The sequence below is a fragment of the Protopterus annectens genome, chromosome 2.part0 (assembly GCF_019279795.1).
Source record: "Protopterus annectens isolate FY-2018-M chromosome 2.part0, PAN1.0, whole genome shotgun sequence".
NCBI lineage: Eukaryota > Metazoa > Chordata > Ceratodontiformes > Protopteridae > Protopterus > Protopterus annectens.
Window position 1 is genome coordinate 1,363,881,059 of NC_056728.1, and position 144,179 is coordinate 1,364,025,237.

The window sequence follows — 144,179 nt, forward strand, 5'->3', positions numbered from 1 at the left end:
TACTTCTAGGCGGGTGACATCACCCGTAAGAGAATAGCTGGCAATAGCCAAGGTATGTGTTGCGAAGCGTCTAAAAGCATGTTCATCTGCAGAGGCAGCTGGAAACACACACACACACACACACACACAAGGGCCGAGTCGAACCTCGCCTATCTACATGAACTCACTACAGCATGAAGCATTTACAGAACGCTACCGAGTTTACTGAGCACAGCGCTGTCAGAGGCATACTTCTAGGCGGGTGACATCACCCGTAAGAGAATAGCTGGCAATAGCCAAGGTATGTGTTGCGAAGCGTCTAAAAGCATGTTCATCTGCAGAGGCAGCTGGAAACACACACACACACAGGGAAGGGCCGGGAGTCGAACCTACGCCTATCTACATGAACTCACTACAGCATGAAGCATTTACAGAACGCTACCGAGATTACTGAGCACAGCGCTGTCAGAGGCATACTTCTAGGCGGGTGACATCACCCGTAAGAGAATAGCTGGCAATAGCCAAGGTATGTGTTGCGAAGCGTCTAAAAGCATGTTCATCTGCAGAGGCAGCTGGAAACACACACACACACACAGGGAAGGGCCGGGAGTCGAACCATGCCTACCTACATGACCTCACTACAGCATGAAGCATTTACAGAGCGCTACCGAGTTTACTGAGCACAGCGCTGTCAGAGGCATACTTCTAGGCGGGTGACATCACCCGTAAGAGAATAGCTGGCAATAGCCAAGGTATGTGTTGCGAAGCGTCTAAAAGCTTGTTCATCTGCAGAGGCTGCTGGAAACACACACACACACACACACACACACACACAGAGAGTCGAACCTACGCCTACCTACATGAACTCACTACAGCATGAAGCATTTACAGAACGCGCTACCGAGTTTACTGAGCACAGCGCTGTCAGAGGCATACTTCTAGGCGGGTGACATCACCCGTAAGAGAATAGCTGGCAATAGCCAAGGTATGTGTTGCGAAGCGTCTAAAAGCTTGTTCATCTGCAGAGGCAGCTGGAAACACACACACACAGGGAAGGGCCGAGAGTCGAACCTACACCTACCTACATGAACTCACTACAGCATGAAGCATTTACAGAACGCGCTACCGAGTTTACTGAGCACATCGCTGTCAGAGGCATACTTCTAGGCGGGTGACATCACCCGTAAGAGAATAGCTGGCAATAGCCAAGGTATGTGTTGCGAAGCGTCTAAAAGCTTGTTCATCTGCAGAGGCAGCTGGAAACACACACACACACACACACAGAGAGTCGAACCTACGCCTACCTACATGAACTCACTACAGCATGAAGCATTTACAGAATGCGCTACCGAGTTTACTGAGCACAGTGCTGTCAGAGGCATACTTCTAGGCGGGTGACATCACCCGTAAGAGAAGAGAATAGCTGGCAATAGCCAAGGTATGTGTTGCGAAGCATCTAAAAGCTTGTTCATCTGCAGAGGCAGCTGGAAACACACACACACACACAGAGGGGCCGAGAGTCGAACCTACGCCTACCTACATGAACTCACTACAGCATGAAGCATTTACAGAACGGGATTACTGAGCACAGCACTGTCAGGAGGCATACCCCTAGGTGGGTGGTATCATCTGCAGAGGCAATGCGTCCGATAGGGAATGAAGACAGAGTGCGCAGTCACGCAGCCTGTTACCATCCCAAGGTGGCCGTACAGTAACACGTTAGTGCTGCAGTCGGGAATACCAAATAACTACTGATCAGTACATCACGACAGGAATACGGGATGCACCACATGACAGTATACCCTATAAGAGGGCATCCAGCGTGCAGGATGTAGGCAGCCAATGTGGCATGACAGCCACATATGTGTCACCTGGATGGTCACCATGGCTATGCAGGATGCCATTGGCCATGGCTACACGCCTAGTAGCAGACATCGGTGACGACGGTCGTGTACCCCGCGGGTGTACTGGCCATGCCTCCCACACCTAGCGGTTGCAAGGGGAGACAGACATGCTCACGGGTATCAACGCGGTCGGGCGGTGTGCACTGTACTGTGTGTCTATCTACACAGCTGCTTACTGGGCATGCTCAGACACTTAGACTCGGCACAGAGCAGACATGCATACACATGGTGCGACGGCATGGGTGGCAGAATGTGGACCGTCGTGTGTGTCCAGCCACACAACAGCAAACCGGCTATGCCACAGACGTGGCCGTTGTAAAGGAAACAGGCATGCACCGGGTATTAATGCAGTCGGTAGCGGTGTGCACTGTACTGTGTGTCCATCTACACAGCTGCTTACTGGGCATGCTCAGACACTTAGACTCGGCACAGAGCAGACATGCATACACATGGTGCGGCGGCATGGGTGGCAGAATGTGGACCGTCGTGTGTGTCCAGCCACACAACAGCAACCCGGCCATGCCACAGGCGTGGCCGTTGCGAAGGGAAACAGGCATGCACCGGGTATTAATGCAGTCGGGCGCGGTGTGCACTGTACTGTGTGTCCATCTACACAGCTGCTTACTGGGCATGCTCAGACACTTAGACTCGGCACAGAGCAGACATGCATACACATGGTGCGACGGCATGGGTGGCAGAATGTGGACCGTCGTGTGTGTCCAGCCACACAACAGCAACCCGGCCATGCCACAGACGTGGCGTTGCAGCGGGAATATCCAGGTGCAATTAACCATGGGTAGGACTGCCCTACAGTTTGTTGCATGCTACAGACCACCCTCCCAAACCCAGGATACCTGCACAGCCGTCCTGAGGACACTGGTGAGTGTGCATGCTCTCACAACACCGCCGTATTGGGTGACATCAACCACCCATACATAGACTGAGAACATTACCCATGACACAACACCCTACGCCACAGGTCACGGGTGTTCATACACCTGACTGCTGTGAAACAGCCATGAACCATACCCACTAGGGGGGGGACGTATACCAGTTCTGCTCATCACACATGGGGAGGATATGCTCCACACAGGATGTACATCCCTCAATGGTGATGTCAGACCATATAGTGGATCCACTGGTATTCCACATCCTGCACCCAACACCGGCATGGGAGACCTAAGTGACGACCTCTCCACAGCAAACCACACACATCATACGACCGGTGTGGTACCCTACCAGTCCTCCATGCCAGTGGTGAACACAGGCCGCACTGCCAAAACCCTTACGAATGCCTTCTCTGAGCACCCCCAGGGATGTCTGCACCAAGCGATCATGATAACATCAGGACCTTGTCCACTGAAGGCAGGCACATGGTCTGGTGGACCCCAGCCACTGACAAACTGTACATCAACAGTTGGAGCTAATACATGACAGAGCAATATCAGTACCAGGGAAGCCATCACCCATTCATACCGGCGTTAACATACGGCCACACATACAATCATCCAAGGCCGCTTGTGGGAGTGGTACTGCAGAGGGCACATGAGACAACCATAGGGCCTTCCTTAGCTGTGGTAGGGACATGGGTGGGAGCGCACAGTCATGGCGAAATTAATCCAGAATGGTACAACGGTCACTGCACCCACAGACATTGTCAACAAACCAGCGGACATGTTCCATGCATACATCCACCCCAAGAGGGACGTATCCATCCCACCAGAGTCTAGCCTCCAAAACATCTCATATGCCCTGGAGTGATCTGATATCTGTTAGGCGGTGAACACAGCACCAATGGGCCCCGATGGTGTCCCTGGCTGTGTGCTACCCAACCTCATTGAGGCCCTCGCCCCACACATAAGGCCGCTGTGTCATGTTAGCCTTACTACGGGCTAGGACCCGCTGGATGGCATACGGCAGCTGTGGTCCCACTACGCCAGGGTAGTGCTCTTATGGACTGTAGACATTCCTGCCCTATCAGCTTGACAAGCCTTGTCTGCAAAGCTGCGGGGAGGTCCATACTGGTGCCCATGAATACAGACAGTGGTGTACAGCCAATACTGGAACATACCCACAACGACTTAGTCAAGGGCAGACCCTGCCTCCCAAACCTGCTCGGCCTGTCTGGGGCGGTCACTAAGGCCATTGATGGGGTACGTCGGTTTGCACACACTACCATGACCTGGCGGGAGCGTTCAAAACACACTCCACGTGGGACTCATGGAAAGGCTCGCCAGCGTACATGTGGGGACATATGTCACACGATGGTTCTCGGAATGGATGGAGGTCACACCACACAGGGTTTGTGTTCCTGGTGCCGTGTCAGACTCAAAGCTGGTCTCGGTGGAGGGAGGCCCACAGGGCTCAGTCCTGGGCCCCCTGCCGTTCGGCATTCGACCTTCCAATGTGCATGCAAACATAGGGGGATTGTGGCAGACAAGGTATGCAGATGACTGCACACTGGCCACCATACCCAACACCCCATCTGACACGGACATCCACCTGGGGCCTCATAGACATGGATAACTGGTGCCAGAGCCATGGCCTGCTGCTACATGCCAGAGAAGGTGCAGACCTACCCAGTGGGAAGGACATGTTTGCCCCGACGTAACATGTAGGTGGTAATCCATTCAACATGGTGGACGTGTTCAGGGAAATGGGTACCACACCTGTCGGTAACCTCTGTCAACACACACAATGCCAATGTGGGTGGGAAGACATTCCACTGTGGCCACCTGGTCTGGAAGGAATCACATCCACATCAGGGGTGTTCATTGTACCCCTGTACACATCACACACCAGACCAATGATTGCGTACAATGGCACATCTGGCCTGTACCTAACCTGACACCTGCAGCACTCGGAAGGACCACAAACGTTCCACGGCGCGGGGATAAAGGTGCTGGGACATGTGTCACACGCTGCCCGACCAAGGGGACTCCGGCTGTATACCTTCCCAGCACGTCTGCTCTGTGGTGATCTGTGCCTGACATACACGGCCATGTCCGACCTGGGTGACATGGACATGTTCCACCTCCTAGGCTCCAGGCAAACACGGGCACAGAAGCGACTGTCAGACACCTCACCACTAAGATGACTAGGACGTGCTGGGGGAACAGGGTCAACGCCCAGAGACCCCCTACAACACTGAGAGGATTGCCAGCCCATGTGAAGCAGAGGCCCTGACTGACTTTGTCCAGGAGTAATCATGACGTGTGGATGTGTGATCATAGGTATCGCCAGGCATCATCTCTGTGTCAGTGCTGGACGGGGACAGGAGACCGATGGATGTGGTATCCTCATCCTAAGGGTGTTAGCAGCCACACACACTCTGGCTAGGATTACACATGCCGTAGGGCACATAGCCTGGTATGTACATGTGCGCCTATGTACCTATGTAGGGGTCCATGCCGGTTGCGGTACCTGTGCTATGCTGATATTGCCAGATGTGCCTGTGGGTACCCCACAACTACGTGGGGAACTGATAACAGTGCTCCCAGTAGGCACATGCAAGTACACCATAATTGGCATACGGGTTAACTGAACCAACATGGTGCTACACATGTAACCACCACGCATACCGTGTACACAAAACAATGAATGCTGCACCTGCACTACATGGTATGTCTGCTGCATGATGTCAGTGCACGACCCACGTCACATACGCACCTGTCACCTGCCATACACAACCACCGCAACATACACATCGCGTACTATGCGGACACAGGTATCACATACACCTCTCACTATCTTGTCCACCCTGTGCATCAGAATATGTTTGCATAACCGTGCACCGATGGTGTAGCTCACGGTTCTGCGGCAGAGGCTTCATCATATGCACAGGGTGATATGTGTGCCACGGGCATAGGCTGTACCAATGGATGACATCATGTGTGTGTGTAAGGGCCTGTGCATTTACTGGGCATGACTGTGCAGAATGCATGTGGATGTGGTGGAGCCCTACAGTTGTGTCTGCTGTGTGTGGGTATGTGTGTACACAGTTCAGTCATCTGTGATGCCTACACCCGGTATACTTGGCAGCCCCAGACTGTACAGTGCAGGTGGTATGGCTCACTGTGTCCGCCTGCGGCGGCGTGACCCGTGCCTGCCTGGGGTCGCACGGGCACTACCGGGTGGAGGTATAGAGTGGCCACTCTCCGATGACACATGTCCGCTGGAAACGTGTCCACGCTGGGACCGTCCAGGGCCACGTCCACGTGGCCTGCTGTGTCCTGGTGTGGTTGGTGTAGCAGCAGCTGCACTGCTGCTGCTACCAGCACTGTGTGGGTGGTCATGGGAGGTGGCACGCACACGTCGACCTGCACTTGGTGGTGTTGCTGGCCTACGCCCACGTGCCCTCGCCTCACCCCTACCAGGTGTTCCAGCACGGACAGCTCACGCTCACGGATGGCCATGCCTCGGTCGAGGATCCCAGCCATCTCACCTAATCTCCTATCCAGAACATCGGCAAGCTGCTGTTGGGCATTCGCCAATGACTGGATGTTCTCATTTAAGGAATGGATTGCGGACCTCTGCAGCCTCTGCCCTTCCTGGTTCTGCCGTTCGGCACGTGCCTGCGCCGCCATTACAGTCTGAAACATGCGTCTGGTTATACCAGCTGCTGCACCCTGTACGGCAGGTGAATGTCTAGCAGTGCTCCTCCTACGAGCAGCACCTGCCACATGCCTGTGTGGCACTTCACCAGTCATTACACTGGCAACATGGTGTGTACCGCACCTTCTGCAGCCACCACACATTCCTGCTCGGTGCCAACAGACGCTGACTGTCCGTCATCTATGGGCAACGGTGTTGTGGTATGTGTCGGCATCTGAACCGTGTGCGGGGATGAAGGGGACATAAGTGTGATGTTCTCCAATGGCACAGTGTCTGACCGTGATGACCCTGCCTGTGCCTCATGCACATGGTCATCACCGCTAGTATCTGTGGGGACACTAGCATCAGATGGACCGCAGGAGGGCAGCACCTACAGCACCTGTGAATACAAAGACATACCGTAAGTTACATTACACACACACAGACACACACACACACACACACACACACACACACACACACATGCGGACACACACACGCTGACATACACACGCGGACACACACACATGCAGACACATCATGCATGTGATATTGCAGGTGGCATGCAGCATTCCCACACCACAGCCCAGTGAATGCAGCCCAGACATTAATAGTGGCAGTATGCATACTGCCCTGGAGTGCACACTACATCAGGCAGGTGTCTTTTAGTAGGCTTGCAGTACACACATTCATGGTAGTTTGCATGCATCACCGTGATACACTGTGTGGCCACGGGCGGGTTAACAGTACACATGGCTGGCATCACTATGTCATGTACACCGCAAACATGTGCGGTATCATGTGGACATGTGACAATGGTGTCCCACCACATGCACCACATCACAATGGATGTCACAGTGCAGTGTTATGTGTACAGTCTACAGATAGAATGCATGTGTAACAAGGATGTCTGTGCAGGTGTGGTTGGTGTGAGCTGTGTACATAGCTGTACAGTGGGGAGTACGGGCACTGTGCCACTGCACGGCAGCAGGACACAGGTATGTTTCTGTGCGATGCGTGACCTGGACGCATTGCGTTGCCATGTCTGCAAGTCAGTTCTGCTGTTCAACAGCACATATATGGTAGACATTGGTGGCACCTCTAGTGGCTGCAGACAGGCATTCCATTTCTCTGGTGTACCACATCGGATGTCCAGGGGGTCCACTACAGTGATGAGCCCACTATGTGTGGACAGGGTGCAACGGTGACTACCCACTGCGGATGTACTGTGTGGCAACATGCCTGTAGGTATCACCCATGGCCATGTTTGTCTGGTTCATCGACAAATGTGTGTGATGGGCATCGTGCACACAGCCCTGTGGTGACCCATGTGACATACAACCGTAGTAGTCTGAGGTGTCACATTCCCTAAGGCTATGCAGACATTGTGGATGTCTGCTATGTCGTGCATAGGTCATGTCATGGTGTGACAATGTTGCGGACAGACATCCACGTGCATGGGACATGTCATGTGCCATGTCACAACGTGTGCACCCAATGCAGGGGCATAGGTCACAGTGGTAACACCTGTGTTCTGGCCAGATCACAGCTCACTATGTGGTACTGTGTGCATACCGCAGAGGCATACCGATGCATACTACACATGCAGCCATTGTGGAACACCTCCACCATTGTATGCATAGCTGACTGCACATGTCACACCGATGGGTTATGTGGTTGCATGCCGGTCTATACTAACGGTTGTATCTACTGTACATGGGTGGTGTGTGTGTTGGGTGGTGCAACCTGTATACCGTGACTGGGGCACACCCAGGTGTGCATGTCATACCTGGACACATGGGGAATATTGATACACCATATCATGCCTTTTACTAGCAACAGTCTTACCTGCGACAGACCCATGTCTGTGCGACATGCCAGACGTACCTGTATAGGGATGACACAAAAGTATACACATTATCCATTACTATCGCCACAGTAAGCACTGTGCATGTCACATCATGCACCTGTGTGTTAGCATGTGCTATGCACATGTCTGCAAACACAACATAGCATACTGTAGTATGCATCTTGTGTGGCCATATACCTGGCATGTGTTGCTATATTATGTGTTGTACTATGACACCCACTCCTACGTCGATTATCATACGAACATGCAACACTGACTTACCAGGCAGCTCCAAGCTCGTTGGTTGGGAGACACCCACCTCCACGATGGATGCGAGGGTTTCAGCATGTTGTTCCATGGGTGTCCCCAGACTGGCCAGGAGCTCCTCCGTGGGTGTGAGTGGGGGCTGGGTTTGTGGCCCACCACCTGTCCCACCTTGTTGTCTGGCGATTGCAGCGGCACGCTGTCTCGCATGCCGAATTAGGTCTGTGCAGTGCCTGCGGATCTGTTGATATGTGCGGTTGTGGCCGCCCAGGGTGTTCACCCTCCTGCGCATATCCTGCCACATGTCTTCACGTTGTTGTGCCTGCAGTGGCACGTGGCTGAACAGGATGTCATAGTTATCATGGAGCAACGGTATTATCACCTCATCTTCCTGTCGGCTAAAGGCAGGCAGCTGGGGCGTGGCATTATCTGTAAGACATAATGATGGTGACAGGTCACATTTACACTGCTGTGCTGGCATACTGCTGGACATACATTGCTATGACATGTACAACATCTGCACAGTAATCTCTGCGATGCATCATGGCAGTGACACAGCCGATGTGTTGCCGTCACACCATTGAGCAGTGGGTGTCATATCATATCTGTGTGTCACCTCATCACACTGTACACGCACCATGTTGATGTTAGCCTGCTGTGGACATGTGTACCTGCCTGCACCTGTGTCCATATCAGTTGGCACGGGTCCCCATGTGACAACAGTTCTACTGTTCACCTGGATGCTGTGTATATGTCACTAGACATCACGTACGCGGCCATTATGAACGTCAGCGGTGGCACTGCACACATACACATGGACACCTGCACATGCATGTGTTGTGCCATGTACATCCACACAGCACTGTACGGGTGTTGGACAACCTGCCACGGCTCACCTGTGTTGCACATGTGATACACATGGGACAATGTGTAACCATGTCACATTAGCAGGAAAGGTCATGCATAGCATGTGCACACGCACATTGTCCACAGCAACACACAGCACCTGTAACACCACAGGGTGCATCACCGCCACATTACTGCTGTGGACGGTTGATAGTGACAGTGCCTTTTGTCCATCGCACCATGTAGGACTGTGATAGCACGTGCAGCCTTGCTGGGCAGGGCTGCATGGTATGGCAGGGTATGCCACATACATGGCACTGGGATGTGATCCACCTGGGGGGTAATGATATTGGCAGGGTGGCTGTCCATTCCATATGTCATTGCTATGTGTATATGGACATTACACATGTCTATCATCATGGTGTGGACACTGGCCTTATGCAAGGTAGGCTGCATGCTGCTTGGTGGGGTGTGTCTGGTGCATGCAGGTATCGCACATCCATGCATACACTTTAACCCTGACAGGTGCTATGTGCTGCGATATTGATCAACACAGTGCTGTATGTGGCCACACACTGCTATCCCGTGCACATGGATGGTTGCCTGGACTGACGTGGGTACCACATATGTCTACATCCAGTGCCTGCTGCCACCCCCATGTCTGCTGGTGCACTGCACACCGCCATCCCTCCCACGGGAAACGTGGTGTTGGGCACAGCATAGGTATCCATGTATGGGGACAGGGATGTTCACACAGCAGGGGCAGTGATGGTATCGTCGATCTGACCATACACATATGACGCACCCCTCACACATACAACCCATTCATTATGTTGTTCACAACACTGACACAGCTATACTGCTATGCCGGAGACATTCACAGACGTACATACACAGATGCGTGCACGTCCGTCTGTGGCATGGCCTGGACTATTGGTGTGGTTCGGCACATAACGTGTTTGAGTGCGGCTGGCGCAGACCTACTGTGCACATGTCTACACAGTATGCCTGTTCTACAGTAGGCATCGGTGATGTGCTGTGCACATATCATATCTGCACATTGTGTTGGTGTCTGTCTGTCCACGGGCCAGTGGTGGGACACACAGGGATATTGTTGAACATATATGCATGCAACCCTGTACTGCTGTACCGCTAGCTTCTCGGGTGCTAATGTGTCATAGACATGCACCGTGCCGAACATGTGGTAGTGGGTTGCCACCCGTACCCATCTCCTCTTGTGGGTTGCTAGCATCCAACACCCTCTTTGTATTGTATGTTCAGGCTATGCACCTGTGTGGGGCATGTGGGCATGCAATGCAGTACTACGTGCCTTTGCACCCATCGCAGAACAAGTCACACAGGTACACTGGCAGCCGTACACTTCACAGCTTGGTGACGGCACAACACATGTTGTACACACGTAACACATGTCCTGTGGGACATGGTCAAATGTACAGGCATGTCCAACAGTCACATGCCACTGCTACCCCTACATGATGGCTATGCAGGACATGTGGCGGTACAGCAACTGTCACATGTACACGAGCAATGCCCCCCTACCTACATCACGTGGTACTGCCTGTGGGGCATGTGCGTCTGCATCCATGCTATGGCCATAGATGACAGTTGTACATCGATATGTGCAACATACCTCATTGGGTGTTCTCATGTGTGCATGTTCAACATGTCAACGCATTGTTTGTGTCTGTCAGACAGTCATTGTTGTGCATGGTTTACATGGCAGCCATGGCGTACTGTGTGTGATTCCAGGTACTTCATTGGGCTACCAGCATTGTACATTATCACAGCATATTCCAGCCATCACGTAGCCATCCTAGCTGACACTGTTATCTGGCCAGTGGGAGGTGTTCTGCCATGTGCACATATGTCACACAGTACGAGGGTGACTGACACACATTCTCAGGACAGGGTTCTGACCGCTGTGGATGTGTGTGATGCTGTCGATGACCATGACTGCGCCAGATGGTGACATCTGGATGTGTAACATTCACAACACACACCTACCTTCACGTAGCAACACATCATCCACAACAATGGACATCCCTGCATGAACACTGTGTGCAGTATGTCTGTATGACCACTGCAGGCACCACTGGTAGCCACCAGCATGGCTGCCAACAGCAGCAGTGTGTATCCTGTGTGAACATGGGTTACACCATTCACAACACACCTGTGTCAGATGGCCCTGTTGTGGGTCACAGTGCAGTTCCACACATCATGTAACAGTATACATCATGCACCGATATGTTGCGGACATGTGAACGGCTGTGCAACTCAACATATGCACACATGACACATCACCTGGTACAACGTGTCTGTCTTACCACACGTTATTGTGACCACCCTGTGATGACATTGTACAGGCTACGTGGACTGGGACATGTGATGGCTCAAAGGTATATTCACCCTCCAGGTGTGTGTCTAGCCAGGTGTACAGTAAGCAGTGGTCTGCACGGGAATACTGTACATTGGCTTACTCTGTCACTGCGACTGTTGACTATGCTCATACTGTACTTATACAGGCATGTGGTATTTGTCCAGTATGACAGTCGTGGTCAACCACACTACTGTGGCACACATGACCTGCGGACATCTGCCTAGGGTGTGGGGCCCACATGTACATCTTCACATGCTATGCTGCCTCTGCAGTGGTGTCACATGTCTGTCTCCAGCAGGGCTGTCACAGGCAGGCACGGCATGCAGTGATGTGTGACAATGCTTGCACCCTCCACTGTGCTGCACACAAGCACTGCACACACAGTAAGGCATGCCTGACATTTATCTGCGGTGCCTGGGACCTGCCTCCATGCTCTGCACAGCACACCTGCCAGTCCAGATTGTACACAGATCATACCTCCCAGGCACATACCTGGACTGCAACACACACAGGTGAGGGGATCCCACATCACACAATGATTTACACACATACTGTATATTTTCCGAACAGAATGCATCATAGGTACTCCATGTTCGGATACCCATGTTTGTGACCGCTAGACACATTGTGACACGCAACAGAGAGTACACTGTACACCACAGGTTACATGCTGGCTGTGTTGTCATACTGTACATTGCACCTCGGACAGTTGCTACTGCCATGTGCTGACAGCAACCCACACTTCCCTAGTATGGACTCCCATGTACCCACACATGCTTGGCCATGCACTACACATAGCTGGGTGACACATTACACAACACATACCATACCTACACTACCCTCGGCATGCACCATACCTCCATGTGTCTGTGTGTTAAACCTACGGATATCCCCCCTCTGGTAGATGAACATATATGCTTTGCGGCCCTGCTAGCCACACCCTGGACACACACCCATCGCAGCATACATGGTACATGTGCTCAATGGCCGGTACTACTGACGTCTGCTGACGGGGTGGTTAATGGCATGGCACCCCAGCTGGACAGTATCGTGACTATGCTGACACATATCACAGTGCACTTCCGCTACATGTATGCAATGGTAGGGACCATGCTATTCCACACAGAGACATGGCGGTACTGGCCTTTTCACAGACGCCACGGTGGTATTCATGTTCCATGCACATGTGCTGTATGGGCGCATGTGCAGGCTGTTGCACGGTGGGTATATTCAAATGTGTGGGGTGCATCACTTGACAGTCATGGTGGGTCCTCGTGGTCCATCACATGCTCCACAGCTAGCTACCTACACATGACCGCCGTACATTGCAGTGTGGGCCCTCACGCAGTGTGGTGGTATGTCTGTGTTGTTTGGCTACATCCACATTCGATGTAGCATACAACAGTCACCCAGGCATTGCCAACTGAGATGTTGTTGGCAACATGCCAGCCAATGGGGTACCTACCAACAATACACACTCTCACTCACTACAGGGTTCCAATCCATACATGGACATCGCATTGTCCCTGTGGACACATACATGGTACTGCCATGCACACGTTATGTCCTAGGACACTGTCCCGATGTCACCTCCAATCTCCCTAGCTGTTATGTCCCACCAACCTGGTTGGTATGTGTCTCTGCAGCAGCCCACTGAATTAACTGCTAGCCTATTCATGGACGTTGTGTACGTTGACCACCACACTACCGCATCTATCACACTACACATGGGTGGTACTGCATTGCACATGTGGGACTGCATTCGTACACCCATGACTGGACCATTCAGTATGGCACTGGGGCACATCCTCACATCCGTGCTTCACACACTCATTGATGACCTCCATGCCTTTACTGGCACCCTTGTTGGGCCTCTGTGTGCCACAGCACGCCACATCCACATGCTGGCCACCTGTCATACCATTGCATGGGTGGTTGGTGTGGTACAGAGGGTAACAGATCAGACATTATCCCCACATTGCCCTTCAGCACCATTCCACATTCTGGTATTGCCAATGTACACATCCAGCATCACATCATACCCTGTGTCTCAGGATGTTAGGCTATATGACTCCTGGACAGGTCACACAGTGGTGCAAGCATATCATGCTACCTACTACATGTCAGGTACATGTGGCATTACACAGTCCTCAGTCATGTGGCCCCTCATGTTCACTATTTGCTTACATACACAACATGCTGTCACAGAGTACTGTCCATGCCTACATATCCCACATCTACATACCTGGCAGCATTCTAGCTCCACCAGCTCATACTGCTAACAACCATACAGGTGTCGGTGTGGCAGATATATCGTGTAGATGTCATTGCGTTGGATACATCACACATGGTGCATACACATCACCTTTGCATAGCGACAGTCATCCACTGGGTATCACATGGATATTGTCCCCATACATGCATATCACATTGTACATGGTTGCTGTACACACACATGCCCCACATGGTGCTGTGGTTGCCATATTCCACTGTGGCGTGGGTACACATCTGCAGGGCCACACATATCTGTACTGTGTGTGTTGCTGGTACATTGGTAGCCTTTGTACCTGTGCCATACACACATCTACACACGGGCAGGGTTACAATAACACATTCGTGGTGTACCTTCCACAACGGCTACAACTTTACATGGCACGGTATAGTCATGCCGTGATGTATACCAGGCTCAGACAGTTTACATATGCAGATGACAGACGGGGAACACATCTGTACTCATCTGCATACCACTTACACAGCGGTGTCATCTACTCTGACATGGGCCATGTCCTCCGCATTAGTGATGCATGTAGTACTCCTACATGGTGTTTGCAGTGGGCGGGGTGAATGAAGCGCTCCTACATATGTGCACACATGCCACGTTGCTTAGCCTGGGCTTCTGTGTTACCTCCGCAGACTAGACACACACCATGCTGTGGAACGTAGGTCCTGTGCACATCCCACAGGGACACACTGTGGCACTGGTCATGTGATAGCTCCCTTGCTGATAGGGTGACACATAGACATGGTACCACCACAGCGGCAGTACTGTGTGGACATGCAGTTGACATCCACCTCTGCTGTTCAGTGGACACTACCATGGGGAGGTGACACTACTGTGTACATTGCACATGTGTTTACACATGGACCTGCCGGACGTCATTGTTGCACACATTGCACCTGCTACAGATCGTTTGGACATGGTTACTTGGTGTTCCTTCCATTTCGGTTGGCTATTCTGCTACTACTCTGTCCCATATGTGCAGGCCATACATATCCTGTTAGTGTACATAACACTAGGCCATACCTCCATTATGCATGCTATGCCTGTGATACTGTGTATGATGTCTGAACATATCCATCATGACAGCTTTACATTACACATACTTGACATAGTAACCCCTACTGCGAGGCATACGTGCACGTCGTGCGCACATTACGTATGACATCGACGGTATATGCCCATACACATGTGTGCTGTGACAGTATACATACATGTCCTATCCCCTGCTGTGGCACTTCCTTGTTGGACATCCACTGCCAGCATCGGCGTGGGTGGTGGCATTGTTCTGTGTTTTGCCCCCCTATGGCAGCCCTTGGGTTATCCCGGCTGTGTACATGATGTCCCACTGCTGTGCACACGGTGTCCACAGTCGTTGGTATGCTCAGCGGGTTAGCACTACATAACCACCTTTCACCACTCTCTGCTTTATGGACAGGTATCTTTACTTACAAACACCGTTCACATACAGTGCAGCTTCGTCATACATATCATGCGTTACACACCATTACATCTCGTGGGTTCTACATACCTTTCCTGTGTTGACTTCCGTATTCCGTTCGAGTCTCGCTAGCTACTTTATTTCCACTCGAGCCGTTTGGTTGTATTTGTTTGGTATGAACATACAGTTTGAATATCCTAGGAGTCTTCCTTATATCCGTCGTCACCTGCGACATGTGGGTTCATCACACCAATACCTGTTCCTCGGTGTGTACTTATGCGCATATCACCTGTGCATCTCCTCCATTCGTACAGTACACGTCGGAACTAGGGCATGGTTCATTCCTCGGCTGGGCGTTGGTTATTTGCACTACCTTGGTGGTGATGGTATGTATTGTGTTATGTTATGTGTGACTGCAGCCGCTATGTGTGGCGTCAGGTACATTTCGCTGTGGTGTTAGCCGTGGATTGTGTGTGTTGGGTATGGTATTATGTTCGACATGTGGGTGTCCGTGTCCTGGCGGCGTCTGTCGATGGCGTTTTGCATTCGGATGTGTAACATAGCTCTTGTATTCCTTTACACAACGGATGCAGGTATGCATCCGCTGCTGATAGTGTTTCCCACGCGAGATGTTGCGGTTATGCCGCTGTCATTGACTGCTTGTATGTTTTTGCTGCTATTGCGGCTTGTATCCCTTTGATATGTGCGATGGGGTATATCGGCGGATGTGGGCGGCAGTGCGGGTTGTGGGCCTTGCATTTATACATACACGGTATGCTTGTGTGTGTGCTCCATCCCTGCCTGGGGAGCTGCAAGTTACCTGTCTGTTGTTCTAGGAGTGTAGGTTTTGTTGATGTCGTCTGGTGTCGGTATCGCCTGCATGTGTGCTTCCTGCATGTATTCCTCCGTCACATCGGTAGTATATCTGCGGCTGTTCGTACGTGCCGACTATCCCTTGGCATTTTGTCATGGATATTTACGGTCATTGTGGTCCTGTACTTGGGACGGCCTGTGTGCTACCGGTTGCCACCTATTTGGGTGGCGATTGCTTGTTTAACACTCGTAGAACACACAGCGGTGTTTACGGGACGATACGTGGCCACGATCGGTGCCGGGGTGGCACATGCGTATTTCCACGGTACATGACTATTGCTGTGTAACGTTGCCGACGTATCGTTTTGAAATTAACATATCGGTGCCATACATACGGTCATGGTTTGTACATGCGTCCTTTGCATCTCATGTTGGCTATACTCCTGTGGTACATTCTGGGACATTTTCGCTTTGCATCGTTTTACGTCGCCACGCACCTAGCCAGGGAGGAGCTCTCAGTACTACTTTGTGGGTACTGCTGTACATACGCCTGTGGTTCCTATACTGTATGCCTACACATGTTATTCCACTCCGCCTGTCACATGTCACCTACATACACATTGTACAGTGGCACACATTACACTCGCACAGCGGAACACACGACACCCTCACCTCACACATACACATACTGCCGCTGTCGCAGGGACGGTTGCACACAGTACCTCGTTGCCCGCATCACCGGCGGCGGTGTCTACCTCCGCCCTCATATCCTAAGAATATTACCCGCACATGTCCTGTTACTGTACCGTGGCCTGCCGATCATCCCGACTCGCGAATATGCATTTAGGTAGTTTGACCTTTCCATGGGTGGCGTTCCCTGTTCTGTCCACCCTCCCGGATACTCGGGTTGTCGTTCACTATGTTTACTATGTAGAGATTTTGCGTCTTACTTCTCTGTCACCTTGCATCCCTGTGATTCCCTGTTTTACCTGTTGTACTTTATATCTGTGTATGTGTACATATATTTCTACGTGTGTAATGATATCTATCTCCATATCTGTGTATGCACATATGTACATATGTATACACCTTGCGGCGAATGTGGCAGCATACGGCTACGCCGTCTGCTGTAGGACCCGCATACAGTTGAGGTGTTGGCGTTCCATGCTCCGCTGGCTGTTGGGTGTGCAGTGTTTGGGTGCTACCTATGTTGGAGTCACACATGGGACCGCCCATACGGTACACATTACGGGCGGCCATGTTTGTGTGCCGTCCATTTCACTGTGTGTGCAGGTAGGGAGGTGTCAGTCCATGGGGCCTACGCTGTCAGAGTATGTGCTATACGTTCCCTCTTTGCCAAGGCATAGGCATATTGGGTACGCCTCCGTCTGCCTACTGGGGCTGGCACAGTGTGTTCATGGCACTGAACGCTCTGTGCCTGTGCTTGCCTTGGCAGTTGTGGCGGGCTTGGTGGCCCTACACCATTATGTCCCTGCAGCAGCTGTTTCCGCAGGATCATATTATGTAGCATGGCACATACTATGAATATGTGGGCACATGTGCCTGGAGAGTACTGCAGGGCTCCACTGGATGTATCCAAGCACCGGAACCGTGATTTCAACATCCCAAACACACGCTCTATGATTATTCTGGTTTGTGCGTGTGCCTCATTATGGCGTTCTTGCATGTGTGTGTGTGCATTTCTGATGGGTGTCATCATCCACGGCTCCAGTGCATAGCCAGCATCCGCCACAAGGTGACCTTGTGTGATGTCCCCCCTGGTGAATACCTGATACAGCTGTGAGGCATGCCAGATATGGGAGTCGTGGTAGCTTCCAGGGCTGCCAGCACACACATCCATGATAATGCCCTGCGCATTGCACACGACCTGGCAATTGATGGAGGAATCCCTTGCGGTTTATGTAGCGTCTACCCTGCTCCCCGGGTGGTGACTTGATTTCTATGTGCGTACAGTCTATCGCACCCAGTACCTCCGGGTATTGTGCCACATGGTGGAAGTGGCGCATATTGCTAGCCAACTCCTCCTGAGATCTGGGGAAGTATATATACTCATGGGCATGTCATAACATGGCATCCAGAAACTGGTGTAGTACCCTGGATGCTGATGCCTGTGAGATGCCCATTATATCCCCTGTTGGCCTTTGAAAGGTACCTGTTGCCAGTATTCACAAGCTTACACATACCTTTGTGTCCACTGGGATGGGCTCCCCTCTGTTGTCTCTTGTTCTCAGGCGTGGGCTCCACTATTTGCTGTAACGTGTCCCTGTCCACCCTGTAACGCTCTACTATCTCCAGGCCTTGCAGCCCCTGGTAGGTTACCCTTGGTCTGAACACTCTCCTTCTCCTCTGAGGCCTACGGTAGTTGTCGGCACCCTCCTCCGCAACTCCGTCTGTCTCTGACACATGCCGATGCATCACGGCCACGGCGGCACCCAACATATACATTTTAAAAGTTCCCTGTGTGTTTACACCCTAAGGTGCAGCGTTTGGGAATACGCACTGTGTGTTGTGTGCATTCACACTTTATAGTGTTGTGCTGTACACCCGGTGATGTCATTGAGTGTGTCTGTGCGGTCGTATCTGTGGGTTATCTTCCGTATTTTACCGTTGGCACTGCAACGCTGTTGCCTTTGGTGTTACATTACACTTGCCTGCATTGGTTTAGCTTTACACCTTACCTTACTGTTTCTGCACGTTGCACCTACTATTTCCTGGAGTGCATCCTGCAGGCACATGGCATATCATGCATTTTGTCTGCCGCCACCGTTATGCTACCTCTCTACTTGGCTGTGCTGTATCGGTTCTTCGCTCTTTGCAATTCTGCTACATCCCCTACTTTCTTTGCATTCATATGCCTCCCCTTTCCCGTTTTGCGGATTCTGCATGCAGAGTTGTCAGCTGCCGATTGCCCTTCGTGGGTTGATTGGTGTTGATTGCTCATTACGACTCCAATTACACTGCTTCCGCATTTCCTCCTATTCTCCGCATCACCTTCCTGTATCCGTGGTTGTTGACGGGGCGGCCGTCACATGACTGGGTTGGGGAACGTAGTCATTCTCGTGCACATGCATCTGTGCGCGCATTGTGTACTCTCAGCGCATCTATTTCCTCACACGCCGGTCCTGATGCTGTGATGTGCATTGTACAGCCCATGTTTGCTGGCCTCCAATGTGCTTCCTCCTACAGTGGCACACCCCTCTACGATTGACATGTATTCCCTCTAGGCCACTCCTCGGTGTATTACCGCTGCGCCGTTTGATGCAGCCTTACGCCGGCGGGGGTTTTGCGATTCAGTATTATCTGCCTCATTTGCATGGCATTGACTAGTAATACATGGTTACGGCGCCGGACACTGGCGCCACTCCTTGGCAACCCTTGGGCTGTGGTTGTGGCTTTCCATGCATACTATGGTGTATTGTGGCTGTGAAGCTGATGTGTATTATACTGCTCTTTTATGACATTGTCATATTATTTCATTGTTCCGCACCTTCCGCGGACATGTCCTGGGGTTCTGCTGTGGTTTCTGCGTACATACCATTTATGTCATTATTTACATTTTCTGCATGTTTTCTTTTGACATTCTCGGTGTCTTTCGCCATTGGCATGTTGCACCAGTATGACACCTGACGTTGACAGCCTTCCGTTACTCCTATGTCATGTTTGGATATATGTAAACCGTTTTTTTTTGGTTTACATTGCCGTGCCCTTATGCTACGCCTGCGCCACTTCGTGAATCGCTACATGCCTTCATTTGCATGGTGCAACACCACACATGGGGTGTTTAACATACCTACGCTGGAGGCGGCGCAACTCAGGCGTACGCCGGTAGTGCATGTGGGATTGGATCGTACCTGAATCGCTCGGCGGCCATGTCTGGCGTTGTGGCACCTACGCCATGCGTGCGCCTGGCGCAAGGTTCATGAATCCCGGGGACTGTTTTTTTCCCCACAGGGTATTAGTGTTTCTTATTTACTGAGGTCTTGTATACATTGTTAGACTGGAGTAGGTTCCTATGACTCTGTTACAATAAACATACAGCTTGCATGAACAGTGCATGACATAATGAAAGAATGAACTTGTGACATGTATATTTGACTTTTATGGGTTATTTTGTACAGCCTTGTTGGTGGTTACATCTTCTCCTTCCCTATATAAATGATGCATTGGTCCTGCCAGAATAACGACTATTTCCCTGGATTTTATATTTGAAATTGTTCTAAATAGGTATCCCCTTTAATGTAATATAGCCCAGTAAGCATTTGTTCTGCAAACTGGTTTTAAAACTTTGATATAATTCTGATATACTGAACTTTTTCAAGTGTCTTTCTTATGCAATATGAAGACACTGGCTGATAAGGATACAGCACGTTTTCATTAGTGTGTTAAATCTTACAGTTTTTAACTATTTTAGTGTAATAAAGATTTCATAATAGCACTATTCTGATATAACCAGTTTGTTAACTATCAATATTTATACCAGCCTGCTTTTTTATTATGGACACTATTCATTAATATGTAAAATCTCATTGTTTTGAATTGCATTACTATTATATGTTCTGAGTATGTTCTTAGCTGCTTGGTTAACTATGAATATTTACACCAGTCTTCTCCTGTATAATTAAGAGATTTTCAGTGTACAGACAAATTAATGCAAAAGCAAAGAGAGGTATTGGAACCTGTGCTGCACTAAATATTTTGACTTTACTGTATACTGCAAATGGGGGAGTAGCTGAATGATTTTTGGTGAAGGTAACCTTAAAAAGAATGTCTGAGAAGGTAATGAAACACTGTGGTCAGGAAAAATGGGGTTAAGGACATTGGGAGAGGTTCTTACCACACATGATGACAGCCTAAAAAGCTGAAAGAGTGAAATCAAGACAGGTTAGGGCAAGAAATAGGATGCAGTGCTGCTTGGACCTTGGGCGTAAACAGATGGACACTAGTCTACAACTCGACAGGAAGTATACAGTCATGGGGCAAGGATGGTGTGAGAAGAGGGACCCAAGCAGATTCTAAGGATTGCAACCATGCCAATATTTAATAACACAGAATAAGTAGAGGTGAGATATGTTAATTACTATGAGATATGTGGTCATGCATGTAATAAGGATAACGATCTGCAGAGGTGAGATATGTTAATTACTATGAGTTATGTGGTCATGCATGTAATAAGGATAACGATCTGCAGAGGTGAGATATGTTAATTACTATGAGATATGTGGTCATGCATGTAATAAGGATAACGATCTACAGAGGTGAGATATGTTAATTACTATGAGATATGTGGTCATGCATGTAATAAGGATAACGATCTGCAGAGGTGAGATATGTTAATTACTATGAGATATGTGGTCATTCATGTGATAAGGATAACGATCTGCAGAGGTGAGATATGTTAATTACTATGAGATATGTGGTCATGCATGTAATAAGGATAACGACCTGCAGAGGTGAGATATGTTAATTACTATGAGATATGTGGTCATGCATGTAATAAGGATAACGATCTGCAGAGGTGAGATATGTTAATTACTATGAGATATGTGGTCATGCATGTAATAAGGATAACGATCTGCAGAGGTGAGATATGTTAATTACTATGAGATATGTGGTCATGCATGTAATAAGGATAACGATCTGCAGAGGTGAGATATGTTAATTACTATGAGATATGTGGTCATGCACGTAATAAGAATAACGATCTGCAGAGGTGAGATATGTTAATTACTATGAGATATGTGGTCATGCATGTAATAAGGATAATGATCTGCATATGGTGTTCACATTACAGAAATGTACCTGAAAGCAGTATAATAGGTTATGAGTTTCTCATTAGTGGACTGTCATCCACAAAATAGTTCCACAAACTCGTACAACTGTCTCAAATTCTGCTCATTATGGTATTGCCCCTCTTACTGGGGTGTTACACTTCTGAAAGGTTACACCATGGTATACTATTTAATAACAAGTTGCTCCACCACAATGTTTCTTTATGGGAACACCACATAACACTGGTTAGTAATAGCATGCTCAAGCATTATGTTTCTGAAAGGGTACACCATGTATCACCAGATAGTAATAGCTTAATAGCTTGCTGGATCACTACATTTCTGCAAGGGTACACAGGCTACAGCTGGTTAGTAATAACTTTCTGGAGCATTACATTTTTGAAATGGTACACCATGTATTACTGATAAGGAATAGCTTTCTGGAGTATTACATTTTTGAAAAGGTACACCCTGTATCACTGTTTTTAAGAATAGATATCTGCAGCATTACATTTCTGAAAGTATATATCATGCATCACTAGTTAGTAATAACTTGCTGGACCATTACATACTTGAAAGGTTATATATACCATGTTTCACCGATTAGTAATAGTTTCCTACAGTGTTACATTTTTGAAAGGAAGACCGTGTATTACAGGACAGTAATAGCTTTTTAGAGCATTACATTTTTGAAAGGATACACCATGTATCACTGGTTAGTAATAGCTTGCTGGACTGTTACATTTATGAACGGGTACAGCATGTATCTCTGGTTATTAATAGGTTGTTGAAGCATTACATTTCTACAAGTTTACACCTGATATCAGTAGTTAGTAGTTGCCTTAGTGTTGCTGCATGTACCTGTTCCAGAATATGAGAAAAATGATTACTCGGGTATTTTTTCATCGGTATGATTTTTTTTCTTAACCATAAAAAGTAAACATTCTAACCTCACTTTCGGCTTTTCCCGGTTAGGGGTCACCACAGCAGAACTCCGGTCCGCTAATGATTGGTAGTGGATTTATACGGTGCTGAATTGCCAGCCCGACGCCCAACCTTCAAAGAAGGCACACCCATTCACGCACGCACCTACCTGCATGTCTTTAACATCACTCAACCACGGGGAGGACATGCAGACTCCACACAGAAGGCACTCCAGCCGAGAATCGAATGGGAGAACCTCTTGCTGTGAGGCTACAATGCTAACCACTGCACCACCACTAATGTCTTAAATTGTTGACTGATTGGAATCCTCACTGATATCAGAAAATCAAACATTCAAAAGGGACGTGAAAGTTGAAAACAAGAGATCCCCAGTCTTAATAAAATAAGGAGACCGACTGGGTGTTGTAAATGAGTGTGCTCATTTTTCATTATCATAGAATGTAACCTTAATGCAAACTACAGATAAAGGGATAAATGTGGAGTTCATAAGAAGAATAACTTGACCTTTACATGTCAATTAGTGACAGTTTTCAATAGTAGCTTTTCGTGTTCTTTTAATGTAGCTTTCTTTATTCCACATTTGAAGCCTCAAAACTCAGATGAAGCTTTTGTATAGTTCTATATCACATAGTGGTAATAAAACTGTTCTCATCTTAGGTTTATCAGTGTCTCGTCTGCCCATGGTTGTATGCAGTGCAGAAACCTGTATGATTACTATAGTCCTTGTAAATGTCATTCAAGTTATTGGTGTTCTACAACCCAAAATTGCCCAAAATGCCTAAAATTGGACATTTGTTAGGGAAATATGAGATTTTGTAGGACAAATCGTACCTTCAACTAATTTAAAATATTTATTTATATTTTTGTTGCCTAATCAAAGCTCCATTGTTATGGTGTTTTAATTGCTTATATTATCGTGTATAATATTAAAGTGTTTGAAATATAAAAATCACTGTTTTCTTCAATATTTACAGGAAAGATATAATATAATTTTATGGCTATGATATTAAGCCATTTTTCACAACTACCCAAATCAGAACTGCCTTGCAAAATAGGGACATGCTACTGAAGTGAGAAGTGACAAACTTCATGACACCCATGCAGATGGGATCTGAAAGTTCGACTGCAGAATCCTACACTAAGGCACTGTACGACCACATCCACCCGTGCATGAATCGTGCCATCCCAAATAGAACCAAGATGCTCTCCTCCAAAAAAAGGAAGCCAATCTGGTGGTCCCCTGCTATAAACAAACAATACAACAGAAGGAAGAAACTGCTGCAGAAAAGAGGAAAATCCCAGGATGCAAAAAACTCCCTCACCAGCCTCAGTAAGAAGCTGAGATCCCTCATAAAATCCTCAAAAGCTAGTTACGAAAATAAAATTGCCAAAGATTCCAAAGACATCCACAAGGCATTCTATAGTTATCTCAAGAATCTAAATGGCAATGCTCAGATTTGCTCTGAGCTTCAACAGAATGGCATTAAATATACTGATCAATCAAAAAAATCCTCCTGCACGAGGGAATCTGCACGGCAACAAGAAGATTAGTTCAGCAAAACAAAAAGATAGCCAGCAGATGAATAGGATCCAATGAATAATTTTATTGCAATAAAACTAACATCATGTCAGACCGGTTTCGGCTGGCAAAAAATAGCACAACCTTCTTCAGTGATGAAAAACAGTAAAAAATGATGCTTTTTAAAGTCACTAGCCTACTTCCTATTGGTGCAATTATAATTGCTCATTAAGCCCTGGTGTAAAGAGTGCTCCCAAAATGGTTATCCATTTCCTCTCTTTAGTGTCAAGCAAAGAATGCCACCCTGTCTTGTTGAACCTATAATCCCTGATAATATCAATTACTATAAATGAAAATTTGGCATTGGAATGTTGCAAACAATGTTTGTACAACGCAATGCGTTGTACAAACATTAAATATACTGATCTCAAGGATATTGCCAATATCCTGGCAGATCGATTCAGTGCCAACTTCACCCCCCCCTCACCCCCTAAAGGGCCCATCTCAATACCAAAAAATTGCCAAATTCCGGTAATCACGGCCACACAGGTAGAAACTGCACTCTCCAAAGCTAAGAATACAGCATCCATGGGACCAGATGACATCCCAGGCTGTGTACTACATGAACTACAAAATGAACTGGCACCTCATCTAAGTGTCATGTTTAATCATAGCCTCACCTCAGGCTTCATACCCACTGAGTGGCGCACATCTACAGTTATCCCACTCCACAAGGGGGGATCCACCTTGGATCCCAGGAACTACCGTCCCATCAGTCTGACGAGCCTGATCTGCAAAGCCATGGAACATATTATCATGGGACTTATAAACAAAGACATTGGCAAACTTCAAACACTGGACCCCACCCAGTTTGGGTTTGTGAAGGGCCGATCTTGTCTCCTGAACCTGATTGACTTCTTCGAATCAGTCTCCAGAGCTGTAGACTAGGGTAAGGCGGTCCACACAGCCTATCTGGACCTCGACAAGGCCTTCAACACCATCCCCCACTCTGGAATCATAGATAAACTTACTAAGCTGGGCATAAATCCCTACGTCACTCTATGGGTTGCCAACTGGCTTACTGACAGAACCCAGACTGTAAAAGTAACCGACTCCAAATCCAGCTCCAGACAAGTGACAAGTGGAGTATTTCAGGTTTCAGTCCTAGGACCACTTTTGTTTGGCATCTACTTCTCTGAAGTACAGGCCAACACTAAGGGACTCTGGCTAACAAAGTTCGCAGATGACTGCAAACTGGGAGCCATTATTGAATCCCCAAATGATGTGGATATTCTACAAAAGGGCCTTACAGAAACAGATGCCTGGTGCCAGAGCCATGGGCTCAAACTTAATGCCAAGAAATGTATAGTTATCCCCTTTGGAAAAAAACATGTATCCATGAATTACCACATAGGTGGCAGTACACTAAATATCGAAAGTGTGATGAGAGACTTAGGGACACAAGTGGACAGTGGTCTCACTTTCGATAACCACATCACCACAACAGTCAGGAAATCCTTCTATGTGGCACACCTCATCACTAAGGGCTTTTCATCCAGAAAAAAGGAGGTCATTGTCCCACTGTACTCATCTCTCATTAGACCCATTATAGAGTATAATGCCCTGTTTGGTATGTACCTCATAAGACATCTGCAACAGCTGGAAAGGCCACAGAAATACTTCACTAAAAGAATCAGAGGCCTAAAGCAGATGCCATATGCTGACCATCTAAAAAAACTCCAGCTATACTCTGTGGCATATCATCTACTCAGAGATGATCTCTGCTTAACATACAAGGCCATGTCAAACCCTGAGCTGTTGGACATGCTCCACTTAAAGAAATCCCAATCCCTCAGAGACACACACTCCAGGGATCTAAACCTTGTCATCACAATGAACAAAACATGCTGGAGGGATAGGTTCCTGACCCAGAGACTCCCCATAGTCTGGAATAGACTGCCCATACATGTCAAGCAGAGCGCCTCCTTGGCCCTCTTCAAAAGGAACCTTGATGATTGAATGGGAGATAGGAAATTCACCCCAGGGATCATGTCAGTCGCCCTGCTAAACAGGGGTCCAGAGAATTAAATATTGTGGGAATAAATATCCAGGGAATTGTTATGGCTAGGCTTGTATAGGCCCTAGGGCCGATAGCCTAGTACCAACCTATGAACCTATGAACCCATCTGAGAAACCAGTATGTGTAAATATTTTATATGCAACCTGAATTATAAACCAGTATGAGTAAGCTTTTTATATAGAACCCAAATGACAAGCCAGCATATGTAAGCATTTAATATGGAAGATGACTAACAAACCAGAATGTCTATGGATTTTATATGGAACACTTTGCTGGCAGATATTAATGGATAGGACTTTAACTGTAAACATTAGTTAAACATATTCTAGATGCTTTGTTTGGCAGTTAGTGCAGAGGATTTAGGCTTTGAACTTTTGGTGTCCTGATCCACGTACCTCAGGGTTTGATTCCTTCAGCCTGCATTTGCCTATTGCGTGACTCTGAGCATGTAATTTAACCAGGCACTGCTCCTAGGTTCAGTCTGGCAATGGTCCATGTAGATTAGTGCTCTGTCCTGCCCTAGTTAGCATATGTAAATGAAACATTGGAAATCCCTCTATCACCTGGCTTGCATTACCATGCACCTTTTGTTAACATTCATAAGAGAAAGAGTGAGATAACAGACATGACTGCAACTGCTTTACAAACAGCCAACTATATGTGCTGCCATATTTTACAGAAGTAAACCACATGCGATAATGAACTCCACAGTGGCAGGGTAATCAGAGTTTCTATGTTCAAAGCAAAACGTTTTCGAAAAAAGACAGTTTCATATTTCAGAATGTCCAGAGACAAATGCACATCTGGTTTGCTGCTCTGTGGATTACGTTTTACAGTTACGTGGCTTTATGGCATAGGCAGTTTTAGATCCCTTAGCTGAGAAGTTACAGACATCTTCAGTTTTGTTTGCTGACACAAATGTTTTATCTTAATAGCAACCACAAATCATCAAGAATAACTCTGCCTTGAAAGTTTTCAGATGACAGTAGCCAAGCATAAGCTGTACATCTCTGCAAAATAATGTTCCCTAGTGTGCCGATCCATACCAAAGGAAAACATGCTGTGTCTGCCTCAGCATTTATACAAATGATTTCATCTTCTTTGACAAAGCTATGACCATCATTGGTCCATGTGTACAAGAGTATATTCTGCTGATAGTTTTTGAATCACTGACTTTCTGTATACTGGCACTGCATTTATAAAATCCAGATTAAATAAAAAATAGTTATAACTAGCTAACAGATTACTTAGAATTCCAAAGCATGGTGAAAATACTTTATTTCAGTTTCTGACATTTTATTAGTGTGTCCACATATTCAGCCTGCCACATGGTAATTGCTCTGCACTGTGATATGATATAGTAAAAGTAAGGCAGACAGTTCCAAATTTAGAAATGCCAAGGTCTGCTACAATATAGATATATATATATATATATATATATATATATATATATATATATATATATATATATCTGTTGTGTCTTTCGGCTTTTCCCGGTTAGGGGTCGCCACAGTGGAACTCCGGTCCACTAATGATTGGCAGTAGATTTTTACATGCTGAGTTGCCAGCCCTGACGCACAACCTTCAATGAAGGTATGGCCATTCACGTATGTCTCCACACAGAAATCGAACAGGACAACATCTTACTGTGAGGCGACAATGCTACCGCAGTACCACCACTGCAGTTATTTATATATATATATATATATATATATATATATATATATATATATTTTTTTTTTTTTTTTGCTGTCATGTGATTCAGTGATTTACATTCAAAACTGATTGTCTTCATTTCAGAACTACCAACAAGTGCTGGTTTGTTTCAACATACTATAACTATACCCACTTTGTGACCTATAAAAATATAATCAGGAATGATTATTTAAGCCATCATCTTCATATGAACCCTAAACTTGATAACTGGTAATATAAAAAATATAAAAAATAGTCAATTATCATTTCTTGACTGTTGCCCTCCTCTTCTACATATGTACATTTAAAGAATCATGCATATAAAATCCTTGATTTTATATTTGGTTGTTTAATAAGTAACTTTTCTGTGTCTCTCTCACAAAGGTAGATACTTAGTAGCCATAATAAGATGACTGTTTACAAAACTGAAGCATGCATTTTATTTATTTATATATTTGTGTTTATTACCCAAGAATTTACATATGAGTGAACTCCATTTACATGATGGTCTTAGGAGAAAAGCTCTATAAGGATGCAGCATCCAGGAGATTAAATAAAATCAAACCAAGTTAAATTAGCAAGTCTGAAGAATCAAGAATATAAATATACAGTCAAAGTCACATAAAAGTACTTAATGCATAATAAAAACTACATCTATTCATCATTATGTAAAGAACAGGTAGCAGAAACGAAGTGGTTAGAGCAGGGACGATTATCAAATAAGAAATGGTAAGAAAACACTAGAACTGTGATATATGTCACTGTCACAGCATTCATCAACACCCATTAATCAAATCCATTCAGCTGAATAGGTAACACAGTTATGAGGTTTGTATATGGGTGAAGCCCCATAACTGCATATAGAGGGTTGCCACACCTGCACCCTGTAACTATTATTGCCACCTCCAATGTTGTCAAACCTTGAAGTAAGGTATTATATGAGTTGCCATGCATTGCCAGTGCTGTGTCCGGGGTTCATATGACTGACCTCCTACAAATGTACTGATCATACCTCTCAACCTCTAAGTGCAAGAAATCTGGACATAGTCAAAATAATGAGAGACAAAGGCCCAAAACCAGGGGCAGATTTTTAATATTGTAATTATCAACTTAGAAAGTGCTGAAATAACAGGTTTTGCATTATAATGTATTTTCTGAAGGACAAGATGCCAGAAACCCAAATATTTGTCATTATCTAGTGACTTCAGTCCTCAGTGATTAGATGGAAAACCACAAATTTTATGAGGAACAGACCAAAATTAGGAAGCAAAAATGTGGACATTCTGTGAAGGTGTGGACAGTTGAATGGTATGGTGCTGATGGTGGATAATATACAAAGAAGAAAAGAGCAGCAAGAAAATAAAAATGGCAGGAGAGGAGAAGAGAAGGCAAACACTGGCAGTGGGACAGATCGTTGAAAAGAAGCTAGAGATGAGGAAAGAGTCCAACTGGGGCACTCCTAAACTTGGACAAAGCATATGGCAATGTCTCAAGAAGGCTGATGCTTATTTGGGGAGTTCTGTGATGAGTCAAAGTCCAAAAACACTGGCAGAATTAGTACAGGATATGTACAAGGACCCAATGTCAAAAGTATGGACAGTGTTTGGACTCACAGCACTTTTTCCAAAGGCTCAACTCTGACACTGCTGTTCATTATGCTGATGGAGTATATTAGCAAACAAGTCAGAGGGGGCAGATAAAAAAGCTGATGTTTGCAGATGATGTGGCATTACAGGCACACTCTGAACAAAAACTTCAGCAAATGATACGGGAATGAAATACAAAACTGAAGGCACACAAGCTGAAATGGTGTACAGACAATACAGTTGTAATGGCAGCAAACAGAGAAATCAGAAGAAGCTGAAAAGTGAGAAGGAGGGGAATGAAGAGAAACAGTGGAGCAGGTTAACAGCTCCAACTATCTAGGATCAATGGTAGAGGAAAAGGGAAGTCAGAATGAGTAGGCCAAAGACACTCCACTACCTGCTCCCTATTTTTTACCTCTACTTTTCTTATCTGTTAGCTCTTTCAAGCCTTATTAACTAGTCTATTACCTGGCATTTTAAAGCATAAATGGTAAACTCCTTAGACAAATATTCTATGTATGGATTTCTCATTTTTTCCTCAGTCTTTTATGTATTTTAGCAGCAACTGATACTATGATTTTATTTTTCTTCTTCTATTGTCAAAATTGTTTCCTGACATTGCTTTATTGCTTCCATTTAAATGTTTTTGTAAAAATTTGAAGTTTTTCTGTTTATTGCTTCTGTAAACTACTATAGTATAATTACTGGAGCTTTTCTCCTCAGGTCTCTGCTGAAAAAGGGATCTCAACTCAGTCGGAAAACCCTGGTCAACAAATGTAAAATAAATAAATAAATAAAAGTCAGAACTGGCTGCAGCCAACTGGCACAGAGTGTCGGGAAGGGGGGGGGGGGTAGTGTGTGACAGAAGAATGCCAAAGAAGCTGAAGGGTAAGGTGTAGAAGACAGTGATGTGACCAGTACTACTGTATAGTACAGAAACCTGGGTAGTAAAGGCAGAGCACATGAGGAAGCTAGAAGTGGTGAACAGCCTGAGATGGGTGGTAGAATGCAGACTGTGGGAAAAATGAAGAAATGAGTACATCAGAGCAGAAGTCCAAGTTGTTCCAATTGCAGAGAAGGGCAAAGTATACATATTGCACTGGTTTGGGTACATATGCAAGAAAGCTGAAGGCAATCTGATGATGACAAGAAGAAGGCAAGAGGAAACAAGGTCATCCAGCAAAGAAATGGATGGATTATGTGGCAGAAGACCTGCAAGAGTCAGGCATGACAGTTGAAGAAGTTAGGAGAGTGGTATTGAACTGAGAGAAAGATGGCGAGACTTGACTTGACACCCAACCCTATTTAGAAAATGGGGAAAAAAGGGGTTGATGATAGTGATGATGAAGATGATTAATTGAAGGCCAGCTGTCATTTTCTTGGTTATGCCTATGATGTTTTGCATCCCACTCACAAAGGATTAGTCAAAGATCTCATAAACATCCTGCCCCGGGACACCACCCTACAGGCAAAATTCAGGGTCCGCACAACTCCATTACCTGGCTTACTTTCAGCTCCCTAGCTGATAAAAAAGTTTGAATGTGAGCCCTCAGATCTTTCATTTTATCTCGGGGCAGTTTAAATCATGCCAAAACAGAAATAATCTCAATGCCTAGTTCTGTCATCATCTTTAAAGGGCCCTCTAGCTTATCTCAAGCTAATGGAATCCCAGACTGATGACAAAGATCCTGTAATAAATAAAGACATGTCAAGACACCATTTTCACCCTCAGCTATAATTAAAAGGTCAATGCTTTTCTAGGGAGCCATCTGCTCCCAATACCATTGACGGGTTGTACTGAATTTCTCAAAGGTGGCACAAGCCACCACACAATCCATGGGTATGACCATATCAGAGAAGAACAAGCCTTCAAACTGTATCCCAAAAGGGTGCCAGTCCTGCAGGGCAACTTAAGTAAGATTAAAATTAGTGTCTGTATCAACTTTAGCTAATCGGGGTCCTTAAATTGGTGAATAATAAGAATGGTGTTACCAAAGGATAAATATTGACTTGAAATCCTTCTTGTTGAGCCTGTCATCAACTAATGACCCTTCTGAGTATGAAAGGTAATGAATTTGGTGGAATTCACCCTCTTTCTTCTTCATCACCAACCCTAATGAGGATAATCTAAAGGATTCGAAGTGGGGAGGATGAAAAGATCCTGTGATTCTGCCTTTGGACACTTCCTTAGACAATATACTCTTTACCACTAACCGAACTCAAATTTCTACAAAGGACTGCCTTAGCAGATGCATGTAATTTGATGGAAAAGCCTACTGAGAAGCCTTGCACTGGCTCCATTTTCAGCTGTTGATCCAGGTAATGTTATAAGCAATTGATGAGGACATCATCATTAATGGAAGAATTGTACTGAACTTACTGTAAGCAACAAAAGGATTTGCTTCTCTTGGACCCATAAAAGGATGGCCCGCCCTGCTTAACCACTAAATCTGATTTTACCCAAGGCCTTCCTTCTTGAAGGGGAGGTGCTATTTCTGTCCTTCCTGCTATCCTTAAACTAACATTTTACAGCTGGATGCCTGTCCCGCAAAGGGAATAAACATGACCAGATCTGTATGTGAGCCAAGCACAATTGTCATTGTTAAAAGCTCACTAAGCTTTCATTTATAAAGCACCCAAGTCTTCATTGTTATGGAAAGGGGATCATGACCTGCCTATTGTAACTCTGAGTCATGTGCCTGAATGTCTTTCATCCCATCTAAGGTGCTTGTTTACTCATTTGAGTTTATGAAATTAACAACCATATCTCTTACACGATAGACTTCCCTTCTTCTTCTTCTTCTTTTGGCTGCTCCCATCAGGGGTCGCCACAGCAGATCAACTGTTTCCATTTCTTCCTGTCCTCTGCATCTTGCTCTGTCACACCAACCACCTGCGTGTCTTCTCTCACCGCATCCATAAACCTTATCTTAGGCCTTCCTCTTTTCCTGTTATCTGGCAGCTTCATCCTTAGCATCTTTTTCCCAATATACTCTGCATCCCTCCTCAGCACATGTCCAAACCAACATAATCTTGCCTTTCTGGCTTTGTCTCCAAACCTTCCAACCTGGACTGACCCTCTAATATACTTATTCCTAATCCTGTCCATCCTCATCACACCCAGTGCAAATCTTAACATCTTCATCTCTGCACGTCAAGCTCTGACTCCTGCCTTTTTGTCAATGCCACTGTCTTCAACCCATATAACATAGCTGGTCTCACTACCCTCTTGTAGACCTTCCCTTTCACTCTTACTGGTACTCGTCTGTCACAAATCACTCCTAACACTCTTCTCCACCCACTCCATCCTGCCTGTACTCTCTTCTTCACCTCTCTTCCACACTCACCATTACTCTGAACTGTTGATCCCAAGTATTTAAACTCATCCACCTTTGCCACCTCTACTCCCTGCATCCTCACCATTCCTCTATCCTCCCTCTCATTCACACACATATATTCTGTCTTAGTCCTGCTGACCTTCATTCCTCTTCTCTCTAGAACATATCTCCACCTCTCCAGGGTCTCCTCCACCTGTTCCCTAATCTCACTACAGATTACAATGTCATCTGCAAACATCATAGTCCACGGGGACTCCTGTCTGATCTCGTCTGTCAACCTGTCCATCACCGTTACAAATAAGAAAGGGCTCAGAGCTGAACCTTGATGTAATCCCACCTCCACCTTGAATGCATCCATCACTCCCACCGCAGACCTTACCGCTGTCACACTACCTTCGTACATATCCTGCACCACTCTGACATACTTCTCTGACACTCCCGACTTCCTCATACAATACCACAACTCCTCTCTAGGCACCCTGTCATATGCTTTCTCTAAATCCACAAAGACACAATGCAACTCCTCCTGACATTCTCTATACTTCTCCATCAACACTCTCAAAGCAAACATCGCATCTGTAGTGCTCTTTCCTGGCATGAAACCATACTGCTGATCCCTAATCATCACCTCCTTTCCTAACCTAGCTCCCACTACTCTTTCCCATAACTTCATGCTGTGACTGATCAATTTAATCTCTCTGTAGTTACTACAGTTCTGCACATCATGCTTATTCTTACAAATCGGTACCAAAACACTTTTTCTCCATTCCTCAGGCATCCTCTGCACTTTATGATTCACTATCCGCACATCATCCAACCTTCTCTCCCTCTCATTCTCTTCATTCATCAGCCCCTCAAAGTACTCTTTCCATCTGCTCAACACACTCTCCTCGCTTGTGGGTACGTTTCCCTCATTATCCTTTATCACCCTTACCTGCTGCACATCTTTACTAGCTCAGTCAGTCTGTCTAGCCAATACAGGTCCTTTTCTCCCTCCTTAGTGTACAACCTTTTATACAACTCATCATACGCCTTATCCTTAGCTTTTGCCACCTCTCTCTTCGCCATGCACCTCATCTCCTTATACTCTTGTCTACTTTCTTCATCTCTCTGACAATCCCACTTCTTCTTCGCCAACCTCTTTCTCTGTATACTCTCCTGTACTTCTTCATTCCGCCACCAGGTCTCCTTGTCCTCCTTCCGCTTTCCAGATGTCACACCAAGCACCTTTCTAGCCATCTCTCTTACTAGCTCTGCTGTAGTTATCCAGCTATTCGGTATCTCTTCACTGCCACCCAGTGCCTATCTAAACTCTTCCCTGAACATCACCTCACAATTACCATTTTTCAATTTCCACCATTTGATCCTTGGTGCTGCCCTCACACTCATCCTCCTCTTCTTGATCATCAGTGTCATCCTACAAACCACCATCCTATGCTGCCTAACTACACTTTCCCCTGCCACCACTTTACAGTTTCCAATCTCCTTCAGACTGGCCCTTCTACATAAGATATAATCCACCTGCGTGCATCTTCCTCCACTCTTGTATGTCACCCTATGCTCCTTCCTTTTGTTAAAATACGTATTCAACACAGCCATGTCCATTCTTTTTGCAAAATCCACTACCATCTGAACTTCTGCATTCCTTTGCTTAACACCATACCTACCCATCACTTCCTCATCCCCTCTGTTCCCTTCACCAACATGCCCATTGAAATCTGCTCCAATCACCAGTCTCTCACCCTTGGGTACAGTCATCACCACTTCATCCATCTAACTCCAAAATTTTTCTTTCTCATCCATCGCTCACCCAACTTGTGGTGCATATGCACTAACAACATTCATCATTATACCATCAATTTCCAGCTTCATAAACATCACTCTATCTGACAGTCTTTTCACCTCCAAAACACTCTTAGCATACTGTTCCTTCAGGATAATGCCTACGCCATTTCTCCTCCCATCCACATCATGATAAAACAATTTGAACTCGCCTCCGATACACCTAGCCTTGCTCCCCTTCCATCTGGTCTCTTGCACACACAATATACCAACCTTCCTTCGGTCCATCATATCAGCTAGCTCTCTCCCTATACCAGTCATACTGCCAACATTCAAAGTTCTGACCCTCACTATCACAGTCCTAGCCTTACCTGCCTTTGGCCATGCCTTCCGCCTCATCTCCTCATAGGCTTCCCTAATGATTAAAATATATTTGAATAACTGAGAGCTTGTGCAGGCTGCTTCTCATTAATAATGGCCATAAAATGTATGAAGTCCACCATTCAGTTATTCCATGATTGTTTCCTTAAAATTAGAGGACTGGTGCTTACCCAACACTGAAAATGCAGCTAACAGGTCCTTGAATCCCAAGGCATTTTCATCCACTCTACATTGTATTCCTGCTGAATCTACCAAATCAAAAACCTTTTCATAATTCCCTCTCCAAATCTTTTTTTTTTCTTAACAGAAAGGGAAATATGGGCAGCACTGGCCAAACCCAATGTGGATGTAGAGGGGGAAGCCTGTCCTGAACCTGGCTTAATCCCAGAAACACAAAGGGGGGGGGAGACTGTCTTAGGCTGATCCCCAGGCAAAAGGTATCCCCAAGCAAAAGGGAAATGAGGTACCAAACTCCTGTATCCTAATAAAGCTATTATCCCACGAGTCTTCAACATGATCAGCTGAAGTGGGAAAACCCCTGGCAACCACTAAACAAATAACCTAGTCCTGCCTTCACTGTTGAATGTCTCAAGAAAGGTGTTGAAGTACTCATCAATTTGCTGATTGCTCCCTTCCCCTAAACTCATTTCCTGGGGAGGCTGAAATGGGAATATTTTTTTAGATGAGACTGCGAGATCCTTCCTGGACTTTCATCTAGTTTTTTTCACAAGTAGACACCCTTCTTTTGACAATGCAACTGGTACCTGCTCACTAGCCTTCTTCTCAGAACCTCGGGCAACCTCTTTCTGCTGCTCACAAATAGAAGGTGGTGCATCTGTGAAGAGGAATCTGGCATCCTCAGCAGTCATAAGCTCCCTATCTCAAAACTCCTGCAGAGATGACATCCCCCTAGAAGGAAAGAAAACAAAGATAAGTACAGGGAAACATATCCACAAAAAAAAAATAAAAGTACCACAAAAACAAGTTTCGTTACATAAAATATAACTGACAAAGCAAACATGATCCTTCCCAAAAGTACTAGACAACACGTGAATGTGTGCCTATGTTTAAACTAAAGAAGTGTGTATAGACTCAATGTCGTATCATACGGGAAGGAAAGTGGACCCATCCTCCCTAACCAGGAAAGGAAAACCCTTGTCTTCTCTGAAAGGGCAAACTTAGTTTCCAGCCAAACTAATTATCTAAATACGTGTGTGTGTGTTTTTTTGTTTTTGTTTTTCTTTTTGTTTTTTATTTTTATATAACCTACCTGCACTAATGGCTGTATGCATTCAGTAAGTTTAAATAGTCAACAATCACCCAAACAGTGACTAATAAAATAACTACAACTAGTTGGCCAAACCATAAAAGAACAGCGCTAACACTCAACTGCCAACACAGTCTAACGTCGACCAGCATGGATCTTTTAAGCTCCACACATCTAGGAACACATAACTGTTTATAAGTAGTTAGGTTCATAGGTAAGTACTAGGCTAGCTGCCCTTAAGGGTCATTTTAAGCCTAGCCAATTTCCCTTTCAAAGGTGAGAATCAAACCCTGTATCTTGTGACTTTGAAGTAAATATTTTAACCATTATACCAACCCCGCCCCTACTCTCTTGATAAAAGATAATAATCAGTTTTGCTTGCAATGAATTTTAAAGTCTGTAAATTGTAGTAAAAACCCTTATCAAGTTAACAGAAATGTAACCAAACTTTACCTAGCTTATAAAGCTCAAATATGGAAATTTCTCCAAGTAAAAGCAAAAGAGATGAAAATGAGAATGTGAGAGAAGGAAAAATAAGAAAAGGAACAACAGAGATGACACACACAAAAAATAATTAATTAATTTTAAAAAACACAACATCCAGGACCACACCCACCAAAGTCAACATTTTCATTTTTACATATTTCTTATATTCCTGCCTCATTAACATCATTAATGAAGGAAATTAAATATGGAGAGAAGATGTACCAACATTCTTGTCAGCACTGGGAGGGAATCTGCCAAAGTGCAAGCCTATAGGCAACACAGTTTTACTGCTGCCCCCCCCCCACCCCCACCCCCATGCCATCCAGTATGAGGCCAATGTGAATTAAATAGACCAGGCATTGGCAGCTGGTTAACTGACAAAAATCTTCCTGCCATTAATGTAAAGGCATAATGCCAAAATATGCCAAGCCTGTCTAACTGCTTAATCATTATAGTCCTCCTACAGGAACAAAAAAGCAGCTCCAAAGATATTTGAAGAGAAATACAGGCAAAGCATCCAGATATGGAAAACTTTACAATGCAAAAAAAATAAATAAGAAGAAAACAAATGGAGAAAGTAGAAAAGAAAGTTAGTAATGGAGAAGTTAAAATAAATAAAAAATGGAGTTATGGATTTCCTGCAAAGGAAGGTTTTATTGTGGAAAATCTAACTCTGATAACATAACAACATGATAGAATAATGAATCTTCAATTTAAGGAGGAACCAGTAGAGCAGGAATCATCTGACCAGTTCCCTTATGAAGATAATTTGGAGCCTCCCATAGGAAACCAGTAGAAACGTTCAGTTGAAGTTGCACAGCAAGAGAAGGAACAGGAAATCGTGGCAACTCTGGCTCAGTCAAAGTTGTGGAGTGACAGGCCAGTGAGTTTCCATATGAAAGAGCAACGGATGACACAGGATGAAACTGAAGAGAATATGGCATAGGAACATGTTCTAGAAATTTCTGTAGAATGCCTATGGGAAACAGAGCGCAAAGAATGTGCCCCTAGTTTAGAAGAAAATGATCCAAGGGAAGAGTTGCTTGATTTAATAGAGATGGAGAGACATATTAAAAATCAATGAAAGAAATAGATTATAGAAAGTTAATAAGATCCAAAATGTTAGATGTTTGATAAAACAAATCAACTTGGTAATCAAGACTGTTCATAGAGATTCATGCAATATAAAAGAAGTAAACATGAAACATTACTGTGCAGCTAAATTAATAACAGATAAATTCTTATCACGCAAATACAGGGCAGTAAGGGAAAGTAGGAGGAGAAATCAAATGCCATCATGGAAGCATCAAATAGAGAAAACTATAAAGCAATTAAGACAAGAAGTGCTGGTGTTAGAAGAGTACAGAAGAGGGAACAGGTCAACAAAAATACTCAGAACAATATACATGATAAAAGCAATGTGCACTATCAGAACAGACCAGGATTTATTGTACACCATTGCAAATAATAAGCTAAAGATATCAGCACAGGCAGAAAAACTTAGAAGACATACAGATAAATATAAAGGAAAAGTATAAAACAAACAATTTATTGATGACCCAAAAAAGTTTTTTAGAGAATTGGGAAACAAGGCAAAAGAAATATAAATGTCACCAAAAAAGGAAATAGACACATTTTGAAGAAGTATACATGCAGATCCTGTGGAGCATAACAAAGATACTGAATGGATCAAAGAAGTAAAAGAAAGAATAAGAAGTTTAAATGTACAGGATATGAAATGGGATGAAGTAATGGACACAGAAATTGAAACTGAATTAAAAAAGCTCTTAACTGGAAAATCCCAGGCCTAGATGCAGTACCTAACTTCTGGCTAAAAGTATTAATATTGTTACATGAAGATTTAGCCATGAGTAAGAACTATTTATATACACACCCCAAACAAACGCCAACTTGTTTAACAACAGGAAAAACAATACTGCTTAAGAGTGAATCTGCAAGATATCCTAAAGACTGTAGACCAGTAACTTGCCTTCAGACAATGTATAAAATATAGACTGGAATTGATGCCGACAACGTTTATAGTCAATTAGAAGAAAAGTCCATTATGGCAATAGAACAAAAGGGTAACAAAAGAAAGTCATATTGAACAAAGGATAGTTTGTTTCTTAAATAAAGTCATAATGGAGAATTACAAAAAAAGGAAGAATCTATGTATTGCATGGATAGACTACAAAAAAGCACTTGACAGCATCCCACATTCATAGATAAAAGAGTGCTTACAACTGTATAAGGTACACCCTATACTGATTGATTACACTACAGTGACCATGAAACAGTGGCAAACCACTTTGCCGCTAAGCCATGATAAAGGATAAATTATTATCCCAGGAATTCAAATTCAAAGGGGATATTGCAGGGAGACTCTTAGCCACTGCTGACATTTTGTCTTGCCAAAGACCCATTAAGCTGTCTACTTAAGAGATTGGATCATGGCTACAGTTTGGCTCTCAGAAAACAACAAAGTGTAAAGACTTCTCATCTTCTTTTTGTGGATGATTTAAAACTGTATAGTTCACTAGATAAAGAACTGAAATCAAACCTGCAAGTGGTCAAAACTTTCTCAGATGATATAAGAATGTAATTTAGTCTTGTTAAATGTGCAAAAACAGCATTTAAAGCAGGAAAGCTGCAGCACCAAGAAAATACCAATCAGGGGCAGGAAAGTGATATAAAGGAACTTGAGCACGAGGGAGTGTTTAAATATTTGGGAAATGATGAACGATCAACACTAAAACATGAACAAATGTGAACAAAACTTAGTAAGGAACATTTTTGAAAACTAAAAATAATACTGAAAATAGCATTGACATCTAGGAACAAAATCCAAGCTATAAACAAGTTTTGTGGTAATTGACTGGCCCTGAAAGGTGTTGGATTAGTTGAACAGGAAAACAAGAAAAATGCTTCATGAGTATCAAATGATTTATCAAAATCAGTGTATACTGTGATTATATACTCTCTGTTCTGAAGAAGGAATGGGCCTCCTCAAAATTGTTTGCATGTATAGAGCTGTAGTCTTTGGACTGCATACATATCTGCTGACCTCACAAGATCCAAACATTGTGAAAGTTTTAAAACATAAAGAGACTAATTCTGAGATGGCTTCCCTGCTTGCTTTAACAGAAGCATATTGGTATCAAACAGAAATGGAAATTAAACCAGAAGTAGACAAAAATCAGGCAGCAACCAAATGTGCCAAAAAACAAAAGAAAGAACCTAAGGAGAAGGATCAGATGAGAAGGCAAGAAATGTGTAAAAGGCATAAATATAATTGCAAGTATAGAAAACTCCTGGAGCAACCTCATGTCGATCAGGATCTGATGCAGGAATGGTTAAGGAGAGGTGAAGTTAAACAAAAAATGAAAGGTTAATATTTGCGGCCCAGGATAGTGGACTATGTACAAGTTGGTTTACAAAGTCCACTGAACATTTGGGAGAAACAGACAAATGCAAATTTTGTAAAACAGAACTGGAAACAGTCTCACATCTTGTTGCAGTGTGTGATTCACTAGTGGTAATGGGCGTGCATACTGAAAGGCATAATAATGTGGCAAGACTGTTGCACTGAGGATTGTGCAAATATTATAATAGTGAAGTAGCTGGGAAGCACTGGAAATGTGAGCCACAAACCATTATAGAAAATGATGAAATTTATATCACATGGGATCACACATTAACAACAGTTCAAAAAATAGATGTGAGAAAACCAGATATAGTAGTCCAAGAAAAGAAGACAAAAGTAGCATTGATCATTGAAATTGCTACACCCAGTGATTATAGTGTCTTACCTACAGAGAGATGCAAAGTCATAAAATACCAGGATTTGCAGGAAGAAATTAGGGCAATGCAGAAGAAGGATACCCACACAGTTCTAATAGTAGTAGGAGCAATTGTCACAAAGAAAATAATTTATAGTCATATTTAAATATGTTACCAATATGAACTGCAGAAGGTGTCAATTCTGGGCACATTGCCGGTGCTGCAAAGAGCACTTTTGACAAACAATACTAACTTCATGAACTTTAATTACCCTTTGACTTACGAATGGGGTCTATTTCCATCATGGTACTAGAAACCCAAAAGTCTTGGAAAAATTAAAGAATTCTTTTATTAAACATTTAATATTATTTTTATAAAGTAACAAACAGCTTAAGAAAAGATCTAATAAATGAGAGCTGATAAAACTACCTGGCCAGCCATATCTTCAATAACTGGACTAAATCAAGAACCTACCTAAATCATATGCTGCTAACTGGAAACCCCTTTCCAAGTAAACAAGTGAAAACCAAAGTTAAAAATAAGGAAAAAAGTATAACTGGGTAAAGTAACATTACTTTATTTATTCTATATTATTTTTTTTATTATACCACTCCATAATTAATGGGAACCACCAACTCTCCTGGTCACTTGCAAGTTTCTTTGGAGATCAATGATCTGATTTGCTAGAATGACAGCTAGCGCCCCAGAGACTGACCCTAAATACAGTTCATCCATGAGATGTTAGGCAGCACACTGACGAGAGGCAGTAGGACAAGACTGTTTGCCATGCAGACCTCATTTAAAAAAATATTTGCCCTTGATTGAGATGTAAAACACAAAAAATCGAATCATGTGTTAAGGATGAGTGAGGAAATGGATCTAAGGTCATATTGCTGGCAGGACTTTACCCCTCTGTACCATACAATCACCAGAACCCTCCCAATAAAAATGAGTCTAACTGCATGTGCATTCCAAATAGAATAGGTGTGAACAGTGTCTTATCGTGTAATATACACTCTGTTAAATGTGGAAAACACAGAAGTAGGAAAGATAAACTTCACAAAATAACCAGTAAACCGAAGCAAGTAGTGTCAGAACAGTCACCAAAAAGCTCCAGAATGATAGACACCACTGTAGAAAGAACCATAAAACAAATCCTTTGGTATAAAAAGCAAGTTTTAATCTGTTACTAACTAGGACATCAATACTTGTCAAGTTTCCTTAAAGGAAAGGCGCGTCTGTCACAGGTGTTTATAAGTCACGCTGGATATTGCCAGTTGCAAATGCAACTCACACCTTTACCTCCAACGTGCAAAAAGCACCACCGAAAACAATGATACTAGCAACTCTGTTAGTTTCCATATGTGTCCTTAAAGAGAGTGTTTCTAACACCGACAGAATTTCAAACTTACGCACTGTTCTTCTAATTAAACATAAGGCAACATAATGTTGAAAGTCATCTAAGTTTTGAGTAGTCCCGGTGCAACATCCCTAGACTCCACCCTCCACTGCCCTTTTTCACATAGCAATCATTCCCATCCACACTTCCTTACTCCAAATACTAACATCCAAATTCCATTTTCGGTGTTAGAAAAACTCTCTTTAAGGACACATACAGAAACTAAAAGAGTTGCTAGTGTCATTGTTTTCAGTGGCCCTTTTTACGAATTGGAGGTAAAGATGTGAGTTGCATTGCAACTGGCAATGCCCCGCTTGACTAATAAACACCCGTGACAGATGTGCCTTTCCTTTAAGTAAACTTAACAAGTATTGATGCCCTAGTTAGTAACAGATTAAAACTTGCTTTTTATACCAAAGGATTTGTTTTATGGTGCTTTCTACAAAGATAAACTTCAAATATACTTTGAAACTATTGTGTATCTCTTGATATACAGAAAGAAAGTGCAGCCATTTCATAAACATCGTTCTGCTAAATGACCTGTTTTAAAGTTTAGAGAAATAAGCTGAAATGACCCCACATAATCAGTCATCCCTATATAGAAGTGACAATTATATGAATGAATATGTTATTCCCTAATAAATATTTATGATGTCTACTCAGAGATTTATTTAATTTAACATAGTGGTGAACAATGTATATTTTTCCATAAACTTTCCTTGAAGATAAATCAAGCAGGCAAGAAGTATATGGCTTAGTGAATTGAATCCTTACCTCTGTTCTGATCTTTGTCTCCTTTTTGTTTCTCTGCTTGTTCTGCTCACAGCACAGAGCTGGATCTGGTACTGTTTGTGATCTTTGGAGCTTGTAGTACAGTTAATCTTTTGTATAGAGAGGCCTAGCTGTTGCTTCATGGGAGGGGTTTCAGTTTGGTCTGATCTGGCTAGAGTTATTGCTACAGGGCTCTGTTTTTTGATTGGATAACTTGACTGGTTCCTGTTTCGCTGCCTTAAATAACCAGCGTTTAAACCAGTTTGCGCTTGTTTGCTCAAAGCTGCAGTAAGTTAACATCCCCAGGCTGAACCCTACATGATTTCAGGCAGGAACCTGCAGCACCATTAGGCATCCTATTCAACCAAATTCTGAGTACTAGCTTTGTCCCAGCTGAGTGGAGGACAGCCACTGTCATCTCTTTGCACAAAGGTGGAGCGTCCACCTATCCAAGAAATTATAGACCCATCAGCCTAACTAGTCTGATCTGCAAGGCCATGGAACAGATTATCATGGGCCTCATTAGCAAGGACATTGGCAACCTCCAAACCCTTGATGCCACACAATTTGGTTTCAAGGGGAAGTCATGCCTGTTAAATTTGGTTGACTTCTTTGAGACAGTCACCCAAGCCATGGACAAGGGGAAGATGGTGCACACCACCTACCTTGACCTGGCCAAAACCTTCAGTACTGTTCCCCACTCAGGTAAAATAGATAAAGTCTCTCAGCTAGGCATCAATCCATATGTTACCAGATGGGTAGCAAACTAGCTCACTGATAGAATCCACCTAGTCAAAATAGGGGAAGACACCTCAAGCAGTAGACCCCTAATGAGTGATGTACCCCAGGGATCGGTCTTGGGGCCTCTGTTGTTTGGGATATACTTTTCTAAAGTGCGGGCCAAAATTAGTGGGCTATGGCTGACCAAGTTTTCAGATAACTGCAAGGTGGGCACTATCATCAATTCCCCTAGTGATGTGGACATCCTACAAGAGGGTCTCATCAAAACAAATGACTGGGGTGCCAGAAACATGGCCTCAAACTGAATGCCCAAAAATGCATTATCATCCCTTTTAGGGAGAGTGACATCCCCACAAATGATCACATTAATAACAGGGTCCAAAGCACGCAATCAGTTGTGAGGGACTTGGGAACCCACGTTGATAGCAAACTGACTTTTGACCACCATATTGACTCTGTTGTATGGAAAGCTTTCTACATGGCCACCTCATTAGTAAGGGTATCTCATCCAGGGACAAGGAGGTCATAAATTCCCAGTATTCTTCCTTTATAAGACCCATTATTGAGTACAATGTCTCTTTCAGCATGTACCTCACAAAGCACATGCAGCAATGCAGCAGCTGGAGAGACCACAGAGATTCCTCACCAGGAGAGTCCAGGGATTCAAACATCTACCCTACACAGACAGGCTAAAAGTCCCATCCGTATACTCAGTTTCATACAGACTCCTCGGAGGTGACCTCTGTCTGGCATACAAAGCAATCTCAGACCCTGCCTTGATGGGACTGCTGCATATCCACAAGTCAAGTTCCACTCAAGTAACCATCACACATGACCTCATCCTGGTCTGTGACATCAATAGGACTTGTTGGCTGGACAGATTTGTGTCCTATAGACTCCTCCTTCTGTGAAATATATTCCCTCTCCACGTCAAGCAGAGTACCTTATTAACTCTGTTTAAGTGCAACCTGGATAACTGGATGGAGAATAGAAAATACGCCCCTGGGATTCCACCTGTGTCCCTGCTGAACAGGAGCATCGGGTGCTGACTTGTCGGAACATGGGCTAAATTCTTGGCTAGGCTTGTAAGAGCCTCAGGCCCAACAGCCTAGTAACTTCCTATGATCCTATGAAAAACATATATCAATAGGAAAAACAAATTGCAAGTGTTATTTTTGATACAGAAAAAGAATATGCAATTATTCAACACACATCAACTGCCCTACCTGATATCTTGTCTAAAACTATATGCAATATGAACTGGAATAACACTGTACAGTCAGTCATTTTGAATATACAAGAACTATTGGTTGTACACATGAACAAGTAACTGTCTAGTGAGTATCTTTATGGTCATGTTATTAAAACATATATGTAGTATAACATGCTGCTGATTAATGTAGATCCATTGCACACAATTATCCTCAAGTTTAATAAGATCCCTCATTCTGAATATTATGTGTTTTCACTAACAGGGATAGGTCTGTCTGAAAATAAGTATAATAGATAGTGTGGCATTTTAAAACTACAAAGAAAGGAAAACAAAGAAGGGAATTCATAAAGTCACTGTGACATGTTCATTTTCATGTACACATAGCAGCAGCCTTTTTGAATTCAGTAAACATCCTAACAGGGTGTTGCATGATGCTCTAGCACAAAGACATGCAGCACCAAGTAGAGCTGGCTCCATGGCTGTGCTGTCTGCTAATGGGGCAGTCCAGCAGACAGGGGCATACGTTTATTAGTCATCTGATCTCTCCCCTAAAACCACCTCCAGGAAGGCATCTACATCCTACGTGAGTCATTAAATTGCTTAGATGTGTAGATTCACATGATCAGCCCTACCACATGGCAGTAGTGAATATGGCCAAAAGGCCATGTTAATCTACTGACACTTAAACTATTATAGGATGGGGGGGTGGGGGAACCACTAGTCACCATGGATACTACACTTGTGCCATAATGGCACTTAAACTTTTACAGACATTGGGGGTGGGGGAACACTAAGCACTAGGGATACAACAATTGTGCCTTAATGGCACCCACAGCAGTACAGGGATCAGAGTGGTGTGAAGCATATATGAGAAAATAAACTCCTGTGCCTTACTGGCACTTCAACTGGTAAGGGATCGGGAATAGAGAGAAAAGAGAGATAACTCAGGGACGGGTACAGGGACTGTAGTGAGAGAGTGTGCGTGTGTGTGTGTGTGTGTGTGTGTGTGTGTGTGTGTGTGTGTGTGTGTGTGTGTGTGTGTGTGTGTATGTGTGCTAGAATGTGTGCTGGTGTGTGTCAGAGGTGACTGGAAAATGCCTGTGCCTATGCCTACATGATGAGGCCGCAGCAGTTAACTACCATGAAGTACAAATCGGCAATTTTCTTGACTTTGCAATAATAATTCAGAGATATGCAAATTATATGATAATGAGATCTTTCCTCATTAGAGCTAACATGTCTCCAAATCACAAACTACATCACATCATGGAAGCACTGCCATTTTTGTGTGAGCCATAGGCTCAATCTGCACCTATCAATGAATCCCTGGTTCCATCTTTATTTATAAGTGACATTACGAAAGAATAAAAAAGTAAAAAGATGCATATGAAGAACCATGCATTTAAAAAGTATAATGTAGGAATAACTAAAACCCACTGATAATGTGTACTTGGCATACAAATACATTGAAAATACCTGTAATAGCTATATGAAATAAATAACTGACAGTACAGCCTATGTAAAAGAACAAATAATGCTACTTACGATTTGTTTTACAGAATGTTCAAGAGGAATGACATTGCCAGACTGAAGGCTTTAACATTACACAGGTGATCACTTTAACTTTGACCTGATTATTATGAAACATAGAAGTGAAAGGTTAATCTGAAATATATTTAGCAAAATTGTTTGACAAGCATTTAATTTAACATGATGCTAAGGAGTGTATACCTTTTGGGTAGACCTCTCCTCAAAATATAATTAAATTCTTTATTTGGAATGCTATGAAAACTTTCCCAGTTCGGAAGGGAAAAAAGGCTTTTCTTGGCATGGGGGAGGGTGATAAATAGAATGAACTGCAAGATTATAAAGAAATGAAGAGAGAAGCCACGCTGTGACAACTTATGTGTATATAATTGCATGTGATAAATTAAGAGAAAAGTCATGTTGTGATAACTTATGTGTGCATAATTACATGTGATGAAGAGAGAAGTCATGTTGTGATAACTTATGTGTGTATAATTACATGTGATAAATGAAGAGAGAAGTCATGTTGTGGCAGCTTATGTGTGGATAATGACGTGATAACTGAAGAGAGAAGTCATGTTGTGTAAACTTATGTGTGCATAATTACATGTGATAAATGAAGAGAGAAGCCACGCTGTGACAACTTATGTGTATATAATTACATGTGATAAATTAAGAGAAAAGTGTCTATAATTACATGTGATAAATGAAGAGAGAAGTCATGTTGTGATAACTTATGTGTGCATAATTACATGTGATGAAGAGAGAAGTCATGCTGTGATAACTTATGTGTGTATAATTACATGTGATAAATGGAGAGAAGTCATGTTGTGACAACTTATGTGTGTATAATTACATGTGATAAATGAAGAGAGAAGTCATGTTGTGTAAACTTATGTGTGTAAAATTACATGTGATAAATGAAGAGAGAAGTCATGTTGTAATAACGGATGTGTATATAATTACATGATAAATGAAGAGAGAAGTCATGTTGTGGCAGCTTATGTGTGGATAATGACATGTGATAAATGAAGAGAGAAGTCATGTTGTGACAACTTATATGTGTATAATTACATGTGATAAATGAAGAGAGAAGTCATGTTGTAATAACGGATGTGTATATAATTACATGATAAATGAAGAGAGAAGTCATGTTGTGGCAGCTTATGTGTGTATAATTACATGTGATATACTCAAGTCAGCTCTCTGGAATAGAGTATTATAAACAAGTAATGACCTAAGGAACAAAGCTGACCATATTATTTAGGAATCCTAACTGAGGAGTGATTAAGGGAAAGAAACCCTTAGTGTATTTATTTAGTTCTTGATGCTATACCTTTCGTAACAACATATTATTTCACACCATACAGCTGTTTTTTCTAACTGTATATATTACATTTCACTGATGTACCAATCCAACAACATTAAATAATAAAATATCACTATGACACTTGAAGAGAAAATAGGTATCCATTGTATCTCTGAATCGTTTCTTGTGTACTTATACTGTGTAGAGATATAATAATTGCCTTGCCTTATATATTTTCTCTTTTGTTTCTACTCCCCATTCCCTCCCCCCATTTTTTCTCTTTCCTTCTTCCTTCTCTGTCTCTACACCTTCTCACTTTTCTTGAAATTTCACTAGATAACTCTCTTATCTCCACACATAAACACACCTCTACTAGACTCACATTCACAACCTACCCTAATGTTAATTCCACCCCTAGTTATCACCTATCTAAATTCCATAGGCAACATCACCTTACATACCCCCTACTATCTTGCAAAAAAACAAAATCTCTAACAATTCTAAATAAGAACTACTTAACAAAACTTATTAATCCTACTCTACTAGATGGAGACATCCACCCCAACCCTGGCCCTACCTCACCACCTCCCCAAAACTGCTTGCCTAACCCCAACAATAACTTCCTTATAGGACACCTTAACATCCAAAGCATAAATAACAAAATACCTTTCATCCATGCCCTCTTAGATATACACTCATTTGACATGCCTGGGCTCTCTGAAACCTGGCTTACCCCAGGCACAAAAGACTCAGAGATTGTACCCCAGGGTTATAACATAATAAGACACGACCGCTTAAAACGTAAGGGTGGAGGAGTAGCAATACTCTTCAAAATCAACTTAACATATCTATTCAACCAGAATGCCCAAACCTAAATAGCAAAACAGAAACCATCATTATTAAACTCCAACTTAACCCCCAAAAATCTATTTACATTATTTGTTTGTATCTTCCCCCAGGTAATAACATTCCAATACTAGAAGACTTTTTAAGCTGGGTTTCTACCAACTACCCCCAAGAAACCATAATTCTTGGTGACGTTAACATAGACTGGAACACTATAAATACAGTCAATCCCACCTCCCATATTAACCTACATGGGTTTTCACAAAGTATTACCTCAACTACAAGAGTCAATAAACCCAGTAAGAAAGAGTGTATATTAGACTGGATACTAACTAATAAAGTTAAGACACATTATAAGGTAGGTATTATGCCTGATGACATCAGCGACCACTGCCTAACCTACATTTCTAGACAAAAATCAGAATTTGTTAACCTCCCAAATACAAGGCTAATTCGATCAGTCAAACACTTTAACATAGACCTTTTAAAGCTGAACTGAGTGCATGTAATTGAATTGCTTAAAATCACTCCCCTAGAAGAAGCAGTATTATTCTTTAATTCCACATTCTATCTATCTATACTTGATTCTCATGCAGCAGAACGCTCTATCAGAGTAAAGACCAAATCGGCCCTATGGCTGACCACCAACATAAAAAACTCATGCTTGCTAGAAACAAAGCATGGAAATCTTGGAGATGTAATAAACTAAACCCTGACTTAGTTAAATTCCGCCAGCTTCGTAATTTAGCAAAAAATCAATAATCTCTGACAAGAAAAACTTCTACTGTAACCTCCAGGAAACACATATTAACAACCCTAAACAGTTCTGGTCATCAGTAAATAGACTTCTTTCCCCAGGAACTGCGAAAACTCCTTCCCCTCTAAATGCTGACCCAGAAACCCTCTCCAGACTGCCAATGCTTTCAACTCTTTTTTCTCTGAAACTATTCAAACCCTAGCCAAACAAATGAACACTAACAACTCTCATATACCACCTAACAGAACTACCTCTTCCCTCAATTTCGCTCTAAAACCTATATCTACCTCTTTCATCTTCAAACTCATTCACAAACTTAAACCCTGCACCCTTCTGCTGACAAGCTCCCTTCTCTTTTCCTTCAGAAAGCTGCTAAAGAAATTGCTTATCCTATTTCCTTACTCATCAACAGAACTATCCAAGAAGGAACCATCCCTGATATATGGAAAGTCTCCTATATTATACCACTTCATAAAGGTGGAAACTCCTTGACCTTTCCAACTTTAGACCAATTGCCCTTCTTTCACCCCTTGCAAAATAATGGAAAATGTATTCACCAGCAACTGGTACACCACCTCTCCTCCACAACATAATAGCAAACTGCCAGCATGGTTTTAGACCCCATCATAGTACCACCACTGCCCTTCTCTCCTTTATAGATACTATCAACAAAATCGAAACAACCATTCTCTCTCCTCCGCTCTTTTCATTGATCTCTCAAAAGCTTTCGACATGGTTAACCACTCTCTCTTAATCAATATTCTCGAATCTCTTCCTTGTGATAAACTAGCCACAAATTGGTTTAAATCTTACCTTAACAACAGACAACAAGCAGTAATTTGGGAAAATCACATCTCTTCTCTCTTGCCCATTTCCATCGGAGTTCCCCAGGGCTCCATTCTAGGTCCACTTCTGTTCACCCTCTTTATAAACGATCTTCAGACTGCTATACCACAAGCTACCTGCATACAATATGCAGATGATTCTACCCTTATCTGCTCCGCACCTTCTTCTACTGAACTGACCTCCTTAACACAAAATACCTTCTACAAAGTAGAAACTTGGTTTTCTAAACGGTTTCTCCTACTAAATGCAAAAAAAACTAAACTCCTCCTCTTCTCCCCCACCTCTCCCTCCCCCTTTAAACTTTACCATTTCTTCTAATAATGGCACTATCATCTCGCCTGATCCAACTACTAAACTTCTTGGAATAACCATTGACAATCATCTTTCCTTCGATCAGCACATAAACAACACCATCAAGGTTGTTAACAAAAAAATTGGATCCCTATATCGTATTAAACCTTTTCTAACCCCAGCAACAAGAACCAAATGTGCTCAAACCCATCTCCTATCTACTCTCCTATATGCTTCTCCCATTTATACCAACCTCAAGAAAAACAATCTTAACAAACTTGAAACTTGCTATAATAACATAGCACGTTTCCACTAGTAACCCTTTAGGACTCACCACTGTATAAATCTAAAGCAACTTGGCTGGCTCAATTTCAAAACTACCTAAAATTCCTCAACTCACTATAGCTCACAACATATTACACCTACCTGACAACACCCCTATACTCTCTCAACTCCTAATCCCAGATAATAATCTGAACTCGCTCCCTCTAGTAAACTTATGACTAAATCAATAAAGGCAAACAACACAGCAGGTTGTTCTCTTTTCACTAACACTATAGGTAAATGCTGGAATCTCTTACCTTGTGACATAACTTTGACTACATCCCTGCCTCAATTCAAACAGAAAATTAAACTGTACTACCTAAATCATTGGCTTTGTTCCTGCAGTACACCAGGCTAACCTTTTTCTTTCTCATACTACATCTCTCCTTCACTCTTCCTATTAGTATCTGTCTTATTTCTTCTCCTTTTACAGTACTAATCGACCTAGGTACATTCTATGTAAAATTGCTAATATGGTATTAACTGCTCATCGAAATGTGCTTCTCCTGAATCTATCTTGCATTCTGTGTGATGTTATGATTTTCTAATTTGTTACTTATAAACATTTGTAATATTTTGTAATGTACTTAGTATTTAGTGGAGCTTTTCTCCTCGGGCCTCTGCTGAAAAAGGACATGTATCCAGCCAGACTAGCCCGGTCAACAAATGTAAAATAAATAAAAATAAAATAAAATACTCCTTTTAAACTTCATCATCTTAGTAGCTGAATCTGTGCTTTACATATAAATACTAAATTAAGAAGCTTTATTGTTATAACATTGTCATTAATTCATTATTCTTGACAGACTTACATAATCATAAATATTTTATTAGATAAAGTGCATCTATCTATATATCTGTTTATTTATATGTATGTAGATATCATATACAGTACAATAATTTGTGTTAGTCTTGTATTCATTCAATAGTATATTCATTAAAAGATGTTGTATATGATCTTAATGGCTTATTTACTACCAACTGGCATATCTTTTAATAAGGATTTTTTCCAAAAAGTTAATATTGCTATGAGTTTCACCACAGCCTCTTGTATTGTGCAAGCCAGCAGAGTGCTTTTCAGAACCTTTGCCCTTTTTGCCATAATGGAAAAACTGTGATACGTATAACTTAGGGGGGTGAGCACAAGGGCCCTCCACATGATGATACAGGGGGTTTGCCTCCCATAAAAAAAGATTTTTGTGTATTTTTCTAAAGTTTTCAAATCACCATTTTCAGTTTTCATTGCTCAGAAAATGATGATTCAAAATATTGCGCTTCAACAGGTAGTAAACTGATCTTAAATTTTCTATAATTACTTTCAGAGAATGAGTTTTACAATTATTGAAGTAGTTCGAAAGTTTAGTTTAGTTAGTTTCCAACTAAGCAAAGAGATATGTTAACTTTGCTTTTATCTTACCTGTTCTCCAGATCAGTTAAGCTTGATGAAAGTATCCTTAAATTTTATAAGGTAATAGTAGATAAGGCACCACGGTATGTTGAGTGAATAGCTAAAATGTTTTAAACCAACCACACAGTGAAGTCATTAAAAATATTGTCATTTAATATTAATGGATTAAATAACAGTTAGAAAAGATATGCCCCCAGATTTATGAAGCTCTTTATTGCATGCAGGATTAGTCTAAGAGCTATTTTCGGCAATATGGCCGACGTGTGATCCAGGAACGAGCTCCCGGAATGTGCACGTGAGCTCTTAGGCTAATCCTGCATAGACCGAGCTCCTGTATGCATATTACCCTCAAATGCAAGTAAAAACCTTGCAAATGAGGGTAATTTGCAATCCAGGAAGCTGGCAGCTGTCAGTGCAGGACGAGTGCAGTCTGCAGAAATGTACTCGGTTAGTAACCGAGTACATTTTTGCAAACTACAAAACGGAGCCATGGCAGCTCCAAATAAAGGCTGCATATCATTGAGGAAGCATGCCAATGGCCATGTATAAGGCCATTGGCATTGCACATTGTTTAAAAACTTAAAAAAACAACTTTTATATTTTTTTTGCCAATCACGGCTGTTTAAGCATAGGGCAGAGGCACGCAAATGGGATCAGGGGGAAAATAATAAAATAAAACTAAAATAAGCATCCTAACTAATAGCAGTATTCTGCCACGCAAGTCAATGGCAGGCATAAGACAACCTGGCCAGTGAGTGATGGTTGCTAAGGGGGGAGGCTCAGTGTGGGACATGTAAGTATGCATCAGCAGGCAATCCTATGCAAATTAGGGGAAGGATAGTGAATCTCAGATTTCCCCAGGGTGTGAGGCAGGTCCCAAGAGTGTAAGATTATAAATAGCTGGGTGCAAGACTAGGGTATAGGTGACATCATGGGGGGGGGTGTCAGGCATACTGTAATTGGGTTGGAGCCCTGTGGCTCGGGATTGCTCCTAGCTTAGCACAGCTAAGCTAGGGGTGTGTCTAAACCTGCCTAGCACTGTTTACAAAGTGCAAGCGGGTGTCCGCGCTGTGCACCGAGTTTTACAGGAAGAAAAAGGAAGTTAAACTCGGAAATAGCAGCAGTGTGCACATTTGAGCACTCTGTTTGTGCGGCGTGCACATGGGCTTAAACAGGGAGGCAATGGAAAGGGAAAACAGCAGTAGGAAGGTAATCAAGGAGAACTAGCTTAGCTAGCATGTGAAATGTATCAGAACCAGCCAATTACACAGGTAGCAGACCAGCCAAGCCCAGAACACTACTATAAACTAAGCAAACAACTTCCTCTCTGGTTTTTCCCACAATCTACCCCACCGGTGTATACAAGCGGCTAAATTTTAACAAACAAACCTACAAAATGAGAAGGGCTGCAACAGGCAACATAGAACAACATGTGCAAGAGGCAGAGGGTGGCAAGAATGTGAATGCTGCCAAACAACCCACAGTGAGGAGATGGAGAAGAGTGTACAGACCCAGGGTAACTTACCAGAGGCTACATGAGCTGGAGATAGTAGAGCAATATAGGGTGGACAGAGACCTCCTACAGAAAATTGTTGAGCTGTGCCGGCCACACCTGACACACCAAACTGGATGAGGGGAACCCATCTCAGTGGATATGAAGGTATGTGTAGGCGGTATGTGTAGGCCTAGGTATACTAGCCACAGGTACCTCCCAAAGCACAACTGGGGATCTCACAGACATCAGCATCCAGAGTCTTCCACCAGTTCCTGGATGCCATGGCAACATATGTCAGTGAGCACGTATATTTCCTCAACACACGTGAGGTGTTGACCAGCAATATGCCAATATTTGTAGACAAATCCGGTGGAGCCTTGCAGTATTTACCAGCTACAAGTACCCAAATTGTTATGGTATGTGCTATGCTACACAATATGATCCTGTGGAAACAGCTGCAACAGGAACAGCATGAGGCAGGGCCACACAGCCCCCCACCAATGCCAAGGCATGTACAGGCACAGAGTGACTCAAAGGAAGAACAACCTGAGCCTGCCCCAGTAAGCAGAAGGAGGCATGCCCAGTATGACCTGGCCTTGGCAAAGAGGCAACGCATAGCATATGCACTGACACAGTAGGGACCTAGGGAATGACACCTCTCTCTGACTCGCACAGACAGTAAAAGGGATGCCAAACATGACACTACCTGTGCTCAACTATGTATAGGGAATGTACTATGCGCATCCGACATAGGCAGCCCTCCAGCACCATCCTTAAGTCTGGCACACCATCAAGGTAAGTTAATCAACCTACCAATTGCCAAATGGAGTAGAATGTGTTGTTACCTGTAGCTATGGTATGGATGTGAGTATGGAAGGGAACTGGGTGGGCGAATGTTATGGCAGCAGACAACAGACACCCATAGTGGCACCATGACATCTGTAACACATACTGGAGTCACCATAGTAGCCAGTACTACACAGGGTGACAAAACCCACTATAGGAAATGGGCTGAGTGACATGTGTGTCCATAAGACCCACACATGCCAGTCAGGAAGGTGCTCATACCCAACAACAGTTTCAGCCAGCAGGAGAAGTGTAGACAAACACAAACAAATGCTGTACTATGGCCTCTGAAGAAGCCCTATGGGTAACCCCGCCCCCAGGCCTACACAGACAGACTACAGCAGGCCAGGCTGTTGGATGTAAGTTGAGAAGGCTAGGACATCAGAAACTATGTAGGTAATTAAAGCTAAGATCTGTAGTACACTGGTATGCCTCTAGCCAGCATGATAGGTAAGACTATAGACTGAAATGGGGTACCTGACATACCAGTACAGTCCTAGCAAATGTGTACAAGTGTCAGGTGTGCCCCCCATCTGACGTACACTTATAGTAACAGTTAGGTGTGCCCCCCCACTCCTGTGTAGAAGTGTAGAAACAGTCAGGTGCCCCCCCCCCTCCGACTATGCAAAAATGTAGTAACAGTCAATGCCAAATGACTGATGGATATTCTGCAAACACAGCATGCTACCTGTCAATGTACAACACAAGGGTCAGCACTGCAGTACAAACTACCTGGCCTTGATCCACACATGCAATACAGATGGCCATACTGGGCAAGCTCACACACTTAAACACATGAAGGCCATGTCTGCAAACACCAGTGGACCAGACATATCTGGCAGTCGCAGTTCTTAGTGCAGACACATGTCAGTATGCACCACTCCTGCCTCTCACACACAGTGGATAGGAATACAGACACATATGTAAGGACAACACACTATAATAAGCCAAAGATAGATGGACATAAATGTGTGGAAGAGGGTGACTGTGACAAGAAGCCATCCGGGCCTGTCCCACCCAGCACACAGCCAAAGGGCCCCAAACACATGAGATGTAGATGTCACTCACTGCAGATACTAGCCACCAGTATCTGTCAGCATGACAGACTATGTGGTGCACGTGCCAGCTGTGCAACATGACTGTACAAGGAAGTAGTCATCTAGTAGCTGTATTCATGTACCTGTGACATATGACCCCGTGTGTGCCTGCATGTGGTATGTCAATCCCTACATGAATGGGTTATGGCTCATGCACACACTGCCTTCCCCATAGCAGTATTATAGCAAGCCTGCTGAGGTCATCCAATGTGTAATACACCTTTGGGAGAGCTGTAGCTCAGTAATCTCCATGGCGCGTCCCATAACTGCATACCACTGTAGTGATAAGGTAGTTAGGTAGTAGTTCTAACTCCAGACTTGGCAATTGTGTGGGTGTGTGTTTGTGTGTGTGTTTGTCTGTCTCTGACTGTGGAGGGAGAAATGCTTTTTAGGTTACTCACACTCTGTACAATTCATATACTCAATTTTGGCAAGGCTGCCGATGTCACTCACCTGGAAATACACCTCTGGGAAAGTCATAGCCCAGTTATCTCCATAGCATGTCCTGTAACTGTGTACTGCTGTAGTGTGATAAAGTAATTAGGTAGGTGTTTTAACCCCAGACCTGGCAACTGTGTGTGTTTTTGTGTGTGTCTGATTGAATAAAGAGCAATGCTTTTAGGCTACTCACACTCTGTACAAGTCATATACTCAACTTGGGCAAGGCTGCTGATGTCACTCTCCTAGAAATACACCTCTGGGAATATTATAGCCCAGTAATCTCCATAGCGCATCCTGTAACTGCGTACTGCTGTAGTGTGATAAAGTAATTAGGTAGGTGTTTTAACCCTAGACTTGGCAACTGTGAATGTGTGTGTATGTCTGACTGAGTAGAGAGCAACGCTTTTTAGGCTACTCACACTCCGTGCAACTCATATAGTCAACTTTGGCAAGGCTGCTGATGTCACTCACCTAGAAATACACCACTGGGAAAGTCATAGCCTAGTAAATTCCATAGTGCATCCTGTAACTGCGTACTGCTGTAGTGTAATAATGTAGTTAGGTAGATGTTCCAACCCCGGACTTGGTGAATCTGTGTGTCTCCGTCTGTCTTTGACTGAGTAGAGAATAATACTTTTTAGGGTACTCACACTCCTTAGAATTCATATACTCAATTTTGACAAGGCTGTTGATGTCACCCACCTAGAAATACACCTCTGGGAAGGTTGTAGCTCAGTAATCTCTGTAGTGCATCCTATAACTGGGTACAGCTGTAGTGTGATCTAGAATTGTGGTAGGGTTCAATCCCCACCCATGGCAGTTCTGGATGTTTTGTGTGTGTTCCGATGTCTGTGTATGGAGGAATGCATTATAGGCTACTCACTCGCAGTACATTTCGAATATCCTACTTTGGCAATCCTGCTGATGTCATTCATTGTAAAATATAACTTTCTGGAAACAGGTTTGTAGTCATCTCTGTGGTGCAACCTATAACAGCTCCCTGCTGTAGTGTGATATAGTCCTTGGTCAGGAATTCAATACCCACACATGTCAGTTGTGGATGTTTTGTGTGTGTCTCACTGTCTGTGTAGGAAGCAATGCATTTTAGGCTAGTCACCTGCAGTACAGTTGAAATGCCCTTCTTTGGTAATCCTGCTGATGTCATTCATTGTGAAATACACCTTTGGGGAAGGATTTCTCTAGTAATCCATGTGGTGTGTCCTATAACAGCTCCACGCTGTAGTGTGATATAAACCTCAGTCAGGGATTTCTATACCCACACATTTTAGGCTAGTCACCTGCAGTACAGTTGAAATGCCCTTCTTTGGTAATCCTGCTGATGTCATTCATTGTGAAATACACCTTTGGGGAAGGATTTCTCTAGTAATCCATGTGGTGTGTCCTATAACAGCTCCACGCTGTAGTGTGATATAAACCTCAGTCAGGGATTTCTATACCCACACATATCAGTTGTGGATGCTTTGTGTGTGTCTCACTGTCTGTGTAGGAAGCAATGCATTTTAGGCTAGTCACTCACAGTACAGTTGAAATGGCCTTCTTTGGTAATCCTGCTGATGTCATTCAATGTGAAATACACCTTTGGGGAAAAAGTATTTCAGTAATGTACATAGTGTGTGCTATAACTGCGTAGTGCTGTAGTGTAATAAACTAGCTAGGTAGGGGTTCAACTCTCAGACATGACAGGTGTTTGTGTAACTCATATCCTGTGAAAAGATGTGGGGGGGAGTGCGTGACACCTGTGGGCAATGTGGAGGGGGATTTGCTTATTTATTTTATGGTGGCCCTACTATATATATCACAATGTCAACCATACAGGGATAACAGATGTGAATTAGCTGAGAGGCTGGGGTGCACAGCCATACCCATACATGCGACATCAAGTCCAGCCCCGTGTATGGCTGTGGGGGGATGCCTATTCATACAAGGCATATAGTGTGTGGGGCCTCTCAACCCCATTAACGGTGTATCTGGACATATGTGTATTTGTTAATCTGTCATTGCTATCTACAGATGTATGGCCATATACACCTATATAGATGTATACATCTGCTAATATATATATATATATATATATATATATATATATATATATATATATATATATATAAACTATGTCCGTATACACCTACATAAATATATATCTGCGTACACATATGTAACGTGCTGTGTATATGTAGACATATAGGTGTAGACACATATGTGTGTCGATTTAGGCATATGCATGTATATATGTGCATATATATTGATATATATATGTATATAGTATAGAAATTAATATATATATATATATAAATAAATATATATAGATATGTTGTATCTGTATCTGTTTAGATATTAATATAGGTACACACACATACATCTAGATGTTGGCATACATTCCCTGCACTATTGCATGACTGGACTGGATGATATGTTTCTGAAAACATCAAACCTCTTTGTATCTGTCATAGCTTAGTGGTAAATCACTTTTTCTATGGTGTTTAGGGTCCTTGGTTTGAGTCTTGTAAGAGCTGTTTATTTTGTTGCTGGGCAGAACATGGCCATTGGATACACAGTGATTAAGGCACTTTACAGCAGCGGAGCTAAGCACTGCCTACACAGGTTAAGCAATTTGGCAGCTAACTGAGTATAAGAAGTGCAAACCCATGCAAACCTGCGTACAACTGCTTTAAAGTGCCTTAGTCACTCTGTATCCATCGGCCCTTGTTCTGCTTAGCAAAAAAAATAAACAAACTCTGCTAGGCTCGAACCCAGGACCATGCACACCATAACCAAAGTGATTGACTGCTAAGCCAACTCAGACATACATAACCCTCCTGTATTCACAAACATATCATCAAGCCCAGTCATTTAACAGTACAGAGAATGTATTCCAACATGTAGATGTATGTGTGTGTGAAAATATATTAACATTTAAACAGATACAACACATTGATACCATTGATATATATATATATATATATATATATATATATATATATATATATATATATATATATATATATATATACAGACACACATATATGTAAGCAGATAGTTATATCAATATAGGTATATACGGACATACATCTGTAGATAAAGTAGGAACATAGCAGAAAAATACATGTCCACATGCACCATTAATGGGGTTGACAGGCACAAACAACATACATCATGCACGAATAGGTATACCCCCCCCCCCACAGCCAAACACGTCTCCCAGCAATACACTACCAACTGTTGCAGATCCCATAACCAGGACCTTACATGACAAGGGCACAAGATGTTAACAGTACTCCATCCCACCTGTATGATGTCAGGCTGGTATCAGTAACATATTATGCAGTACAGTCAGGCTCATAATGACCCCCATTTTGCAGTCATCTGTCACCTTTGTTAGCCAGAGTCCCAAACTGTCGGCCTGTACTTCAGAGATGTAGATGCCAAACAACAGTGGTTCCAGGTCTGACCCCTGAGGTGCTCCACTTGTCACTTGTCTGGGGATGGATTTGGAGTCAGTTACAACTACAGTTTGGGTTCTGTCAGTAAGCCATGTGGCAAACCATCGAGTGGCATAGGGATGTATGGCCGGAATAGTATGTTAATCTATGTTTCCAGATTGGGAGATGGTGTTGAAGGGCTTGGCGAGGTCCACATAGGCTTTGTGGACTGCCTTACCCTCTTCAGCAGCTATGCAGACTAAGTCCAAGCAGTCAATCAGTTTCAGGAGATAAGACTGGCCCTCCATGAGCCCAAACTGTGTGGCGTCCAGTGTTTGAGGTTTGCCAATGTCTGCATTCAAAACATCCCTGATAATGCATTCCATGGCCATGCAGATCAGGCTCATCAGACTGATGTGACGGTAGTTCCAAGGATCACAGGTGGATCCCCCCTTGTGGAGTGGGATAACTGCAGCTGTGCGTTACTCAGTGGGCACTAGGCCTGATGCGAGGTTATGATTACACATGACAGTGTGAGTTGCCATTCCATTTTGTAGTTCATGTAGTACACAGCCCAGGATGTCATCTGGTCCCATGGATGCTGTATTCTTAGGTGTGGGTAGTGGGTTTACTGCCTGTGTGGCCATGATTACTGGGCAATAGAACCCTTTTCGTATTGACATGGGCCCTTTTGGAGGTGAGAATAGGTGGATGTGGCACTAAATCAATCTGCCAGGATATTGGCACATTCCGTGGGAGCAGTCTATGTAATTCCATTCTGTTGCAGCTCAGAGCAATTCTCAGCATTGCCAGTTAGAATTTGGACATACCTATAGAATGCTGAGTGGTTGTCTGTGGAATCTGTGGTGATTTTAGTTACATAACCAGCTTTGGAAGATTCCATGAGGGATCTCAACGTCTTACTGGGGCTGGTAAGGGAGTTGTTTGCATCCTTGGATTATCCTTTTGTCTTCAACAGTGTCTAATATCTGTTGTATACTCTGTTAATGGCAGGAGACCACCAGACTGGCTTGATTATATGGGAGGTGAGCGTCATGGTTCTATGTGGGATGTCAGGAATCATGTAGAAGTGGCTGTGCTCATACAGTGCCTTAGTGCAGGATTCATCATTTGAAATGTCAGCTCCTGTCTCCATGAGTGTCACAAACATTGTCACTTCTGCCTTGAGTAGCATGACTTTGGCCTTGGAGAGGTCACATCCTTCCACCCTACATCCCCAATAGAACTCTCAGATCCGAACATCAAAACCTGATTGCTATCAATAAACCTAAAAGTCCAGCTGGCCAACTTCTATTCTCCTTCACTATTGGCAAGACTTGGAACTCTCTCCCTTCCTCTTTTAGAACAATATCAAACTCTGAAAATTTCAAAACTCAGCTTTTCAAACATCTATCCACTAAGTGGAAATACTCCTGTCTTCACCCTACCTAAAACTATACAAGAATACACTGATATCCTACCTAGAATGTAAAAAGGTGAGGCAGTGCATATAGCCTACCCCACCTAAAAATTATCCAAGAACACATTGATATCCCACTTGGAATGTACCCTTGCTCTCAAAATGTCCTACATTTATTTATCTTTGAACCCCCTTGTGTAAATACTGTAAATAAATTTTCTTAACTCTCTTCTCTATGTGCTTATGTAATGCATTTTCTCAAATTACTCTATAAAAATAGCTTTATAAATGTATAGCCTTTTTAGAATGTGCTTATATAATGCATTTTCTCAAATTACTCTATAAGGACAGCTTTATAATTGTATAACCTTTTTAGAATAACCTTAGTGAAGTTGTATTTCACTATTTTGTAATAATGAATGTGCCTATTGTGCAAACTGGTCACTCAATGTCTCACTTATATTTTTTCATATTTTGTAATTTGCATTTGTATTTTTGGAGCTTTTCTCCCCGGGCCTCCACTAAAAATGGGTCCCCAGGGCCCAGTGGACCTCCCCGGTAATCAAACTGGAAATAAATAAATAAATAAATTTTACGGACAACTGTATATACATTCCTTTCACATGTTCAGTTTGATTAGCCTATGGTGGGATTACTTTGGTGGAAGCACAGTTCCATGTAGTGTTGTGATGGCTTAGTGGTTGGTTACTGTGACTATAGTGTACAAGGTCCTGGGTTAATGACCTGCAAAGACAGGTTATTTTTGTTCTGGCCAGAACAGTGATTAATGCATACAGACTAATTAGGGCACTTTAGGGTAGTCACACTCAATACAATTCAAATGCTCTACTTTGGCAATCCTGCTGATGTCAATCACTGTGAAATACACCTTTGGGAAAAGAGTATTCCAGCAATCTCTGTGGTGCGTGCTATAATAGTGTAATGCTGTAGTCTGATATAGTTCTCTGGTAGGGGTTCTATTCTAACACATGGGAGTTGTGGATTATTTTGTGTCTGTCCCTTTGCCTGTGTAAAAAATGCATGTTTGGCTAGTTACACTCACTACAATTCATTCGCTCTACTTTGGCAGTCCTGCTGATGTCACTCACTGTGAAATAAACCTTTGGGGAAAGAGTACTCTAGTACTCTCCATGGCGCATTCTATATTGCCATAGTGCTGTAGTATAATAACTAGTTATGTAGGGGTTCTCATCCCAGGTGTGTGTGTGTCTTAATGTGTTGATGTTTGTCATTCGTGCCCTGTATGGAGGTGGTTGTGAGTGTGTAACAACTGGACCCAATATTGACTGTGTTTTCAAAATCTCTTATATGGTGCCCCTAGCATAAATCACAATATCCACCATGCAGGGATAACAGATGTGATATCAGTACATAGTCAGTCACAGGTTCGATACCCTGGACTGGTAGGTGTGTGACACAAACATGCTGACCTTTTACTCTCCCAACCCACCCTGACTTATCTTTGCCTCTGTCTGCCTGTCTCACTCCCTTTCTGGTGGATGTGGAGACTTACATCTGCTTTGCTTAGGCAGCCACATGTGTATTGTCAGTGATGCTCATGATCAGCTGATGGCCTCTGCATGGATTACAGCCCTCCTCTAGCTGATTGCATGTGGAACAGCTGTGGTAAAATTCCCATAGCCAATTGCATGGAAACACACTCCAATATCTAGGAACATCATGTTGGTGTTTGGCCTTTTCATTCACTGTGAGCAGGAACTAGATCTGTTGTTTGGCAAACAGCATCACAGATGGATTGGGGACTTATCTCTGACAACATACACTGTGGAAACAAGCTAACACACAGGAGGGGGATGTGCTTGTCCTGACTGCAGACTGTAAGTGCTGCTATACTGCAGTTAGGGTACCATTGGTTTAACAGGGTGTGTGTGGATGTGGCCATCCTACATGTTTTAATACTTGTCATGTCAGTGCTATGTTTATGAGAAATCCCCATCTGTAAGGTCATCTGCAGACTGGGCAGCGTGTGGTGCCTTGTGTTCCTTGTTTTACCCACAGAGCACCTATCTCGCAACTGCAGAAGGTGGTGTAAAGATTGCAGTCAGTAGATGGTGACAGCCGTGAGAGTTACTGGTGTCATATCCCTCATAGGACATATGTTTCATCACACCCTGTTACAACAGGAGATGTATGAGGTCATCACAGTGACATGTCACTATTGGGCCTGTATTTGTGCCTTTAGCCACAACCCTGTCAACCTTTGTGCATATGTCATGCAGTAGGGGGTGCATATGTTCTGTACACCATATTCATTGACAGCATATCTGATAACAAGCTAGTGAGATATCAGACTGCTACACATGTTATGTATAGTAGGGGATGTATTTGAGGACATAGCCTGGGCATTCTATGGTTGTGTGTACACTACTGAGGTATGTGTAAGTCTGGTAATTGTCGACAGTGTGTGTATATAGTGCATATGTACCTTGGCCTGTGTAGAGACTGTGGTAGATGTCATTGTTCTTGGTCCTGTTCTAGCTGAAGTTACATGCTCCTCCACTGTATGCACCCTATCAGTTTGCATGTTTGTAGGGGTGAACACACATGTCCCAAACAACAGACAGCCATCGGACCACACTGTGTAGTGACCCAGTATATGTAGGGTTGTTGTGTGAGTGGCTCATTTGAGGATGGTGTACATCAGATAGCCTATATACTGTAATAGTACGCTAGCTTACCATATGTGGCTGTGTTCACATTGGTTGTGGTTATGCACTTTCACAAAGGTGTCTGTTACTCTGTGATGTGACATGCCTGTAGAACCTGCTATCTATGCAGATACATGTGTATTCCAACACAGGAGATGTAGCCCAGTGTTGAGCCAGTCTGCCTGTAGCCTGCACTGTGTTTTGTTACATGCCTAGCAGCTTACTGTACCTATCCAGTGAGATGTCATGTCCAGATACTTGCCAGATATACTGCTGCCTGGCCACCATAACAGTCATGTATGCCTGACAAAGCAGTGAGATGCTGTTCAGATGTATGTCAGTAACTAGTGGATAGTATGTGGCCATGGCACCTGTATACCAGCGATTATTATGTGGCAAGACAGACAGGGGTGTATGAATGCATATCCTATGGGGGAAAATGTATACCAGTATGTACGTGTTATACCCATCTACATGGCTGTTAACATCCACACTGACAGGCCTGGTCCACATGTCTTGCATGAAGGGGTTCTGTGTATACCCCTGGACTGATCCGAGTGTGTCAGACTGCCCACATATATTGGCCATATCGCAGCTGTAGTCCACAGGGGTGTCACTGTGCTAGCAGTGGTACTGTACTATGATGACCTTAGGATGTCTGTAAGTAGCCAATGGTGCACATGTTAACAGCAGATGTAGACTCCCACACACACCATTTCTGTGAAGACAATCCCTATTACAGCAGCAATAGTCTACAAATATACCTGCACTACATACGTGACATCCCCTTGCACTGAGAGGTTGGGACTATTGGGGCTGAGGTAGGGCTCCACTCCATGTGCAGGACATATGGTGAACATATATGTATATATACGTATACATATATCCATATAGATATGTACACATATACATATCTTGCTTACTGTATGACAACAGTTTTACACGTGTGCCTGTGTTCCAGCCTCTGTCCTCCACCTACATACCAGGCTTTGCACATATGACATGCTGTCAGGGGTTGTTATGTAGTGGGCTGTGTGTATGTCATGCTGTCATTTCTGCCATCACTCCACTGCTGTTGTGTCCCCCCACACATACTGGGGGGTTGGGGCCATAAATGTGTGGGCTTCACCTACACAATACATGTGTGCCCTAATGCACTCCAGAGGCCAGTGTATGTAACAGTGGTATATGGCCCAGTATTAGTGAGTGTAGGGGGGGTGCACCATGACTAACCTAAGCTGTTACAACAAGTGTGAGTATCTGGGATAGGCTGCCTTAAGGTATCTGGATGTACTTTACCATACAATCCACCTTGGGTAAATGCAGGTCTACTGCCTCCTGCCATACGGGATGTTCTGTTTGTCAGTGTTATTGTGATGCCTTGTTAGATAACAGATGCATTCCATTGTGTCAACAGGGTTCTGTACCCCCTAGGGATTGTGTACAGAGTGTAGATAGAGGCTGCTGACCCATACATCTGCATTACATACTGTTGATTGTCTGGTATGCTGTGGCCCAGTCTGTCATTACTAGTGTACTGCTTGAAGGCCTCAGCCTGGACAGCAACATATGTCAACCTTTCCAGACTACTGCCTTAGTATAACCATTTCACAGTTGCATTACAATGTTCATATGGATGTCAGTGTCTAAACAGCTATATGACACGGCATATACAACTGCCGTAGTACACAGATAAAGCCTTCACATTCATGTATGCACACCTGTGTGTAGTGTTATACCCTTTGATATCTCTGTGGGTATATGTTGCAGGCTATGAATGTCATTCGTATGGGTGGCTCATACAGTCTCCAGTTGGTAAGGTGGTGACTTTAGGAATATTGGCTGCTCCATATTGTGTGCACGTACTACATATGTACATTACTGTACAAATCTCTGCGTGTGTATGTGTAGTTACATATATATCTATATATATGTATATGTATATATATATATATATATATATATATATATATATATATATATATATGTACACCTGTATCTGCATATATGTGTCTGTGTATATGTATCCTAGGGATGGCCATGTCGTGTCTGGTCCTGGTTATGGGATCTGCAACACTTGGTACTGTATTACAGGGGAGTCGTGCTTGGCTGGGGGGTATACCTCTTCATACCAGATGTATATTGTGTGAGGCCTCTCAACCCCATTAACATTCCATGAGGACATATATCTTTTGTTATTTCCCCATTATCTAAAGATGTATGTCCATACATACCTATATATGTATATATATATATATATATATATATATATATATATATATATATATATATATATATATATATATATATATATATAACCTGTATATATTGTACTGCTGAATGACTGGGCTGGATGATATGTTTGTGAGTACATTAAGGATATGTATATCTGTAATGGTGTAGTGATAGCTTACTTTGGCTATGGTGTGTAGGGTCCTGGGTTTGATCCTAACAGAGACTGTTTATTTTGTTGCTAGGCAGAATAAGGGCCACTGAATACAGTGTGATTAAGTCACTTTTGAGCAGTTGTAAGCGGGTTTGCGCGGCAGTAAGCACTGCTAAGTTACGGTTACTGTTTCTTATACTCAGTTCTCTCCTGAATTGTTTCACCTGTGTAGGCATTGCTTACACCTGTGCAAACAGGCTTAATCCCTCTTACTGCTGCTTAAAAGGGCTTACTCCCACTTACCCCCGCACTAATTCATTTAAAAGAAAAGAAAAAGGGGTTGATAGGAAAGTGGTGAAGAAAGGGGCACAAAGAGGGAAGGACAGTAGGAACAATAGCTAGGGATGTGCAGGAAGGGTGTAGGGAAGGTCCATACCTACCCATTTCTTCTAAAGCAACAGCTGTGCATATACACTAAATTTGCAGGTACATTTGGACCCTCAAACCCCTGGGAGAGGAGTGAGGACAACATATATTCATTGTGATGCAATTAGACCAGATTACATGTCCAGTGGACATGTGTGCAAAATGGACAGTTATGTATGGGGTGAGATTTTTTTGTGGAAACAGATTTCCCTTTTTTTTTCAGGTGAGAGTGGGAAGTTGGGGAGGGGTAGTAGGTATATTTGGGAAGGTAGGTTGGGTAGGTTAACAGACAAGACACACAAGACGCATACAGAGCCGGTATATGACACATGTGGGGGATAAAAACCTTGAACGGGGAGGGATGTTTGGAAGTCGTAAGCCCATGAGTCCCCAACTGGAAACAGTGGGACTGAGGTCCCCACCCATGGGCAGTCACCACTGCATCTTCACGGCCCCAAAAGGGGCTGTGCTGGGGGCTGTGTAGGAGGGGCTGGCTCACCCTCTAATAGCACCACTCGGCCCTCAAGCTGGCATAGCCAGTCTCGATACTCCAGATCAAGCTCCCTACACACCACGGCCCGGACCTGTTGATGGGTGACAGGTTCCCCTCCACGCCCGCTCTGAGGGAGGGGGTGAGCCCATCCCCTGCAGCGGTTCCATCCAAAGGTGGCACAGGGTCCATGGAGGAGGAGGTCCCAGGCTGGGCCCTAGATGTGCTGTTGCCCAGTGCCATGGCCAGCTAAGGTGGGACAGGTGGGTCCACTGGGACCGGCCTTCCCATATGAGCTGTGTTGTCATAAGTTTATGACAGATATGGGTTAGTAACAGTCAACAGCATTCAGGATTAGTTATAACAGCATGCATAGGTATTCCCATTAACCCAAAACACCAGATTAAACACAGTTGCAGAGCAAGCAGAACACATGCATATATGGAACAACAGTGGCCATTACAGGAGCATGCAGGTTTCATTGATGGCAACAGGCCACCAATATGGGTGTATTTTAACATGGCACATGCATAGAAACAAATGTGAATATTTATAAACCATTAAGACATATGTCCCAACAAAAGTTTGGAGTGTACACATACCAGTTGAGGAGTGTCATTGGGTTATTTTGCACATATGGTAGGGGTGAGAGAACGAGTTCAATTAACAGCCAATATATCCTTGTAGTTTTCACAACTTTCTTAGTCACTGCAGTGATCTGTCCCTTACATGTATTATTACACTACCCAATGGCCTTATATTGTACAGTGGTATGTTTATAGATTATTATATACGTGACCTGTGTCTTACTTACAGGCGTGACAGGCTGCAGGTGTTAATGCAATATATGTTGAGAATTGCTGTCATACACTTTGGTGAGGTGCTAGAATGACAGGTTTGTTTTCATATGCATTCTCTGACAATCACACGTTTGGCTATCAGTTATATGCCATTGACAGCTGCCTACATTCCTTGGATCATCACACTGAATTTTCAGGGGAACAGGGTAACAGGTTGGTGATATGGGCCATTTATCTGGATATGCTGGACAGATTGGAACAGTTGTGGGGTATGAATATGCATACAACTTTCAATTTGAACATTCTAGCAAATTCTGTACAGTTGTTGGGTGTAATTATGCATTCAGCTTTCTATCTGAACATTGTAACAAAATCTGTACAGTTGTGGGGTATGATTATGCATACAACTTAGTAGCACTCCCAGGATTCAAACCCCTGCTGTGTGTGACAAAAAATATAGCTAACATCACAGTACACTGTGCTATCAGGAAATTGATGTAAAAGCGTTTGACTGTTTTCTAAGTCTCCCTAACTTGTACAATATGACTGACCTCTTGGCACTTCCAACATTGTTATGCAGGACTTCATACACATTTTATCTCCATACCACAATGTGGGTGACACTGCTTACGATACAACAGTACTATTTATAGTATGGAACAGATCACCAACATATGAGAGATGAGTAAACAGAAGCACTCTAGGGTTATACCTTTATTCACAGACTATTACACATTTATTTCTACTGGTACAACACTTTCTAATGCTCTTATATTTATTTGTTATGACAGTTCATGCAGACTAATTACTAACCTGCCTCGCAACAAAGCCTTTGCAGCCTAGCTGGTTCGCAGCCTGCTCATCTGCAGCTGTCAGGGAAATACAGTGATATTTAGCCATATCTATCCATAGTATACACAAGCTAGGCAATTATTTACTACTTAGTAGAATGAGTACTTACTCAGTACTGGGGCATTGGGCATCTGCTGAGACTCCTGGATCCACTGTTCCAGTACATGCCACTCTGCCGCTTCAGGTCAGCATGGTGGTGCCTGACCTGCTCACCAGTCCAGGGGATACCTGTGGCACTGGTGAGGTCACGAGCGAGATTGCCCCAGGCCTCCATTTTAGACTGTGAGTCCTGGCACTGTTCCTGCAGTAGTCTCTGCTCATGGTGTTTTACCAGGAGCCATACCATAATTTTTGACTCCTGGATGCCCCAGTGCTGCGCTTTAAATCGAGTGCCTTCACCCACACCAGCCATTCTGCCTGCAGTAGGAAGCTACAACCAGTTACAGGTTCATAGGTTCATAGGTAGGTGCTAGGCTATCTGCCCAAGGGCATTTATAAGCCTAGCCAGAGTGTGTCGGCTTTCATCTCCCCATTGATTAATTAACTGAGCCTCTGTCAAGCAGAGCCAATGAAGTGATCCCAGGGGTGTACTTTCTGTTACCCACCCACTCATCAAGGCTTCTCTTGAAGAGTGTTAGTGAGGGGCTCTGCCTAATGTAGTTAGGAATTTTGTTCCAAAGCATGGGGAGTCTCTGTGACAGGAATCCATCCCTCCAGCATGTTCTATTTATTGTTGTGGTGAGGTTTAGCTCACTAGAGCGCATGGTTCGCAGTGACTTGGATTTCTTTAGGTGGAGCATGTCCATCAATTCTGAGTTGGACATGGCTTTGTAAGTCAGGCAGAGATCACCTCTGAGTAAGCTATATGCAACTGAGTACAGCCAGAGTTTTTTCAGTCGGGCTGCATAGGACATATGTTTGAGGCCAGTAATCCTCTTGGTGAGGTGCGTTTGTGGTCTTTCAAGCTGTAGTAAGTGCCTTGTGAGGTACATCCCAAATGGGGCATTGTACTCTATGATGGGTCTGATGAGTGACGAGTAGAGGGGCACTATAACCTCTTTATTTCTAGATGCAAACCCCTTAGTAATTAGATGGGCCACATAGAAGGATTTCCTAACTACTTTGGCAATATGATTGTCACAGAAGAGATTACTATCTACCTGGGTCCCCAGATCTCTTATTACCTCTTCTGTACTAAGGGGGCTGCCGCCTATGTGGTAATTCGTGGGTGTTTTGTTTTTCCCAAACGGGATGACTATACATTTTTTGGCATTTAGCTTGAGGCCATGACTTTGACACCAGGTGTCTGTCTCAGTAAGGCCTTTTTGGAGGATGTCCGTGTCAGCCGGAGAGTCAATTATGGCTCCCAGTTTACAGTCATTGGTGAACTTGGTTAGCCATCATCCTCCTGTGTTTGCCAGTACTTCTGAGAAATATATGCCAAACAGTAGGGGTCCCAGAACTGAGCCTTGCAGGACACCACTTGCGACTGGTTTATAGTCAGACCTGGAGCCCGCTATTCTTACCGTGTGAGTTCTGTCTGTAAGCCAGTTGGCAACCCATCTTGTGACGTAGGGGTTTATGTTCAGGCTGGTGAGTTTTTCTATAATACCTGAGTGAGGAATGGTGTCGAACACCTTGGAGAGATCAAGGTAGGCTGTGTGAACCACCTTTCACTCATCTATGGCCTTGGTAACTGTCTCAAAGAAGTCAACCAGGTTTAGTAGGCATGATCTGCCCTTAACAAAGCCGAAGTGGGTCAGGTCAAGTGTTCCCACATGAGGGGTTTAAATATGACCGATTTCCTGCACTTTCCCCTGGTTGGCCAGTTTTGAAAAGGCTAAGCTATGGGCACACCTGCTTACATAAGAGCTTAAAGAGGTATACCACTAGGCAGATTGAATTGGCTTCCCTACACATTGCTTACCCTTACTAACTTGAGCTGTGCTGCGGTTAGCATTGCCTAATAGTTAATTAGCACTATATTTGCCATTTGGCAGTGATTTATTCTTCATTATAGGTTCTATATGTGTCTGGTATTCATGATTCTACACTTCTACTACTTCTACACTTTATTACAGTAGCACCTCACATCTCTGCTTACTGCAGTACTCCAGTTCACATATTTATGTTATGTAGAAGGTTATACCACTTCACACTGTACACAGATTCAGTTCACATGTTTGGTTTGATTTTCCTGTGGTGAGGATTAGTTTGCTGATACGTCATGCATACTGATTGCTATGATGGCTTAGTGGTTAACTACTGTGACTATAGTGTATAGGGTCCTGAGTGCTAGCCTTGCAGAGGCAGTTAATTTTGTTGCTGGGCAGAACATGGGCCGTTGGGTACAGAGTGATTAAGGCACTTTAAAGCAGTTGTAAGTGGGTTTGAGCAATGGTAAGCACTGCTAACCTCTGGTTACAGTTTCTTACACTCAGCTTCTACTTTACTTAATCTGTGTAGGTGATGCTTACCAGCATGCAAATGCACTTAAACACACTTACTAGTGCTTATATATGCTTACTACTGCTTATTTGTGCTTAAACCTGCTTACTAGTGCCTTATTCATTATGACAATGACACTTCACATGTGCATTTAATGCAGTACTCCAGTTCACATTTAAATGTTATTATGTAGGTTATACAGCAAAAAGATGTAAAAATAAGTTCATATACAGATATCACATGGAAAATGGTATGTGCTGCAGTGGGACTCGAACCGGGAATGCCTGTTAGGCAGATCCTCTAATCACTACACTATTGCTGTGCTGCTTCATTTGTCTATATAGTCCTTGTTATCCTCTTCAACCTTTTCAGCTGCTTTAACCGTAGCTAAGTGATGGGCAAACCCACGCACCTACGGTTAGCTGTACTTGGAGTTTAAAAAAAATAAAATAAAAGGGTTTCTTCATTTTATTTATATGTACTGTTGGTGTTGAACACATGGAGACTGTTGGTGGGGATATGCAGACACCTATGAGCGGTCTCGCTCATTTATTTCCAGTTTCTGCTGTTCTACTTTGCAGGGGCATGTTTATTCTGAGAGATCTGCTCTCAGACACGCCCCTTGCACTCGTCCACACTCCATGTAGGATTAGGAGGTCAGGCAGCATGCCTTCATTAATATGCATGGCGTGCTGCCATCCTCCTCCTAAACTGCCGCTTCTAATCTAGTCCTGCATGGAAGATTAATAAATCCGGGGAATGATCTAAGTAATTACCGTCAAACAAAACTTGCATTTATACAAAAAACACATATAACTGAAGAAGACAGAGATAGATTCAATACCAGACAATATGAAACATTAACTGAATTCTAATTTAATTCTACATTATGAGGTTCATGAATATTATGGGGAAAATTAAAAATGCTAAGAGTCAAACCAGGGAAGGCCAACTGGATGTAGAGCCCCTTTTCAGTGGAAGCCTGGTGAGAAAAGCTCTGTTGATACAGTATAATACAAGATGCAATACAAATTAACACAGGTAAACTGAACATTAGAAAATATAGTCTAATGTCTACTAAATAAGTATGACAAAAGTACAATTAAATACCCCAGAATATATGCTACAGTTAATATTTATAAAAAATAATAGAATCAAATTAATAGATTTGAGTGAAAGAAAACAAGAAATCCCTTTAAAATTATCTCATTACTTGTACTTCTTTGGTATTCAGAGTACAGTATAGAATGCTTATATCTATAGACTTAAATGAGAAAATTAGTAACTTTAGAATAACAAACATGTTCCATATCAACGTATAAATCTTTAACAGTTTAACAAGTATGGCCCCACCACTGACCCTGGAAATTATAACTAGGTCAACCTGATAATCTTATTTGCAAAGTATACTATAAACATATTATAACTGACCATATAATCTGTTATAAACTGTGATATTAAACATTCCATCAGGCTAGACCCACAGCAGTTTTTTTTTCAAGGATATGTCCTGTCCAATTAATCTGGTTAACTTCTGTTTTCAATTTATAGGGTAGAACACAAGACCATTTAATAATGAAAGAATTCTACTTTAAAGTGCAAGATTTTAAAAGATGTATGTTACTTTAAATATGAGTGTCAGCTGATCCAGTTGTAATACTATTTAAATGTTATCAGTTTGGCTTTTAAAATATCTGATGAAGTTTGAGTACAAGCTTTGAACGAAAAGCACTTCATGGTAATGCAATAAAGTATTTTTAGCTTTCAACTACGTCTGCCATGATTGTTTTTGGTTTTGGAAGTTTTTATCTGTTTGTTTTGAATGTCTAGTGTTCCCCTGCTCCACCCTATGGATTTCATGCTGGAAAGCATCGTTATATTATTTTTTAAGTGTCTTTATGGCACATTATAAAAAGCATCCCAGCCATCTAGTGATTATTACCACCCCACATTTTTATGCTTGTTTTATTAGCTTTTTAAGTGTCTTTATATCATGATATAGAGACTATCCTGGTGTCTAGTGCACCCAACCCCCAATATTGCAGAATTTGCTAGTTATTCTAGGGGAGTGCATAGGCATGACATCCCCCTTACACACAAACACACACACACACACTTAGACACACATGTACACATACACACACACACACACACACACACACACACACACACACACACACACACACACACACACACACTCAGACACACACATATCCATGGATACACACATAAACACACAGCCCCCCCACCTGCTCGCACTCACAGACACATTCACCCATGCACACATACAAGCACACACACCTTCCCTACATATCCCCTAACTAAACCCACTATTGCGGCCACCCAGGCAGACACACACACACACACACACACACACACACACACACACACACACACACACACACACACACACACACACACACACACACACACACACACATATACAAACTCCTGAGGCCACTTATCCCTTTGCATAGACTCACACATGCAGCCACACGCACACACATACACAAGTGCACACACCTCCACCATTACCTGCCCACTAAACCCCCCAATCTTTACTTATAATGCAATCTCAACCATTGGAAGCAGTGAGTGAAAATGGGTCATGTTCATTAACACAGCTAGCCAAGAACTGCTCAGCTAATGTCTTATCATAAGCATTTCCAGGGGAATTAGAATAGACCACTCCCTCAGAATGTCTCATTAAGAGACAGCCTACCTTAATGCTGCACTACACCTTGGTACAGCACTGTGATAGGCTGTCTCTGAATCAGAAATAGTTACCATGAGGTGTACACCAGTCTTTACACCTCACTGCAACCTTTCTGAATTAAGCCAGATGAGTTTGTAGGCATACAACAAAAAATAAATATTGCTAAAACGTACGAAAAAGGGAAAAAGTATTTTTACACAGTGAAAGCCATAAATAAATATACACAAATACTTGATCATGAAAAGGATATAATGCTGAAAAATAGAAGCTTATATAACATTAATCCTAGATGACTATATAAATTGCACAGCAAGATAAAATATTACATAAATCTAACCAGATTAGTACTAATAAGTGTTTAGAGACTAATAGACATAAAACAGATATAGTGACAGACTAAAATATTATGGAAAAAATCAATGAAAGAAATGAAATACCACCAGAAAATAAAGAAACATAATCCTTGGTTGGATAATAATATGCACAAGAGGCTATTTGAGGATTATAATGATCTATTAACAAAACAGATTATTGAAGAAAAAGTTATGCAAGAAACAAAGAAAGTAAAAGGGAATAAAGTTCCAGGTATAGATGAATTAATTCCAGAAGTTCATAAGTTATTTCCAACTAAATTTGAACAGTTAAAACAAATTTGTGAACTAATGATCAATATAAAAATGATATTCTGAGATCCTGGATACATTCCATGAAACACCAATATTTAAATAAAATCAAGATCCTATTCACTGTGCATCTCAACATCCAGTCACATTTTTAACTGTCTATAATAAGGGATGGGATTCAGAAAGACCCCCACTGTGACCACTAATTGCTGCAGCCAAAAATGCAGTTTCCTTGATCACTGAAAAGGCCATTCAGATGCATGTTTAACTGTAATGAGGAAATACCTCATTATTGGCTATTGTGTGTGTCTACGAATCCTGAGGTGATATCACTAGTGCTAATCAGCACCTTCCGATGGTAATCACCACCCATGAGTTGCACTGACACAGATATCTCCCTCATTCACTCGCCCACACTGCTGTACACAATTTGAACACACACACACACACACACACACACACACACACACACACACACACACACACACACACACACACACACACACACAGGCACACCCCCATACCACCCAACTGTCTGAGTTTATAGAACATCCTGCATGTTGCCTCTTATTTTTCCCATCCTTAAATCACAGATGATGACAATCAGTCAATAATGCCAGACATTAGAGTTTCGTTTTTCTCATTGTTCAGCAAATGCAGTTTGATACAAGGCATTTTGCTTCTATTAATATTTAAGTGACTCAGAGTGACATTTGAAGTATCCCTGGTGTCCTCTAGTTTTGTCCCGAAGTCTAGAGAACACACACACATGTGGACACCCCTGTACCTCACAACTGTCCATGATTTTGCAGAACATTCCCAATTTTGCCTCTTATAACAGCACTGTCCCTTTTAATTCACAGAGTATTATAGTAAATCATTAATAATGGCACAAACATTAGAGTGTCATACTTCTTATTGTTCAGAATAAGCTTTGTGATGCAAAGCCTGTTGTGCTATTATTTTTTTACTTGACTTAGAGTAACACTTAAAGGGTATTCCTGGTGTCTATTGTTCTTCCATACTTTTCATTGTTCCAAAACCTGTTGTTTTATTAACTTGTTTATGTGACTTAAATAAGTCCCTGGTGTCTTGTCACCTCTCCATATTACAGGCTTTGCTCATTAGTCTAGGGGAATTTGGAGCTATAGCAGTCACCCCCCCCCACACACACACACACACACATACATACACGAGCGTACACACACACACACACACACACACACACACACACACACACACACACACACACACACACACACACTGTAGATCAGACCCCTCCTTATCTGAAGGGCACACTCACCCATTCACCCATACACACACATGCACACATGCCTATTCTACCTATCCCCTAACTAACTTCCCTACTGCGACCACCAATGCCGACACACACACACACACACACACACACACACACACACACACACATGCACACATGAAGACCACCACCACTACCTCTCCACATGCACTCACCTGATTATACCTTTTATGTGGCCTCCCCCATTGACTACAGTAGGGGAATGCTGCTTTTCAGACATGTTCATTAACATGGCCAGCCATGCTAATTTATGCAGCTGAGAATTTTTCTGAATTGCTTTGCTGCATATATCTTTTACCACAGGTATTTGTGTGGAAGAGCACTTGGCTAATTAGCATAGGCTGTTCCTCGAGAATGCTTCATTAGCATGTACCATGGCTGTGGAGATGGCCTACAATTCTAACCCTACCAGTCATGTAGAATCACTGCAGTAAGCCTGTCTCTGAATTAGAAAGGGCCACTGCCACTGCCACTGCCACTGTTAGCAGCCATGTTAGGGCTTACTGCTGACAGTGGCCCCTTCTTAATCCAAGACATGATGTTTATTTTAATATACATTGATAGAACACAAAATGAAACTGCATGCTTGATACATGAAAATCAAGTATGATTCATTGTCAATAGACAAACCCAAGAAAATATTAAAAAAACACTAACAGACTATGTAAGAAACAAGAATTAAAAATGGTATTTTTTTTGTTTAAACATTGAAAAAACTTTTGATACCATAAACTGTGATTTTGTATTTATGTTATTAAAGATTGACTGTCTCCAAACTTTCACAAGATTATTACAGGCTCTTTATAATGACATGAGTAATAATATAAAGGCAATGATGGTTAGACATGACAGAGAGGTGTAAAGAAGAAAAAGGGTCACTTTTGGGATGGGAACCTGCAATGAGCAAAAACAGCAGATCGAATGTTCATGAATTGACGTTCCCTTCAGCGAAAGTATGAGATGAGGAAAGTAACTAGTTGGCCAACATTTCTCTGTCTTACACACCGCAGTATTTCAAACACACCCAGGTGGGAGGCTGTACCCCCCCACCCCCACCCCAATGTTCTGTCTGTTTGTGTTTGAAATACAATTATTGAGGAGTGAGGTTAAGGGAAACAGTGCAGGATTCAATGAGACAAACCAATTGAAAAACATAGGGGGCAATTAAAATGGATCTGGAACAAAGAATACAGATATTACAGATGTGTATCTTATATCAATACGTATACCCAGGGCAGCCATCTGGAAACTACCTGGAAAGGATTTGTTGAAAAAATTAAAATAAATGAGTGTGCAGTTTGTAAGGAAAGGAGAAAGATCAAGAATGGAGTCAAAGAAAGTAACAGATCCAATAGACAAATGAGGTGTAGGGGCCCCAGATCTGACAACTAACCTCCAGGCATGCTTGCTAGCAAAAGATTTGAGACTGGTGGATGTAGATTATAGCACAGAATGGAAAAAGATTATATTCAGAAGAGAAAATATAGTGAAGATTGGAAAGAATGTGCTTGAAGCCCTATTAGAAAAAAACGTATGAAGGAATACAATCCCAGTGGATTAAATGGATGAGGAAGGAACTCCAGGTAGTTTGGAAGGACCGAAAAGGGGAAAGATTGAGGCACAGAGTGATACCAATAAGTAGATTGAGACAGGGGGTGGAAAGACAGATGGTAACCTGGAGATGGGAAAAAACAAGACAAGACAAACTACTGGAATCAATTAAAAGTAGGGGAACATCTGAAGACTTGGAAAGAATTAAATATGAATTTCAAAGAGACAATAAATTGGAATAGGAATGTCAAGGGATTAAAAGTAAGTGACAAAAATAGGGAGAGGTATAAGTGCAGACCACTTAGAATTAATCATGGAAATGGACAGTAAGAAGACTGAAGGGAAAATGATGAAGAGTGTTGAAAATAGGGGGAAACTGGATTTAAAGTAAGAGTATAAGACTAAAGGAAAAAAGGATTAATAGCAAACAAAGAACTGGGAAACATGGTGCAGTTGCCAAGTCATATTATAAGGCCCAGAGATTTGGAATATTTGCCTGTAAATGCCTCCACAAGTATTTCTATTATTCAGTAAGACTAGCAAAAATGTTTCCAAATGAAGTGAGGACTTGTTGGAGATGTAAAGAAGGTGCATAAATTTGGGGTCATATATTTTGGAAGGAGTTTAGGGAAGAGATGAGTGACATTATACAGAGAGGGTTTCCTGAGATAAGAAGCTGCACTAAAAAGATGTTTTCTCTAGGATACAAGGAAGGAATACCAGAGGAAAGTAAGGAAATGGAAGGATTAGTGATGACCATGGGAAAAAAGCCATAGCAAAAAATGGAAGAATTAAGAGGCTCCCTAGGTTAGCGAGGTCATTCAAATGATACAACACTGAGCTAAAGAAGAGTTGAGAGAAACAAAGAAACAAGAAAGCAATAAAGCAAATGAAAAGTGGGAAGGATGAGTAGCAGTGGATTAAAGTAATCCCAAGATTATGACAAAGCAAGAATACTTTAAGAAGAGCCAACATTGACATGGAGTGGTATTCTCAATCAATAGAAGAAGAGGAGGAGAGTGTTGAAGTCAATACAAGCTGAAAGTTAGATAGCAGGGTTAACGTTTAACATCACAAGGGGAAGAAAGAAATAGGTAAAAAATAGAAGACGTACATCTGTATATAGTTTCGAAGTATACAAGTTTAGTTCACAGATAATTATGATCCAGGGAACCATATGAAAGTTGTGTGTATGAAGAACTTAAATGTTAAGACATGCTTAATAATAAACAATTCCAAATCCTGATCAATGGAATTTACAGACGATACAAATTGGTAAATTTAAACAAGAAGAATAAGAGGGGAACAGGATAAGCATACAAGGTGCACCATGCATCAAGACTGCACCATGTTGTAAAAGACATTTGAAAGATGGAAAATAAGCTTTACTTGGTTAAGAAAAAAAATGCACGTACCTCATAATTTACCTCCAGTTGTCTGACTGTGATCACATGACTGATGCTCTGCAAGTATAAAATGTTTGAGAATTAATTTATCGCAAATTATTTCAGTTTCTCTCTCTCTCTCTCTCTCTCTCTCTCTCTCTCTCTCTCTCTCTCTCTCTCTCTCTGTCTCACACACACACACACACACACACACACACACACACACACACACACACACACACACACACACACATGCACACAATACAGAGATTAGAGTTAATGCTGCCACAGGTTTGATAGTTTAAAAGTTCAAGTTAATATCTAGTGTTGTACTTTTTCTTCTAAATAAGCTTCAGTTTTTCACTTTTTCATGGAATGAATACTACTACTACTTGTTCGTTGCTATAATTTTAGTCTCACATCCTTAACAACATTTCATGACAGAACTAATACTATAATTTGGTTTTCAACCAATTGAAGATAAATTTGTCAGTCCAAAAAGATTGAGAACCACCTCCTTAAACTATTAAACTGCACAAACCTCCTTAAACCACCAAAGTACACAAAACAAATATTTTTTTTACAGGTGGGCAATCCCCTGCTGAACTATATGGCCATACATGTTTGAGAAAACAGAATATTTGTAAGTCATCTCTCTAGTGCTGTTAGCTAATATCTGATATAGCAATCCCATGAGCAACTGCCACTATCTACTGAGTTTACTTGGCAAGTAGGGAATAGAAATAGATTGTTAGGCCTTTCCTCCATATCATATGAACACACACACACACACACACACACACACACACACACACACACACACACACACACACACACACACACACAAACCTACACATCTTATGAGCAATTTAGAGTCACCAATCTGCCTTGTGTATGTCTTTGGGATTGGAGGAAATCACAGTACTTATTTAAAATCCACATGACCACAGGGAGAACATGCTGACTCAACATAGAAGGCACCCCAACTGAGAAATAAACTGATGAAATTCTTACAGTGAGGCAGCAATACTACTTACTGCGCCACCTAGTAAAATGCTGGGCTTGCCTGGAACCTCTCCCACTCTAATTCTAGATAATACCATAGACTAGCAAGCCATGTTCATAGGTTCATAGGCAGGTACTAGGCTATTGACCCTGGGGCCTATATAAGCCTAGCCAAATGGTACCCTGGCTTTGTCACCCAATAAAATTATTTTCCTGTGCCCCTGTCAAGCAGAGCCACAGAAGTGATCCCCAGGGTGAATTTCCTATCTCCCATCCAATCATCAAGATTTTTCTTGAAGAGTGCTAATGAGGAGCTTTGTTTGATATAGATAGGTAGTTTGTTCCAGAGTATGGGAAGTCTCTGGGGCAGAAATCTATCCCTCCAGCATGTTCTGTTTATTGTGGTGACAAGGTTTATGTCCCTAGAGCATGTAGCTTGGAGGGATTGGGATTTCCTTAAGTGGAGCATATCCAACAGCTCTGGGTTTGACATAGCTTTGTATGTCAGGCAGAGATCGCCTTTGACTAGGCGATATGCGACAGAGTAAAGCTGGAGTTTTTTTAGATGGTCTGCGTAGGGCATCTGTTTGAGGCCGGTAATCCTCTTTGTGAGGTATTTCTGTGGCCTTTCCAGTTGTTGTAGATGTCTTGTGAGGTATATACCAAAAGGAGCATTGTACTCTATAATGGGTTTAATGAGTGATGAGTAGAGGGGAACAATGACCTCTTTTTCCTGTATGAGAAACCTTTTGTGATGAGGTGTGCCAAGTAGAAGGATTTCCTGACTACTGTGATGATGTGATTATCAAAGGAGAGACTACTGTCCACCTGTGTCCCAAGGTCCCTTATCACACTTTTGGTGTTAAGTAGACTATCGCCTATGTGGTAGTTCATGGGTACAGAGTTTTTACCAAAAGGGATGACAATGCACTTTTTGGCATTGAGCTTGAGGCCATGGCTTTGACACCAGGCATCTGTCTCAGTGAGGCCCTTTTGTAGGATGTCCAGATCATTAGGAGTTTTGATTATGACTCCTAGTTTGCAGTCATCTGTGAACTTTGTTAGCCAAAGACCTTCTGTGTTAGCCTGTACTTCAGAGAAGTAGATACCAAACAGGAGAGGACCCAGGACTGAACCCTGTGGTACTACACTTGTCACTGGTCTGAAGAGAGTCTGCTAATTTCACAGTGTGGGTTCTGTCAGTGAGCCAGTTGTCAACCCATCTTGTGACATAGGGATTTATACCTAGTTTAGTGAGTTTATCTATAATTGCATAGTGGGGGATGGTGTTGAAAGCTTTGCCAAGATCTAGATAGGCTGTGTGAACCACCTTACCCTCATCTACGGCTTTGGTGACCACTTCAAAGAAGTCTATCAGGTTTAGGAGACATGATCTGCCTTTTACAAACCCGAACTGGGTAGGGTCCAGAGTTTGGAGATTACCAATGTCATTGTTTATAAGTTCCATGATGGTACGTTCCATAGCCTTGCAGACAAGGCTCATCAGGCTGATGGGGCGGTAGTCCCCAGGGTCCATGGTGGCTCCCCTTTGTGGAGTGGGATAACCATTGCTGTGCTTCATTCAGTGGGCACAAAGCCTGAGGTGAAGCTATGATTGAACATGGTACGTAGGTGGGGTGCCAGTTTGTTCTGTAGTTCATGTAGAACACAGCCTGGGATGTTGTCAGGTCCCATGGATGCTGTGTTCATATACATATCCATCTTGGCTTTGGAGAGTGTGTTTTGTACCTGTGCAGCCATGATTACAGGAACTTTGCATTCTTCCATTATAGAGATGGGCCCTTTAGGGGGTGAGATAGGAGTAAAGTTAGCACTGAACCTATCTGCCAGGATGTTGGCAATATCAGTTGGTTCTGTATATTTAGTGCCATTGTGCTGTAACTCAGAGCAGATCTGAGTGTTGCCATTGAGATTCTTGACATATCTATAGAATTCTTTGTGGTTGTCTTTAGAATTAGTGGCAATTTTGTTTTCGTAACTAGCTTTGGAGGATTTTATGAGGGATCTCAGCTTCTTACTGAGGCTGACCAGGGAGTTCCTCCAATCGTGGGATTTTACCCTTTTTTGCAACAGTTTCTTTCTTCTGCTATAGAGTTTGTTTATGGCAGGGGACCACCAGATTGACTTCCTTTTTTTGGAGGATAGCAACTTGGTTCTGTTTGGGATTGCATGATCCATGCACTCGTGTAAGTGCTTATAATGTGTATTTGTATAGGATTCAGCAGTCGTACCTCTATTGTCCGTCAGCATGGGTGTCGTGAAGTTTGACACTTCTGTCTTAAGAAGCGTGAAGTTGGCTTTGGAGAATTTTTTTATGGTGGTTTCCCTAATGGGGGGGTGGAGTTGGGATGTGGATGTCAAGAGTGATTAGCTTGTGGTCGGATCTGACCAACGAGGAACTGACCTCTGGTGTGGAACACTGGTTGCCCATGTTGGCAATGACCAGGTCTAGGATATTGCTGCCTCTGGTGGGGTATTAATAAGTTGATCCAAGATGTTGGAATTTATGAATTCCAGAAAATGTTGAGCACAAGAGTTGGTACATGAGTAGTTTTCCCAGTTAATGGTGGGGTAGTTGAAATCGCCCATTATTAGGGTGTTAGGTTGTACCCTAATATTTTCCAGTGTATCAAGAAATGAGGAGTTGGAATCCTGGGGCATGTTGGGGGATCTGTAGCAAGCTACAATTTGGATTGCAGTCTTGCCCAGAGTTAGTTGCACTTGGATAATCTTGGATGCATTATGCTGAGCAACTAGCCTGGATGCGTGGATATCCTTAATCAATATGGACACTCCTCCGCCTTTAGTGTTTTGGTCCAGGTTAGGTGGCCGAAAGGTGTGGTATGAATTACAGCCTGTTAATGCAACGGTGCTCTCTGGAGCCTTGAACCAGGTCTCTGTCACTGCACAGATGTCGATGTTCTACATTTTAATGAGTGCCTCGAGTGAGTACATTTTGAGGTTTAGACTTCTAGCATTAAGTAACATTACCCTCAGATTTTGCTTGCTTGTACCTGTTATGGTGGTGAATTTGTCATTTGAACCTTGCCTAAAAAGGCACTATAGGGGTGACAAGAGCTTTAGCTAGTATCCAGAATACCAAGGGAGACAGGTGCAGGCCATCTCTGGCAAAGCATCATGGTTTATCGATCATGTCATCCCAGGCAGACAGGTACTGGATCCCCTTAGAATGACACCAGAAGCTTAGCCAATTGTTGAAGTCAAGTCATTTTGTCCTTGTACTGTGGTATCATTCTGGGTGATGGCATGATGCTACTCAGGGCTAGGATCATACCTGCCTGGGCTACAAGATTGGACAGCTCCTCCATGTCTCTTTTCATGTGGTCCAGGGAGGTACATCTCAGGTCATTCACACCAACATGGACAATGACAGAGTCATATTTGAACTTATTGTGTGGTGACCTGAGTGCGTGCGTTAAGTGGTGGATTCTGGCACCTGACAGGCAGCTGACAGTAAGTTTCTCTTTGTTTAGCCTGGTGAGTGGAACATCAGTGTGCCTGACTATAGAGTCACCTATGACTAGAGTGTTGGGTATGTTGTTATGCCTTATGGGCTATGGTTGAGTGGCACACTGAGTTTGTGGGCTATGTGTCATTTGGGTTGTGTTGGCGGGGGGAGGTTGTTTGCGTTTCTGCTTTGGAGGTCCCTGTTGCTTGGGTAGATTTTTATTGAGAGCCTCCGCGAATGTAGGTGTGTGTTTTGTGTTTCTATGTGTGTGTTTTGGTGGTGTAGGTTTTGAGGGATTATGTGATGAGTGTGGTGTGGTGCAAGTGTTTACCTTCTCCTCTTGACTGTCTAGTCCAGTCTTGGGTGAAGAGAGCTTTGCTTCCAGTTTGGCTATATAAGTACATCTCTCACAGATTGTAGTGTTGGGTGGTAGGAGGAGAGGGTTGTCTGTGTACATAAGGCAATTGCTACATTGCCCCAAGATGCTGCATTCCACTCCCAGATATGCGCAGAATTAGTCCAAAATGATACAAAAATCACTGAACCCACAGACATTGCCAACATACTGGCAGACAGGTTCAGTGCAAACTTCACCCCCCTCCCCCCCCCAAAAGGAGAGATAACTATCCCAGTGGAGTGTAGCCTCCCAGACATCTCAAATGCGCAGGTGAAAGCTGCTCTCTCTAAAGCTAAAAACACAGCATCAATGGGACCGGATGGTGTCCCCGGCTGTGTGCTACACGAACTCAATGAGGAACTAAACCCGCATATAAGGCAGCTGTTTAATCTTAGCCTTACCACAGGATATGTGCCCAAGGAGTGGCGTACAGCAACTGTGGTCCCACTCCACAAAGGCGGTACCTCTACGGACCCTGGTAATTACCGCCCCATAAGCTTAACAAGCCTGGTCTGCAAAGCTATGGAGAGGATCATAATGGAACTCATAAACAAAGACATAGGGGACTTGCAGACATTGGACCCGACCCAGTTTGGCTTTGTCAAGGGCAGATCATGCCTTTTGAACTTGGTCGACTTCTTCGAAACAGTCACCAAAGCCATTAATGAGGGAAAGGCAGTCCATACAGCCTACCTTGACCTTGCAAAAGCTTTCGACACAATACCCCACTCGGGTATTATAGAGAAACTTACCAGCTTAAATGTAAACCCATATGTCACAAGATGGGTTGCAAACTGGCTAAAGGACAGAACCCACAGGGTTAGAGTTGCTGGCGCCATGTCAGACTCCAAGCCGGTCACAAGTGGTGTCCCACAGGGCTCAGTCCTTGGCCCCCTGTTGTTCGGCATCTACTTCTCAGAAGTACAGGCAAACATAGGAGGACTATGGCTGACAAAGTTTGCAGATGACTGCAAACTGGGCCATAGTGGAAAGTACATCAGACACAGATATCCTTCAGAGGGGTCTCACGGAAACTGATAACTGGTGCCAGAGCCATGGCCTGAAGTTAAATGCCAAAAAATGTATAGTCATACCCTTCGGGAAAAACAAGGTAACCCCAAGCTACCATATAGGTGGCAATCCATTAAGCACAGAAGAGGTTATCATGGACCTGGGGACCCAGGTTGACAGTGGCCTTTCTTTTGACACTCACATTGCTAAAGTGGTTAGAAAGACCTTCTACATTGCCCACCTGATCATGAAGGGATTCACATCCAGATCAAGTGAGGTCATTGTTCCCCTGTACTCTTCACTTATCAGACCAATGATCGAGTACAATGCCCCATTCGGGATGTATCTCACCCTACACCTGCAGCAATTGGAGAGACCCCAAAAGTTCCTCACCAAAAGGATAAAGGGACTCTAAAATCTGTCATATGCTGCCAGACTGAAGAAACTCCAGCTCTATTCAGTCGCATACCGCCTGCTCAGAGGTGACCTGTGCCTGACATACAAGGCCATGTCCAACCCAGAATTAATGGACATGCTCCACCTCAAAAAATCCAAATCTACCAGATCCACTAGAGCAAGCGACTTAAACCTTAGCACGGATATAAATAGGACATGCTGGAGGGATAGATTTGTCACCCAGAGACTCCCTATGCTGTGGAATAAAATCCCGGTCCATGTGAGGCAGAGCACCTCGCTGGCTCTGTTCAAGAGAAATCTTGACCGGTGGATGGGAGATCGTAGGTTTACCCTGTGAATCATCTCTGTGTCACTGCTGGACAGAGGCACAACAAACTAATGGGCACAGTATTTTTTAACATAAGGGGTGGCGTAAGCCACAAAACTTTGGGCTAGGCTTATAAATGCCTTAGGGCAGATAGCCTAGTATAAACCTATAAACCTATGAACCTATGCCCAGATTCATCAGGTAGACAGGAGAAAACACCGGGAGCCGACCCTTAGACATGTCTGGATAGCTACTTATTTATTAAGTACTAAAAACTGTTTTCCTCTAGACAAGTGAGGAAAGTTGAGTGCTGTTGTAATTTTTAGTTTGTTTAGTGCTTACAATGAGTTCTGAAAAAGTGCTGAGCTCAAAGAAACAGATTTGAGTGCTGAAACCAGAAAACTGACTAGTTCTAATAAACAAAATTAAGCTAGAAGGCTTCCCTCCAACACAGAAAAGCTTGGGGACTCAGAACCTTACAAACAGTCCTGGATACAGCAAATCTGTATCTGGACTAGACAACTTACAGGAAAGACAGTAAACAAGCTTAGAAAAAAAATTTTTTTGGAAAGTGGAAAGGAGGAACAGAAACTAAGTGGGTTAGCCTTCTCAAATGTTCTCCCTGGATTAGGTAGAATGAGGTAATGATGGATTAAGTAGAATGAGGTAATGACACTAGACAGGGAGGAGTGTCCCAGATCAAATTTACAGAAGGGGCGGGCAACTGCAAAGCCACCAAGTATAAAAGCAGGATACCAACAGGGAGGGAGGCTGGGAAACAACAAACAAACCCAACCAGATGCTTAACAATTGTAGAAAAATTGTAGTTAATACCTCACACCTCAAACTAGCTAGAAATGTATATGCAGACAATAAAAGTGCTATAAATAACTTGTAAAAATAAGCAAGAAAACAGTATACTTAATGTTATATATCACAGATCAGCTTCCTTCCTCTGAGTAGCTCAATGTGAACATTCTTGTCTTTTCTGACAGCCATGGTAAGTCTTGAACATACAATATTTTCACCTGATCTCGGAAACCTTAATCGTTAGGTCATGGGGTCAACCAAACGTTGCTGGGGCATGTGCTGCAACTTCACAAACTTTGATCTCTCAGTCACATCAGCTTGTAGAAAGTAAAGTCGGGGAAGGGTAGAATCAGGGAAATAGAAGGGAGTTAATGATCAGCAAATTACATGTTGACCAATAGTAGGCTAGAGTTTTTTGCAAGCTATAACTTAAATGGGACTGAAACACACTCAAAGTAAAGTAAACAAGAAACAGCAATAGTTATTTTGAGCACAATGTCTATAAATGGAACTGTAAAAACTACTGAAACAGTTCAAACCCTTACTGATTTATTTTGTTAACTTCTGCATATCTCATAATCTCACTTGTAAATAACATTTTACAACTTTTCTCACTTTAATACCTATGAAACTTAACAAAACAGTCAGAAAATATATCTCTGACCAACTGAAACTGAAGGGTTTAGCATATTTAATGGTTCTTGCAAATGATCTGTAGCTTGCATTTACCAATATTTTCTCAAAACTGTCCCTGTAAAATTATCCTTTCTAATCAATAAATGCCGCATACAGCTTTCCAGCCATCCTCACTTCTTTCTAAGATTCAGTATATACTTTCATGGAGGGGGGCTAAGGAATGCAAACTTAATCAATTAATGAACCAGGTATATGTGCTGGGGGTAACATAGTAATTGGATATTGGAAACTTCTTCCAGAGTATGTCATCAACAGGCCATAATGCTTCTCCCCTTATGTCCTCCTGTCTCTGATTATCATCTGAGAAATTTTGAATAGCAGGGATCGGTTCCTCTTTTTCGCTTCATAATTATCAGCTCAGAGGTTTTGGATAGCAGGGATCAGTTTTTTTTTTTTTTTAGTATCACTTAGTAATTAATCTTCTCTTTAAACACAGCATGATAACTCTCAGCATTAGCAAAGCCACTCTTTTACCAGAGAAGGACTGTCTCAGATTTTTCTTTACTCAGCATTTAACCCCGTTTTTGACATCAGCCTCTGCCAAAAAAACTGTTTTCTATGTTTTCATTGACCGAACTACTAAATACAGTGAAGTCTGACTTCACTTTCCTGTTATAAAATATGAAATGTCAGTGCAACATACTAAGCTCGATCTTGTCGGTGCATTGGCATTTCATATTTTATAACAGGCAAGTCACCCAGATACTCACATATTCTGGCTTGCTATACAATTCCAAAATACAGGAAAGAAAACAAGTAGGAAAAACTGTAATGAGTTAAGATACAACAGCCTACAAATCAATATTAATCTGACATACGGATGCGCAGATAATCAAACAGGGTGCCCAAGGGATAGGTAACTTCTCAAAACATTTCTTGAGAAAGTGAACCAAATTGTAACTAAATATTTGCATAAATAATATTTACAGCAGCTTAAATAAATGACAATCATGTAACAAACAATGATTATTATTTGTAATGATTAGTTTGGTTTTATGAGTAAGGTTAATGAGAAATGCATTGCTGTAAAAAAGGGATTTAAGCAAAAAAAGAGAAAAAAAAGAAGATAAAAAAAGTTTTCAGAAAACAAGTCCAAAAAGATTATCACAGTAAGAAAACTATTATCCTCATAGTTTTGAAAAGTAAGTTCATGTTGTTCTCTATATCCAAAAACAAAAAAGTAAGCCTGGGCTGATCTTTGAAAATGCTGGCCATTATCAGGAGTTAATTACATTACCCAGATTAAGTTCTTCATGACTATTTATTTACTTTGTGTTACATTTTTTCTTAACATAGTACTTTGGTGGTAATGCCATAGGAACACATTTCTTTGGGAGGCTTGGAAAAAAGCTGAATAAGTAAACCATGAATAAAATAGACTAAAACATGGTCCCACAAGTTGTGTATATAGAGCAGCAGCAGTGCACAAATTAAAAATAACGCATGCAGGACAGAGATACAGTTCTGATACCATGCACTGCAGTTCTGTGCAGCAGCAGAGCTGAGCCACAATCCTACGGTAATGAAGAATCTGCTTTGCTTCTCCTAAATTTGAGGCTGAAATAATGGGCAAAATCTCCTTTTCAATATCCTGCTTTCCGCGGTGGTGCAGCGGTTAGTGTTGTCGCCTCACAGCAAGAGGTTCTCCCGTTTAATTCTCGGCTGGAGCGCCTTGTGTGTGGAGTCTGCATGTTCTCCCCGCTGTCGAGTGATGTTAAAGACATGCAGGTAGGTGCGAGTATGAATGGGTGTCCCTTCTCTGAAGGCTGAGCATCGGGCTGGCAACTCGGCACCGTAAAAAATCCACTGCCAATCATTAGCGGACCGGAGTTCAGCTGTGGCAACCCCTAACTGGGAAAAGCCGAATGACATTACTAATATTCTGCTTTCCTAGGGAGGTTAAGAAGTGTGTTCCATCTACAACTGGCACACATCCTCCTGCCCCCTTTTTAAATATGGGAACCACCACCACGGTTTGTTGTAGAGGTACTTTCCAACCTTTTCATACAGCACTGAAAAGGTACTTTAACCATAACACTCAAGAAATGTTCGTCAACTACATTTCCAGTGAGATTTCACCCACTCATCTACCCCTGCCACAATAAAACTGTTTGTCACAATGACCTTAATATATTCACAGTATATACAATATGTATAGTACCGTACAGGTTAATCAACAGTTTCACACTACTGAGACAAAGGACACTTTAAGAAGTCTGTTGTTTAATAGTTAATGGAAGTAAGGTCTGGGAATTAAGCAAATGCATGTCTGAATGTAAGTTAGGTAGTAGTAAAATTGTACAGTCATTAAGGGGTGTACAGGTACAGCTCCATGACATTTGTAAATATTCTTTTAGATTAATTTTGAAGGAGTCAATTAATTGACAAACAGCTTCACTGTGGCAGGGGTAGATGAGTGGGTGAAATCTCACTGGAAATGTTGTAGTCAACAAACATTTCTTGAGTGTTATGGTTAAAGTACCTTTTCAGTGGTGTATGAAAAGGTTGGAAAGCACCTCTACAGCAATTGTAGTGGGGGTAGTGTTCTAAACTTTAGCTATGCAGTTTGAATATAAGATGTCTCCCGTAACATTGTTGGATTTTTGGGCAGTTGAGAGTAGTTGTCATTAGACCAAAGTGATCTAATAGGTAAGTGGATTAAATATCATAGGCGATGAAATCTCTCTGGTTAATAAAGGATGTTTATGGGTTGTGATTGGCTGAGAATAGGTAAGTTTATCACCCATTTCAAGCACTTGTAGCTGCTTGACAGCTACACAATGATGGCTACTGTGTAAGTTAGAGGCACATTTAGCAACTTTATTGTAAGATTGTTGCAACTTGGATTTTATGCCATTTTGTAAGTTGGTCAGTATAGGCGAAGTCTACATAAGGGTTTGGAGAAGCTATATTGCTATTTTTTGAGGTTTCATTCAGGTGTTTAGCTCTGTATAGTAAGTCAAATTTTTAGTGTACATTACATTTCATATTATCATCTATTGTCACTCCTCGTAGTTTAGTATGACAGAGTACTTCAATTTGAGTACCATTTAGAGAGGGGACAGAGAAACAAGGCTTGTTTGCAATATGATTTTTTAGGGTAAAAAGGAGAAGTTATGCTTTTTTTGGGGGGGGTCATTAGAAGTTGGGAGTCTGTTAACCAGGACTTGATGGATGTAAAAGATTCATGGGTCTTGCTGGAGATTTTAAAGATGTTTGATGCATAGATTAGTGCTGAATCATCTGCGTATTGTAAAAGTGTACTATGGTTAGATGCTTTATGCAGGTTGTTATACAAATAATAAGGGTCCTAGGATTGAGCCTTGGGGGTTGTAGATTGCTATTGAGAGAAAAGAGGAATATATATTTAACCATTTTACAGCCTGTAGCCTGTTTGATAAGCAGCTATGAAATTAGTCACTTGTGGTACTGACAACGTTAGTGGCTGACATTTTCTGAAGAAGTTTATCGTGAGGAACCATATCAATGGCTTTTGATAGATCTATGAAGAGAGAATATACAGTCTGGTCATTGTTTCTTTCTATACTAATTTTATTAACAAAATTAAATCAAAATGTAATTGTGCTATGATGAGACTGAAATACATGCTGGGAAGGTAAAATGAAGTTATTTTCAGTTGGGTACTTTAGGAGATGAGACTGAACACATTTCTCATGAATTTTTTATAGAAAGGGCAAGATTGCTGTGGGTTTAAAATTGAAGTAGTCAGTACCATTTTTAAATTTGTGCAAGGATAGAACAGATGTTTTTTTTCCATATTGAAGGTACATGATGTTCTTTAACTGACCTATTTATTAGGCTAGAAACTCAGAAAAGCTTCCACCTAGCTATTGATTTGATTCAGTCTTTAGGAATTCTGCTGGTATGTTTTCATAGCTAGAGGGTTTAACCTTTTGAAAAAGTTTCTTTATTGAGGATGTGGAAATAGGTTGTCGAGACAACACAGGTGTATTAGTATTAGTATTAGTATTAGTATTAGTATCAATATTAGTGTTAGCATTAATACTTGTATTAGTGTTAGCATTAGTATTAGCATTAGTACTTGTATTAGTATTAGTATTAGCATTTGTATTAGTATTAGCATTAGTACTTGTATTAGTATTTGTATTAGCATTAGCATTTGTATTAGTATTAGTATTAGCATTAGTACTTGTATTAGTATTAGCATTAGCATTTGTATTAGTTTTGTATTAGCATTAGTATTAGCTTGTAGGTGTCAAGCTGTGGTGCTGTTAGGCTTTTTAATTAGAGATGTGGCACTTACAATGAACTGTGAACTGAAGTTTTTTTTTTTTTTTTTTTTGCTATAGTCAAGAGAAGGTTATTTGGGTCAGGGCTTGGTTGAGTAGACATCCTCGGATTAAGTCATTTGTTTATGAAGCTCAGAATGTCTCATGGTTATACAGGTTAGACTTCTGAAGATTTGAGTAAAAACTTTTTATCAATTCTAGCTTTTTTGTTTTACTAAATTCTGAGATATTTGTAGGTTTGGAAGTTTTGCTGGGTTTTGAGGTGAGTCCATAGGGTCTAAGATTTGCCATATTTTTTCATAAGTTGTTTGGTGTCCTTAGTTAGCCATGGGGCTGAGGTGAATTTTATTCTTTTTTAGGGGCATGATCATTTAGTATGTTTAGGAATGAGGTGTTAAATTATAAGTTAGCCATGGGGCTGGGGTGAATTTTATTCTTTTGTTAGGGGCATGATCATTTAGTATGTTTAGGAATGAGGTGTTAAATTATAAGTTAGCCATGGGGCTGGGGTGAATTTTATTCTTTTTTAGGGGCATGATCATTTAGTATGTTTAGGAATGAGGTGTTAAATTATATAGTGTCTTTTTGAAATTGTAAGCATTTTAAGACTGGCTAGTTTATTGAGTTGAGGTTGGTTATAAATCTGGCCTGATTAAAGTTAGATTGGTTATAAATAAGACTGTAGTGATGTTGTTCAGGCCTATTTGAAGATAGTCTGAGTGCATATGTAGGGAGGTGGTTGCTAAGTGTGACAGGCAGTGTATTTGTACTTGTGATTTTGGTTGAATTGGTAGTTAAGAATCCAGCCTAGAGTGGATACTCTGTTTGAGGGTTTATTGCATCTAGTAGGAGTATTTGTTACTTGTTGAAACCATGAATATTTATGCTCTTAGTGGGGGTTTTGCATGAGATCGATTGCTACTCTGTGTTCATGTCACTTAATATGATAGTCTTATGGGGATATTTCTAAATATGTAGGAAATTATTTCTTTGGTGATACTAATATTCTCACTTGAAGGGATTTAAAATGCTATTACACATTCGCTTTTACTTTTATTTACTTTTAGGAAAGTGATGAGTACCTTAGATGTGCTGAATTTTGGGATATGGTGGGAGAAGAGGGGGAGCTCCTATATATTGAGGTAGATTATTTCTGTTTACCTGCTTTTTTAGATATTCTATCATCTCTAATTATGTTAAAGTCAGGTGCCAGGATTTCAGTCTTTAATGTGTGGCTTTAACAACTATATGAATGTGTGGAAAGTCGAGTTTAATTCAGTTATATAATTCAGTGATTTTCTTTCAGGAACTTCCAAGGTCTATATTTAGGAATTGTTGGCTATTTGATTTTTTGGTTTAAATTATTATGTTTGTAATGTTTGTTATAATCCTCAGTTTGTGAATCAATAGTGTGTGCGCCTGGATTTGTTTTGATGTCAGGAAGTGTGTTGTTGTTTATTGGGCATGGGTTTGGATGGATGCACCACTGATGGGGAAAGTTCTTGGGTACAATGTCTGGGGTTCTAGGAATTTAAATTTCATTTTCTATTTTGTTACTAATTTGAGTTGGGTCTTAGTTGACTTGTAGCAGGTGAGCTTAAGAAGTAAAATGGGTGAATGTTATAGAGATCTGTGGTTATGATGGTATAGTTAGTAAAATGAGCTTATTGAGATAAAGTAGTGGTTATTTTATGAGTATATGTGAAGTGTAGCTGTGTGTAAAAGTTAGTAGTTTGACAAGTATAATAAAAATGTCTGATTGAGAAATATGGGTTAGAAATGAGTGCATATTTGATTTGTGCTGCAGTAGGGATTAGGAGTCTATTACAAGTACTTGTGTACTCTTAACTCATTACATACTTCCCTGCTGCCACTCACTTATTTTGGCAAGTGCTCTAACTGTCACTAACTTGATCCCCATGAAGTAGCAATAAACAAGAGCATGTCAGTCCATCAAAGGTGATTTCAGTGAATACAAAGAAACCAAACCCAGTTTGTCAAAACTACCCCTGACAAAAGTGGAGCTTGCCTTTTTCTCCACTGTTGTGAGACCTTGGAGTTGGTATATATATATATATATATATGGGGATGGGGAGGTATGCCCTCACATGGGACGTGCAGTCCAACATCCCCCCTGCAAAAAAAAAAAAAAAGAAAAATGTTTCAATGTTCACTGAAGGAGATTCATCAAAACTGCCTTCAATGGACTTACATGAATCCCAATAAGCTAACTATCCATCCCAGAACCCTGACTCTAAGCCTAAAAACTTCCATCCAGTCACTAAACCTAAACCTAAACTCTCACTTCTTAAAACTAAAAAAAAACCTCCCTACCCTAACCTTCTGATCACTCCATAAAACTAAAATCTTCCTTCCTAACCATAATCTTCCAATCTCTCCCTAAACCCAAAATCTTCTTCTCCTCACTAACCTTAACCATCAAATACCTTCCAATAGCTCCCTCAACCTAAACTCTTCCTCCCTAAATGTAAACTCTGCCTCCCTAAACCTAACCTTTGCCTCCCTTTTTCCCTCCCCAGCTTACCTTGTCTGCAAGCACTTCCACACTTTGTACCCTAAGACACAAGCATTTAGCATGTGCAAGCTGATGGCTGAGCTCGTATTTGAGTTCAAGCATGAGCTGCAGCAGGGTGCACGGCCAATAGCACAGTCAAGTCCCTGACTTTGTAGAATTTGTCTTCAAGTGCTTGGGACTTGACCAGTTGTAAGGAACCCAGGGATTAGTGATGCAAATTATGCTGACTGTTAAGTCTAAGGTGTTAGTAAGGTTTGAATTTGGAAAAATGTAATTTGAGGTGGGACTCTTGTCTGGCTATGGTATGTGATGAGAAACAAGTAATAGGAATGTGTCATTGCTTCTTATTGGTGGGCCATGTATGTCAGGAGGGAATTATAATGAATTCTTATTGGTTGAATAGAAAGGGGCATATACTGTGTTACTATAAAGCTGGAGTAATGGAGTGGGTGGGATCAGGGAGTACGGTAGGATAGCGGAGCAGGGCTATTCCACTATAACTGCAGTGGTAAACACAGTAAAAAAATCTGTGAGAGAGCAGTATGTTACAGTTAGTGGAGGGAGGTAAGTAGTTGCAAAACATAAATATATTGGTCAGAATATAATAATGGTAACTAAGAAACAGAGAAATGCTTCACAGGCTTCAAGGGATTTTTGTTTCACACTGGTGTTTTTTTTCTATTGACTCTGTTCTTCATCTTCTTCTTCTTCTCCTTCTTCTTCTTCTTTTTTTGCTGCTCCCATTAGGGGTCATCACAGCGGATCATCTGTTTCCATTTCTTCCTGTCCTCTGCATCTTGGCTCTGTCACACCAACCACCTGCATGTCCCCTTTCACCACATCCATGAACCTTATCTTAGGCCTTCCTCTTTTCCTGTTACCTGGTAGCTTCATCCTTAGCATCTTTTTCCCAATATACTCTGCATCTCTCCTCAGCACATGTTCAAACCAACGTAATCTTGCCTCTCTGGCTTTGTCTTCAAACCTTCCAACCTGGGCTGACCCTCTTATATACTTATTCCTAATCCTGTCCATCCTCGTCACACTCGGTGCAAATCTTAACATCTTTAACTCTGCCACATCCAGCTCTGACTCCTGCCTTTTTGTCAATGCCACTGTCTCCCACCCATATAACACAGCTGGTCTCACTACCCTCTTGTAGACCTTCCCTTTCACTCTTACTGGTACTCGTCTGTCACAAATTACAAAATCCATCCACTCCATCCTGTCTGTACTCTCTTCTTCACCTCTCCTCCACACTCACCATTACTCTGAATGGTTGATCCCAAGTATTTAAACTCATCCACCTTCGCCACCTCTACTCCCCGCATCCTCACCATTCCTCTATCCTCCCTCTCATCAAAGTTTGTTATTTATCTAATTGTATGTCAGTCTTGCAAACCATTCTATGTGGGTCATACTAGTAGGGAGCTGTTTAAGAGAATGTATGAACATAAAAGAGCTGTGGAGACTGGCAATGAAACTAATGCTTTAGGTAAACATTATAAAATGGGGGGGGCTGTAAAATTGATTTTAATTTTTTGGTTTTGGGAAATATTGTTGATTATGAGATTAAGTTGAATGCTGATGATGAGTTGGGATGGTTGGAATACACATGGCAGGTTAAGTTGAATGCCTGTTATCCCCCTGGTCTAAATAACAGAGAAGATTTTGTAGCCTATTTGACAAAGAAAGGGTTAAGACATTGAATTTGAATGTCATGTGATGAAAACTTTTAGTATTTAATGAATGGAGTGTAATGTTTCAATTCAGTCTGAAGAAGTCTTATGTATGAAAAGACAAAAGCGCTTACTGGATTTTTTCATTAAATCACAGTTTGGTTTATCACCGAGTTTTATTTTTTAGTTTATCAGTTATTTGGTTTATACGTTTTAAGTGAAAATTAAGTTAGTTGGATGCACTATTCTTTCTTTGTTTTTTTTTTTTGTTTGGTTTTTGTTTTTGTTTTTTGTTTACTTCCTAAGATAGGGCATAATTCAGGAGCTTATTGGGATTTCTTGTATTTTGCTAATTTCTGTTACTAAATGTGTTCTCATCCTTGAACAAAAATTAAGTAAGTGGGTGAACAGCAAGTCACTGGAGGGATTAGAACCTAGAAAGACACAATGGCTGCTGTGACAGAAAGAGCAAAGCTCTTGATTGACACACTGGTCAATGAATTCCTACAATTTACAGATTACTGTCCAAATTTGTCAGAAACTCATTATTTGCTCTTTGAAGACCTCGTCACATCCCCAAATGAAGAATTCCAATATTTGCAATATATGGCTCCTTCCTTCAAACTGGGGGTCAGATCTTGAAGTTGGCAGCATCTTCATGGAAAAGTCTACTGCTCTCTTCTGGGAACATGAATAATTTGAAACCATTCAGAAAGGAATATTTACCCCTCCCCCTAAAAAATACAAGTGTAATTTTGAGCTATGTTAACCGGGGACTAAACACAACAGCTGTATCACCTGGTTTAATTTCTACTGTTAAATAGTGCTATGAAGTACCAAGCTAATGTAAGCATTGCCTAATTATTGGATGAATGTTTACTCTTAATCATTTCTGCTCAGCTACCGTTATCAAATTTCCATGTTTAATGCATAACTGCCTTGTGTCTGTGCCATGTCACTCCTTGGACCATTATATCTGTCTTCCTAAGAAATATAGACACTATTATCTTCTGCAAAACAACTGCAATAACTACAGAAAATTTTAATTATTTGAGCTCCTTCCTTAAAAAAACTCAAGGGTCTCTGAGCACAATAGGGGGTGCATTTTATAGTATACATGTAAACCTATTAAAAGGTATTAAAACTTTTTGTTTTTTTTTAACCTACAATGCACAGTTTCTTTCAGTATATCATGGTTTCATGCATATCCATATATCATGGTCTTTTATAAAAAAAATTATTTATTTACTTTTTGCAACACAATTTTTTATCAAACAATATTGTACTATCAGTGTCATATTTTTTATATCAATTTGTAAGAAATTTAGAGCAACTGCAAAATTAAAGCAAAAAAGAAGAAAAAGAGAAAAAGAAAATCTGATTGTCTCTGGCTAAGCCAGGGAGAAGGCGTGCCAGGATAAGTTTTATTTTTGCAGTAAATACCCCTGCAATATGTAACACAGTAAATGACTAACCATCTAAAAACACAAAAATATGTAGTATACTTGTTTATGACAGAGGTCTCATTAATATTATAAATCAAAAGGATGTATTTATCCACAAATGGTGAATATTTAAGCAAAATGCATGTCTGCAATACAGGGATACTACACAGGGATACAACACCTACAGGTTTTGTTCATTTGTTATTTTAGGCTGCCCACTGAAGCCAAAGATAGTTTTAAATCCTTCTTTAGATATGCTAGAAAACTAAAAATAATAACCTAACAATAACCTACACTGCTCTGAACTTATTCATAATGATGCCTCCTTTTCTCACACAATAGACATTGCCAACATCCTTGCAAACAAGTTTAGTGCCAACTTCATCCCTGAGACTTCTCTTTATCCCCAGTGAAATATCTGGATCCCCTACTCCACCAATTATCTCTAAAGATAATTTACTAAAAGTGCTAACCACAACCAACGATACTTCCTCCCATGGACCTGGTAATATTCCTAGCCGCTTAATTAATTCTGTTAAACATGCCTTTGCAGACACACTCCTTATACTGTTTACGTTTAGCTACTGGTTTACCCCTGATTAGTGGTGCACTGCACCAGTGATCCTGCTTTATAAGGCTTGACCTTGATCAGGCATTCAACATGATTTCATCATAACTGTATAATTCACAAATTAAAACCATTAAAAATCATTCCATACATAACAACATGGCAAAATGCTAGCCTGGTGAAATAATGCATCATGTTGAGTTAAAAGGACTTACCTGTCTATCCCAATTGGGGGGTGCCAGTGGTGAAACCTAGAGCTTTGTACCTGAGCCTATTCTTATTTTGGACTATTTCCATGATATAAAAAGGAAATTGGCTATGGAGCTATGAATGCACAAATTTTTTGATGATGGTAAACAAGATAACATAATTTCTTCAAGATAGTCTACAAAATATCCATACGGTCCAGAAGTAATTACTTCACTTTAAGTCAGTGAATGTAGCATCATGAGACTTAGCAAAATGATATACATTATGATTACAAAATTAATGGTCAGAGCACAAAAACAATACCATCACTAAAGATCTTGGGACAATGGTAGGTGACAATTTTAACTTTAAACAGTTGTACTAGCCAGAGTCTGAAAAGCATATTCTGTAATCCATATAGTTTTAAAGAACATGTCTAGTCACTACTGGGGAGGGGAAATCATTATACTATTGTATATCTCGGTGATTCAACCCATTAATAAACACATTACTGTGTGTTTTAGTGTTCAAATAAGCAACATGTGAAAGGACTTAAATAGTACAATATTCCTTACTAGAATATCACAGGACTGGAACAGTTTAACTTATCAGGAAAAGTATCAGGACGTCATTATATTATATTTTTACAGGTTACTTAGATGAGATCTCTGTCTGGTCTGTAAGTTAAAGTTTGATCTACTTGTATTTGGAAATCTATACCTAGAATACAGTGCTGAAAGGCTAATATTAGACTTAGAAAATTATTAAAATAAATATCAGTAATATAAAAAATATCATACACTACACCAAATGTATAGGAAGTATGGTGCAGTTGAAATGTAAACTTCACATTCTAGATCCGGTTAAAGGCAAGATATGAAGAAGGGTTTAGCATTTAATCAGTTTTATAGAAGCTGTGGTAGAAAGACTCATTTTGCAATAGTGTATAAAAGAAAACATAGATTTTTGAAGAATTTGCATGTTATGAGAAAAACAATCAATCAATCAATCAAGAGCTGGCACGGTAACATCAGAAACTGGAGAAGCAGTAAATAAAAATAATCCATCATAATGGTAAGATAAGGTCAGAATTAACAAATAATAAGTTGAATTTCAATTTCATATAGGTATGAAAATATAACATTTGACAAGAAATTGTGTTTAATAATTGTAAAGCATTAAGACCTGTGGCACTGAAATGACAGCAGTACATACAGTTTTGACTTAGTCAGAATGCCAAAAAATGTTGCTGGGTCAGAAGCTACTGCCATATGAATACAAGCTCAGAAAGCATAAAATCACCTTTCAGACAGTAGCATTGGGGCACAAAAGCAATTAATCTACTATTTTTGGTTACATAGCTTCAGAAAAGTTGTACATGGTGAAATATATTCACAGTGTACAAGAATGGTACATACAGTTATGTACAGGAGCAATCACAATGTTTATAGACCCTCTAATATATTATACAACTCCACAGTAAGTAAATCTTACATGGTTATTCCAAAAATGAACTAGTTCATTAAATAGAATGATAATATAAAAAAAATTAAAAAATGCTGAACCAATGTAGGTTTTGCTAACTTCATCAAACACCCCACCCCAAAAACGCACCAATACAAATGCCAGAGATGGAAGATGAAAAGCATTAATGAGATTTTTGGGAGTGATGCAGTATCTTACATAATTTAAACATAATGAGTGTAAGATAACTATGCCTCTTAAAAGATTTTGGAGCAAGATGTATCCTCAGAATGAAACAATGAACAGGAACAGATTTTTGAAATGTTTAAGAAACTAGTAACAGAAGCATACATAATTTTGTTATCTAGTAAGTTCTGTGGTACAGGTAGATGCCACTTAGAATGTTATAGGAGCCATGTCCTTACATGAAAATAGACTATGGCCAGGATTCAGAAACAGGCATAATCACAAGTGGTAAGCCTGTGACAAAGACCTCATTATCAGCTAATTTGCATGTTTCTGAATCACATTGTGATAACCACAAGTGCTAATCTGGAGTTTGCTATGGTAATCAACTCCAGTATCCGTGCATTGTATTGGCACAGACACACCTTCATTCCTTTTGCCCCCACACATATACATGCATCCAAATATACACAGACACACTAGGACATCCATAATTTTGCCTCTTGCATTAACCATATCTCTGACATGAATGAATGCAGTTAATCAATAATGCCAGACATCAGAGTTTCCTTCTTTGTATGCTGCATGTTCAGCTTCTTGCTACAAAATTTGTTGTTCTATAACCTTCTATATGATTTAAATTATTATTGAAAAAGTTTTCTCTGTGTTTAGTGTTTCCTCTCATACTACATCCCTGCTTGTTAATCAGGAGGAGTTGAGAGGTACAGAAGCACCCCACTCACACTCACACTCATATACACATGCACACGCACACACACACACACACACACACACACACACACACACACACACACACACACACACACACACACACACACACACACACATAATCTCCATACAGGAAACACCCCCTCAAATGACTGAACTCATGCACACACACTCTCACCTATTACATGCAAACACACAAACACACACACACACACACACACACACACACACACACACACACACACACACACACACACACACACACACACACACACACACACACACAAACACACGCACACACACACACACACACACACACACACACACAAACACACATCCATAACCTACACTACCTATGCCCTAAGTAACTCCCTACTTCGACCAGTCAGACAGACACACACAAATACATGCATCCTCGCACACATGCGTGCGGGCGTGCACACAGTCTTGCTCACCAGACACCAGACACCACTTGTGTCTCTGCATACACTCACACGTGTAGTCACACAACTTACTTGCATGTTTCTGAATCACTTTGTGATTATCACAAGTGCTAATATGGACTTTCCCTATCAGATAAACTTCCTGGCAATTACTTCCAACATGAATTCACCCATTGAAAATAATGGACAAACAAGAGCTTTTGGCTAAGTTTAATGTAGCTGGCAGTAATTTCTATGTAGCTGAGTGGTTATATGTATTACTTATCTACATAAATCATCTACTACAGGCATTTCCAGAGGAGGGCACATAACTCATCATATACCCATAATTCATCACATGCCCCTCCTCCAGAATTCCTCATTTCCAGTTGTGGTATGGAAGACAGACAGCCCTTCACTTAGCTGTTGCAGCTCTTTCAGGTAAGCATTGCAGTATGTCTGTCTCTGAATCACAAAAAGCTATCAGTGATAAAGAAGGCTTACCAGTGGCAGTAATATTTCTGAATCCAGGGTATGTGTCTGTGGGTTAAGAGGATTAACAGAGGTTCAGATATAAAAAGAATTGTTAGCAATAATTTAAGGTTGCAGGAAATTGCGTAAATATATATTTATGGAAATAGTACATGAAAGAACAAATCATAATCCATTACAAAGCATAATCTAAAAGTATTTGTGCATGGTGCTTCTTAAGAGAGCAGAAGATGTTGATTAATTTTTAAAGGTGTAGCTTGAATGTGAAATAAAGACCAAGAAAAAAAAAAAAAATATATATATATATATATATATATATATATATATATATATATACAGCATATATGTTTAAAGCACATTTAACAAAGCAGAATGAACAGTTCCAGAGAAAAACATAGCAGTGCTTTCCCTGATTCCAAAGATGCCTATGACAGAGGAAAAAGTGAAACAATTTCAGAGATGTACTGCCACTTATTTGGAAATGCAGTTGCTGGAAGAATTGGCAAGACGATGTTGACCAGAGCAAAACATCTTCTCTTAGAATGGAAATCCAATACTACTTTTTCACAGAGGAAGTACATTAATTCCAAGGCTTATTGTTCAAAATTGACAAAATGTTTATATATAATGACTTAAGATAAAGGATAGTTAAAAAATATGGATTACATCCTGGTATGGTAAAGTGTGAAGAATAACCAAGATACATTGCATATCTCTGGAAACATCACCATAGAGAGAGTGATATAAAACATTGATGTATATGATTTATAACATTACAATAATCCACAAGAATAAATGCTGATTTTTCATACTACTAGGCAGACCCTGGAGACAATAGGCACAGTTATGTCTTAGTTCAAAGAAGTCATATACTTAATATGGGTTAATTATCTGTGCTGGTACACTAACGTGATTAAATTAATAGACAACACAAACAGAAGTGTAATAACTGCATTGAAGTCGATTTTCTCATGGCAAGGAATATCTGATTATTTTATGCCAAATAATGGTCTGCGATATAGTAGTATGGAATGTTAGAAATGTGAATAAGAGTCAGAATTCAGGCATGTAACTACAAGTCCAAGATGCACACAGTTTAAGAAACTGGTGGAGAGAACTATCCTTACAGTTAAAATGAGTGTTTGCAGTAGCATCAGAGCTTATCATGTTCCATTTGTGGTATTTATGAATACTGCATTGCAAAATCTCAGTTTCTCACCAGCTCGGTTACCAATATTAAGAAGATTATAGGTTCATAGGTTCATAGGTTCATAGGTTCATACTAGGCTATCTGCCCAAGGGCATTTATAAGCCTAGCCCATAGTTATGTGGCTTTCGCCACCCCTTTAGTTTGAATAAAACTATGCCTATTATTTTGCTGTGCCTCTGTCAAGCAGTGACACTGAAGTAATCCCTGGGGTATATCTGCGATCTCCCATCCATTGGTCAAGATTCCTCTTGAACAAGGCCAGCGAGGTGCTCTGCCTCACATGTACCGGGATTTTGTTCCATAGGGAGTCTCTGGGTGATGAATCTGTCCCTCCAGCACGTTCTATTAATAACCGTGTCAAGGTTTAAGTCTCCTGCCCTTGTGGTTCTGAGGGATCTAGATTTTTTGAGGTGAAGCATATTCATCAAATCTGGGTTTGACATGGCCTTATATGTCAGGCACAGGTCACCTCTGAGCAAGCAGTATGAGACTGAATAGAGCTGGAGTTCTTTCAGTCGGGCAGCATAAGACATATTTTTGAGACCCTTTATCCTTTTGGTGAGGAACTTTTGGGGCCTTTCCAGCTGCTGCAGGTGTCGGGTCAGATACATTCTGAATGGGGCATTGTACTCAATCATAGGTCTAATGAGTGATGAGTACAGGGGGACGATGATGTAGAAGGTTTTCCTAACTACTTTAGCAACATGAGTGTCAAACGAAAGGCTACTGTCAACCTGGGTCCCCAGATCTCTGATGACTTCTTCTGTGCTCAGTGGATTGCCACCTATATGGTAGTTAGGGGTAACCTTGTTTTTCCCGAAGGGTATGACTATGCATTTCTTGGCGTTTAACTTTAGGCCATGGCTCTGGCACCAGTTATCCGTTTCTGTGAGGCCCTTCTGAAGGATATCTGTGTCAGATGTGTTTTCGACTATGGCGCCCAGTTTGCAGTCATCTGCAAACTTTGTCAGCCATAACCCTCCTGTGTTTGCTTGTACATCAGAAAAGTAGATGCCGAACAAGAGTGGACCCAGGACTGAGCCCTGTGGGACACCACTTGTGACACCTGCAGCAGCTGGAAAGGCCCCAAAAGTTCCTCCAGCAACTCTGACCCTGTGGGTTCTGTCACTTAGCCAGTTTGCAACCCATCTTGTGATGTATGGGTTTACATTCAAGCTGATGAGTTTTTCGATGATACCTGAGTGGGGTATTGTGTCGAAGGCCTTTGCCAGGTCGAGGTAGGCTGTATGGACTGCCTTTCCCTCATCAATGGCCTTGGTGACTGTCTCGAAAAAGTCAACCAAGTTTAAAAGGCATGATCTGCCTTTGACAAAGCCAAACTGGGTTGGATCCAAAGTCTGCAAGTTCCCTATGTCTTTATTTATGAGTTCCATTATGATCCTCTCCATGGCTTTGCAGATAAGGCTTGTCAAGCTAATGGGATGGTAATTTCCAGGGTCGGTGGAGGCACCGCCCTTGTGAAGTGGGACCACAGTCGCCGTGCGCCACTCCTTGGGTACATATCCCGAGGTGAGGTTAAGATTAAACAGCTGTCCTAACTGCGGGTTTAATTCCTCATTGAGTTCGTGGAGCACACAGCCGGGGACACCATCCGGTCCCATGGATGCTGTGTTTTTTGCCTTGGAGAGAGCAGTTCTCACCTGGGCTTTGGAGATGTTTGGGGGGCTACAATCCTTTGGTATAGATATCTCTCGTTGTGGGGGGGGGAGAAGTTTGCACTGAACCTGTCAGCCAGTATGTTGGCAATGTGTGTAGGTTCAGTAATCTTCACATCATGTTGAACTAATTCTTTGCATATCTGGGAGTTTCCTCCTAGGTTTCTAACATAGCTAAAGAAGGCCTTATGATTGTCTTTTGAGTCCTTGGCGATTTTTCTCTCAAAATTTGCCTTGGGTGATTTTATGAGAGCTCTTAGTTTTTTACTTATAATGATCAAAGGTGTCTTACCTTTCAAGGATTTTGCTCTATCTTGTAGTAGCTTCCTCCTTTTGTTGTAGAGCTTGTTTATGGCTGGGGTCCACCAGACTGGATGCTTGCCTTTGGTACAAAGAGTCTTAGTTTTGTTTGGGATTGCCTGATCCATGCAGTCCTGTAGGTGCTGGTAGAAGGCATTTGTAAGTGATTCAGCGGTTTGAGTAATGTTTACCACTGGCTCAGGGGCCTTAAAGGAGACCACACTAAGTTTCAGAAGTGTGAAGTCGGATTTTGAGAAGTTTCTCACTGTGGTCTTTTTTTATTTCAGGTGGGGCGGGATGAGGACCTCCAGTGAGATTAGTTTATGATCTGATCTCACCAGTGAGGGGTATACTTCCGGTGTTGAACATTGTGATCCCATGTTCGTGATGATGAGATCAAGTATGTTTTCTCCTCTTGTGGGGATGGTGACTAGTTGTTCCATGGCATTTGAGTTTATGAACTCCAGGAACCTTTGGGCTAGAGTGTTTGGGCTTGAGTAGTGTTCCCAGTCTATATTAGGGCAGTTGAAGTCACCTAGTATGATGGTGTTTGGAGATACATTTATCCCCTCCAATGTTTTCAGGAAGGCCATGTGAGGTTCCTGAGTTTGAGAGGGTGGCCTGTAACATGCTACAAATTGCAGAGCAGTCTTGCCTATGGTTAATTGCACCTGGATGGTCTCCGATGCATCGTGCGTTGCCACCAACCTTGAGGTGTGGGTGTCCTTTATGAATATGGACACACCCCCTCCTTTCTTGGTGTTCTCCGGATTTTGGGGCCGGAACGCATGATATGACGTGAAACCTGATAGTGCTGGGGTGCTCTCAGGAGCCTTGAACCAGGTTTCTGTCACAGCACAGACATCGATGTTCTCCATACTGAGAAGGGCCTCGAGTGCGTGCATCTTGAGATTGAGACTTCTGGCATTGAGCAGCATTACCCTTAGTTTTTTTGCTTTTTTGTGTTCTAGGGTGGTAGGTTTAGAATTTGAGCCTTGCCTAAAAAAGGCACTATGGGGGTGGCAAGAGCCTTTGCCAATATCCGGAAGCTAGGGGTGACAAGTGCAAGCCGTCCCTTGTGAAGCAGCGTGGCTTGTCCAGCATGTCATCCCAGGCAGACAGACATTGGATCCCCTTTGAATGACACCAGAATTTAAGCCAATTATTAAAGCTGATCATCTTATCACTGTATTGTGGCATCATTCTAGGTGAAGGTAGGATACTGCTCAAAGTCAGGGTCATACCTGCCTGGGCTACATAATCAGAGAGCTCCTCAATGTCTCTTTTCATGTAGTCCAAGGAGGTACATCTCAGGTCGTTGACACCAGCGTGGACAATGACTGAGTCGTACTTGTACCTGCTGTTGAGAGACCTGAGTGCTTGCGTTATGTGGCGGATTCTAGCGCCCGACAGGCAGCTTACTGTGACTTTCTCCTTACTCAGTCTGGTGAGCGGACGTCAGTGTGTCTGACTATGGAGTCACCTATGACAAGTATGTTTGGTGTTGTATTTGGCCTTAAGGGCAGTGACTGCTTTGCACACTGATTTTGTTGTTTATGTGTTGTTTGTGTGGTGTATTGAGTTTGCAGTTGCTTGGGTGTCTGCTTTGGAGGCCTCTGCTGTTTAGGTAAATTTTTACTCAGAGCCTCCAGTATGTCTTAGTGTGTTTATGTGTTTGATTCAGTGGTGTGGTTGAGTTATGTGAGACTGGTATTGTGGTGTGTGTAGTTGCCTTCTCCTCCTGCCTGGTCTTGCCAGTCCTGAGTTGAGAGAGCTCAGCCTCCAGTCTGGCTAAATAGCTGCATCTCTCACAAGTGTTAGTGTTACGTGGGAGGAGGAGAGGGTTGTCTGTGTACATGAGGCAATTGTAACATTGTCTCAGAATTCCCAGATTCACCAACTGGGCAGGAGAGGATGCCAGCATCTGACCCTTCGACATGCTAGAAAGAATTATGAGTTGGTATGAGACAGAAAAGTAGTGGGCTTAGCAGGGAAGTGGGCACTCCTGGGGGGTTTTGCTAGTGAGAGATTTGTATAATATAGGAGTGCTTGACCTACAAAGAGAATGCTTATAAGACAAGGAATATGCTTATAAGACAAGTGCTGAGCTTTTTGAGAGGAAAAAGCTATTTGGAACAAGTGCTGCACTTTTTAGTGAAGGTGTAAACTGTTTAGGTTCCTAACAGAGCAGTTCTAAGGGAAAAATTGAAGAACAGACTTTCTGGAGCCAGAAAGAGTTTAACCTTGTTTAACCGGCTGCCCGATGCTGCTCTAGTGGCAACTCCAGCTAAAGCACGTTAAAGCGTGCTTGATAGCAGGGGCTGGAAAGAAGCAGGAATAGACCCAAACGGACAATAAAACTACAGTTTCAAACCAGTAACCACCTCTACGGGGGGGAGGGAAGCTGCTCAATGTTATTCACTGCCACTGATCAACACAGAGACCCTCCTTCAACCCAAGCAAAATGGCCTCACAGAAACCTTCAAAGAGTTCAGGAACAGCAAGCCTGTAACTGAACTTTTTAACTCTCAGAAAAGTGGGAAAAAAGCAAGATTTTTTTTTTTGTTTTGTTTTTACAGAGATAGCAGAGGTTCACAAGTAATATAAAGTTATAACAGTGCAGTAAATGACCCCACACAAGAGTGCTAGGTCAAGGACAGAAAATATGCAAGTTTTAAGAAAAAAACGATTTAAAATTAAGTGCAAACAGGAAATTCAGCAAACAGCTTTTGGTTGTGCTCTAAATACAGCTACTAATACAGAAATCAAGTTTAACAAGCCAGAAAATGCTCAAGCTAGGCAGCTATGCAGAAAAACTTAGCAAATAAACAGAGAAAAAATACTTAAAATCTCAAAAGTGGCTCCCTTCTTCTCTCAGCATTTTTTCCTCTTGGAGAGTGCTTCACCAACAGCCAACACACCTGAAAAGATGCCCAAACCACGAGGCAACTAGGTTTTAAGAGAGGAAGATGAAGGAGTTTTGGAAATTACCCCTAGTGGCCAATAAAACTACAGTTTCAAGTCAGTACCCACCTCTACGGGGGCAGGGAAGCTGCTCAATGTTATTCACTGCCACTGATCAACAGAGAGACCCTCCTTCAGCCCAAGCAAAAATGGCCTCACAGAAACTTTCAAACAGTTCAGGAACAGCAAGCCTGTAACTGAACTTTTTTAACTCTCAGAAAAGTGGGAAAAAAGCAAGATTTTTTTTTGTTTTTGTTTTTTACAGAGATAGCAGAGGTTCACAAATAATATCAAGTTATAACAGTGCAGTAAATGACCCCACACAAGAGTTAAAGCAAGTTGCTAACATATACAATTGTATTAATGTCAATGAATCAAACAAGGTCAAAGTTATGTTACAAACAGCTTAACAAAGGCAGAAATATTATGAAAAGAACCCCAGAAGACTCGTAGACTTGCAGAGAGTAAACCAGAGTGAGAATGCAGTGATAGTGATAGTGACAGGTTCAGCAACCTGAGGCTGTAGCAAATGACTGAGCAGCTGAACTGAAGTCCTGTGTGGTTCAAGGAAAAGATGATTAGCCATGCATAAAAAACAAAAGATATATCTTTAAAAATGTGAATGTCTAATCCAAAGAGTCATGTACAAGCTGAGAAGGCATATGGATATAAAGCCGTACTAGTCATGTGAGAAGGCAGTCTTACACAGAGACAATACACCTGTTGTATCTTCACAAAAAAAAAAGATATAAAGTTTAGAGAAAATTGTCCCATAAAATATTTTAGATTTATAAGACTAATAAAGAAACTGGCCAGATGCAGGAACATTTTAAGAGTTGATCATGATACTAAAAGCAAAGTTGCATTCACTGAAGTGTGTATTGAATTTGAATAAATATCTGATTTGCGGTAGGAACTCCATGATATTCTTAGTGTAGAATTAAACATAAATTAAAAATAATCAGTCTTTTGGTGGTTCAAAGGAAAAATGACCAACTGCTTAGTGAGCAACCTCTTTTCTGGCATGAACACAGGCTGACTGCAGAGCTAGCAGGGAATAGAATGAGTGAGTGGCTTTACTGTTATCCTAGGGGAAGGTGGGTGTGTTAATACCAGGAGCTATAAATCGATCTTTGTTAATGGGAAAACAGAAGTACAATACCTGGTAATATGATAAGATGCACCAATGTATGTTGACATCATCGCATATGTTTTCTGCTATGGTTATGGTCCTTGATAACCGCTGTTAAAGGATAATTCTAAACTCTCTTCCACCTCTCCATTAATTCCTCACTTCCTTGTCCTAATAGGTGAGTAGCCATCTGATTTTACCTTCCAAGAAGTCAGAAGGTCTAACTAGCAAAATGGTGTAGCCAGGATCAACAACAAGAAGTCAAGGAGGAATTGGTATGGGTGACAAGTCGGATGCTTTGCATCATTTGATGGGGGGGGGGGGGTGTCAGGCTCATGTCAGTAAATTAGACTATGATCCAGAAAAACAATACATGTATACACCATATGATGCATGGCACCTCATAAAAAATTTATAAAACAGCATATTTTAGAAGTAGAAAAACATTATCTGCGGTATATTGGTGTATATATCTTTAGATAAAAGAAAGCCTCACATACGGGAACTATATCTCATGTGATACATATCTTTCCAGAATGTGGTTATGTTAGTGCCTGCAAAGGGACTGGTCACACACCCAAGCTATGTGAATCATTAGTGAGCACTTTGATAGAGATTACAACTGTTGCACTGGAGTTTTATTTTGCTGGATATAAATTTATGTTTAACAGTTGTAAAGCTTTTTCGTTTTCTTTTTTAATCTCTGCTGCAAAACAGCACCCAGGTAGACTAATCCAGCTAATAAAGCATAATCAATAAATAAGTCATAAGAGGAGAATCATTACACACATGATAGTAAATTGCTGGAATACGATGACAGCTTATCATGGTGCAGGTTTTGAATCTTTTTTTAGTGCCTTTAGGACATGGCATAGAGTATCCCTGGTATTTAGTGTATCTCCTCTGACCCACATCATCTACCCTTTTTTTTCTCTAAGTGTCTTTCAGGTACAGTATGAAGACTATTCCTGTTGTCTAGTGCTCCCCCCAACTCATGTCTTTTGTAAATGTCATTAAGGCATAATGTTTAAAGTGTTATCCCTAGTGTCTAGTGTCCCACTGCCCTTAACTACCACTAAGGCATAATTTTCAAAGTGTTATACTTGGAGTCTAGTGTTCTCTTTGTTCTAAGTGCCATTAAGGCATAATGTTCACTGTGTTATCCCTGGTATCTAGGGTTCCCCCTGAGCCTAAGTATCATCAAGGCATGAGATTTAAAGTATTATCCCTGGTGTCTAGTCTTCCACCATCCTTAATGTTGCAGGATTTGCTCATTAGTCAAGGGGAGTGTGGCGATATGACAGCCCCCAACTCCCCTCCACACATACGCACATTCCTACATTCCCACAGTCATTCATACGTAAACACACACACACACACACACACACACATACACACACACACCTACTCTAACACCTATCTAAGCCTCCTATTGTGACCTCCCATACAGAGACACACTCATACTTACACATGCAGCTCTATATATATACACACATATACATACACCCGACACTATTTGTCTTCCAAATTCCCTGGCACTTACCTCTACACAGTCAAGCAATTCAGAGACTTGCTCGGCTGCATATATGTGCTATCACTCACATTTCTGAGGGAAAACACATGGCTAATTAACATATGCCTCTCCACAGGATGTTTCATTAGCATTTAGAATGTCTGGAGAGACAGGTAATAGCTATGCAGCATGTCACCATGCTAAAGCACCATGGTAGGGCTGTCTTTGAATTCCAAACAGTTAGTGCTAGGTGTACTCCTTATATATACTGCATAGTAACCTTTTTGGATTCCTCCCATGATCTGCTGTTAAAACAGTTTAAAATCAGAGATATGCATTATTATCCCTTCCCTAGAAAAAAAATCAAATGGTATTTATTGATGTTTCAAGGCTGTTTGTTTACAAACTTTGCATGTTGGGTAAACTCAAATCTTGAGCAGGTAATACTAAACAGGGTGTAGCTGTCTATACATAATAATCTGAATATGTGACAGTAATCAAACCAGATTTCACTTACTTTCTAAGTTTGCCCCTGTGGAGGCAGCGATGCAGGCACTTCATCGCTGCCTACACAGGGGTATTTCACTTGCCATTTTTCCCTCCCTGCCAGGAGGCCTTTACTCTTCCACCTATCGGCTACCTCACCCAGCCTTACTTTCTAAGTTTGAAATAACAGTGCATACCTCTTCCCAGAAATGTTGTAAAAATGGCATTGTTATGAGAACCGAGTGGCTTTTAAAAAGACATGATCATGCTCTGTGACACATTCTCAGTCTGACAGCAAGCTGTATTCTCCATTAATTACTCCTTTAAGGGGGCTGGTGTCCGTTTAACCCCCCTTGTCTTTAAAAGCAACCTCCTTTAAAAAGAGAATTAAGAGATAATGCAATTTGCCAATATGGGTGGTGTTCCATGTACTGCAAACGTAATTTACTCTATCATATATGAAGATGCGTATGATAAAACAATGTCCTTCCTGCTGTTTTACAATAATAATATTTTTAAGTAGCAATTAAATACTACATATTAATAATTATGTTAATGTGGGCAAGACTAATTTCTCATGTTTCACCAGGTGTGTCAGTGGGATAGCTATAGTAAAACTTTGTCAAAGAGTTAAACAATACAGCACAGCAGGGAAGCGGTTAGCAGTCATAATCTTCAATGGGGGGCAGAACTATGCCAATTTAGGCTGCTAATGAGTACATTTGTAGAGCAGAAAGAAATGGGAGGTAGCATTGCTGAGTGGTGAATGGAATAAAATGACACAGATCTGAATGTAGCTTGGGAAGTTATAGGTCCATATCAAAAGTGGAATAAAACATATTCCATGTGTATGAAAATGTTTCAGCTAATCTTTTTATGTGTAATAATAGCCACATATTACAAGATTAGAAATGAAACTAACAAAGGCAAAGTACAGTGAGGATATGGAAAATATGGAATAGTGGTGTTGTTCAGGAAGGTATGACCTTAAAAGTGAAAGGAGTATGGCATTTATGTTGCAGGAAAAAAGTAGAGAAAGGGATATAATAAACTCAGTTATTTGGCATCATCTTGAAAAAAAGTAACTCTTCTCAGAAGAAGTATCTTTTTCATCTAATTATCCAGGTAGGGGTTAGTTAGGGCATAAGGAATGTTATGCTGTTCAGCCTTTCTAAAGGATATCAAGATATAGCCAAGAATAATAAATCAGATAGAAAACTAATTGAATGGTGTCATTATGGGCATCTCTTGGGGAAAAACAGCAAGCAGTGGTGTTTTAGAGAGTTCAGTAATGGGAAAAGCCCTTGACTGTAAATATGTGTCAGGTGTACCACACTGGTGATGGAGGAGAAGATCTATCTAAATGATGATGATATTAACTTTAGTAAAGTGGTCACAGAGACAGAGATAATCCTCACTGAGACAATATGCAGTTTTTAGGATGAGTACTTAGATAGTTGTGGTGTTAAATGTAATTAAGAACAAAATTATGTAGCTTTCAGGGTAAAATCTATGGAAAACACATGCTTGGAGGTGATGCTTGGAGGATAAAGCCAAAAGGAAAGGTATATGAATGCTATAATCAGCCTAGGCTGTCATGCAATGTACTTCTAAAGCCAATTGAGAAGAGAAGAGGATGTTGGGATTCATAGCTCAGGGAGTGCATTCTAGCAATGCTGATAACTTTTGTTCTTAGTGTTACACATTGGTACAATTATTTCTAGTCCAACTTGAGTGACCATAAAGACTGAGAATGATTATACTGGGAAAATGAATGCAATGGGGGTAAATAGTCAAAGAATGGAGGGAGCTGGGGTATGAGGGCATCTGCAGGTGGCGATGCCTAACCTCAGTCAGACAAGAGAAGAAGGCATAAGGTTTGGATATACCTTACTGTTAGTGTCATGTTGGAAAGGAAGAGATGAACGCAAGAACAAAAAGTGTACCCAGTTTCCTCATGACTGGAATGCATCCTTACACACACACACACACACACACACACACACACACACACACACACACACACACACACACGCACACACACGCACACACCCACACTGTATTCACTGTGCACAAATTCCTAGATCGTCCTCTTCCTGTTCTTGCATGCACAGTGATGGATAAGTTCCTTGAGAATCTACCAGTGCTCATACCTTTCAGCGACACTGTCCCAGTCTCTCTTATTTGCACTACTGCCAGTCATGATCATGGGAGACTGCTTTTTCTGTATAAAGGGCTAATGCAGAACATCTCTCCCCATCTGTTTAACTTAGTAAGGCCTAATACACTTGATCTGCTGTGAACCTAGGTAATGTTTTCATCCTGATCTTGTAATATCCACACTATTTATCCAACTATATTAACTAACAAAACATTATTAAATATCAGTACCCTTCTTCAGTGCTTTCATTGCTACTGTGTCCTCATCTTGTCCATGCCCTGTCCTTGCCCATCTTCCTGGCAGAGTAAGCTCCCTATTAACCTAATATTTCCAACTGCAGACTCCCCTATTTATTAAGTTACTGACCTTCAGCCAGCTTTGGACTCTTCACCTTCTTCTCCTAAACTCACAAAAGCCGTGACATCTACATGTTCTCCATCTCTCCACCACGATAATCCCTTGAATTCCTCACTTCTCTGTACCTTTGATTCCTTCACAGCAGCTTACATCAATTTTATGTGCACATCTAACTTCTCTAGTATCCTATCTCCACTTTTATTTCTCAACCATCACCGCATAAATGTTGGAATATAGAAAACCAAAGCAGGGTAGGCAGAAGAAAGGCACTTTTAAGTGTGGGGCTTGCTCCCAATGCTCACATGTTATACAGGGGGAGAGTTTGTATTTAATGGACAGGAACACAAAGTTAGAAACTAACACGTTCTCCAACTGTGACACCATGGGGGTCATATATATCGCCATTTGTAAACCCTGTAGAGCCTTCTATGCAGGGAAGACTACAAGGAAGTTTAAGAGGCGAATATACAAACATCTCTATGACATTAGTAAGCAAGACACTAATAATGCGCTATTTAGACACACCACAATTTGTAAAGATGCAGTTTTTGTTTTTGTTTTTTTGTCATAGAAAAAATAGAACAGGACCCTTGAGGTGGTCCCTGGGAGACAACGATAGAGTACAGGGAACTATTTTGGCAGTTGAGCTTGGAGGCCAACAGTGTACCAAGCTTGAATGATTACATTTCTTTAGCCCCTGTCCTTAAACTTAGATCTGCTAAACTATAATGCTTTTATTTAGCATTATTTATTGACCAGTAGATGGCAGTGTTTTACTAGTTTACAACAGTGGTTTTGTTTCAACACACTTTAATTAAAAATTTGGTGTAACACATCCTTTTTACTTATTTCTGTTATATTACATTTGATGGTCTGCATTTTATGTATTTACATATTAATCTAGTGATTCAATGTTTTTTTAAAATCTGCTTTTTAAAAAATCTGTTTCTGCAACAAGTAACTGTTTTAGGAGTTTTTATAGTTGTATTTTTACAGTTGCACTTTGAATGCACTACATTCAGTTATACTAAATGTTTTAATTGGTTAATTGTTTTGTCAATGGGAAGGGACAGTTATTTAAGGAGATTACTAGCTTGGTTAACTATTCATTCTGATGAAGTCTAAGGACGAAAACGCAAGTTATTGTTTTGTGGCGTTAAATAAATCTTTCTGGTTCACTGACCTGAAGAGGCGTTTTGTTTGCTGGTTCTGCAAGTGCTTTGGTTTGTAGTGATGTTGGTACTGTTTCCAAGTACTTTTTCCTACTCAGTTGTGTTCATCACCACATATAACTTATTGTCTGACTAACCATTCCTGGTTGTCTCCATTTGACTTTTCTCATTTTCTAAATTTTCTAAATTCTCCAAACACCCTCTATGCTTCCTTGCTCATTTGTCTCACTCTTGATATGTGGTTCAAGTGAGTCTAAACCAATTTTGTTCTCACATTTTATTCTCACATTCATGTTTTTTTACCCATGATCCTCTTTCTTCTGCCTACAGAATAGCCAGTTGTCCGCCTCTACTGTCTTTCATTTATTTCATACTCTTACTGCATCAGGTTTCCTGTTTTGTCACCACTTGCACATCTAGAACAGATGCACTTTTGTAGCAAAACTATCTGCAAGGACTATCTGTCAAGACCTGACTCACCAATGTGTTGATACCAACTGGTGTGAAAAATGTTATACTTAATAAAGATAACACTTCTGACCAAATTCCTGCGGATAGGGGTTTCATTTCCTCTGACATGAAATGATCTTGGAGTTAGTATATTTAATTTGGGAGTGGGGTACACAGGACATACCCCTGCAGAGGGGATGTGGGAGAAGGTGGCCAATATTTTTTTACCTTGTCCAGCTCCCAACTGTCAGTACTCTGAGTGCTGGAAAATTAGGTATCAGCAGACAAGTTTGCATGGAATTATCATCTATCCTTCTGACAACTGCTGTTGATTAATGTACCTTCACAGAAAGTCTCATCTGCTCCTATACCAGATGTGTCCCCCTTCATATGGACCTTATTACTTCAATTTACTCATCCAGCTTTTTGCCTTCCTATAATCTTGCAGTACATTATAAAAACTCTTCTAAAAGCCCTGTAGTAGCTTCTTGTTTCTGGACTGATTCCTCACAATGTGGTCACACTGCCATGCTAATGTATACAAGTAAGTATAGAGTTCAAGGTGAGGCAGGGGGTAAAAAACAGAAATGTTAGTTATTTAAGCCATTACCTCTTACTACCAATACTCCTCCATTTATCACATGCTAACCTTATATCTCCTACCTCACATATTCAGATTTCCTCAGCATGTGGTCCTACACTCACTGTATTTTCACCTAATACATCACACCACTGATGATGATGTTGCTCTGACCTGCTGAGAAAAAGTAAAACTACTTTCCAGCTACCTTCTACAAGTATGCTACCCTTCAACACATTTCCAGGTAGGAACACTTTTTGACGTAATGCATTTGTGAGTCTTTATTCAAGCAAAATGTACAGTCAGCAAAACAATAACAGCTAGTGCATAGCTTTTCTCTGGTAACTACAAAACAAAAAATGTCCTCCTACTTGTAGGATCAAAAAATGGAAAACAAATACTGGACAGTAAGCAAAATCCCTCCTACATACAGTGTGATCTGCTCATTTGCAATGCAGCAGTTTCTGAGAATATGCATAAATAAACCAAACCCATGAAATGTACTACTTTCAAAGCTTCCACCATTGATTCTCACCCCTCTTCTGCCAACAGCAAGCTATATCCCATCCATCCTGTTGTTCATGAAACACACATTGTTTTAGGAAAAAGATTCCGCTCAAAGCTGAAAATGGAAACCTGCAACTTTTTCTAGCCTGTTTGCTACTTTTCCACTGCAAACAGTATCTGCACCTTCAGCACACCACCCCAGTCAATGTAATCCTGCCCTGGCTTTGGCACATTTTTAATGGTGTTGCAGATAGTATTTTCTTTATTCTAAAAACACTTCTTCTTCTTTCGGCTTTTCCCGGTCTGGGGTCACCACAGGGGATCATCTGTCTGCTCATGATTGGCAGTGGAGTTTTTTATGGTGTTGAGTTGCCAGCCCGGCGCCCAACCTTCCACAGAAGGCACACACACGCACACACTCACACCTAGGGCCAATTTAGAGTGTCCAATCCACCTACTACATGTCTTTGGGATGTGGGAGGAAACCGGAGCACCTGGAGGAAACCCACACGACCACAGGGAGGACATGCAGACTCCGCACAGAAGGCACCCCAGCCAAAAATCGAACTGGAGAACCTCTTGCTGTGAGGCAGCAACGTCAACCTCTGCACCACCGTGGCCACCTATTCACAATATGTGCAAATAAAAATAGATAGACTTCTTACAAATACAAAAGGAATTAACATAGCCATCATTGTATACTGACTAGAATCCAAACAGAAAAGCTTTGTAGTTAGAAAATATAGGAGGTGAAAAAATTACTAAGGGACTCATCTTACAGTTACTGGCCATTTTAATTGAACATCTCTTATAGTCCAGTAAATAGCACCTTCATAATAAATGCATGCCATCAGGCACACATTCTTGCAAATATAATCAGATACAATTAATACTACTTAAAAAAATAAATTTTCAACGAATGCAGTTGCTTTTTCTACCAGAAGCTATTCGCTTGACAACTAACTTTGGTCCCAAATTTCCCTTGCCTCAGTAGGCATGGCTCCCATCTGAACAATACACATATCATATCTAGACAAGAAAAATAAGTGCTTCTTCAGAAAGTTCAGTAAGCCTGTTCAGCATTTATGCCACCCCATGCAACTCTGTAGTCCTACCACGCATTATTCCACACAGATTGCTGACACACACATTTCTAAATAGCTGTATCCCAAAGCTGTAATCCTATAATGCAGGTGCCTAACATCAACAGTTTTTCAAGAGCAGAATTATTTTCATTTGCATTCCAAGTGATTTAATAACAAGCTCTGTTGGTGTTCAAAATCCCACTATTGAGTAACCACGTGTCATGCCTAGTACTGGAATACTGAAACTTTAGTATTGTGTTACATTAAGATCACCAGCTAAATGTGTGCGCACTCTGGTGACAGCACACACACTTGAGCCTCTGATACAGCTTGTGTTATTTTGTTCTCTTTGAAATGTAAGTTAAGAACTCCCTTAACACATGTGGAAACTTCTAAAAGTGAATGTAAAAATACTGATTTTTAATGGGTTGTTCTCTTAACTGTTTTTGACTGCTTATACAGATTTGTTGCTCCCAGGTGTGGCTAGAGAACTCATAACCTTTCATTAGACTTTTCCAGTATATTTCTCAAGCCATCACAGACCAACACAATGTTTTATGTGTTTTACATTTATCTTTAAAGTTTTATTTCAACAATGATACAGCTTTAGGCATTCCAAACCACTTATGCAATGAAAACTACTAAGTCAAAAGTACAATACTCTATAAACATTATCTTGTTATTAATGGCACAAAAATGAAAGTGAATATGCTATAAATATTATGACTAGAATATAGCAATGTAGCATAGAACCTTTCAAGAACAGCTTAACAAAAAATAGTAAAATACACAAGACTGAACTATGTTGATAACTTTCGAATGAAAATGAACATTTGTATAATATTTAAGAAGCTAATAAAGAAAATAGAAGCTTTGTATATAATGTGTCTGTGCATGGTTGAATGTGTGTGTGTGTGTGTGTGTGTGTGTGTGTGTGTGTGTGTGTGTGTGTGTGTGTGTGTGTGTGTGCGTGTGTGTGCGTGCGTGTGTGTGCGTGTGTGTGTGTGTGCATGTGTCTGTCTGTGCTTACACTCACACACAGACACACACACACACACACACACACACACACACACACACACACACACACACACACACACACACACATACAGGGTAAAGTCAGAAACTTGTCCAAACAGAAATTTAGGTATTAGCTCAGGTTATTTTGTTTTTGCTCAGAAATAAGTGCTTTAGAATGCTAGACGAATATGAGGTATTTTTCAATTCAGGGAACTTCTTCTTATAGATCATTCACATGGCGCACAGTAAATATTTCACTGCTTGATATCTGATCGTAGTGCCTGCTTTTGGAAGTCTTCTTGATCTCAAAGTTAATCAGTTCCAATATGTAATATTTATTTGTGCTATGTGCCTGTCATGTTGAAGAGCTCTATTGAGTTCTACTGTAATTAAGAGTCCTGTTTCTCTCACTTGTCCTGCTATACAGTGTTTGATGGTTAGGTAGATTTCTTTCCTAAAGTCTCCATCTAGAATAGCTCTCATAGCTACACATAGCTTTTTTTTTTTTTTTTTTTTAAATCCATTAAAGAATGCTTTATAAATTAAGATGTTATAGTCCAGCAGAGTAAGAAGGGTTAGGAATGCTGCTCATTCTCTTGGTGTATCACCTCAGGATCAGTTCTCATGCACCTATGTCTGCAACAGTCAAATGATAAAATAATATGTTATGTTATTTGCAGACAACATGGGGAATTAAGTCAGTGTGTACTCAGTGACCTTAGTGTTCTATCAGGCTTGCACCATCTTGGCCATACCTCTGAAATGACCAGATTTTCACAGTCTGTACAGATTTCTACCTTGTATTTTTGTTCTGTTCCTCATAAAATGCGTAGTTTTATGGCAAATCACCGACGATTAAAGTCACTAAATAATTACAAAAGTTTGAGTTTCAGATTTCATACCCTTTAGAAAATGCATGTTAAAGCAAACACTGTTATCCTATCAACTTTCTACGTTGATAAGAGCAATATTTAAAATTGTTCCTACTTTTAGGCCTTTGTCCCCCATTCATTTTTGGCTTTGCCCAGATTTCTTGTGTTAAGAGTTTGAGAGCTGTGATCTTGGTAAATACTATAATCAGACCAAAGCTGCTTTTGCAGAAACTGATGACCAAAGATATGCTGAGAGTATGTCAGTGCATTAGTTAGGCTAATGCATATAGCTTTATGTAGACAGTATAGTCATGGTAAAAGGCTTAGTCTGTGCTGCAAAGCCCTCTTTTAGGTTTACCATATTGGGGACACATTACCAAACACATTCATTAATACACTGGAGCTCAAGTAATTCGGAAATTATAATCAACTGTGATTGTTGCTAAGTATCAGCAGCAAGCGAGTTCATGAACCAATATAGCATCCTCAATTTATGATTTACCTGCTTTATAACACTGTCTACAGAGCACCAGGCCTGTATTCAGCAGACTATGGGCCAGCATTTTCACATGTATTCACTAGTGTGAGAAAAATGGATTTTGCACTGAAGATTAGAATTGCACTGTCCTAAGGATTTTTCTTTTCCCTAAGATTCAGGGTCCTGGACTTGCATATATAAGTAGATGGAGTGTGGTGGTGCAGATGATTTTTTTTTTTTCAGTTTAAATTTTGATTCACTTTGAGTGATTTTGAAATTTTGCAATTGCAGTTATGAAGGTCTACCAAACAAGTTGGACTTTTATTAGCTAACTGAACTTCACTGCACTAACCACACATTTCAAGTTTCTTTATTTTAATTTTTAACACATTTCAAATTTCTAATCCTTTCATTCTTATCTTATTCTGGCATTGCAAAAACGTCAAAAATAAATGAAGTAATTGGCTTTTAAACTAGATTTTAGATTTTCAAATGAAATTAGCATTTTAGATATTATTTTGAAGGATGTTTTAATGCTTTTAAGACATCTGTTTTTAAGATAAAGAAACTAATTAGGAAGAATGTGTTACTGGATGCAACAGCAAGCATCTAGATTTCATGATACATGAAAACTTGCAGACCTACAGCCAGACCAGATCTTTTAAGTAATGCAGTGCAACATGTGTAAAGGAAATGTTATTAGTAGACAGACCTGGGGATTCATAAATGTCTCATCCACAATCTCTGCCGAGCCAACACTGTTTGCACAGTTTATACTGCATATACAATGAGTCCCAAGGCGTATTACCTATGCATGTGGCCAGGCCAGAGTGCACAAAGAGAAGCTTCTCAACAAGGCAGCTGAACAGACCCACACCCAAAACATGATGGGCCACCTCACTGCCACATTGATGGACACAGGGATCCTGCCAATTTAATGATACAGGCCATTATTTTTACTTGTCAGACTGTCAGTATACAAACAAGCACATCTTTCACAACAGCAGCCAAACTTACCTTGGTGCTCTCTTAGACATGCTAGTCTATCCCTATGCATCCACCTATTCCCTTCAGTCTCTTCAAGGGTTGAAGATAAAAAGAGCAGAATGAATAGTGGGTATTAGCATGTATTAGCAACTTACTTGTTTAGGTAAAAGATGGTATACTTGCAGTAGTCAGGAAGTAATCATGCCCTACCTTCAGCCTCTCCATTGACCAGGCAGGTCAGGCTGCAATGACTCATGTCACTGCAGTGGTGATGGCATTGTTCCCCTGTGTGAGGGATGCCAGCAACCTGGGGTGACAGCCTTAGCCAAACTATTCTAGGCATTAGCCATGTACTGTGACCTGATATATCTCTCCTCCAGAAGCCTGCCTATGGAGAAAGTCCAAAAAAATCTTGAACTCCTCCCTACATCACCTTAGTGCTCTAAAAGCAGCCGTGGCCCAATCCTTCTCCAGCTATACTTGTCTCATCTTCAAATATCTCAGGGTAAATGGCAGGTGTTTGGTGCCCAAAACAGTTCTTATGTGTCCCATCCTCCAAAGGGGAGATTGTTTGTGTGATGGATGGAAAAAATAATACAATGCAGGCACTGTATTATTATGGTTCCAATGAATTTAAGGTGTGAAAACATGGCAGTTTTCCATTCCTCCTGTTGCTGTCAGAATACATGTTCAATAGCAACACCAACTTCATATGATTAAAGACAGCATGACAACTGCTGTCAACCTTCCATCTATAGACTCTGGAACATCATATCTCATACTATTAAACAAATATGCAACATGTAGAACAGTTACTAACAGTTTGTCAACAACTAGGAATCTCACAGCATGGTTAACATCTGACATTTTACAGTTATCCATTGATCTTTTGCTGAGTTCATATTATTCAGTATTTATTACCATGAATATCACTTAAAACAATTGCTAACACTGTAATGTGTGACAGACCCTTTCAATGTGGAAATACGAGGAACACAGGACTTTAAAGCTTAACTTGGGGAACATTCCTAATAATCAGGTACACTTGAAAGGTATGAGAATGACAATTTCCCTACCCCTGTAATCTGGGCTTCCTGCAGCATGCACAGAGCTCAGGGCTTAGGCATGTGCATGGGACCATGTAGAACTCAACACAGTATTAACCAGGATTGCTGAGTGCACAAATTGAGTGATTCAGAAACAATAACGAGATGAGCCCTAATTGATATACATCATGCCCAGAGGAGGCAATCTATATGAGTGACAAAAACCACATATCATCATTGTACTACAGAAGATGAACTTGCATTTAAATCTAACTTACCTGAAAGAATTGTTGCTACAGAAAATTATCTGCTCACATAAGATATGTGGTACTTTTTACATACATTTCTTAGTGCAAGGTTAGTTTTTTCACATGGCATTTGCTGTCAGGCCTAAAAGTACTGTCAATTTCTCAGTGTATGTACATTTGTATTGGTGAAATCTCTATGATGGTGTACATTACAAGTGTACTGAACATAGTGGCCTACAGGCAGGTTACATGAGGTTGTAGCAATATAAGTGTACCATACAACAGAGTAATGCTATGTGCCTCAAACATATGATCATGGTATAATTTCTACAAAGGTTCTGGCTAATAATCATGTGCTACGTAAGTTACATGCATGTTAACCTGCAGTCATGTGCTAGTATTTTTTGGGGGGGGTTGGAGTTTGGGATTAGGACACAATAATGTCTGATATTCAGGTAAAGATTGTCTTGTGGCTACACTTATGTTAGTGTCAGCCCCTAGTAAAGTGTAGCAGATGGCTTATTAGTAAAGTATTACTGTTATGATTTCTAAGATCCATGTAAGACCACGGCTTTTTATACCAGTGTCTTCCATCTGAAAACAGCTATGTTTAAGAAACAAACACAGAAAGCCACATCACAAGCACAAGTTTACGGTGGTTGCAAATGAGGTGGTAGTAGAGGCCTTCCTTCTCCATGGTTGATGGCTGTTAACAGTCAGTTCCCCCAATCAGCTCTTCCATGAACATGTCTGGTGTGGGAAGTTGTCACCAATGTTAGTGCTGTGGGTGGTCAGGATTGTAAATATAATATTCTCTAAGGCCAAGTGATTGATATGATCTATACTACCACCCACAGAGCAGAGGCCATTGCATAGTAATGGTGGTGGGGCAGTGTAACAGGTAGTGAAGTGTTTACTGAACCACCCTTTATGGAAAAGTGGAGTTATTGGCATCACTCAACAGCAGCACCACCCCCACAGAGCTCCACAGTGAGATGCCAGATGGCAGGGAAGAGTTGGAAAGTACCACAGAATTTCCACTGATGATGCCCCAGACATGTAGCCCTGCTATCACTACTTGCCCTCATACCTCTTAGCACAAGAAATCTGGACAAAGCCAAACTTAATGAGGAGATAAAGGCCCAAAATCAGGGACAAATTTTAAATATTACTCTTATAAACCTAGAAAGTTAATAGAACAAGAAGTTATGCATTAACATGCATCTTCTGAAAGATATGAAGTCTGAAACTCAAATGCCTGTCATCATTTTGTGACCTCAGTTCTCAATGATTTTACAGAAAACCACAAATTTTATGAGGAATAGACCAAAAATATGAGGTAACAATCTGAACATTCTGTAAAACTGGACAGTTGAGAGGTAAACCTGCCCTGTTTTTAATTGTTAGTCACATTACGGTTAAACTACCTGATTCACTTGTGTCATATACATACTTCTGTCATCTTGGTGCACCATTCACCTGTGCAAGGTATGGGCAGGGTTACTACTTAATACCATATTTGTTGTAGCTGTAAGGAGATCACTTGCATGAGTAGTTGTGGTGCTGGGTCCTACTTGTGCTGTATATATTTTGTTTAGGTGTATTCACAGGTGAGTCATTTTACTACCACCACCACTGAGGAACTGCCCCTGTCTGATGCTGGGGGATCTTTACCTCTGCTAATGATGGCCAGAATGAGCTGGCAAAGTCAGGGGATGCAGAGTGTGTGTTAGACACAGGGAGTGCGACCCCACATACTCTACATAGTCTTTATGCCTGTAGGTAATAAGGATACACAAACATTGAGAGAGGACAGTTTAATGGGGATAGTGTAGATCAGGGAAGTGTGGTGACCCCCAGTAGAGACTTGTCCAAATCTGCCCCTAACAGTTGTGGGAAGGAGGGTCCACACAAGGAGAATGGTACCAGCTCCCATCAGATCCATGATTGCTGCCCTCTTCTTGAGGTTGGTGTGTCAGTAGCTGCCACCCAACATATGTGCAAAGTCATCATGAAGGCATATATGAGTTCCACCAGAGTCTCAGCTAAGGTTTGATGGTGATCCAGGCTGTGTATGATGACTTACAGTAGAGTATGATTCACATGTGTGATTCATTAGATGGAATGAATCACATATTGGAACGCACAATGTCTACTCTAGGTCATGTATCAGGGATGACAGTTCATCCTCTCAGTTGATTATCTAGTATGTCCTCAAATGTTTATCAGCTGACCATGTGTGAGCAAGATCCAACTCATGCAGTGCTAGCATTTCCACTGCAACATTGGCTCTGGATGTGCTTACACCCAGGAAAGTCAAAGCTGTGGTTGTGGTCTTGCTGGCACCTACTCCAGCAGACATCTGTTGTGAAGGAGCAGCACAAAGACATCTAACCAAGGTCATGGGAGAGCCAGTGCAACTCCTAGCACAGCCAGCTATCACTGGTGGGGAATGCATGGAAAGCTGAATCCTCTGTCATGCATGCCTTGGACCAGTCCAGTAGGACATGATGCAGTGCTGCATCACATGCTGAGGTTGTGCCCCTGAAACGACGTGCATGAGCGTGCACACACACACACACACACACACACACACACACACACACACACAAACATAACACACGCACACACCACCACAGCCCACAGCACAACCCACACACCACTGAACCTCACCCGTCTACACATTATCCCCCCCCCAAACAAGTTCTCACACTACCCCTACCTATACTTTTTCTTTTGGCACATTTCAGCATTTCCACTCACACACTTTGCTGTGAAAGAGGTGCACCTCTGTACTCCCTTGTGCACCTGTGCATACAGGTTCACAGGCTGGTTCATAGGTAGGTACTGCGCTATCTTCCTGAAGGCATATATTAGCCCAGCCACGTTGTGTGGTATTCACCTCCCCTTTAGTAGTTTCCTAGACCCTTGTACTAGCAGCTAGTACCCTTGGCCCCTATCTAGTAATGCTGTTGGTGTGATCTCCGGTGTGAACTTTCTGTTACCCATCCACTCATCAAGGTTCCTCTTGAAGAGTGATAGTGAGGGGCTCTGTCTTATGTAGATCGGGACCCAGTTCCATAGTAAGGGAAGTCTCTGCGAAGGGAATCTATCCCTCCAGCATGTTCTATTCATTGTTGTGTTGAGGTTTACATCCCTAGAGTGTGTAACTCGAGTAGATTTGGTTTTGCTAAGATGGAGCATGTTCAACAATTCTGGGTTGGACATGGCTCTGTACGTTAGACAGAGATCGCCTCTGAGAAGGCAGTATGCAACAGAGAACAGGTTTAGCTTTTTCAATCGTGCTGCATAGGGCAACTGTTTGAGGCCAGTAATCCTCTTGGTTAGGTACCTCTGTGGTCTCTCCAGCTGCTGGAGATGTCTAGCCAGGTACATTCCAATTGGTGCATTGTACTCAATAATGGGTCTGATGAGGGAAGAGTAGAGGGGCACCATTACATCCTTAGATCTTGATGCGAACCCTTTCGTGATCAGATGGGCCACATAGAAGGATTTTCTAACCACTTTGGCAGCATGGTTATATGATGTAATGCACAAAAAACCAAAGACAAGCAAAGAATAATCCACGACCTTGAAGAAAGGAACCAGAACTCTGCTAAAGTCCACAAGGCTGTATTTTTATTTCTGAAGTATTCCAAAAGTCACAGATAAAATCACACAAGCACTTTCGCTCAGGCAATCCTGAGCTTTATCAAGTGAAAACAAATTGCAGTGTGCAGTAACCTCCATTAAATAGCCTGGCAATTATACAATTAATTAATTAGTAAATCTAGTACTAAGGTGTGGTGCTTTAGAGTTGGGTGTTAAAAAAGTTAGTCATTATATCAACTCAAAAAATGAAATGTTTGCAATAACATATGCACTTAAATAAAAATGACTAACCATAAAAAACATATATCTCACGCATATTTTATTGCATGTTTTTATCAGTGTAAAGTAATAATGAAAAAAAAAAAAAAAAAAAAATTTTTAACAATTCACTGACAATCTAAACACATCTTTAAGCATATTCTTTAACAATCTACAACCCCAATCAGACTTCAGACTTTTATGTTCTGAAACCTAGGAAACTGGCATTTTAAAATATTTTTTATGGTTAGTCATTTTTATTTAAGTGCATATGTTATTGCAAACATTTCATTTTTTGAGTTGATATAATGACTAACTTTTTTAACACCCAACTCTAAAGCACCACACCTTAGTACTAGATTTACTAATTAATTAATTGTATAATTGCCAGGCTATTTAATGGAGGTTACTGCACACTGCAATTTGTTTTCACTTGATAAAGCTCAGGATTGCCTGAGCGAAAGCGCTTGTGTGATTTTATCTGTGACTTTTGGAATACTTCAGAAATAAAAATACAGCCTTGTGGACTTTAGCAGAGTTCTGGTTCCTTTCTTCAAGGTCGTGGATTATTCTTAGCTTGGTTATATGATGTTAACTGTTCTCTGCCCTGAGTACATTGAGTCCTGGGTTGCCTCTATCTTATACAAAGCATGAGCAGCCTATACGTGGGTAAGCACAGTCTGGTGTTTTGCATGCATTACTTTTACTTTTGTGTATTTGCTTAACTCTTTAATAGTTATGCTGTAAAGCTGTGTACAATCCACTGCCTTCTTTTCTAGTTCCACAGCATGCTTTTCCCACCTCCATTTGGCATTGTCATCCCCTGCTGCTGGCTCCTCCTCTGACCTCTCATTTTTCTTAGCTGTCACTGCCTGTGATGTTGGAAACTGTGGTCCCAGCAAGAGGCACCCTTCTGTAACTGCTTCCAAATTATTATATTTTGTAACACAGTAGACACAGTAAGTATTTTTTCACATGGCATGGTCATACTTCAGGGCACTGCAGGATGTTTTCAGGCAGTGAACACATGACTTTGGCAGCCCAAACCTATGTTCTGTGATGTTTCTGGCTTGAGCTAGGGCATGGCTGTAATTATGTTCGGTCTGTTTATGAGGATTTCTAATTGATGTCATGAGCCAAGGTTCGGGGACATATCTAGCATCAACTACCAACTGCCCCATGTGAGAAGACACTCCTTGCAAACCACTGGTAAAGGCTACAGTTATACCTATGTGTGACCTTTGGAAACTTCCTGGGTGACTTGCACACACATTGTAGGTGATAACTTATGTATTATAGACCACCTAACAGCTGATAGCTTGATACCCTTTGTAGTCCACATACCTCCTTCCCAATTTAGCAGGTGGAGTCTTTATTTCAATGTGGATACAGTCTATGCCCCCATAACCTCTGGAAAAGTGGGCTATAGCATACTGTTCCCACATGGTGTTTGCTTTCTCCTCCAAGGAGGTGGGAACCACATATATTCTCAATATGCTAAAGCATGCCATCAAGGAACTAGTGGAGAATTCTCGAGGCAGATACCCCCGGTGTGTCCCCAATGGGTCACTGAAAGGTCCCATATTGCTAATATACATAAAGCAACACATACCTTAGTAACTATTGTGATAGGTACTCCACAGCCCATGGTACTGGAGCCAAAGCTGACACATGTCCACTGTTTGCTACATGGAGTCCCCCTATAGATGGTAACAATCCACTATGTTGTTGTCACTGCGGGCATGAAATGTTAAGCAAGGACAGAAGTCCCTGGACTTCCAGGGGAACATGTCATACACCATTGGCTACAGCAGCTGCTATAAGAGCTTATTGCAGATACAAGTTTATAATAGCTCTGGCAGCCCCTAGCACTATTCACTACACTGCCTTACGAATACAAGTGTCTGGCTGTGTACAGATTTACAGCAGGTGCAGCATCACTGTACATTATGTAAACATTTCCAAATCACTCTGCCATATTGTTTAGCCTCATTATCTTATGAATCACTTCATTATGCAGTCATTAGTATATAACACAGCTGACCCTGTTAATTAGGCTTGTCATTTCATGTAGCTGGGTTTACTGATTCTCACACTCCTTGAGTGTATAGTCGCTTCTCACACAAATTCACTTAGAAAGCTGGAGATGCAGTAACATTTTATGATTTCAGACCATTATAGATATGGATTTACTCGCCATATTGTTCAACAAGAAACAAGTATTAGATATAAACTTTATTACAGTGAAACAGACATTACTTCAAATACACAGATCAGTAAACAGCAGAAAATTGGGAATTGCAATACACACAACACAGATGTAAAACCAAAACCTGCTGATTGCACTTTTGCTGTAAATTGTAAATTATTTAACGGTAATGATTTATTGAAATTAATAGACAATTTATTTATTTATTTATAGAAGGGCTGCTGATATTAATGATATTGTTAAGAAATGATGTAATACTACCATATGAACTAATGTCATCTGTAAAAGCAAATTATCCTTGTGACTACTGTTCATCTTGTATAAATTCACATGGGAGACTGGCGTAATGGATAAATTGTTTCCCTTACTGGTACAAGGTGCAGAGTTTGATTCTTACATGGCATAATTGGCTAGGCCTTTGTACATTCAATGCTATACCCAAGACTTATTTCAGTTGTAATACTAAGCATCTTGTATCTATATACTCATATTGTACCTGCCAAGCATTTCTTATAGAAAAGACTAGCAGAAAAATGAACTAAAAGGCTATATAAGCATATACTTGTATCTGATGTATCACTAGATAGTAGTGTTCATTCTTTCATGGAAAGGGTTGTACATTACCAGATATAGAGGGTGCAAGGAAGTTGCTCCATGTTACAGCATAGTGTTAATAGTTCCCAGGATAGTGTAGACTAGCTGAAATTAAGATTACAGCTGTATAAAATTTAAGGATTATAATCTGACTGGTTGTCATATATTTGTTAGTATTTGTCCATTTTAAATATGGCAAATAACATTAATTTATTACATCACAGATAAAATGAAGTATTAATAAATGTGCATAGGCAGTGACAAGAATTATGTAAAGTGTTTATATTAATTAGGCACTAGCCACATAGGACAGGACTACAGTACATAAGTTATAACTTATTAGCTTTCAATTGTAGACATGCAGAACAGGTATAAAAGATGAGACCTATCCTGCGGTAACTTAGCCAAACAGCCTGTGGAATACATTTATGAACCCAGCTTGAATGAACTGACAATGAGCAATGTCTTAAAGTATATAAATAAATACTACATGTCATGTAAATTTGAATTAGAACTGATGACGCTCACTTAAGAGCAAAAGTACACATCCATTTAACATCTTTTATTTTTCATTAAGAAAGTATCAATTTCTCAATAAGTTATAAGCACTTGATTACTTTAAACCTTAGCTGAACTTGCATACATTTTGTGAGGGTTGCTTTCTGATTTTAAGGAGTCTCAGACAGAAACACTGTTGCTAATGCAGTAACCGTTTTTCCTGTGCAAATATATATATATGTATTATATATATGTACATGACACAAAATATTTAAAACTCAGTACATTAATCCTTGAAATAGGTTCATAGGTTCAGAGGAAGTTACTAGGCTAGTGACCCTAGAGCCCTTACAAGCCTAGCCATGTTGATCCCATGTTGCCTCATCTGTCCTAATTAAGTGAATGTATTTTGCAGAGATAGCCTAAGCTCAACACTGACTGCCCCTGTCCATGAGGGACATGGATGCCACTCCTGTGGTAAATTAGTGGTCCCCCATCCATTTGTCCAGGGTGTGCTTGAATAGGGTCAGTAAGGAGCTCTGCTTCACATGAATTGGAAGTTTGTTCCAGAGACGAGGCAGTCTCTGGGAGAAATGTTTGTCTCTCCAGCATGTTCTGTTAATGTTACAAGCTAGGTTAAGATCCCTATAGTGAGTGACTCTTGTGCCATTAGATTTATGTATGTGAAGCATATCCATTAGTACAGGGTCAGAGACTGTAGGCCAGGCACACGTCTACTGACAGTAGCCTATATGACACAGAGTACAGTATCTAAACAGAAAAAAACTAATAACTGATAACATCAAATCACAAAATATCAAATAACTCTGTCCAACTACAAATACCCTGTATTATACACCCCAACAACAAACCCAAAATCAAGTGCTGTCATCATAGTGCTATTGTTAGGGAAATGTTTTTTAGAAACATAATATGTAGGGTTAGGGTTATGGACAGGGTTAGGGTAAGCAGAAATGAGTAAAGTGGTGGAGGGGGTGCTTCAGATCACTGAACACACAATGCCAAATATGAAAAACAGTAAATCTATCCTCTTGCCCTAACCCTGTGCCACAAACACTTGCGCATACACACCAACCACTTTAACATTTACAGTCAGACATTCATTTTCCTACACACTACTACTTACAAACACTATAAAATGAGCATTCAGTTAAATGAGCTTTTGATATTTTGTGCTTTCAGTGGTTTTCACTGCCTCAAATACTTTTCAGTCAAATGAAATGTATTTTTTTACATTCTGACGTATGACACCGTTGTGCCAACCTTAAGAGATTTGTTTTCTATGTTTTGTACATGATGCCTACATCTGTAACAGCAAACATTCAAAGTGTTTAAGATTATAGAGAATATTATCAGCAAATTCATTTAGATATGGCCAGGTGGTCAGGATATAACAAGGTCATTAGTCCTTGGCCAATAATGCAGAAGAGGACATTAAATACTGAACCGATTAGTTATGATGTAATGTAAGACACCATTCAACAGAAAACCTAAGTAGGTATAATATCTTGAAATGGGGTAGACAGGTTTATAACTCAGTTCCTCCCAAATCTCTAGAATAGACTCTCCTTTCATGTTAAGTACATTGCCTCTCTGTCTTCCTTTAAACATAATTTGGATGACTGGATGGGTATGCATAAATTTACTCTGGAATTGACTGGTGTGGTCTTCATGGAAAAAGGAGGTATGGCTTGGGGAGGTGCTGGTGGGGCATAAAATTGTCATAAGATGTTATGGCCTTTAGATATCTATGAACATTATGAAATCTATGGAATGGAATGTAGCTAGGTCTGTACATGTGATCATTGTGCAACTGTAATGGTACTTCTGTCAGAATAACAGAGGAGTAGCATCCAAGCAAAAAGATGTGAACTCTCCAGCACGTATTCATCTGTATTCATCCCAGTAATCTCAACTCTCTTGTCCACACTCAGTATGCCAATAGCAGTATAACACCACCCCATTTATGTGCCACACAATGACGCAAAATCACACATCTGTGCAGAGTAGCAGTGTAAAACTGCAACTACAGTAAGGCATTTTACAATTACCCCTGCCACAGCACCACATTTTCATGTACTCTGTCCTGCTTCCATGTTTCAACAGCCACCAATGTATATGGGCGCTTATTCCACAACCCATATTACATGCAGCCACCACACTGTGCAGACAATGACAGTTGAATAAACACACATGCATGCTAACACACACACACACACACACACACACACACACACACACACACACACACGCACACACGCACACATGCACACACACATATGCAGGTGACGTACATAGCAGCATTTTCAGGTACACAAGTCTCAAAAGAGATATAACAAAGTGTTAACAAGAAACAAAACATTAATGAACACATACTGCTAAATAATATTTATGAAGTGCACAGTGAGAACCACATGCCATATAATGTATACAGCATGACTGCAGCATGACTAATAGGAAACTGAGGGGCAGCTATCAGTAAGTCCGATGTCATTTACACTTTACTTTTTATAACATTTCAGATGACTATGTGCTCCAGCTGATGGTAGCCAGGCTGGCTGCACATTATGTATAACCTGAGACATTTTATACATGTAATCTATGCATTTTATATAGGTGCCCAGGTACTGAGAATATCTCACAGCTGTTGTCTAGCTATGTCTAGCACTGGATATACCCTGGTGCATAACCAGTGCAATTAATAAATTGCTGTACATTTGAACTGTCCTTTAGGTATTGTTTCTCTGGCATTTCTTTCAGCTACATCTCTACTGTATGTTCAAATGCAGTTTGTAATACTTGTCAAGGTGGCAATGCTTCAGGAACTAGCAGTGTATTTAAAAAAATGATTGGGTCTTTAATAATACATATTGACATGTATACTGAGCATAGCAGAATAATGTATGAGAATACCTCAAACTTAAGAACCAGAATATTCCAAGAAACATTTTTGACATGTTATCAAGGCATCACAGATTACCATGTAAATCTTGTGCACCTAAATGGCCATGTACACAATGTGACACAGCAGAGAACACAGAGCAGTGCAGAAAAATGGATGTGATAATAAGGAGAGAAAAACTTATTCTGGATGGGAAATAGAAGATATCAATACCACTTACAGCTTTGGAAAACACAAAATGTCCATTAGTGCAGAGTAATAAAGGTTCAGCTGAGTAAATTAGCATGCTGCATATGTGCTTTCTGAAGAATATGTAAATCGATTAGGTAGGTCATGCACCATACTAAAGTTAAGGTAAGAAGCAAGCATACAAACCATGCATTATTTGCACAGAATAGACACAAGCCAGCCGTGCAGAGATAAATGCACATGATGCTCAAGACATGATGAATAGATATGTGTGCACAGCACATAACTCAGACGGCCGAAGGGAAATATAACAAAATTAGTAGCTGTGCACAAGAGAAGAGCTGCCTATTCTTTCTGGCCAAATTTATCTGACGTAGCAACTACAGGCCATTTTGAACGTATTTTATTTATTTATTTATTTAGTTAGTTATTTGTTGCAATCTCCATAGATACAGAGCTTATCTAAACAATCCTGTTTGGGTTTGTGATTGACTGTGCAGTAACCTGGTAACAGAAGTTTTTATCAGAATTTATATTTTATTTTTTACCACTGTTTTTCACTGTTTATTGGAGGGAAGGGATAGCTTGAAGAGAAGAGGGTTTACTTTGATTAATATTTTGTTATTTTAACACTAATTTTCATGGTTTGTTGTTAGAAAAGTATAAGTTTTAGAAAAGCAAACTGTAGCCACCGTAAGGGGCCTAGTCAGCTATAAATTCATACAGACTGTAGGGAGGACAATCCAGAACTTATCTAAATAATCCTGTGTTGGTTTGTGACTGACTGTGCAGAGCCTGGTAAGAGAAGTTTTTATTTGAATTTATATTTTATTTTGTACTACCTTTTTTCACTGTTTGTATGAAGGAAGAGGTAGATTGTAAACAAGAAAATTTACTTTGATTTAGATTTTGTTGCTTTGCCTAAAATTTAAGCTGATTATTAGAAAGAGATAAGCTTTAGGCAGGCAAGTTCTAGCCATCCCAAGGGGCTTAGTCAGCTATAAATTCACTCAGACTGCAGAGAGGTGCGATTGCGAGCAATAGATGAATGAATGATGTAAAGGAATTCTTGATTTTGTGTGACTTTCACAACTTATCTGGTCAAAGCAACAGCTTTATTTAATTTAATATTTATTTGTATATTGTTAGTGTGATTTTTGTCACAGAAGTTGAATCAAATTCTTTTTGAATTCTGCACTAACTGGTTTGGATTATTCTTTTCTTTTAGAATTCTTTATTCATTTGCAGCTGAATATGGATTCCTTAAATGAGTACGCCATTAATGATTTGCTAAACCACAAGTATGTTATACAGTTTACTAAATGCTATGTATATTTAAAGGTAACACTTGATAACACTGGTGATCATTGTTCTTCATGTCAAAGGCTGGATGATTTGCTTACATTTATTATTAGTAAATCTAGACTTACTGATGACAATTGCACTTGTTCAACTGGAACAGCTTGGAGAACTGTTCTTGCATATATTAATGGCTGTATTGATGAGATAAATAATATTAGGCAAAGAGCAAATAGATTACATTTAGGAAAGGAAGTGTCTATTGTTTGTATGAATCACTCAACCCCTATTGAACAAGATAATAACACTGACAGCTTTGGAATTCTGGATACAAGTATTCAGCAATCTGAGGATTCAGAGCATATGAAAAAAATAAAGAAAAATAAAGGAAGAAGTTAACAACAGATAACAAGGAAGAAAAAGAAACTGATAAATGTCTGTAAAGCAAAGAGAATACATAATAAAAAGGGCACTGCTTTGTTAGGTAACACACTGGTTACAGGGAATGATAATATGTTTCTATCAGAAAACCTTCAGTCTACAAAAATGCATCATTTTTCCAAAAGAAAAGGTTAAAAAGAGGTAAGTGACAGGTGAAAAGGAAGAATTCAAAACTGAACGTGAAATGATTGAAGAACATTACTGCAAGAAAAAAGAGGAGAAAGACAGACATTGACAACATGGCTCAAGCTGTGGATGTACAAAGCCAGCTGGGTGAGAACTGTATGTTAGCAAATGTAACATGCAATGAAAACAGTGGGATTAATAAGACTAGTGGTGATGAAGACCATTCCTTTAAAACAACTGGTATAGCAGATATTATTGAATTAGAAGTTGAAGAAGATCTGGTCAGAAAATATATTTTTGTAATTGAAGGTTCAGTTATTAGAGGAACTGATACTTATATTTGCAGACAATATAATGAACATCAAATCGTGTTATGCTTGCCAGGAGCAAAATTAGAGGATGTGAGACAGGCCTTAGAATGCCTTCATGTAAGGAAGTATGCATCTGTTTTTATTCATGTTGGTATAAATGATCTCATACTCAAGGACTCTGACTGTTAGTATAGAACCAGTAGTCCTCTTAATTAGTATAGCTTGTACAGGAGTTAGGACATATTTTTCACAAATTATATGCAACAAGGAGAATCAGGTCACCATGAATGAAAACATTTTGGGGGTAAATACCTACATGAAAAGCTGTCCTGTTTTAAAAATGGAAATGCGTAGAGCATCTGGTCCTAATTTTGGGTACACGTGTTCAGACAGGATAGTGTGCTCTTGTCAAGGTCAGAGAAGAAAATTTTTGTAGCAGATATTTAGCAGTATTTGACAAACCCAAGGCAAAAAATTAACAGTTCACAGATCGCAACATCTGATGCATCTCAGATGGTTGTTAATGCTAAGAGCATTAATAATAAAGTTTTTTTTTTAATTGGAAAATTGCAGCTTTCCCACATTATTGATGTTGTTATTGTTTTTGAAACATGGCTAATGAACAGTAACTGGTAACCAGTTCTGTCAGGATATAATTTTTTTTTACTATAACAGACATTCTAACAAAAAAAATCAGGTGGAGTTGTTATGACAGGGATTAAAGATAGTTATGAGATATGTGATTATTACATTTCAATGATAACACCAATACTATAGATTGTGTAACTGTGACAATTAAAGACAACCCTCTAACATATAACAATTGTTGGAGTGTACAGCCCACTAAAGTCAAGTGCTGGTGACATAGAGGAATTCATACATTTCTTGCATGATAGGCAGGATTGAAGAATAATAGTGGCTGGGGACTTAAATTTGCCAGAAACAAAGACTGGAATAATATTAGTTCAACAACATTAATAAGGAAATTATTCATAACATATGTTTAGGAACAACAATTGCTCAGATTGTAAAAAGTCTACCAGGAAATGGAATATAATAGACATTGTGTTCCTAAAGAAATTACTGTCACTTCATGTCAAGGTTTACCACCATTGATGTGCAGTGCTCACAGGGTTATAAATGTTAATTTGTTGCTAGATAATTTTGCCAAACTGAAATCTAAACCAATGCATAGAAGATTAATAACAGATTATAAGGAAGCAAAACAGTCACTATGTAAAATGAATTGGAGTGATGTTTTCATGAAAAAATGCAGAAGGAATGTAGAACGTTTTGAAAAAGAATTGTTTGAATGCAAAAAAATAAAAGAAATGTTTAATATCAGGAGGATATATTTCCATAAGAACAAGATACTTGATTAACGTGAAAAGACAAAAAAATATAAGAAATGGAAAATTGGTCAAACTGCACATTTGAAAACTGAAATAAACAAGCTGGACGGACAAATTAAACATAGTATGAGAAAAAAAATCAAGAAAAGAAAAGTTTGAAGAAAAAGTATATAAATAAATTGAGCATAATAGGAAATCATTTTATATATACATAAAATGTGAAAGGAGAAAAGGCATACAAATTGATGAACTGTGTATAGATTTTTAAATTTATTCTCAGATACAACAGATTATAAATATATTTACAAAATCTTGTGCAAAGCAGTTTGGCTACACAAATGGGGTGATAAATTGCTGTCCTGACATCTAGGTGATCTCAGATACGGAAATCAAATTAGATTATATTAAAAAAAGAACTATACAAATTGAATCCAAACAAAGCACTGGGAGGAGACAGAATTAGTAATAATGATCCGAGAGCACTTCAGCAAGAACTTACAGTACCATTATATCTATTATTTACTGTCACATAAATATGGGAAGATACCTCAAAATGTAGACATGCACTTATTAAACCCAGAGTCATATAGAACCTTAAATTTACTTTCATGTTGTGAAAAATAATGGAGAGAGTAATACTGGATAAGTTATTGTCAGAACTGGAACAGTTGGGAGTAATACTGGATATGTTATTGTCAGAACTGGAAAAGTTGGGAGTAATACTGGATAAGTTATTGTCAGAATTGGAACAGTTGGGAGTAATACTGGATATGTTATTGTCAGAACTGGAAAAGTTGGGACTTAAACCATACCTCAGCACGTATATATAGATACAAAATAGATCTAGTGCCACCTGTAATATACTGTTGTATAACAATATAATAACAGCTATGAATGTAAATTTGTGCTATGATATCATTTATATGATTGAACTTCAGCATCTGATATTGTCGTATATAAAATACTGATCAGTACATTAGAACAACTAGGTATTGATGTACTCTTATTCAAATGGATACTTGCATGGCCTACAAATAGGACATGGCAAGTATCATACAGCAATTGGACAGTAGCAGGCATTTTTAGGATACCTAAAATCCATAAGTGTATGACCAACCCACCCCCTCCGTCCAATTGTGGATAGGACTAGGTGTAAAATGTATTATATTTCTAAATTTGTTGATGGTCTATTGAAATAATCTGTGGCCAAGTTACCTCAGGTTTGCTGTGACTCTTGGGATTTTTTAACAAAAGTTTCAAAGGTTGAATTTAGTGAACATTGTCTTTTGGTTAAAATAGATGTCTGCAATTTATAGTCTGTTATACCACATCTTGAAGGACTGTCCTGGTTAGAACAGATTTTATGTAAAATAAATATTTTAGACCAGGATTGTATAAATTTGGTGGTCAGCCTGATGGATGTGGTGTTATCAAACAACTATTTGTTTTTTGAGGGTCAACTATTTAAGCAAACTAGTGGTGTGGCCATGGGGGCAAGTTGTGCCCCGAGTTTTGCCAACCTTGTGATGACCTACTGGGAATTTAAATTTGTGTTTAACTTTGTGTTTTAAAGTAGCTGGAATTTTTATACCTGCTTTTTGGGTGATATATTTATTATATGGATGGATGGTAAAGCAAAATTAAGGGAATGTATGCAATGCATGAATATGTCTACTTCTTTTCTAAAGTTTTCTTTAACCTACGATTTGAATAGCATAGCATTTTTAGACATTTTACTGCTGAAAGATTATGTAAGAGGGTGTTTTATCACTAGTATTTTTAGAAAGCCTACCTTTTCTAACAGCTACCTTCATTATCAGAGTTGTCATCTGAAGTTTCAGAAGAAATCTATGGTGAAGGGCCAGTTAGTTAGAGCGGCCATATGGTTTCTGATCAAAACATGTTTATGGCAGAAGGTGATAACTTAATGAACATGTTTTTAAAGAGGGGATACCCTTTGGATGTTTTGATAGAAATTAAAAATTAAGTGGTAGAGAAAAGGTTAAATGGGGTCTATTTCCCCTTATTATGTAATGTGGAGGGGAGATATCAGAATATAGCCCCTATGGTGAGAATAGCACATACTGAAAAAAACCCTCATAATCACTTATTTAGTAGAAGTGAATAGTACTATTAAATCTGTGCTGGACAATTGGGTTGTACTGTTGGTAGATGAATAATTGAGTAAGTTAGTAGGCAGTAAACCTAAAATAGTGTATAGAAAAAACAAAAGTTTCAAACAAATTATTGAGAGGAAATTGAGGAGAGAACAGAAAGGCAAGAAGGGAATGTCCAAATGTGGACATTGTAGGCAATGTAATTATATTATGGTTGGGGAACATTTTACTATCAAGGGCCATACCTATAATGTTCCTGGACATTTTTATTGTGAGTCCAGTTGAATGGTTTATGCAGCATGCTGTGAATTTTGTTCAGCCTTCTATGTAGGTAAAACTTCTAGAAAGCTAAAAGATAGAATGTATGAACATGATTTTGAAATTAGAAAGGCTAAAAAAACTAATGCTTTATACAGAGATGTGCAAGACCACCCTGAACACAGATTTAAATTTGTAGTGTTGGAGTTTGTGAAAATGGATCCAAGAGGATATAAAATTGAGGAGCATTTGCTGTTGGTCTGGCAAATTAGGCTAGATGCTGCAGTGGCTCCTGGTCTGAATGAGACCTGTTTTATTAAGGCTTTATTAAGATTAAAAAAGGTTTGTTGGTTTAATATGAATGTTTTTAATCATTTGTTTTAAATAAATGCACTTAGTGTGTGTGTGTGTGTGTGTGTGTGTGTGTGTGTGTGTGTGTGTGTGTGTGTGTGTGTGTGTGTGTGTGTGTGTGTGTGTGTGTGTGTGTATATATATATATATATTTTTTTTTTTTAAACAAATATTTTTTAACAAATACTTTTTAACAAAAGTTTTCAAATGACTGAATAATGCGTTAATCAATTACTTGATTAGTGGAGCTATGTGATTTTTGATGCTATATTAACTGACTAATTTCTGTGTATACTAGTTCTGAAGAAGTCCCTTTTGGGATGAAAGCGCTTAACACTGCTATTTTTTCTCTTTGTTATTAAAACTGGTATAAAGCACTGCCATGGTTTCCATTATTTTTTGTTTTGGTTAAGCAGTTCTTATTCTGGTGTTGTTCAACAAGAGGAAAAACAATGCACTTACTTAACAGTGAATCTGCAAACTATCCTAAAGACTATAGACCAATAACTTGCCTTCCAATGACGTATACATTATACAGTGAAATTGATGCTGACAGAATCTATAGTCATTTAGAAGAAAACTCAATCATGGGAATACAACAAAAGAAAGTTATATGGAAAAAAGGATCGTTTGTTATTGAATAAAGTCATAATGGAGAACTGTTAAAAGGGAAGAATCTAAGTATGGCATGGATAGACTGCACAGAAGCATTTGACAGTATTCCGCATTCATGGGTAAAAGAGTACTTAAAAATGTGTAAGGTACACCCTACACTGATCAATTACATTATAACACTCACGAAACAGCAGCAAACCTCTTTGCAGTTAAGCCATGATAAAGGACAAATTATTATTCCAGGGATAAAAATTCAAGGGGGAATATTCGAGTTTGACTCTTTGTCACCTCTGCTCTTTTGTCTTGCCCTTAACCAATTAAACTGTCTACTTAACAGGTCATGGCTACAATTTGGCTCTCAACAAACTACAACAAAGTGTAAAGGCTTCTCATCTTCTTTTTATGGATGATTTAAAACTATATAGTTTGCCAGATGAGGAACTGAAAGCACAACTTCAAGTCGTCAAAATTTTTTCAAACGATATAAGAATGTCATTTGGTCTTGATAATGTGCAAGAGCAACCTTTAAAGCAGGAAAACTGCTGTACCAAGAAAATATCAGCCTGTGGCAGGAATGTGATATAAAAGAACGTGAGCAAGAAGGAGTGTATAAATATTTGGGAATTGATGAAGGATTGGCAATATAACAAGAACAAATGCAAATAAAACTTAGTAAGGAATATTTAGAAGACTAAAATTAATACTGAAACAGTGCTGACATCTAGGAACAAAGGCCAAGCTATATACCAATTTGGTCTTCCTATCCTTACTTACAATTTTGGAGTGATTAACTGCTTCCAAATAGTGTTGGATCAGTTGGACAGGAAAACAAGAAGGATGCTTCATGCTTATCAAATGATTTATAAAAATCAGTGCATACCTAGACTACATATTCCCTGTACTGAAGAAGGTACGGGCCTCCTCAAAATTATTTACATGTATAACTATGAAATCATAAGACTGCATACATAAGTGGTGATCTTACAAGACTCAAACATAGTGAAAGTTTTAAAAAATGAGGAGAATAAGTCCAAGATGACTTCCCCACTTACTTTAGCAAAAGCTTATCGTTGTCAAGCAGGAATGGAAATCAGATCAGAAGTAGATAAAAATCAAACAGCAACTGAATGTGCCAAAAAAAAAAAAAAAAAAAAAGAATATAAGGTGAAGGTTCAGAAGAAAAAGCAGGAAATGGGGAAAATGCATAAATATAGTTGCAAGTATAGGAAACTCTTGGAACAACTTCAGGTTGATCAGGATCGAAAGCAGGAATGGTTAAGAAGAGGTGAATTTAAACCAAAAGACAAAAGGTTAATATTGGGCAGCCCAAGATAGTGGACTATGTACACATTGGTTTACAAACTCCATTGCATATGTGAGAGAAACAGACAAATATAAGGTTTGTAAAACAGAATTGGAAACAGTGGCATATCTTGTTGCTGGCTGTGATATACTAATGGCAGAAGGACTGTATTCTATTTATTTATTTAAAATTTGTTGACCAGTAAAGTCTGACTAGGACAGAGCCTATTTTTAGCAGATGCCTGGGGAGAAACACTCCAGACGCATGTCTTTGGAACATGGGAGGAAACAAAAGCACCCAGAGAAACACACAAGAACACAGGGAGGACATGCAGACTCTGCACAGAAGGCACCCCAGCTGAGAATCAAACCAGAGAACCTCTTGCTGTGAGGTGACAATGTTAACTGCTGTACCACTGCACCACAGTGACTGTACACTGAAAAGCATAATAATGTGGCAAAAATGTTACATTAGGGATTGTGCAATATTATATTATATTATTATAATAATATAGAATATTTCCACTCTCTCCTCGATCTACCATCCTTCTGCCCCCGCCTCTCCACTATCATATCCAAATATTCCCCTGCTAGGATGCGACGCAGCTGAAATCAAGAATTATTAGACATCTACAAACCCAAAACCAACATAGGCTGCCTTTTCTATAACTATAACCCAGCTACATCCTGGAACCAACTCCCCTTGGAAATAAAATCCCTCCAGCATAGCAAAAGTTTCAAATTAGCCACAAGGAAATACCTAAAAACAAAGTGGTCTTGCTACCATAGCCAATCACACTGAAACCACCATCCTTTCACCTATTTCACCACCTCACTCTTAATGTATCTCTAACACTATTCCACTGCCTCTTCTACCTCTTCCCTTCCTCTATCTCCAACCACTCTTAATTCTTACAGTCTCAAAACAACCTACCTGTCTAGTCTGTATCCTATACTCTACCTCCCCTACATCTCCTACTAGCCATTCTTACTTTCCTTTCTTGTTTCCAAACTCCTATACAACTAGATCCTACCCACTTTAAATAAGCATCTGCCTAACTATTAACTCATTTGGCTCTAAGCAGCTTAAATAATATTGTAACTAGTCACATTTTCTTCTGCTAATTGTTTAAAACCTTGTTTGTAACAACTCACATACTTGTCTGACAATTGTTAATACTATGTTGAATTGCCTGAGGAGCTTTTTTTCTCTCCAGGTCTCTGCTTGTAAGATCCTATAGCTGATTGTTACTACTATGTTACTAACATTTAATAAATTGTTTTCTAGTCCTGAGGAGCTTTTCTCCCTGGGTCTCTGCTGAAAATGAGCCAAAAGCTCAGCCAGACTAACCCAGTTAACAAATGTAAAATAAAATAAATAAAATAAAATAAATAATATTGAAGTAGCTGAAAAATATTGGAAATATGAGCCACAAAGCATTATAGAAAAGTATGATGTTTATATCACATGGCATCACCCATTGCCAACAGTTCAAAACATAGATGTGAGAAAAACAGATATAATAGTCCATGAAAAGAAGACAAAAGTAGCATTGATCATTGAAATTGCTACACCTAGTGACTGGAATGTCTTACATACAGAAAGACAGAGTCATAAAATACCATGATTTGCAGGCAGAAATGTGGGTAATGTGGAAGAAGGATACCCAGACAGTTCTAATAATAGTAGTAGCAACAGGTCTTATGAAAATGAATCTACAATTGTATTTAGATATGTTACCGATACATGTAACTCCATATGAATTGCAGAAGGAGTCATTACTGGGCACATTGCGGGTTTTGCGAAGAGCACCTGTGGCTAACATCAACGACTGAAACAATACTAATTTCATTAACTTTAATCATACTTTGACTTAGTAATTGGGTTCATTCTCTTAATGGTATTAGAAACCCAAAAAACTTGGAGAAATTAAAAGGATTCTATAAGAATAAAAAGTGTACTAAGTGGTTCTCTGAGAGAGCAGCTAATGCATGCAATAGATTAGAAAATTACATTAAAGCAGTCACTAGTTTAGATATTTTTAAGAACAGCCTGAACACATTATTGGAACAACTTTTTTGGCAGGCTAGGGCATTAAAGTCTGCTTGAAATATTTGTATGCATGTATGTATTTATATATTATTTTTAAATCAAAACATATACAATGTTTTCCCTTGATTAGTAACAAAAGACTCCCAAGGCAGAATACTGAATAAGATCAGCACCAAAATGAAGATTCATACAGCCAGACAGGAGGAGCTTTGTTCTCACTCCTCATTCAAAGATACTAGCCCTCAACAGTCTCCAAAAGAATCACTTCCTTCGTCTTCTTCACATTCCTTAGCACAATGCTGCTTCACAAATATGAACCACTTATAAAGTTACAAAGGTAGATATCATTTTTCTCTTAAATGGATGTTCTTTATCTCTCTTTTTAAAATATGCCCTCCTTATATCAAAGCTATACTGCCTCAACATAGACTAGTAAACGTGTTAGCAGAGCACTCTCGTGTTTTATTTAATTCCCTGTTCCTTCTATCAGTTGCAAATTATTTATGTTGTTCCTTTTAGTTTTACAGCATGTACATTATTAGTTCCATATGTTTTTCCAGCTTTAGTATTTTCAAGGCTTCCTTTCTCCTTCTTTGCTGCAGCAAACCTTTGGACAGCAGGATTGACTGGTACAGTATTCTGTCTGGAAACCATCATAGCATTTTGGGTGAAGGTTTCAACTGCGTTTCCAGAATCTTTCCTGTGGATGTTGTCTTTGATAACTGACTAAGGGCTGAACCAGCAACTTTTTCTTCCTTATTGCTGGTTACAACACTGTAGTTTTTTGCCTATGCCTTTGTCATGTTAATCGTTTGTCTTTTGCCTTTATTCTAGAAACTGGTGACTGTTTGTCACTGTTATGGACCTTCTAGGCATCTGGACGGATTTGTAATTTTGGCATTAATGTCCTCTGATTTGTCAAGTGTGACATTTTGTAAGATTCACTCTGTTTTCCCCTCTAATTCAATCTACATTTCTGTTTGTAAGACCTGTATTTACTTCCAAGGACTGGTGTCTTTAATATGTAGAAGAGAGACAACTGTTGCATGCTCTGCATTGGACTCATGTCTTCATTTCTGAAATGTTTCTTTTGCCTGGCTATTTTCCCCCCTTTAGTGCCAAAATCACTGTAAAAGTCTTGCCCCTCTTCTGTCTTTCATTCTGTGAAAAATATTAAATTGTGTTTTTTTTTTTGGGGGGGGGTCTTGGAATACTTTACCCGCAGACTGACTTTTATTGTGGGAAATGACACCAGTAAGTTAATTTGTGTTGCTATTTTGTTACTTAGCAGATTAACTATCTTAGTTTCATGCAGTATTGTTTAAGTTCTAACAGCCCTTATTTTAATTTTTACAAGGTCTTTTGACATTTCTTTCACAACATTTGGACTTTTTAGTGTTATTGTGATCTGGACATTCTATTAGTAATGTCATTACTTGTATAGTTGACTATCTGAATTTGAGTCATTTATTTGTAATGCATTTTTTATTATTACCTTATTCAGTGATTAGTATTCTCAAAATTTATTGTTTAACTTTTTGGCTGCTGTTCTGTAACTACATTGGTCTGAGTTCAATCCATTTAGTGGTAGCAGTGACCTTTAATTGTTTATGTCTATGTTAGAAATGGGACCAGCTGTTAACACTCCACCACTCTGTACAGTAGTGGATACCTCAGAATATCTTTAGAGTATACAGGAAGTTTGGTATTAAAAAACAGGGTGATCACCATTTCACTGGCTGTTTTAAGACCCCAGGGATGGGGGTTATGTTAATCCCTGTGTTTTGCAGTTATTACCATGGGCAAAGCATCTTGCTGATACAGTAAGACCTCTCTTCTGTCATATACTCGTGAATCTTTCATATCATCTGGAGAAGACAGGTAGGACATACTCTGGTGAAGCATTCTAATGCCAGGCATGTTCAAAGTAAATATGGGATAGTTTTGTTCCAGTCTTGTGATCTCATATTTATAACAGAGACTTGATTAGATGATAGCTTTGGCCCTTCTTTAGAAGCTCTGGTGCCGTGGGGGTTGCCATCCTCCATTTTTATCATCCGAACAGAAAAGAGGCTGTAGTTAACACTGACAACTGTTTTGAGTTAGTCATGGGTACAAGAGCGAACTGTAGATGCTGTCTTATCATACTGTGTGATGAAATGCTTTCAAACGTGCTTTTTTTTTTGGACTTCCTCTCTTCAATGCTGATGTTGGAGTTTGTGGCTCTTCTACAAGAATGATTTTGCATTATGAAAGATATCAGAGTTACTCAGGTTGTTAACTCAACTAACCATGAGGTTGGGCAAAATTTGGAATTGTTTTTTTTTTAACTTGGAGTGAGACTAGTAGCTTGGTGGTCGAATCAGTCACTTGGTTGGATCCCACCTGATTCATGGTTGACCAACCCTGGGTAAAGCTCAGTGACTTAGGACTTGTGAAATAGA